Source organism: Protopterus annectens, chromosome 5.part1 (assembly GCF_019279795.1).
Source record: "Protopterus annectens isolate FY-2018-M chromosome 5.part1, PAN1.0, whole genome shotgun sequence".
Taxonomy (NCBI): Eukaryota; Metazoa; Chordata; order Ceratodontiformes; family Protopteridae; genus Protopterus; species Protopterus annectens.
Genome location: NC_056736.1, coordinates 441,692,418 through 441,836,596, shown reverse-complemented (window position 1 = coordinate 441,836,596; position 144,179 = coordinate 441,692,418).

Sequence of the window (144,179 nt, the reverse complement as noted above, 5' to 3'; positions counted from 1 at the left end):
GTTCCTAAAGTCATTCTCCATTGTTCTCATTCTCTTGCACCAGATCATGCTTCCTCCCTAACAAGGAGATGACATTCCAGTTTCTAAAGTCATTGTCCACTGTTCTCATTCTCTTGCACCAGATCATGCTTCCTCCCTAACAAGGAGATGGCATTCCAGTTCCTAAAGTCATTGTCCACTGTTCTCATTCTCTTGCACCAGATCATGCTTCCTTCCTAACAAGGTCCAGTTCCTAAAGTCATTGTCCACTGTTCTCATTCTCTTGCACCAGATCATGCTTCCTCCCTAACAAGGAGATGGCATTCCAGTTCCTAAAGTCATTGTCCGCTGTTCTCATTCTCTTGCACCAGATCATGCTTCCTTCCTAACAAGGTCCAGTTCCTAAAGTCATTGTCCACTGTTCTCATTCTCTTGCACCAGATCATGCTTCCTCCCTAACAAGGAGATGACATTCCAGTTTCTAAAGTCATTGTCCACTGTTCTCATTCTCTTGCACCAGATCATGCTTCCTCCCTAACAACGAGATGGCATTCCAGTTCCTAAAGTCATTGTCCATTGTTCTCATTCTCTTGCACCAGATTATGCTTCCTCCCTAACAACGAGATGGCATTCCAGTTCCTAAAGTCATTGTCCATTGTTCCCATTCTCTTGCACCAGATCATGCTTCCTCCCTAACAAGGAGATGACATTCCAGTTCCTAAAGTCATTGTCCACTGTTCTCATTCTCTTGCACCAGATCATGCTTCCTCCCTAACAAGGAGATGGCATTCCAGTTCCTAAAGTCATTGCCCACTGTTCTCATTCTCTTGCACCAGATCATGCTTCCTTCCTAACAAGGTCCAGTTCCTAAAGTCATTGTCCACTGTTCTCATTCTCTTGCACCAGATCATGCTTCCTCCCTAACAAGGAGATGACATTCCAGTTCCTAAAGTCATTCTCCATTGTTCTCATTCTCTTGCACCAGATCATGCTTCCTCCCTAACAAGGAGATGGCATTCCAGTTCCTAAAGTCATTGTCCACTGTTCTCATTCTCTTGCACCAGATCATACTTCCTTCCTAACAAGGTCCAGTTCCTAAAGTCATTGTCCACTGTTCTCATTCTCTTGCACCAGATCATGCTTCCTCCCTAACAAGGAGATGGCATCACTGTTCCTAAAGCCAGTGTCCATTGTTCTTCTCCCTGACAAAGAGATGGCATCCCGACTTCTAAAGCCAGTGTCCATTGTTAGGGTTTAGGTTGTTTGAAACCAGCCCATTGATGTCACATGATTGGAGCAGTAGCCATTCCACATAATTCACTTTTCAGATGCTGAATCTAACAGTGACTGTAAATAGACATTTTGGCCTGAGCCTATCTGGGTTATATGAATGGGCTGTTTACCAAGTGCTTGTCAGTGAACATCACATCTAGACGTGGTATAGTTTCCATCTGAATACTTCTGCATGAATATTGTTCAAGATGTTTTTTCGACCTTTCTTAAAAAAGTTTTTTTTTGTTTAATTTTGGTCTGCCTTACAGCTAAAGCTCTATGCTCATCCATCATATGACATATATCTAACTGAACATACATTCAAGTCATTTATTTATCTGACAATAATCACAGTATCCAATTTAAGGTCATGGGGAACCAAAACCTATCCTGGCAGGCACTGGTTATAAGGCAAGGAACCAGTTCTTGATGGTAAAGAAGTGCATTGGAGGAAATACACATAGTTATACCCACAAAACAGTCAGAGAAAATTATGACAACATTAGAGAATTTCCAATTCACTTATGGATATTTCTTCTGGATATAAGAGAAAACCGGAGACCATTGCAAGAGTCCTTCTGGAAGCAGTTGGGGGAAGACAGAGTAGTCAGGAATTTAACTGAAGAATTAAAAAAATAAGAGGCAGCAATGCCAACATCTGCAACAATATGCCACCCAGCACTGAACATCATGAGCTGAAATTTATCACCTAAGATAGGAATGTGTAAATCACTTACTAAACCTGTACTGCAGTAAGATGGAGCATTCATTTAAAGAGACAATCATGTATACAGATTTTAAAAAAGCAGATTCATCAGAAAATAGTTTACTGCCATTCCCCCTGACCTTGCCATTTGTTATTTTTTCTTTTCCACACTTTCTTTGAACCTTCTTGAATCTTCTGTGCTAAACAGATTTGGTTTCTTCCACCTCTAATCAAACTAATTTAGGTCCTTCCATCAGATAACCATTCACTATATGACAGTTGAATCCCATACTTTAAAATACTTTCACTCATAAGAGAAAAGGTATGTTTTTCTTGGGCAGCAAACCATCAAGGCCCCTGGTGTTTAATACAGTCAGCTCTGAGATCCCTACATTTGATCTCAGCATTTTGTTCCTTTCTTTTTCATAATTATGACTTGCAGAAATGTTGCTCACTGTGCCAGTTTTGAACAATATAAGAGAATTCCCTCATACAATAGTCCCTGTCCCCCTTTTATTGTACTTCCTCAATTAACAAGACATGTCACAGGATGTGTGGCTTCAAGAACTGGCTACGATTGTTTAGATTGAGTTGGACTTAGGCTGTACATAGATGAACTTTTTGCTAACCAAACTTTAGAGCATGGTTTCCACTTCTCCATTGCTGCATTCTTCTTACCATATAACAAGACTTCACCTCTTTTCAGCAATGATATCCACATGCAGTTTCAGGGATTAGTCTGGTAATACCCCATTCAAGCTATTTTGTAGCCAATTTTTTTTTCATCTCTGTGTATGTGTATCCTTATCTTGGTATCCACAAACAAGCGCACTCTACATTGCAAACCAGGTGCAACGTAAACTACAAAGACACAAAATAACACTGCTCTCAACATAAGATAATTGTTGTGGCTCACTCAGTCCAAGATTTGGCTTTAATGGTAGAAAGGCAATGTGTGAATGATCAAGTGTTATGATTTTTCATGTATGTCAAAAAATACTTTAATTTGTAGTGGTTGTTGAAGAAGTAAATCTTAATTACCTACAGATGCTGTGGTCTTGGAGTTGTATTTAGGTGGTACAGGGAATGCAGCCTCCAGTATTTTTTTTAGAGCGGGTCTTTGCCTCTATATTTTATTTTGTGCAAGTTAGTTTTGATCACTTTGTTATGATTGAAACTGCGCTCAGCTGTTCTACTGCCAAATTTAAGCCCCCTGTGACCTACATGTCCACTCTGCCATCCCTGACCTTGAGTCTTAAAGTCAGTTAATTTTGACCCTTCTAAGCTGAAGATTGTGTTGAAGTCCAGGCACAAAATATCCATGTAGTGCTAATGATGAAGTTATGTTAGAACTAGAGCATGCCTGTTAATGGTTTATGTTGGTAATTTTCACTTGTCTCATGCATTCAGTAGAAACGATGAAGTGGTGTATGGGCTCAAGATATTTACTGTACATAAACACGTCAGGAACTGTAATTGAAACATGCATTTAAGGTGATTCACTCATTGCTTCAAACACACGTGCATGTGCATCTCCATTCATGACTGCATTCACTCTGACTGACTATACAAAATGGCACTGTTATTGCATGTGCTCAGTACTTTTATGCACGTGTTATCTAGCTACGGTGGCTGACTTGGAACAATACACACAATGATCTACATCCTTCCTCTTTGATTTGTTCGACATGCAGTAGAAGAACAAGACCATCTACATGCTAGATATCACTTCAATGTTAACAACAAATCAGAATTCAAGTCCAAGTCACTGTGTATTTTGGATTGGGTCTGGAAATTCTAACCGATCTGGTTATATAAAAACTTTGACTGGGCTTAGCAACAGGGACAGTGTCTGTGGAATTCTTCTCAATAGGAACTTCAGGGACTACATCAGGATTATTTGAAGAAAGCAGGGGTGTAGGTAGGATTTTCAAATTTGTACTCACAGCTCTCAAACTGCTAGCTCCCTCCCCAGCCATGCTACGGCCATTCTCGTACTTCATGGTTCGCTCTTTTAGTGTCGATGAAGAGGCATTGGCTGTAATGCCTCTTCAGTAATATAATATAGATTCACTCAAACTCGGTTCCTTGAATTGAAAATGAACCTGAAAGTCAGTTCTTTGAAAAATGCAGCATGGTAGTTGGGGTAGAGGATTCATGGTTTTGTTTTCTGTAACTAAGGTACAGGTTTTGAGCTTGAGTAAATTATGAACCACCTGCTACCCCTAGCTAGGTTGTTTCATATACACACACACACACACACACACACACACACACACACACACACACACACACACACACACACACACACACACACACACACACACACCTCTACCTACCTCTTAGTGCAAGAAATATGGACAAAGCCTAAAATAAACAGGGACAGATATTAAATAATTCTCTCGTGAACTTAGAAAGTTGCTAGAATAACAGGGTTTGTGCTAGTATGCATTTCTCTAAAGGACATGAAGTCTGAAACTCAAATATCTGTCATTATTTAGCAACTTCAGCCTTCAATGATTTTCTAGAAAAATCACAAAATTTATGAGGAACAGACAAAAAATATGTGGCAATAATCTGGACATTCTGCAAAATTTGGACAGTTGAGAGGTATGTTACCTACCTACCTTTCTCACACACACGCACACACACACACACACACACACACACACACACACACACACACAAATACCTCTCAACTTCTTAGAGCAACAAACCCATAAATAAAACTGAGGCAAAGGTCCAAAAATAAAGACATTTTTTTTTAATATTGCTCTTATAAACTTAGAAAGATAATAGAATAGTAGTAGGTCTTGCATTAGTACGAATTTTCTGAACGGTATGAAATCTGAAACTCAAATGTCTGCCATTATTTTCTAACTTCAGTCTTTAATGATTTCCCACTAATTTGCCAGAAAACTTCAATTTTATGAAAAATGGACCAAAAATGTGATGCAAAAATATAAAATTTTCATACAATACAGCTGGGAACCTGTCAAAGAAGAGACACCATTTTAATATGAGCACTATTAACCTGAGCAGCTGACAAAAGAGAATCTACATGCATTTCTGAAATAAAAGTAATGTATAACTCTGATCATTACAGTTATTTATAATTGTAAACCCTCCATATTTTCTTCCAAAATTGCTATTTTGCAGAGGGATTATTAGGCTTTATAGAATTAGGAATAGCCAAAATTGGGGACAGTTGAGAGGTTTGGATATTCCTAATTCTATAAAGTGATTTATTTGCACTTACCTCTCAACCTCTTAATACAGGAAATCTGGACAAGGCCAAATATAGTGGGGAACATACAAACAGTACTAAAAATTGATCTTGTATAAACTTAAGACAGTTGATAGAATAACAGGTCTTGCTTTAGCATGCATTTTTCTGAAGGTTATGACGTCTGAAACTTAATGTCTGTCATTATTTAGTGACTTCATTCCTAAATGATTTGCCAGAAAAGTTTTATTTTGCATTTTACAGCACAAACACCAATATATGCTAAACAAAGCAATGCAGTCTCACAATGAAACTAGACTTAGCATTAAAACTTCTCTGCCCTTGAAACTCACATTCATTGAAACAGCATTGGAATCCACATTGAAAGAAAATACATTTTGCCAGTGGCAGATAAAGATTAACTTTGGGCTGTTTTCAAATCATAGGCTCCTTGCACATGAAACATACACGTGCTCTTTGATACACCTTCCTGACTGTATTAAATTATATTCCGTGTACAATACAGTTGTTAGAGAGCGTTTTAAATTTGTTTTGAACATTTTTCCAGTAAACAATGAAACAAAATGCATGCACCAATAATGACAAAACAGCCCAATTCAGAACATTTCCATCATAAATGTCTTCTCAAACTTCTACAATCCACCAGTATCAGTAAATATGCACAATCTCTGAACTAGTAAATGCCATCTACACAATTCCACGTTAAAGAAATCTGTAACTAATGAAGAGGTTGCTGCTAGCAAACAACTTTGTATTTCATTGTTTCATCTACAAATAAAGTACATGTTGCCCTTGAGGAATAAATTGCCTATGTTGCATTAAAAAAATGATACGCTAGTAATATTGCAATAGGGAATGGATGGCAAACTGATAACAGGTTCATAGTTACTACTAGATATCTTCGCCAAAAAGGACTACAGCATCCACCCCCCTTTAGAACACAGTTCAGTATCAGCAATGCATCTACCTACTGTGTGGGAGAAGAACCCACAGTCTTCTGCATCAAAAGTAAGTACACTACCTGTTATGCTATTAACAATACAAGCAGACTCAGCATAAGCAGCACTAAACTTCAGTTCCCCTGCAGCTCTCAGCTCCTTGTAAAATGTACTCGACACTCAGCTGTATCTCTGAACTTTGCAGCACAAGATATCTGGAAAAAACCAACATTTATTGAGGGGGACAAAAGCCCAAAAACCAGGGACACATTTTAAACATTGCTTGTATAATTTTGGAAAGTTGCTAGAATAAAATGCTATGTTACCATCATGCATGTCTTGAACCCAGAACCATATGCACTATAATTAGTGCAACATACCACTATGCTAAATCAGCAGTTTGAAAACTAGGAAGACTGAAACTTAATGGCTATCATTTAGATAGCTCTCAACCTCTTAGCACAAAAAACCTGGACAAACAAAGCCAAAAATGAGGGAATACAAATTCAGTTCTCACTTCACACCTTAGCACAAAAAACCTGGACAAACCACAAAAACAATAATGGGGGAATACAACTTCAGTTCTCACTTCTCACCACAGCTGGGGAATACAACTTCAGTTCTCACCATAGCTCACAACTGTTAGAAATAAAAATCTGAACAAAGTTCAGAAATGGTGGTGGTTAGGGACTTTAGGCTGTTCTTACCCTGAAGCAACGGTACTGGGTTTGAGCCTAAATATCTGTTGCCAGAAGGTGTATTACGTGGGGGGCATTCACACACACACACCCTACCCCTCTTTACCTGATAATCCATTTACCCGATTCAAGCTAATTTCCTTACTGATTGCTCCATTCAAGCTAATTTCCCACTCGCAGCCTGCTGTTCACGATTGCGATTGCTCCATTCAAGCTACTTTCCCCGCTCGCAGCCAGCCCGAAATGACGCAATGTGAGCACCCAGCATCCTTAAAGGAGCCAACTCTGTTTTTTTTTTAATTAAAAAAGCTACCCACTCTTCTAAAGAGGTTGTACTGAAATCAGTACAGTGCATATGCCTCCTGACTTCCCTGGAAGAAAGTACACTGTCCTTTGGAGTTCAAACAAGTGTAGAATCACCCTGAGAAATGAGTCTTTGGCACAGGCAATCTGCTGCGTCACTGGTTCAGAGACTGGTAGTATGTGTCTTCAATTCCTTCTGGAATCCATTACTTCCGATTGTACAATATAAGATCTTGGTTATTCACAAATATTTTTGATAATTCCCACTCGGTCATATCCTTTTGATGTTTACAACCTAATGATCTCTCCTTGTCTTATTGGTCTAAGAGGTTCACTAGATTTATCATAGTACAACTTTTGTGACTGATGTTTTTTCAAAAGTTGAGTCTTGACCACTCTGTTGTTCTTTGCATTTGTAATCAATAGTTGTTTACTGATTGGCAAGGTTGTTCTTGTCTGTCTAGACATTAGTCTCTGAGCAAGTGAACCAAGCAAGTTATCTTGGTGAATGTTTCTGAGATTGAGTAGATTAAGAAAATCATTGGTTCCATCTCTCTTGGATTTCTTTAACAAACATATTGCACTTTGAACTGCACGCTCAGCTAGTCCATTGGCCTGTGGATACTCAGGACTACTAGTAACATGGACAAAGTCCCAAGACTCAGCAAATTTCCTGAACTGCTGACTTGTAAACTGTGAACCATTGTCAGATACAACTTTGTGTGGACTACCATGGACAGAAAATGTCGCTTCAATTTTGTAATGACAGTGCTAGACATTAGATTAGGAAGAAGGTCAATTTCAAACCAATATGAATAAGAGGTTATTAGCACTAAGTAATGTTGACCATTCCATTAGAAAATATCAGTAGCAACCATTAACCATGTTAATTAAGGAATGTGGTTTAGCTGAAGTGGTTCCTTTTGTTGGTGAAATTTAGTACTGTTGCAAAGAGAACATGCTGGAGTTTCCTTCTCTATATCTTTTGACATAGAAGGCCAAAATACTATGCCTATTGCCACTCTTTTAGTTGAATCAGTACCCGGGTGACCATGATGCAAAATCTGGGTGTATTCCTGTTGTAATACTGAAGGAATAACCACTTTAGGATCTTTCATAATGATTCCATCTTCCATTATGAGCTCATCTCAGTAAGGAGAATACTTCTGTGTGTCAAGTGGTAAATTGGTTTGTTGCACTGGCCATCTTTGACTGATAAAGTGTTTTAGCTTCTGGAGAACAGGGTATCAAGCTGTGTGATTTCTGAGTTCATCAAGACGTGATGAGGAAAAATTTTTGACTTCTATGACTTCAAGGACTGTTTTCTGATTGTCACGATGTTCTGTTGTTTGTCCGAGTGCTCTTGACAAAGCATCTGCAAGGTAGAGATGTTTGCCTTTTGTATAGACAATATTGAAATTGTACTTTTTCAGTTTTAACATCATATATTGCAGATGTGCTGTGGCTGAATGTATTGGCTTTTTCAGAATTGTCACTAGAGGTTGGTGATCAGTCTCTGTTTGAATAGGTTTGCCATAAATATAACCATGGAACTTTGAACATGCGAACACTACTGCCAAAAGCTCTTTTTCAATTTGCACACACTGCATCTCAGTTTGGGTTAAAGTTCTGGATGCATAGGCTACTGGTATGCCTTCTTGAAGACATGCTGCAAAAGACCATACTTAGAAGCATCATATGAAAGAGTAACTGGTTTGTGAACATCATAATATGTCAATTTGGGTGGACTGGCAATTTTCTGTTTCAGAATGTCAAATGCTCTTTGGTGTTGTTTTAACCAAGACCAGTTTACATTTTTGCATGCCAACTCATTCTACCATATAAACAGTTTCATCAATCACAAAGACACCATCAACACAGAAAGTTTGCTCATGGCTTTCTATCTGATCTACTTGCTTCTTTGGATGCTCTCTTTTAACAAAAGTGTGTACCACTTTAGACATGCAAAGCCTTTTGAAATAATTCCACTTTTTACATTTGTGACATTGCTGACCAAAAGCTAAGCACTTTTCTTGTTTAGGTTCATGGTTGCCACCACAATTACGACAGTTAGCAATAAGGTTGCTTGTTGAGGCCCCATTTGATTTATAGGTAGGGTTAGAAGCTGCCACACCCTTCAGTTTATATCTCCATTAGCACCCAACCTTATGTTGCACACTATCAACACTCTCACTGGTAGTTAGTGTATGCATGCTTTTCTCATTCATAAGCGTATTCGTGTGCTTTTCTGTAAGTTCATATATTTGACAAATCTCTATGGCGTTGCTCAATGTTAAATCACTGTCCCAAAGCAAAATCTTTCTTAATGCATCATTATTAACACCACACACAAGCCTGTCCTTTATCAATTCATCTCGCAAATTACCACATCTGCATGTTTAGCTTTATTTCTCAAGTCAGAAATATATGCTGCTATAGTTTCACCAGGCTTCTTATTCCTTGTATAAAATATGTGCCTTTCCATTGTAATATTCATTTGAGGATTACACATTTCTCTAAATTTCCGTTTTGAGCATTCAGGGTCTTCCTGCATTTCAGCCTGTATCACAATATGGCAATTCTCCCCATCCCCTGCATACATGGCAGGTGCATACACAAATGAGTGTTCCCTCTCAATGGTTTCCCAGCCTGCTAAATTAAGAAGTATGAATGCTTTTGTATGTCAGTCTTTCAGAAAATGCAGCCTGTATGAAAATATTATATTCTTCCTCAAACACTTGCCATTTCTCACCAATATTGTTACAAACACCAGTGGTTCAGGTCTGAGAAATCCCTCTGCCATAATTGGAAGTTAGTCAGTGTTTGCTGAATTTTGTTATTTGCTAGTAATTACAGGTGTGGGGGTAGCCACATTCTTTGATTTCCTGTCCTTGCCTATTTAAGTGGTACAGTGTGAAATATTTTCTTCTTAAAAACCTCAGCTTTGGCCAGCTAAGAACTTGCAGTATTCAACTGGACGTATAAGAGAATTTAAGTACCTTTACCTGCACTTTTTTAAAAAAAAAATGCAGTATTTAAATTGATTTTAACTGTGGCAGGAATATTAACTGAACTGGAAGTTTTGACTCTGCTCTTCAGTTATATTAACTGAACTGGAAGTTAGTCAGTGTTTGCTGTATTTTGTTATTTGCTAGTAATTACAGGTGTGGGGGTAGCCACATTCTTTGATTTCCTGTCCTTGCCTATTTAAGTGGTACAGTGTGAAATATTTTCTGCTTAAAAACCTCAGCTTTGGCCAGCTAAGAACTTGCTGTATTCAACTGGACGTATAAGAGAATTTAAGTACCTTTATCTGCACCTTTTTAAAAAAAAATACAGTATTTAAATTGATTTTAACTGTGGCAGGAATATTAACTGAACTGGAAGTTTTGACTCTGCTCTTTAGTTATATTAACTGAACTGGAAGTTAGTCAGTGTTTGCTGAATTTTGTTATTTGCTAGTAATTACAGGTGTGGGGGTAGCCACATTCTTTGATTTCCTGTCCTTGCCTATTTAAGTGGCACAGTGTGAAATATTTTCTTCTTAAAAACCTCAGCTTTGGCCAGCTAAGAACTTGCAGTATTCAACTGGACGTATAAGAGAATATAAGTACCTTTATCTGCACTTTTTTTTTAAAAAAAATGCAGTATTTAAATTGATTTTAACTGTGGCAGGAATATTAACTGAACTGGAAGTTTTGACTCTGCTCTTCAGTTATATTAACTGAACTGGAAGTTAGTCAGTGTTTGCTGAATTTTGTTATTTGCTAGTAATTACAGGTGTGGGGGTAGCCACATTCTTTGATTTCCTGTCCTTGCCTATTTAAGTGGTACAGTGTGAAATATTTTCTGCTTAAAAACCTCAGCTTTGGCCAGCTAAGAACTTGCTGTATTCAACTGGACGTATAAGAGAATTTAAGTACCTTTATCTGCACTTTTTAAAAAAAAAAAAATACAGTATTTAAATTGATTTTAACTGTTGCAGGAATATTAACTGAACTGGAAGTTTTGACTCTGCTCTTCAGTTATATTAACAGAACTGGAAGTTAGTCAGCGTTTGCTGAATTTTGTTATTTGCTAGTAATTACAGGTGTGGGGGTAGCCACATTCTTTGATTTCCTGTCCTTGCCTATTTAAGTGGTACAGTGTGAAATATTTTCTGCTTAAAAACCTCAGCTTTGGCCAGCTAAGAACTTGCTGTATTCAACTGGACGTATAAGAGAATTTAAGTACCTTTATCTGCACTTTTTTTAAAAAAAAAATACAGTATTTAAATGGATTTAGCTGTGGCAGGAATATTAACTGAACTGGAAGTTTTGAATCTGCTCTTCAGTTATATTAACTGAACTGGAAGTTAGTCAGTGTTTGCTGAATTTTGTTATTTGCTAGTAATTACAGGTGTGGGGGTAACCACATTCTTTGATTTCCTGTCCTTGCCTATTTAAGTGGTACAGTGTGAAATATTTTCTGCTTAAAAACATCAGCTTTGGCCAACTAAGAACTTGCTGTATTCAACTGGAAGTATAAGAGAATTTAAATACCTTTATCTGCACTTTAAAAAAAAAAAAAATACAGTATTTAAATTGATTTTAACTGTGGCAGGAATATTAACTGAACTGGAAGTTTTGACTCTGCTCTTCAGTTATATTAACTGAACTGGACGTTAGTCAGTGTTTGCTGAATTTTGTTATTTGCTAGTAATTACAGGTGTGGGGGTAGCCACATTCTTTGATTTCCTGTCCTTGCCTATTTAAGTGGTACAGTGTGGAATATGTTCTGTTTAAAAACCTCAGTTTTGGCCAGCTAAGAACTTGCTGTATTCAACTGGACGTATAAGAGAATTTAAGTACCTTTATCTACACTTTTTTTAAAAAAAAATACAGTATTCAAATAGATTTTAACTGTGGCAGGAATATTAACTGAACTGGAAGTTTTGACTCTGCTCTTCAGTTATATTAACAGAACTGGAAGTTAGTCAGCGTTTGCTGAATTTTGTTATTTGCTAGTAATTACAGGTGTGGGGGTAGCCACATTCTTTGATTTCCTGTCTTTGCCTATTTAAGTGGTACAGTGTGAAATATTTTCTGCTTAAAAACCTCAGCTTTGGCCAGCTAAGAACTTGCTGTATTCAACTGGACGTATAAGAGAATTTAAGTACCTTTATCTGCACTTTTTAAAAAAAAAATACAGTATTTAAATTGATTTTAACTGTGGCAGGAATATTAACTGAACTGGAAGTTTTGACTCTGCTCTTCAGTTATATTAACTGAACTGGAAGTTAGTCAGTGTTTGCTGAATTTTGTTATTTGCTAGTAATTACAGGTGTGGGGTAGCCATATTCTTTGATTTCCTGTCCTTGCCTATTTAAGTGGTACAGTGTGAAATATTTTCTGCTTAAAAACCTCAGCTTTGGCCAGCTAAGAACTTGCTGTATTCAACTGGACGTATAAGAGAATTTAAGTACCTTTATCTGCACTTTTTCTTAAAAACATACAGTATTTAAATTGATTTTAACTGTGGCAGGAATATTAACTGAACTGGAAGTTTTGACTCTGCTCTTCAGTTATATTAACTGAACTGGAAGTTAGTCAGTGTTTGCTGAATTTTGTTATTTGCTAGTAATTACAGGTGTGGGGGTAGCCACATTCTTTGATTTCCTGTCATTGCCTATTTAAGTGGTACAGTGTGAAATATTTTCTGCTTAAAATCATCAGCTTTGGCCAGCTAAGAACTTGCTGTATTCAACTGGAAGTATAAGAGAATTTAAGTACCTTTATCTGCACTTTTTTAAAAAAAATACAGTATTTAAATAGATTTTAACTGTGGCAGGAATATTAACTGAACTGGAAGTTTTGACTCTGCTCTTCAGTTATATTAACTGAACTGGAAGTTAGTCAGTGTTTGCTGAATGTTGTTATTTGCTAGTAATTACAGGTGTGGGGGTAGCCACATTCTTTGATTTCCTGTCCTTGCCTATTTAAGTGGTACAGTGTGAAATATTTTCTGCTTAAAAACCTCAGCTTTGGCCAGCTAAGAACTTGCTGTATTCAACTGGATGTATAAGAGAATTTAAGTACCTTTATCTGCACTTTTTTAAAAAAAAATACAGTATTTAAATTGATTTTAACTGTGGCAGGAATATTAACTGAACTGGAAGTTTTGACTCTGCTCTTCAGTTATATTAACTGAACTGGAAGTTAGTCAGTGTTTGCTGAATTTTGTTATTTGCTAGTAATTACAGGTGTGGGGGTAGCCACATTCTTTGATTTTCTGTCTTTGCCTATTTAAGTGGTACAGTGTGAAATATTTTCTGCTTAAAAATCTCAGCTTTGGCCAGCTAAGAACTTGCTGTATTCAACTGGAAGTATAAGAGAATTTAAGTACCTTTATCTGCACTTTTTTTAAAAAAAAATACAGTATTTAAATTGATTTTAACTGTGGCAGGAATATTAACTGAACTGGAAGTTTTGACTCTGCTCTTCAGTTAGTCCCACCCACCCTCCCTGTTTTTGTTTTGGTGTTAATCTTAGTGGCCTTGAAACTGCCCGCCCCTCTTGTAAATTTGTGTTTGGATAATCCTTCTGGGCCCATCTCATTTGCTCACTCAACTGAGTGCAGTGAGATCATATTCTGATTTCAGGCACTCCTACTGTGTACAAAGAAAGCATCTGGAAAACAGAAAAAAAATTAAGCTTGTTTCCTACCTTTCCTGTTAAGTGGTATAGACTATTTGTAGGCTTCTGAGCCCCCAAGCCCTTCTGTGTTGGAGGGAAGCCTTCTAACTTAGTTTTTTTTTCTTATAACTAGCCAGTTTTCTAGTTTCAGCACTCAAATCTGTTTCTTTGATGTCAGCACTTGTTCAGAAAAAAAAATTCATCTGCTTTTACTGTGCTTGTGTTTCTACCTACTTTATTTTACTTTTGCATCATCTTAAAAGTACTCAATTGTATTTATTACTGCTTGGTGTAACTCATTCTAAGCCTTTTGGTTTAAACACTTGGGCTTCGGACCAGTTGTTTTGCACTGAGAGGGTTTGTGGTCTGCACTGTAGTGGCAGAACAGGTAGCTTACATCCTTCTAGGTTGGGAACTGCTGGTTGAGGGCTCAGTGTCTGTTATTCTAAAAGTGTATTAATTCTGGTTTAAGCACTTGGGCTTTCAGGCCAGTTATTTTACATTAAGAGGGTTCGTGGTCTGCACTCTTGTGGGAGGAGAGGCTGGACTCTGCCCTTCTGAGCTGGGAATTTCTGGTTAAAGGCTTATAGTGCATGCATATCTGAACTGCTTCTTACTGAAGTTGGTGCGCCTTGTTTGCTGTGGCATAGACTGGATTCGGGCCTGCTGGATCTAGCTTTGTTTGTGTAACTTGAGCACTAATCCAGGCATTCTCTAAAGTATTTAATTGTATTTATTACTGCTTGGTAGTAATTTGATTAAAGTGTAGCTATCATTCTAAGTCTTTTGGATTAAGCACTTGGGCTTCAGACCAGTTGTTTTACATTAGGAAGGTTTGTGGCATGCACTGTGGTGGCAGGACAGGTAGCTTTCATCCTTCTAAGTTGGGAACTGCTGATTGAGAGCCCACTGTCTGTTATTCTTAAAGTGTATTAGTTCTGGTTTAAGCACTTGGGCTTCAGGCCAGTTATTTTACATTAAGAAGGTTCGTGGTCTGCACTCTTGTGGGAGAAGAGGCTGGACTCTGCCCTTTTGAGCTGGGAATTTCTGGTTAAAGGTTTATAGTGCCTGAATATTTGAACTGTATCTTACTGAAATTGGTACACCTTGTTTGCTGTAGCATAGACTAGATCCAGGCCTGCTGAATCTAGCTTTGTTTATATGCTTGTTGTTTGTTTGCTTATTATTTCCCTGGAATGCTAATTCCACCTAATACGTGGCTTCTCAGCACTTCTGTGGATCACTAGTGATATCTACATTGCTTACTGTACTTATTTCCTTGTTTCACTTGAAAGAAAGTTGCTGTTTGTCATTTTTGCATTTAAGTTACCTGAAACACATTGCACTTAAGTTACCTGGCACTTGCTCACTAAAGCAATTATATAAGTCAGCACTAAAAATTAAAAGCACTACACCCTCACTCTCCACTGGCCCTTGTTTTCAATTATTAAGGAATTCCCAATATTATTCTAGCATGTCCAAAGGTCAGTTGTCAATCTCCTCTCCGGTCCAGCTGGTGAATCTGGGAATCTTGAGGCAATGTTACAACTGCCTCATGTACACAGACAGCCCTCTCCTCCTCCCAACAAATTCCAACACATGTGAGAGATGCAACCATATAGCCAAACTGGAGGCTAAGCTCTCTCAACTCAGTACTGGCATAACCAGTCAGGAGGAGAAGGAAACCACACTCACTACAATTCCAGTCTCACATAGACCTACCACGACAGCAAACCAAACACATAATCACACAAAAACATTCTCGGAGGCTCTAAATAAAGGTCTGCCTAAGCAGCAGAGACCTCCAAATCAGACACCCAAGCAACCGCTACCCCAAAACAAAACACGTGCAACACATATCTCACAAAGCCAGTGTGCTGAACAGTCACAGCCCTTAAGACTAAACAACACACCTGATACACTTGTAATAGGTGACTCTATCGTCAGGCACACTGATGTCCCGCTCACCAGGCTGAACAAGGAGAGGGTCACGGTGAGCAGCCTGTCGGGAGCTAGGATCCGCCACATAACACAAGCACTCAGGTCACTCCAAGGCAAGTACAAATATGACTCAGTCATTGTCCATGCTGGTGTGAATGACCTGAGACGTATTTCCCTGGACTATATGAAAAGAGACATAAAGGAGCTCTCTGAGCATGTAGCCCAGGCCGGTATGACCCTGACCTTGAGTAGCGTCTTACCCTCACCAAGAATGATGCCACAATATGAAGACAAGATGATCAATTTCAACAATTGGCTTAAGTACTGGTGTCATTCAAAGGGGATCCAATGCCTGTCAGCTTGGGATGATATGCTCGACAAGCCACGATGCTTCGCTAGGGCCGGCTTGCACCTGTCACCCCTGGGCTTTTGGATATTGGCAAAGGCTCTTGCTACCCCTATAGTGCCTTTTTTAGGCAAGGCTCAAAAGACAAACCCACCTCCATAGGTATCACAAGGGATAAGAAACTAAGAGTAATGCTACTCAACACCAGAAGTCTAAACCTCAAGATGCACTTTTCGAAACTCTCCTTAGCATGGAGAACATCGATATCTGTGCATTAACAGAAACCTGTTTCAGGGCTCCTGAGAGCACCCCAGCACTACCAGGTTATACCTCATACCATGCTTTTTGGCCCCAAAACTTGGACCGAACCACAAAAGGAGGGGGAGTATTGATATTCATCAAAGATACCCACACCTCCAGGTTGGTGGCAAAGCACGAAGCATCAGAGACTATCCATGTGCAACTAACAGTGGGTAAAACTGCCTTCCAGTTTATAGCCTGCTACAGACCACCTTCCCAAACCCAGGAACCCCACTCGGCCTTCCTGAGAACACTGGAAAATATGAAGGTCTCTCCAAACACCATTATATTAGGCGACTTCAACTACCCAAACATAGACTGGGAGCATTACTCTAGCTCAAACACCCTAGCCCAAAGGTTCCTAGAATTTATAAACTCAAATGCTATGGAACAACTTGTTACCACTCCCACAAGAGGGGAAAACATACTGGACCTGATCATCACCAACATGGGGACTCTATGTTCCAGACAAGAAGTGTATCCCTCACTGGTAAGATCAGACCATAAACTAATCTCACTGGATATTCACATCCTGACCCCACCCCCTGCCCAGAAAACAACAGTGAAAAACTTCTCTAAAGCAAGTTTCACACTCCTCAAAACCGAGGTGGAATCCTTCAAAGCCCCCGGGCCTGTGGAAAATATGGCCCAGACCGCAGAATCCTTTATAAACGCATTCTATGAACACCTTCAGGAATGCATGGATCATGCGATCCCAAATAAAACCAAGACCCAATCCTCCAAAGGCAGACGTCCTGTCTGGTGGACCCCAGCCATAAACAAACTATACAATAGAAGGAGGAAGCTACTAAATGATAGAGCCAAATCCCAAAAAGGGAAGGCATCAATGATCAGTATTAGCAAAAAACTACGGGCACTCATAAAATTGTCTAAGGCCAGCTTTGAGAGAAATATTGCACAGGACACTAAGGATAATCACAAGGCTTTCTTTAGTTATGTTAGGAACCTGGTGGTAATTCCCAGATATGCTCAGAATTAGTCCAAAATGACAAAAAATACACTGAACCCACAGACATTGCCAACATCCTAGCTGACAGGTTCAGCGCTAACTTCTCCCCTCCCCACCAAAAGGGCAAATATCTATCCCAGCAGAGTGCTGCCCCCCTGACATCTCATATGCTCAGGTAAGAGCTGCCCTCTCCAAAGCAAAAAACACAGCATCAATGGGACCAGACGGTGTCCCGGGCTGCGTCCTACATGAACTCCAAGAAGAGCTAAACCCAAACATAAAACTACTGTTCAATCTCAGCCTTACTACAGGATATGTGCCCAAAGAGTGGCGTACAGCAACAGTGGTCCCTCTCCATAAAGGTGGTGCCTCAACGGATCCTGGAAACTATCGCCCCATAAGCCTGACTAGCTTTGTCTGCAAAGCTATGGAAAGGATCATCATGGACCTCATAAATAAAGATATTGGGGACCTACAGACACTGGATCCTACCCAGTTCGGCTTTGTTAAGGGCAGATCCTGCCTTTTAAACCTGGTTGATTTCTTTGAAACAGTCACCAAGGCGATTGACGAGGAGAAGGTGGTCCACACAGCCTACCTGGACCTCACTAAAGCCTTCGATACAATACCCCCACTCGGGCATTATAGATACGCTCACCAGCTTAAATATAAACCCCTATGTCACTAGATGGATTGCAAACTGGCTCAAGGACAGAACCTACATGGTTAGAATTGCTGGAGCCATGTCAGACTCCAAACTAGTTACAAGTGGTGTCCCACAAGGCTCAGTCCTGGGACCTCTCTTGTTCGGTATATATTTCTCGGAGGTACAGGCCAACACGGAAGGACTGTGGCTGACCAAGTTCGCAGATGACTGCAAACTTGGCACCATAATCGACTCTCCAGCCGACACAAGCATCCTCCAAAAGGGCCTCATAGAAACAGACAACTGGTGCCAGAGCCATGGCCTCAAGCTAAATGCCAAAAGTGTATAGTCATCCCCTTTGGCAAAAACAAAGTGCCCACAAATTACCACATAGGTGGTAATCCATTAAGTACAGAAGAAGTAATTAGGGACCTGGGGACCCAAGTTGATAGCAATCTCTCATTTGACAACCACATGGCCAAAGTGGTTAGAAAAACATTTTATATAGCCCACCTAATCATGAAGGGATTCACATCTAGATCAGGGGAGGTCATCGTGCCTCTTTACTCATCCCTCATCAGGCCCATAATTGAGTACAATGCCCCTTTTGGGATGTACCTTACCAGACACCTGCAGCAACTGGAAAGACCCCAAAAGTACCTCACCAAGAGGCTCAAAGGGCTCAAACAGATGCCATATGCTGCCCGGTTAAAGAAACTCCAGCTCTACTCAGTGGCATACCGCCTGTTCAGAGGCGATCTGTGCTTGACGTATAAAGCCATGTCCAACCCGGAGGGATAGATTCATCACCCAAAGACTCCCTATGCTGTGGAATAAAATCCCGGTATATGTGAGGCAGAGCACCTCGCTGGCCTTGTTCAAGAGAAATCTTGACCAATGGATGGGAGATCGCAGATATACCCCAGGGATTACCTCAGTGTCACTGCTCGACAGAGGCACAGCAAAATAATGGGTATAGTTCCCCATACTAAAGGGGTGGCATAAGCCACAAAACTATGGGCTAGGCTTGTAAATGCCCTCGGGCAGATAGCCTAGTATGAACCTATGAACCTAATGGACATGCTGCACCTCAGAAAATCCAAATCCCATCAAGCTACGTGCTCGAGAGACTTGAACCTCAGCACTGAAATAAATAGGACATGCTGGAGAGATAGATTCATAACCCAGAGGCTCCCTTCACTCTGGAATAAAATCCCAGTTCAGGTTAGGCAGAGTGCCTCATTGACTCTTTTCAAGAGGAATCTTGATGAGTGGATGGGAGATTGTAGGTTTACCCCGGGTATCACTTCTGTGTCACTGTTAGACAAAGGCACAGTATACTAACCTCGAAAAAGGGCATAGCAAAATAAATTTAAAATGGGTGGCGAAAGCCAAACACATTCTGGCTAGGCTTATAAATGCCCTAGGGCAGATAGCCTAGTATGAACCTATGAACAAAATACGTTTAAATATTAGAACATGTAATTATGTTCAAAAACACAACAATCTCTCTGAAAGGGCTTCTCTTCTACACTGCAAACACTGCAAGCATTCCATAAACTTCAGACAATTTGAATAACTTTAATTAATGCAAAAAAGTAGTACATTGTGAAGAAATGAAGCTGTTTTAGCCTTTTCATACATTTTAAACATTTCAGAAATTGTTTTGACCACTTTTGTATTATTTCAAATACTTTTATCAGTATGTCATAATTTCAGACATCATTTATCTCGGTAATTATTTTGAATGTTTTTTATTTATTTAACATTTGTTTACTGGGAAAGTCCAACTTGGAACGAGCCAATTTTCAGCAGAGGCCTGGGTAGAAATGCTCCAAATGCATGTCTTTGTTTTGTGGGAGGAAACTGGAACACCCAAAGGAAACCCACATGAATGCAGGGTGGACATGCAGATTTTGCACAGAAGGCACCTCAGCTGAGAATTGAACCGGAGAACCTTTTGCTGTGAGGTGACAATGCAAACTGCTGCACCACTGCTTCAACACACATTCAGTGACTGAAAAATCATTTAAATGAGTTTAAGTACCTTTGAATAATCACTGACCCATTTGCGAGTTCACTCTGGTATACTCCTCCACTTTTAAGTATGTGCCTCATGGCTTGTGTGTTGCTTCAACTTTGGATCCCATTCTAGCACCATGTTGCTTGTCTCATGCATTCAAAAGAGACAATGAAGTTGTGTATGGGTTCAAGATATTTACTGTACATAAACACGTCAGGAACTGTAATTGAAACATGCATTTAAGGTGATTCACTCATTGCTTCAAACACACGTGCATGTTCATCTCCATTCATGACTGCATTCACTCTGACTGACTATACAAAATGGCACTGTTATTGCATGTGCTCAGTACTTTTATGCACGTGTTATCTAGCTACGGTGGCTGACTAGGAACAGTACACACAATGATCTACAGTAATGAAACCACAGTCCATTAATCATCCGAAATTATCCTAATACCCTTCTAACCATTTCCTCCATGACTTTGATTGAAAAGCACATTTTAAAATCAAAAATAAGACTTTAATTTTTGCATATCATTAAAGAACATCATAGAAAAATATTATCTAATCACAAGACAGTAAATCAGAACAGCATAAATAAACAACCTGAGTTTGACAATGCAGGACATTCCTTCATAGTACTAGCTCAACAATTACACATCCTGTTAACATATATAGAATGGAATAATGCTTTACCGTCCTATGTGACTTTGTATAATTGTTAATATATAAGCCATAGACTCATGAAGGAACTAGTATAACTTTTATTTAGACATTTTCTCTTAATACTTGCTGGACATTTTCCAAATAGTTTCTAAGCATTTCTACAAAATGTTTTTGATTAGTTTTATATAATTTACATATTAAATATAATCTGAAGTATAACAACAAATGTTACTGTGAGCTGTTCTCTGTCTTAGTTTTTTTGTAGTAAATATATGCCCTTTTCAAAAATAAAATCAATTTGTCTTTATTCAAAACAAGAAAAATTCAGGCATTGTTGGGAGTCATTGTAAATGCTATTGTGTATTTGGTTACATTGACACTGAAATAAGGGAATGATATTCTCTGTGCCTGTCATGTGGGTGAACCATATGACCAGAATACTGATTGCTACTTAGGTTCTCTACCTTACAGTCTTTGTTTCTTACCACCAAGGTTTGTCCATTGATTAAAGCAAACAAGACTAAATATTTATTATAATTTATTATGCTTCTTGGAGATGCTGTATGTAAGAGTTAAAGGAAATCCTTCATGCATGTATATTTTGTGGACATCCCTTGAGGCGTGGTCTTTATGTGTATCAGCTTTCCTAAAAAGCCAAGTTTGCTTTTATTAATGTAAAAAGCACTACAAAAAGAAACTCTGTTATCATTTGAGCATTGCAGTACTGCTATATGTGAAACTCCTTAGGAAATGCTTACAGAGAATGACGCAGCTTTACTCTCACAAACCAGTTTCATTCACTTATTCATATGTATAGCACATAACTATTTATTTGGCTTACTTCTATGATTAAATAAAATATAAGCACAACAGCTTAAAAATTCATCAGAATAAAGGAAAGCAGCTACTGAATCAACATGAAGGTAGAAAGATATGTACTAAAACTCATTAAACTGTCCAATGACAGCAATTACTCTTGGGAATATGTAATGTTTTTATATATTGACAGAGTCACATTTATAAAAACCTTGTTTAGATGCAGGAATATAAATTTTCTGGAGTGATATGTTGAATGATGATGCATTTTTATACAATAATTGATGGTAAGAGTACCTGTAAGTGCAACTGTTAAAAATGCAAAATGAGTACTTTGGCATTGTAAGTACATAATATGCCTAGAAACTTGGAGCCTGATTTCACTTAACTGTGAGGAAAGTGACTTGCTTAATGCAGAATTAATGCACATGGATGAATGATCACCAAAAAGGATATTTATATTCAGAACATAATTTTATTTTTGCAGTTTTTACCTCTGCTGCCTGCCTGTCATCCATCTCTCTGTTGACTAATTAGCCCATTTGTTCTCCATCACCAGTCCAAGAGTCAGCAAAGAGAAAAAGTCATCAGTGATGCTTTGTGATTTTCTTATCTTTATCCCCTATTCCCTTGCACATAAGCAGGTAAGGTACCTGCAGGCGGCCATGCAATGGATTGACTGCAATGGGAAACCCTCATACTTCCATGAAGGGATTCCCAGCAAGTAACCCCCACCTCTTGCCTTAAGACACCACAGACTGCCCTCATTAGTCTCCACCAGGGAGGACCAAGCTTGCACATTTGCCCCCCCTCCCCTACCGTGAGAGAGGTGAATTTGCTTTGTCTCTTCACTCCTGTCTCACCCTATAGGGTTTTCCAATGTCAGGTCTCAGCTGCACAGTCAGTACCACAGCCCAAGCACAAATATATAATCCAATAAAAATGTATTGGGGTTTCACTAAAGTTTGCACTCAAAGTAAACAAAACAAACTAAGTAACAGTTTCCACCAAAATGAGTGAAAGCATTTGAGGGGAAATCTATACTTGACATACAGAGTATTCTCAGACCCCACTCTGATGGACCTCCTGCATATCTGCAAAACAAACAGCACTAGAATTATCCATTCTAAAGACTTAAACGTTGCCTGTCATATAAATAGGATCTGCTGGAGAGAGAGGTATGTATCCCAGAGATTACCCCATCTCTGGAACAGGTTCCCCATCCATGTGAAACTGAGTTCTTCCCAAATTCAGTTCAAGAGCAACCTGGACAATTGGATGGGGAACAGGAAATTCATCCCTGGTTTGGTAGCTATATCAATAATGGACACAGGCAACTTGTAAATTGTTCTTCTCCCAGGCCCTAGCTTGTAAATGTTTCATCTCTCAAGCCCTGGTTACACTTATCAAGGGTATCAAAACTTGTCAGAGATTTGGGATACATAACTAGGCTTAAAAAAAGCCCTTGTGGTTGTTGGCACCTATGAACCTATGAAAATCAGTAAATCACTGTCAAGGCACCTTTAAATTTTTACATCAAACATGACCTCATTGCTGTTTAAATATATTTGCTCAAATTAATGTATTTTTATATTAATAATTATTTAAAAGCATTTAGAAGCTTTTTTATGATTGAACACATATATCAATTATTACTTTAAGTGATATAACCACCCAGTGGTACAATCCATTTTTGTTTACTTAATGATAAATGATTTTGCCAACCTTTCCTATTTATTGAAATTTTCATAATAATATTAATGTTTATAAATAGAAAATATGCTTCTTTGTGACACAAAGTATACTTATATAATACATTTGTCTTCTTTTTGCAACAAATGTTGCTTAGATGGTCAGTTATTCACACTTCAGATATTCTAGAGGTTTTACCTGTATAGAAAGCTGAGTATGAACAGTGTTGCTTATAATTTACTCCTTCAGTTTTGCATGCAATTAAATCATTTATTTGAGAAAAAAGGCTCTTTTGATTTTATTGTATAATTTCATGGTTTGGTTCCATCAAGGCTATAAATCAAAAAAGTAAATGTTCTTAAAATGTGGGTAAAATGACTAAGACATTGTCTTACAGGTAAATCTGCATTTATCCGGCAAAATTATGGAAAAAATATTTTCTGACTTTAACATCTGCCAGCATCTATAAATAATATTCCTAATAGTATGGATATTGCTACCATAGCTAGTAAGCAAAGAACCTATGTAGAAATTTGACCTAGTTTTATTTTCATAACTTAAAATACATACCTGTTTGTTTCTTCTGATATTAATTGTGCATGTTGTTGTTTCTTCTGATATTAATTGTGCATGTTGTCCACCTATAGGATTGTAGCCCTTCTATACAAATTTGTTGTGTGTATCACTAGAACACACTTGAAATTTGCTTTCCTGTGAACAAAGTATTTTAATTCTTATGAATTGTAATTTGGTAATATTACATACTGTATGTTTTAGATGATAGTTGCCTGTAAAATGGACTTTTTGTGAAAGGGTTTGCAAAACAATGTTGTGTTTACAATATCATCCACATTTATGGTTATTAAATGTCCCAAAGATGGCATAGTTAGTAATTGAATCTCAGTTGTAAATTCAGTGACCCATTTGTTTTCATTAAAATGTTGAACACATTTTTTTAATCCAAACATCATCAACCAACAGTTATGTAGAAAGCATTGTCACATGTCCACTGCACACAAAAATAAATGATGTCCTAAATCATAAATCAACATTTTCTCTAAGTAACACAAGAAAAGATTAACATATACTGGGGAAAAATGCCCCCTCCCCCAGCCATACCATATACTTGTAAAAAACATTAGCTCTGTAATAAAACATATTTCTAGTTAGTACATGAGTGTGTGTGTGTGTGTGTGTGTGTGTGTGTGTGTGTGTGTGTGTGTGTGTGTGTGTGTGCCTTCTCTGCAGGTTGGGTGCCTTGGGTAACTTGACACCATAAAAATCCACTGCCAATCATAAGAGGAACAGGGATCCGCTGTGGTGACCCCTAACAGGGAAAAGCCGAAAGACTTTTATACACAGGTGAGCAGAAGACAATTTTGTTTGTCTGCACTGACTCTGGTATTTGCTGATGAGATATAGAACTACTTCATTACTCCAAAATTCAGCAAAGTATAATGTAAGATCAACACTGACTCTAGTAAGTCCAGACATCCAGAAAAGTACCCACAGATGGATAAATGCCTAAAACAACACCCAAAGATAGAGGAATGGCCAGATTAGTATCCATGGGTGGATGAAAGACCAGACCATTAAGCAACAGAAACAGGAGTAATGTGTAGAGATGGACTGGTAACCAGTGTAATGTCTGTAGATGTACAGATAACTAGATAACTAGACATTTACTCAGGGGAGGACAGATTTCTAGAGTCATAAACTGATAAGGATGCATGACTATAGCTGCATCTGGTATGAGAATGTGGAAGATAGTTCAGCAAGTGCCATTTCTGTGCTATATACCTTATGAAATAACCTTTGCACAAAGACTGCCACACCCCTTTGTCATATAATTAACTCTGAAGTTGCTGAATCTTGGGAAAAAGTTTTTGCATTATGCAGAGAAACCTCTGTTTTCCACCACTGTGTTTTTTGCACAATGGCCTGTTGGACAGCAGTCCTTGTACAGCTGTCTGTGAAAAGAGTGCTCAGCTCATACATAGCTGTGAACTAGCTACTGTAGATGATGCACTACATATCTAAAAACAGGTTATTGACTTCATCTTCACATTAACATAGGTGGATGGTCACTTGACTTTATAAAGACAGATGCTTGCAGCAAAGAAAACAAGGAACATTGGCTGTCTGCCATACACATGTGAGGGAATCCCCTCCACAATAAATTTGTAAAGATGGAATGAGGTTCATACAACAGTGAAGATAGTAAGAAGAAAATTCTGTTTTGAATTACTGTTTTGTGAAGGACTGAAATGTTTACTGATCATGGGTTAAAACATCTGCTTCAACACAAACACACACAGACACACACACAGACTCACACACACACACGCATACATGCATGCATGCACGCACACACACACACACACACACACACACACACACACACACACACACACACACACACACACACACACGCATGTACCCCTGCAAAAACTTTGTTATATTTTTGTGCATGAGGTACAGGGGCTGCTTTTAAGTATTTAAATTAGATGTTTGAGTGCACTGAACATAACTATGGGTATATATATATATATATATATATATATATATATATATATATATATGTGTGTGTGTGTGTGTGTGTGTGTGTGTGTATGTGTGTGTGTGTGTGTGTGTGTGTGTGTGTGTGTGTGTGTGTGTGTGCGCGTGTGTGTTTGAGAATGAATGTATGTCTGTACATGCATTTGTGCATATGTTTATATCCATATATTAATGAATGCATACACACACTCACAAACACACACACATGTCCTTATAGTACATACACATATCTCCATTATATAAACCTATATGTCTGCCACATCAGCTAGTACTTCTAGTCAACAGCACTGCAGTATAAATTGCTTTGTACTGATGAGCTGATTTGCATTGCAGTGCTGTGTACTGATCCAAACAATACAAATTCCCTGGATTGCTCCAATCTGTGGTTAGAACAGCTATGCAGAACACTTACCACCTGTGCTGTTGTACTGGTACTAAGAGGAAGACACAGTCATACACACACACACACACACACACACACACACACACACACACACACACACACACACACACACACACTTATTAGCACCCCAAATAATCATTCACACTTAAACACTGATGGACCTACTTGCCCACTGTCCCATTTCTCACATACACAAAGTAACGTACTGACATACACTGTTATTCACAGACAGCATGACTTACTTTCATTGGCTATATGTGAAGGGTGAAGCAACTTCGATTCATGCTGCGCAAATTCCCATAAATGGAAAGCATAGGCTTGGGCCACAAGAATGTGGTGCCCACTTAATATCTTTAGAACTCTGTCCTGTCCAGCACTCCCATAGTTTAGGTGTCTATGAATCTCAAATTATGCAAGTTCTGTTACTGGGATGCATGATATAGACTGACCCCTCATACACATACACACAGCACAGTATTTGCACATTGTGTTCTGGAGCTTACTGCCTAGGGCAAACAGTGGCAATTCTAGGCAATAAGGGGGCTTTGTAAATCAGAACAGTCTAGCATGCTAAGCAGGTAGATGAACTTTGATTTATGAAAACAACTGATCAAAATGTTCTGCCAACAGAAGATTTTTCTAGACATAGCAGCATGTGTAGTCTTCCATTAAATTCTAACATTGCCTATTTTGAAAGGTTATACAAAACTGATTTTAGAACTGTTTATAAAGAATTATCAAAGTTCAAGTATTATAATCTTACAGATGATGAAAAAAGTAAATGAACAGTTTAAGGAAAGATAAGTCTATTAGAATTATAAAATCAGACAAGTGAGTGGGGTAGTAATTTATTATTTTAGGAGATATAGCCATACTAATGGACAGAAGATGCTATGAATCTGTATCTAAAAACAGCATTAATAAGCATCCCCATGACACAGAGGGATAAAGTCCAGACTGCTCCCCAGATTATCCATGTTCACTTAACAACATGGACACTGGGGTGGGAGGCTGCAGGGGAGGATGGAAGTCTGTGGCCATTGTTTGCTGACACATCATGAGTAGAGTTAGGCAGCCTAAAGGTTTGCTGCAATGTACGGCATATGGGCCTGACCATCTCTGTGCTGAATGAGCAGTGACATGCTCATTTGAGAGGTTGTGCAGGTGCGAAAGTGTGCATGTCCTCCCAAGGGCAGAGCTCGAGGAGCCACCGAGGTTGACGTGTGGGAGCAGGAGTTAGGCCACTCTCACAAGCAAGCAGAATGATGATGCATCTGTATTCGTGATCTCATCACTTGCCCTGGACTATGGTCAGGTTGAACCCAGGGTTGGCTAGAGTGGGATTTGTAGATCTGGTGAAGGAGGAAATGAGCTAAGGGCAACTCATTGTCAGCTGTAAGGTTGGAGAAAAAAATAGAAAAAATAAAATAAAAATTGGATTAATACTGCTTATTCATGTATTGATGTGACAGTTATGTATATGTGTCTTCAGAAGGGTTATACTTTGAAATTACAGAATTTTTTACTAACCAATGATTCCATTGTACCTGTCACTTTTAGAATCCAAGAATATATAAAGATGTCTTAGATTGCCCTCTTATGCCTATTGTGATCTCATTAGGTTTGAAGATGGAACCACTGGTGACATTTATAGATTACAAACTAAAGGATATTTTCAGGGAAAACATATACTGAGAGAGTGTCATTTGAGTATTACTGCAAACTTGAATTATGAAGTAGATTTATAATTTGTAACAGCAGATGCTGAGTTTTTCATTTCCATACCACGTGAGGTAGGAGTGGAATGGTTTGCTGATGCCTTAACACCACACAGAACATTAACAAACATGGACACTAGAACCATATGCATGTTTATGGAAACTGTGCTTAAAAAAAAAAAAAATATATATATGTATATATATATATATATATATATATATATATATATATATGCTGACAAAATCCCTGGACGACAAAAAAGTTCCCAAGAAATAAAAGAACACCAATCTGGAAGGCTAAGTGCAAACACTAAACACAAATCACTGTAAATCGTACTAAGCAGTAAACTTGGTAAGCAAACACCAAATCAGGACGTATAAAAACAAACGTATTTATTCCAAGTAGAGTAAGCGCTTTCGCGATGTTACCCACACCGCTTCTTCAGACAAATAAAAAGTCATTGCTCTTGACTTAAATAGCAATGCAGATACAATTAATCAATTAAAAAGTCTCTGCAGCTGATGTTAATTAATACATAGTAACCTATCACTAACAGCAGCTTAAGAACCTTTAAATACCTTTAAAAAGCTGTCTGATGGATGCTGACAGTACTTGTTAACAATTCAATGCATCCATCAAATAGAATACATATATCCTTGTAAAATAGTCTAATAGTCAGCCATCTAGATGTTAAATAAAAACTGCATGACAATGCAACAATGTGCAAATACATGTCTGCCTTATAAGTAGAGTAAAAACAGACAAAATATAACAGAATACTAGACATGGCTATAGCAGACATGACTATCCTATACTGAAGTAAAGTGACCTGTATACAAAACTGATAGCTCATAATAATAAAAAATAAAAAACACAACATACCCTTGATGGCGATAAATGTTGTTGTACTAAAACAGCCAACCTGTAAAGCTGATGGCTTTATGAACAATACCTCAGGGACAACCAAGTAGTATAACTGAAAACGTTACACAAGAAACATCTCACAAAAAATTTTAAGAAATATTATTAAAAATAAACAAAATACAAATACTTGCACGACTAAAATCCATAGCCTTAAGTAAAATGATTATATATAAAATTGTACAATCGGTGTATGGTCAATAACAATATATAAAATATAATATGCGAAAATGTATTATTTGCGTTTCCTAGCTAATATGTGTGGTTTTAATGAAACTTGTTCATTCATGCCCCTGCCTCTGTGAGAGGCTAGCCTGAGGATCCATTTAAGCTCAGCTTCCTCGGTTCTATTAACAATGTTTCCTAGACGTGAATTCTCATATTCTACGTGTAGCACCTGAAATAAAAACATGTGCTGGGGGCCTTCACACAACATGTGTTTGGCCAAGGCACTGCATTCTTGTTTACGTTTATAGCAGTAATAGTGGTCCCTGATTCTCTCACGCAAAGTCCTATTGGTTTTTCCTATGTAAAAGTGAAAACAGATAACACAGTGAGCTACATAAACCAGGTTACTGGTGCTGCAATCACTGTTACATTTAATAGTCCATAGACGTCCCGTATCTGGGTGTCTGAAGTAATGTGATTCGTCAATGTGAGTACACTGAGGGCACTTCTTGCATTTCTTTGTTGCTTCCAAACCACTAAGTGTTAAAGACCTGTTGAATTGTCCTACATTAGCATGACATAACGTTTGTTTTAGATTCCTCATGTTGCTGAATACAAACCTTGGCTCCTCACCTACGATATTTCTAACCCTGTCATCAATAATCAAGATATTCCAATTGTCAGAGACAGCTTTCTGTACTATGCCTCTGTTATCACTAAAAGGTAGAACTACAGGCATCTTATCCTGTCTTTTAACCATGCTGGAAGTGGAACAACTATTCACTTCTTCTTTCTTAGAAAAATAGGGTTTTGCACGTGTAGATCTCAACGCATCAATATTTGTGTAAACCCTCTTAATTTCATCATTGTCATAGCCCCTCTGAATAAAGCCTGTCTGAAGATCGTGCAATTGACGCTGAAAATCAGAGTCAAGTTGACACAATCTTGAAGTCCTCATTGCCTGTCCCCTAATGATGTTGGGGAATAGTTTAGGGTTGTGCATGCTCTTACGATGTAAATATGCAGACCTGTAGCAGGGTTTCCGGTAGATCTGAGTGGAAAAGTCCCTGCCACACCTAGAGATGGTCACATCTAAAAAGTTGATTGAATGTACCGAAAAGTCCATGGTAAATTTGAGAAAAGACCCTGAATTATTGAGAGTGTCAAAAAATCTTTTTAGTGATCTATCACCACCCTTCCAAAGAAAAAAATAACTCATCTACAAATCTCCTATGAAACAGGATATTTTCCTCAATAATAATATGTTCCTTTTCAAATGCAACCATCACTAAGTTAGCATAACTATTAGCACAACTTGTGCCCATAGCTACTCCCTGCCTTTGTCTATAACAAGTATCATTGAATAGAAATATATTGTTTTCTAAAACCACTTCCATTAAAAGACATAGCAAGTCTACCCTTTTAGCATCCAAACTTTCAAAACTCAACATGAGTTCTCTGATGGAACAGATACCCTCATCATTCGGAATACATGTGAATAAGGACACAACGTCCATAGTCACCAGTAACACATCACTAGACCTATCCAAGCTTTCAATGCATAAATAAAGGTCACGCAGGAAGTGCTCAGTGTCCCTAAGTACATATGAAAAAGAGTTTAGAACATTTTTTAGTTCACCATCTAAGAATATAGATATTGGTTCCGTCAACCAACCGGAGCCAGAGACAATGGGTCTCAACTCAGGTTGGAGTAGATTCTTATGTACCTTAGGAAGACCCGTGATGGTAGGTATCAATGGAAACTCTACTGAGAAATATTGGTAGAGCTCATGAGATATCAATCCCATACATTTGCATTCATGATGTGTAGAAAAAATATTCTGTTGTATAATGAATACTTGATCCTTATCTATTACATCATATGAAGCATTGTCTAACATCAGTGTCATTTTATAGACGTAGTATTCTGTGTCTAACACTACAACAGGCCCGCCCTTGTCGGCTGGCCTCACCACTATGTTCACATTGTGGCTTAACTCATATAAAGCTGTTCTCTCAGATTTAGTTAAGTTATTTTGTTTAATGTTATGGACAGAATCAATCTCATTATATATAACTTGTTCTACAGCTTTAACATAGGTATCCATATGTGGTGGTAAATGTGGGACAAAAGTACTTTTGCATCGGAACTTATTACTAGGTTGATTAGACACATCACTAGACTTGAACAATAATCTCAATGCCACATTGCGAATGAACATTCGAATAGAGATAATCGCTTGACTAGCATCAATATTTGAGGTTGGCACAAAAGTCATACCTTTATTCAGTAAATTCATTTGAGCTGCAGTTAATTTGTGCTTCGAAATATTCTGCACTAAAGATCCGGATTCCAAAACTTCTGGAGAGTATGTTGTTGAGGCTGAGGGGGTTTCTCTCTCTTCTTGGCCCCCTTCATGTTGTCCATGTCCAGAGATCTCTTGCGCCCTGTTCGTATGGGAAGTGGAGCTTCTAAAAAAATGGTCGTTTTCTTCTCTGCCCATCTGTATTTTTCGTCGTACTATACTGGATAGAGAATGTGCGTTGTTTCTGGAGCTATCGCTACCCAAGTGGGATGTCAATTCATTAGGTGTAGTGTAAACGGAGTTACCTTGTTCCAGTGAAGAAACTTCTCTCCAGATCGCACTGGAAGCAGTCTCTTCAGACCCGATGGCATCGGAAACCGTCTCTTCAGACCTTAGGACGTCACCACAGATGATGTTTGGTTGAGATTCAAGCGTATTGGACACGACTCCCTCAGCTCTGGGAGCGTCATCACGTACAATGCTCTGTGGAATGTTACTGTGTGGTACATCGTTCCTTAGTACTGCATTGGCTACTGCAGGAACAGTAGTTCCGGCTTGCTGATGAAACGAGAGACTTGTAGCTGAAGGTAATCGACTTGCCTCAAAAGGACGATTATTCCTTCTATTATATGAATGTTGATGAGGGACCTGTCCTAATGATGTAGCATGATTATGATAGACACGTTGTGCATTAGTCGAGTCATGTTCATTATTAAGTCTTGGCCATGCAAATACTTCACGTCTAGAAAAATCACCAATGTCCCTGCAGAGTTTCTTCTTTTTCTGTGCAATGAGATTATGCTCATATCTCATCACCCTATCAATTAGTTCTTGCATGAACAGATCAGTTTCTTCACGGCCATACAAATTGTCAAGCTTTTCTTGAGATGCTAAAATGTCTTTGCATAAATCATGTTCCACAGGTTGAAAAAACTCTATCAACAACTTTATATATGAATAGCTTGCTTCTAAATTAATCTTCTGCCACTTGAGAAGTAAAGTCGGATATAAATTACCGTAGGTGGGCATAGTTGTGCTAATAGTTATGCTAACTTAGAGATGGTTGCATTTGAAAAGGAACATATTATTATTGAGGAAAAATATCCTGTTTTATAGGAGATTTGTGGATGATTCATTTTTTCTTTGGAAGGGTGGTGATAGATCGCTAAAAAGATTTTTGACACTCTCAATAATTCAGGGTCTTTTCTCAAATTTACCATGGACTTTTCGGTACATTCAATCACCTTTTTAAATGTGACCATCTCTAGGTGTGGCAGGGACTTTTCCACTCAGATCTACCGGAAACCCTGCTACAGGCCTACATATTTACATCGTAAAAGCATGCACAACCCTAAACTATTCCCCAACATCATTAGGGGACAGGCAATGAGGACTTCAAGATTGTGTCAACTTGACTCTGATTTTCAGCATCAATTGCACGATCTTCAGACAGGCTTTATTCAGAGGGGCTATGACAATGATGAAATTAAGAGGGTTTACACAAATATTGATGCGTTGAGATCTACACGTGCAAAACCCTATTTTTCAAAGAAAGAAGAAGTGAATAGTTGTTCCACTTCCAGCATGGTTAAAAGACAGGATAAGATGCCTGTAGTTCTACCTTTTAGTGATAACAGAGGCATAGTACAGAAAGCTGTCTCTGACAATTGGAATATCTTGATTATTGATGACAGGGTTAGAAATATCGTAGGTGAGGAGCCAAGGTTTGTATTCAGCAACATGAGGAATCTAAAACAAACGTTATGTCATGCTAATGTAGGACAATTCAACAGGTCTTTAACGCTTAGTGGTTTGGAAGCAACAAAGAAATGCAAGAAGTGCCCTCAGTGTACTCACATTGACGAATCACATTAATTCAGACACCCAGATACGGGACGTCTATGGACTATTAAATGTAACAGTGATTGCAGCACCAGTAACCTGGTTTATGTAGCTCACTGTGTTATCTGTTTTCACTTTTACATAGGAAAAACTAATAGGACTTTGCGTGAGAGAATCAGGGACCACTATTACTGCTATAAACGTAAACAAGAATGCAGTGCCTTGGCCAAACACATGTTGTGTGAAGGCCCCCAGCACATGTTTTTATTTCAGGTGCTACACGTAGAATATGAGAATTCACGTCTAGGAAACATTGTTAATAGAACCAAGGAAGCTGAGCTTAAATGGATCCTCAGGCTAGCCTCTCACAGAGGCAGGGGCATGAATGAACAAGTTTCATTAAAACCACACCTATTAGCTAGGAAACGCAAATAATACATTTTCGCATATTATATTTTATATATTGTTATTGACCATACACCGATTGTACAATTTTATATATAATCATTTTACTTAAGGCTATGGATTTTAGTCGTGCATGTATTTGTATTTTGTTTATTTTTAATAATATTTCTTAAAATATTTTGTGAGATGTTTCTTGTGTAACGTTTTCAGTTATACTACTTGGTTGTCCCTGAGGTATTGTTCATAAAGCCATCAGCTTTACAGGTTGGCTGTTTTAGTACAACAACATTTATCGCCATCAAGGGTATGTTGTGTTTTTTATTATTATGAGCTATCAATTTTGTATACAGGTCACTTTACTTCAGCATAGGATAGTCATGTCCGTTATAGCCATGTCTAGTATTCTGTTATATTTTGTGTGTTTTTACTTATAAGGTAGACATGTATTTGCACATTGTTGCATTGTCATGTAGTTTTTATTTAACATCTAGATGGCTGACTATTAGACTATTTTACAAGGATATATGTATTCTATTTGATGGATGCATTGAATTGTTAACAAGTACTGTCAGCATCCATCAGACAGCTTTTTAAAGGTATTTAAAGGTTCTTAAGCTGCTGTTAGTGATAGGTTACTATGTATTAATTAACATCAGCTGCAGAGACTTTTTAATTGATTAATTGTATCTGCATTGCTATTTAAGTCAAGAGCAATGACTTTTCATTTGTCTGAAGAAGCGGTGTGGGTAACATCGCGAAAGCGCTTACTCTACTTGGAATAAATACGTTTGTTTTTATATGTACTGATTTGGTGTTTGCTTACCAAGTTTACTGCTTAATACAATTTACAGTGATTTGTGTTTAGTGTTTGCACTCAGCCTTCCAGATTGGTGTTCTTCTATATATATATATATATATATATATATATATATATATATATATATATATATATAAGTTAATATATGTATGCTAATGTTTTTGATGATTGTTCAGAGGTGACCTGCGTCTCGCCTATAAGGCATTCTCAGACCCTGCTCTACTAGAGATGCTCAATATCCATAAGTCTAACTCCTTGCATAGTACCCGATAGAAAGGCTTAAAAATAATATGTGACATTAACAAAACCTGCTGGAGAGACAGGTTTGTCTCCCAGGGGCTGCCCCATCTCAGGAAGAGACTTCCCATACACATCAAGCAAAGTACGTCGCTGACCCTCTTCAAGCGCAACCTTGATGAGTGGATGGGCAAGCAGAAATTTGTCCCAAGGGTTCCACCTGTGTCCCTCATTGACAGGGATGACAGGTGCTGATTGTGGTTTCTTTTCTCCGGATAAAGTCTTGGCTAGGCTTGTAAGGACCTCAGAGCCATTAGCCTAGTAATCTCCTATGATCCTATGTGGTGTTTTCTTATAGGGAAACTAATTTGGTGTTTAATTGTAGCTTTTAAGCAACATTAAAATTATACTTCTGGTACCTCAATGATATTTTTATTCTTTGATAGGATAATCACCTATAACTGGATATTTTTTTAAATGCTTAGAAGGATCTACTGAATTTTTAAGGCATACCTATAAGAAAGCAAATGATTCTGTTAGTTATTTGGATGTGAACATTAATAAGGTTTTCATTATCATTAAATACATGCTCATCATGATCCAGCATAACTTCATCCCATTCTTTAAGGTGTATTAGCACATTTGGAAGCATGTTTGTTTTACAATTAATTTAATTTCCCATTATACTCCTCCTGATAAAGTTACAAGTGAGTTTGCAAAACATGAAGATAATGGTGTGCTGTTTGATGCTTTAGTTTCATTGTTTATTCGGTATTTCTCTATAATCACACACACTATGACATCATAGTAGGTACTGACTAATGATTTACATATGACTGCAAAGCATTACAGATAAACAAAAACAACTTACCTCTTTAGAGGAGCAACTTATTTATATTGTGGTGTCACTGCCACATAATCACATATTAATTTCAATGTGAGATGCTCTATGTGCAAGAGCTAGTTGACCCTGTGCGCTTCTAGGACATAATAAACTATTACTGATGCATTTGTCATAGAAATACAGTAATCTGTACATTAATTTAGGTAATGAGACATTGTGGCTTCAGTCTTTCAGGATGTCATTGCCATGATTTTTACCTCTGAGAAAAATATTCATGGTCTGTCCTTTCCAAGAAAACAAAATGCGAAAACAACATGTTTTACTTAAAAAACTGCAGAATTTGGTTTTGTATAGGGTATATCAGACTTCAAAAATGTGTTACTTTACACTTGCTTCAGAACACGATTGATATATTTTAATTTCCCCCTTTCTTACTCTCTGTTCCCAGCAGGTGCACTCTGTTTTTTTTCTCTTCATCCCTTTGTTAATATACTTTTGGGTTTGCTCTTTTTCTTATTTATCTCCATTCCTGTTGGTAATATTTATTTTGTCAGGCCTTACTTGTTTTAGACTTAAAATGTATTTTCGTTCCCTGTATATATGAAATGGCTGCTAACTCTTTTTTTCTTTATTTATCCATTTACAGCCTAAATCCTTGTTTAACATTCTTACGTACTTGACCCCCTTGTGCTAACATTAATTGTTTCCATTTAGGGGAATGATCTACCATCTGTGCTACATACATGGAGTCGTGTGGAGTAGCACAGACTCTAGGTGATGCCAATCAGGGGAAGAGTTGTGTACACAAACAACTTTAGGCATCAGTTGTGATAAGCAGTATCATCTAGACAGAAGAATACAGATCACAGACTGCATGCCGTGTTGGGGCTAGGCAGTCAATTGTGTAAAAACTGGCTGTAAGTGATTTGGTTACACTGACTAATCTTGCCAAACATGGGCATGGCTGTTTTCTGGTGATAAGTGGCTTGAGAACTTGGCCTACTCTAACCTATGCCAGGGATCTATGCTAAATTTGCAAGGGGTCTATGTGTCCCTATTGGCCAATGGGTGTCTGCCATAAAGCCCAGCTGCCCTGAGTCAATCAGCTGCTGGGTAGCTGGTGTCCAGTTGGCCAGGATGGGTTACTTAGGATTGCACTATAGAGCAAAAGCTGGTTATAAAACCAATCAGCCTGCCAAAAATGAAGTAAGGACTGCTATACTGAATATAGGTTTACTGTCTGGACTCAGCTTGGAAGTGGACGAAGTGAGGGTAAGGAGGACACTGGAGAGCCTGTGTATTAAGGAGACAAGGTGGAAGGAAAGTGCAGTACAGCCACTTAGCTTGGGATGCAGAGTCTACTACACAGGGGGAGGACAGGCTAGAAATGGTATCGGAATTGTGGGGATGGAGTGTCCTCTCAAGGCAGTTTGGGGAGTGATCAGAATTACTGATAGATTTACAGCAGACTCCACTCTAAAGATAGAACAGTATTCATAATGTCAGCCTGTGCCCCACAGCAAGGAAGTAATGGCAAGGAAAAGAGTGCATTCAAGCAGTTGCTGCAGGATTTACTGGATAAACCAGGGCAGCATGAGTTGGTGTTGATAAGGGACCCGAATACTCATATCAGAACAAACAGACAGACAGAACAGGATATGAGGACTGCTTGGGTACATATGGGAAGGACAACAGGAATAAAGTAGGAGACCCATAAATCTGTCTGGTAAATTGGCTTGAGGGTGGCCAACACATGGTCTGCCAAGAGAGCCAGTCACAAGATCACATGCAAAAATGGTCAGCATGTTACTCCGATAGACCTCCTTCTCATATGTAAATGGTACTGAGCTAGAATTAGAGATTGGAAAGTCATCCCCAGTTAGATGGTTAGCCCACAGCTTAAACCATTCATGGCCACAATGAGCTGCAAACAGAGGTCAAAAAATGCTCAAGGGTCGACACAAGCTAGGCTTAAGACCTGGAAATTGATTGGAGCAAAAACACAAGAGTTAAAGGAAGTAATCCAGTCTCTAGTACCTCAGGAAGAAGAGGAAATAAGTGGAATTGAAAAAGATTGTCAGTGTCTCAAAATCATGTGTGAGGACTACAGAACAGATATGCTGCTGAGCCAGGTATGGAAATAAGATACATGAGGAAAGCTGGTGGTAGAATGCAGAAGTTCAGGAAGATATCAAAAGAAAGAATGAGTGAAGGAAAAAAGTGTCTGAAAGAAAAGACAGACCAGAATACTGGTTGATCAACAAAAAAGTTAGGACAGTGTTTGCAATAATAAAGAAGAAGGCATTAGAGCTATTCTACCAGCTTCTGAAACGCGACTTAGCAGATGGTGCAATAAACTCTATTAGAATGCAAGGAAAAAAACCAGAAAGATAAAGAAGATAGTCACCAGAATCCCTACGTAAGGGAGGCTCACAATAATCTGCTCACCAGCCCACAGGACATCAAAGGTAGATAGCATCTGAATGCAGTAAACTCTGCAGACAGTATATCGTCCAATACACTTCCTATAATGAAAGAAGAAGAAGAATAACCTACCCTAACAACAGCACTATGAAAAATTAGGTCAGGGAAAGCAGCAGGTTCAGATGAAGTTGTGAAGAAAATGAAAACACTGCCATCTGTGTTAGCATGTCTGGCAGGAGATTTGTGCATATTCTCATATTAACTTGTTTTGCATGCCAGCATGTCTAATTATGAAATGTAAATACATTTTAAAATGTTGAGTATTCCCCTGTTTAGACAGAATGTTTAGAGAATCTGTCAGTGTTTTGATGGATTTCTAATTCCCCATGTTTGAGAGGGACATTCTAAAGTACTGTGAAGAATCAGCTGAACAGTGAGTGATGTCATTAGAATATTCCTGGTTGTTAAGTGATTATTTAAACAACTGATTAACAGAAAAATATTTTTTTCAAACAGCTAACTGTTATTTTTAAAATAAGACAGTTGAGACTGCAGTTTGTCAAGTGCCAAGCAGTTTTATGAAGTACAGTCAGTTACATTGCTGTGCACTTAGTGGACACCCATGAAAGAGAACTGACGAAAAACTGTTAGCCTGCCTTTGGCCTTGCTGTTATGTGTTAGATTAGATCATGGATGGTATTATTTAGTTAGATTAGGAAAGCTTAGTAATAGTGGACTCTATCCTGCAGTTTAATTTTACATTTCAAGTGATTGAGTTCTAGTGTTAATTGTAAGCTACTGATTTACATTCTTGTAATCATTTCACTTATTATTAAATGTTTGTCATTACTTTACATTGAGGCTCTAAATCAGTGTTTTTCTTTAGAGATTAGAGAGTGCTTATACCTGTTTGATACTTGCCAGGTCACCTTGAAGGCCTGGCCATTCTGGTCATAGCTATAAGTTATTTTTGATATTTAATTTTAATCTTAATCTCTCACACAACTCCCTTGCCTGGTTCAGCAGCTACCTCTCTGACCGATCTCAGGCCATAAAATGGAAAACTGGCACCTCAACCTTCCTCCCAACCCCAACTGGTGTCCCCCAAGGATCTATACTCGGCCCAATGCTATTTAATATCTTTATTAATGACTTCCACACAGCTATTCCTAACACCATGATAGTCCAATATGCAGACGACTCAACTCTAACCTGCTCTGCTTCTAACCTCCAAGTACTCCAAACAAAAACCCAAACTGCTTTTTCCATCACTGAAAACTGGATGCTTCAAAATTGCCTCTCTCTAAATGCCAACAAATCTAAAATTCTACTGTTCTCTCCCTCTAAATCTCACCCTCTTGACCAAACCTCCTTCAACATTATCAGCCATGCCAACTCCACTATTGAAGTTTTTCCTTTTGCTAAACTTCTTGGGGTCACTATTGATGAACATCTCAAATTTGACACCCATATTCAGCTAAACATTAAGAAAACACATCAGAAACTTGGCATGCTGTACAGGAACTCCCATTTTCTATCCCCTTCCGCAAGACAGACCCTCGCCACTACCTACTTACTACCATCTCTGATGTATGGTGCCCCTCTATTAATCAACCTATCTTTATCTATCTCCTCTAAACTGGAATCCTGTTACAACAAAATCTCAAAGTTTGCCACAAAGTCCAAGTAAGAGTACCCACCACTGCATACCTCTCCACCTACTGCAATGGCTAGAACTTTCCAACTACCTGGACTACTTACAAATCACTACAGCCCGCAAACTCATTTTTAAACCCACTAAGTGCCCTGCACTAACTAATATCTTACCACTATATACCCCTCACAGAACTCTAAGATCTGCTCACCAAAATCTCATTTCTGTATACAAACCAAACCATCCCTCAGGTCAGCTTCTCCTATCCTTTTCCTTAGCCAGAAAATGAAACTCTCTTCCTCCCTCTCTAAGGATTTCTCAAAACTTTGATCATTTCAAAACCCAGCTCCATTCCTACCTCTCCAATAACACCCTAGGGAAGCCAAGAACAAATGGATGACCAGGTAGGCTGCCTTAATAAAGGTACGGTGGGATGTCGGTGAAGAAGCTGGGCTACCAGTGAAGCCTTGAGAAAGGATGTGCATACCCGAGCGCTTGTGGCTGAAGGCTGAGTAAAGCCTTTAGAAAGGCTTCGTATACAGGTCGTAGTTCCGGCTGGTCAGGTCGCCTGGTGAGAGGAACCGCTAGTGTGGCAGCTAGAAATCAAAGATGAAACACACAGAAAAAACAGGCAAAACAACGTAAATGTGGCTCAGCTAAGGAGCTCTGCTCGCCGTGGTGGCACAAAATCAACGTAGTCGAAGTTTAGATTCTAGAAGGTCGTACTTTATTGAAGTAAAAAGTACTAGAAGTACAATCACCATCGAAGCGTAGTTCCTTAATGGAAAGAGTGATCCAGAGGATTTCCTTTTATAAGAGTACCTGGGGGTGTGTCAGTGGGAGCCAATCAAGTGTGGGTGAAAAACCTTTATTGTGATTGGGCACGACAACTTGACATCACACCTTATAATCTGATAGGTTAGATACCCTGAGCCAGCTCATACGTGGTTAGTATAATCACTCTAAACCTACAATAGTGAAGTTCAGAGATTAGCTCAAATTAGCTAAAAAAATGTATTTAACTAAAAATAGTCTTGTTGGAAAAAAATCAACACTTGCTGGTAAAATACATTGTTAGGCTACACTTTTCGAAATCTTCATCAGGATGGTGGACGACCTAAAAGAGCATAATAAGCAAAGCCGGGCTTACTAGAGAAATAGCAACAACATGTATGTAAAATAACATATATGTAAAATAAGAACCAGGCTAGAAAAACAAAAAAATAAGAACCACGCTAGATATCCAAAAAATAAGATACAGAAACTAAAAAGAGAAACAAAATAGTCACTGATATGTAACCTGAAAAGCTAGAAAGACACGAAAAAAAGTAATACTGAACCATTGTAGAAAACATGAAAGACATGAAAGACAAAAATATATATATAGATGAACCATTGACCAAAAACAAATGAGCCCAAATTTGCCAGGGGAAGTATCAGACCATGGGCTGGAGGTAGACTGGTGAGATCAAAACTGACTGTCACACGAAAGGTAACATTTCATTGGTAAATCTGTTAGAGGTCCAGGCGCAGAGGTTGTGGTATATGGTGTTGTATCTTTCTGAGATACAAGACTGGGTTCAAAGATTCCACATAGTTAAGGCCTGGTCTTTTCCTTGCCTGCAAACATATTTGCCACTCGAGTTTCCTCTTCTCAAGCAGTGAGTTGTGGTCCCCGCCTAGTGGGGATTTAGGGATGTGATCAAGAACATGAAATTTGAACGTATTGTGTCCTAGGTTCCTGAGAGCATGCACTGCCAGCTGGTTTGTCACTTTCAAGTATTTTAAGTCATGCAGATGTTTTGCTATCCTCGTTTTAAGGGAGTTGACAGTCTTGCCCACATAGAAAGTGTTGCATTTGGTGCATGCTGCCATGTAAACCACTCCTGTGATATTGCAGTCGCCTCTGACATTAGGTGTATAGTGTCTCCTGCCATTGTGGCAGTAAAAGCCTGCGGCACCACTCATGTGTCTACAGTAGTGGCAGGGAGGCTCACTGCAGGCAAAGGTACCAGGGTTGTCAAGTTTAACTTGGCAGGGGTGTTTCAGAAAGTCCCTAATGATTCTCCCTTTTCTAGCTGTGAAGGAGGGTTTCTCTGGAAAAATGTGGCCAAAAGACCTGTTATTTGTGATGATGGGCCAATTGTCCATTACGATCTGGGTGATGTCTTTGTAGTCCATAGAGAAGTCCAGGATGCAGTTGAACTGGAATCTAGTTTCTGGGGTGGTCTGGATCCTGGTGTCTGTTAGAGCTCTAGGGGCGCCAAGTTGGCGCTGGCTGATGATGGGGTCGAGGATCCTGCTGATTAGCCCTTCTGAGTAGCCTCGGGCTAAAAAGTCTATTTGTAGCTTTTCAGGTTACATATCAGTGACTTTTTAAGATTGTTTTTTTAATTAACAGCCCTCATTCAGTTCCATATCTTAATACATTAGTCTCTATTGATATCCATTATTTAAGAATTTTTCACTATTTTGTTTCTCTTTTTAGTTTCTGTATCTTATTTTTTGGATATCTAGCCTGGTTCTTATTTTTTTGTTTTTCTAGCCTGTTTCTTATTTTACATACATGTTATTTTGCATACATGTTGTTGCTATTTCTCTAGTAAGCTCGGCTTTGCTTATTATGCTCTTTTAGGTCGTCCACCATCCTGACGAAGGTTTTGAAAAGTGTAGCCTAACAATGTATTTTACCAGCAAGGGTTGATTTTTTTCCAGCAAGACTATTTTTAGTTAACTACATTTTTTTAGCTAATTTGAGCTAATCTCCGAACTTCACTATTGTAGGTTTAGAGTGAGTCTACTAACCACGTATGAGCTGGCTCAGGGTATCTAACCTATCAGATTGTAAGGTGTGATGTCAGTTGTCATGCCCAATCACAATAAAGTTTTTTTTCACCCACACTTGATTGGCTCCCACTGACACACCCCCCAGGCACTCTTATAAAAGGAAATCCTCTAGATCACTCTTTCCATTAAGGATCTATGCTTCAATGGTAATTGTACTTCTGGTACTTTTTACTTCAATAAGGTACGACCTTCTAGAATCTGAACTTCGACTACACTGATTTTTTTGCCACCACGGCGAGCAAAGCTCCTTAGCCGAGCCACATTTACATTGTTTTGCCTGTTTTTTCTGTGTGTTTCATCTTTGATTTCTAGCTGCCACACTAGCGGTTCCTTTCACCAGGCAACCTAACCAGCCAGAACTACGACCTGTATATAAAGCCTTTCTAAAGGCTTTACTCAGCCTTCAACCACAAGTGCTCAGGTACGCACAGCCTTTCTCAAGGCTTCACCGGTAGCCCAGCTTCTTCACTGACATCCCACCGTACCTTTATTAAGGCAGCCTACCTGGTCATCCATTTGTTTATGGCTTTCCTAGGGTATTTTATTCATGGGCATTTTTCCTCCTTTGCATAGGAGCTTAAATACCCAGGTCCCACAGACAATCATTTTCCTGCTGGACATTTTTCACCAAGGGCACCCGTACCTTGGTCTAATTTTTGTCTGAGGACTCACACAGCCATGGACACCAGGTGGTTACAAGACCTATTGGCACCCCCAGCCATCAACATTGAACTAGAACACCCAAAGTAGAACAACCCAGAGACTGACTCTTCATCAGACCACATGTGGCAACTAGAGGACACCCCAAAAAGCCTTATCTGCGTTAAATGGGAACATTTTTATCTCGCATTGTGCATACAGTTTAACCTCACTCCAAAAGGCCTCACCATCTACAAGAAGACTTTTTTCAGAGGTTCTGATGCACAATTGATTCAGGACTGGCACAAAACCCTAGAGGATACTAGCACACTACTGCTCAACCTGCTCCTTGAGCACAACCGGAGGCACAGAGAGAGAGAGAGAGAGAGAGACTTACCTCCACCCTGGAGACCATTGAGGCCACCTGCGAACAGTCCCCATCCTTCGACGAGCACTTTCTTATGATTAAGGACAGGCTCACCAACTTTGAGGGCAAAATCAAGGAAAAGAGGCTCAAAAAACTGAGAAGGGACATGGCCCTCTCCAACAAGGAATGCTCTCTTACATTAGACCGAGTCAGCCATTGGAAAGCCAGAGCTCCATAGGGGTCACGCTAAGTACCCACACCCCACCATTAGGTCCTGGCCCTTCTCAGGGCCTGTCGGCCAACCCAGGTCCTTCTCAGGACCTACACCAATGGGATTTTTGGAGGGCCCTGGACACCCTGGACCCCTACTCCACAAGGACCAGACCACTTCCCCGGGAATGCCGGTGACGCCACAGATACAAGCTTCGGGCCTCACCAAGACAACCAGGCCCTCCCTCAGGATGAGCATCAAGACAACCCACAGGGACTCAGAGACCCCACCTCAAGGTACCCATTCGATAGAGGTCTGCGCCCCACCACCCCTACACTCCCCACAGTATCAACCGGGGAGGAGGACCCACAACTGGCAAGGCAAGAGGGACTTGAAATTTCTTGGGCAACCACCCACCCTGAAAGAAAAGAGAAGACACAGAGGCCAGGTCTCAAAACCTCCACAGTATGGAACATCTCCAGAACACCACTCTCCCAATTAGAGCTACAGGTTCTGCAAAAAGACCTCACTTTCATCCCTCAGGGTCGGTCCAGTCTCCCAAAAACGATAATAGACCTATGACTCTTCATGAGGAAACTTTAGCTAAAGCTATATTTCTACCAACATGGTAAAAAAGACCAGCCTCAGGACCACCAGACTGTTCCGACTATTAAATTAAAAAAAAAACAAGCAATTTCTGCCCCCCTTCCAATCTGGTCATACAAGCTTTTCAGGACAAGTGTGAACGTGAGATCAGGTCTCTCTTATGCAAACGGAGGAAGAAAAGGATTTTTAACACCAACAAGGAAGAATTTGCAGCCCTCAGACAACTCAGCTCAGACCCTTTGAGAAGGGTCATGAAGGCTGACAAGGGTGGGGGGATACTAGTGACAGACACCACCTCCTACAATGACAAGCTCCACAGTATGCTCAATGACCACTGGTATTATGACAGCATAGATCACAACCAAGTGCTGACAGCATACGAGGACATCAGAACAGAAATCTCGAGGCTAGAGGATATGGACCTAATTGACGAAGGGCTCACAGAATTCTTCTCCATCCACCACCTGAGGATTCCCCAGTTCTTTGGGATACCAAAGCCACACAAAAATCTGGCAGACCCTCGATATAGACCTGTAGTAGCCAGCGGAGGTTCCGTCATGGAAACCATAGCTCTCTACCTGGACTTCCACCTAAAACCTCTCACAGAAAACAACAGTTCCTTTATTTTAGACTCTATGGATTTCCTCAACAATATCAAGGACATAGCCATAGACAGAGACTGGATCCTGGTCACCATCGATGTGGAGTCCCCTTACATGGTACTCCCACATGACTTCTGCATTGCATACATGGCTGAAGCCTACATGAAGGACCACACAGCCATACCAGGGGAAGTGGACCACCTGGGTAGGCTCCTCTCCCTAGTCCTCAAGAACAATTGTTTCCACTACAATGGGCACTACTATTGCCAGAGCACTGGGATCACTATGGGAGTGGCTATGACCCCGAGTTTGGCAAACACGGCACTAAGGAAGTGGGAGCAGACCACATATACGGTTCCACCTTTTTTAACATAGCGTGCTACTACAGGTTTATAAACGATATTTTCCTGGTTTGGAAGTGTAACCAGGTTGAACTGGAGGAATTCCTCATTTCTATCAACAACACCACTGCATTCCTACGTTTTACCAGCAAACAAAGTACAGAGGAGATCGAATTTCTGGATCTTTACCTGAGGAAGAAACAAGGCTCCACCACATTGACACACAACCTCTATCAAAAACCCACTAGGGTTAACATTTTCTGCATGCCACCAGTATGCACCCCTTCAAACAGAAGGTGAGTGTGATTAAATCTCAAGGGATCCATATAGCATGAGCCTCCCAAGACCTGACGGATTTCTTGACCAACATTCGAAAGCTACAAATGGACTTTTTAGCCCGAGGCTACTCAGAAGGGATAATCAACAGGATCCTCAACCCCATCATCAGCCAGCGCCAACTTGGCGCCCCTAGGGCTCTAACAGACACCGGGATCCAGACCACCCCAGAAACTAGATTCCAGTTCAACTGCATCCTGGACTTCTCTATGGACTACAAAGACATCATCCAGATCGTAATGGACAATTGGCCCATCATCATAAATAACAGGTCTTTTGGCCACATTTTTCCAGAGAAACCCTCCTTCACAGCTAGAAAAGGGAGAAGCTTTAGGGACTTTCTGGAATACCCTGCCAAGTTAAACTTGACAACCCTGGTACCTTTGCCTGCAGTGAGCCTCCCTGCCACTACTGTAGACACATGAGCGGTGCCGCAGGCTTTTACTGCCCCAATGGCAGGAGACACTACACACCTAATGTCAGAGGCGACTGCAATGTCACAGGAGTGGTTTACAGGGCAGCATGCACCAAATGCAACGCTTTCTATGTGGGCAAGACGGTCAACTCCCTTAAAACAAGGATAGCAAAACACCTGCATAACTTAAAATACTTGAAAGTGACAAACCAGCTGACAGTGCATGCTCTCAGGAACCTAGGACACAATACATTCAAATTTCATGTTCTTGAACACATCCCTAAATCCCCACAAGGCGGGGACCACAACTCGCTGCTTGAGAAGAGGGAACTCGAGTGGCAAATACATTTGCAGGCAAGGAAAAGACAAGGCCTTAACTATGTGGAATCTTTGACCCCAGTCTTGTATCTCAGAAAGATACAACACCATATACCACAACCTCTGCACCTGGACCTCCAACAGATTTACCAACGAAATGTTAGTTTTCGTGTGCCAGACAGTTTTGATCTCACCAGTCTACCTCCAGCCCAGGGTCTGATACTTCCCCTGGCAAATTTGGATTCATTTGTTTTTGGTTAATGGTTCATCTACATATTTTTTTTGTCTTTCATGTCTTTCATGTTTTCCACAATGGTTCAGTATTACTTTTTTTCGTGTCTTTCTAGCTTTTCAGGTTACATATCAGTGACTATTTTATTTCTCATTTTAGTTTCTCTATCTTATTTTTTGGATATCTAGCCTGGTTCTTATTTTTTTTTTGTTTTTCTAGCCTGTTTCTTATTTTACATACATGTTATTTTACATACATGTTGTTGCTATTTCTCTAGTAAGCTCGGCTTTGCTTATTATGCTCTTTTAGGTCATCCACCATCCTGACGAAGATTTTGAAAAGTGTAGCTTAACAATGTATTTTACCAGCAAGGGTTGATTTTTTTCCAGCAAGACTATTTTTAGTTAACTACATTTTTTAGCTAATTTGAGCTAGTCTCCGAACTTCACTATTGTAGGTTTAGAGTGATTCTACTAACCACGTATGAGCTGGCTCAAGGTATCTAACCTATCAGATTGTAAGGTGTGATGTCAAGTTGTCATGCCCAATCACAATAAAGGTTTTTTCACCCACACTTGATTGGCTCCCACTGACACACCCCCAGATACTGTTATAAAAGGAAATCCTCTGGATCACTCTTTCCATTAAGGAACTACGCTTCGATGGTGATTGTACTTCTGGTACTTTTTACTTCAATAAAGTACGACCTTCTAGAATCTGAACTTCGACTACGTTGATTTTTTACCACCACGGAGAGCAGAGCTCCTTAGCCGAGCCACACTTATGTTGTTTTGCCTGTTTTTTCTGTGTGTTTCATCTTTGATTTCTAGCTGCCACACTAGCGGTTCCTCTCACCAGGCGACCTGACCAGCCGGAACTACGACCTGTATACAAAGCCTTTCTAAAGGCTTTACTCAGCCTTCAACCACAAGCGCTCGGGTACGCACAGCCTTTCTCAAGGCTTCACCGGTAGCCCAGCTTCTTCACCGACATCCCACCATATCTTTATTAAGGCAGCCTACCTGGTCATCCATTTGTTCTTGGCTTCCCTAGGGTATTTTATTCGTGGACATTTTTCCTCCTCTGCATAGGAGCTTAAATGCCCATGTCCCACAGACAATCATTTTCCTGCTGTACCTCTCCAATAACAGGAAATGCACTTGCACTCTACTTACCTAATCCTGCCTAATACATGAATACATAGATATACATAAACTACCTTCTACCTTACCCAAAATTAGTCATTCATATTTACTGTTTTCTTACAAATGTTTCTTTCATAGCATTCACAGAAGATTTAAAACCTCAGTATAATGGTGACTCTGTATTATCGACCTCTAATTGTATTTACATGTAAATATGCACTGTATACCATACAATGCTGATATTCTACTGTGCTTATGCTTTACTGCATAATTTTTACTAATTGTTTAATTGTTACTATGTCTGTTATGTTTTGTGGAGCGTTTCTCCCCCAGCCTCCACTGAAAAAGGGCTCCTTGAGCCCAGTGGGCCTCCCCGGTCATCAAACTGAAAATAAATAAATAAATAAATAATAAATACATTTTCATAATTGGACACTCCTTTAGAAGGGCATGAAAACACTCTGATTGGTGGCAGCATTACCGTATTAGTTTGGGGAAGGGACACAGCTGGAAATCTGTGTCCGGCTTTCCCAGAAGTGTTTGGATGTGTTAGATTTAAATTTACTTTGAGTATGAGTGTATCAGAGGTCTTAAACACATTGCTTTTAAGTGTATAATAAGAAACTACATTTGGGTGGACAGAAGTATATAGTCCAGTCCCAGAAAAACAGATCATGCTCCTGTTGTGCTCTTATGGGAAAATTGTGAAATATTACTTCTGTTTAAGTGACAATCTCATATTGGAGTCAGTAGTGATGACTTAAAGCTCCTTAGTTACTGACCCAGGATAGTAAGGAATGTCATTTAATTGTTGGCAGTCTGGTGGGATATTAACTAGACATCACAGAAGTCATGGCAGATATGTCCCTGATGTTGGGTGAGTTATAGATGAAATGGCACTTGGAGGTACCGTATGTATAGAAAGACATATCTCAGATGACTGGAGAATAGGAGTTCTAATGCTAGTATACAAGATCAAGGGGACATTCACAACTGTGGACAGTACAGAAGCATCAAGCTCCTGCCACACTGAATGAAAATGCTTGAGCTTTGATTGATAAACATATGCACAGACTAGTAGGAAGTAAGATGGGAAATAATCAGTTCAGACTTAGATCAGGATGCTGTACAACCAAACTGATGTTTGCAAGGAGACAGAGTGGAGAAAAAGTAGCAGATGAAGAAGGAGTACAACTGGGCATTCCTATACCTGGGAAATTATATGACATGGTCTCAAGAAAGTTGATTTGGCCAGTTCTGTAATGGTTGAAATACAGGAAATATTACATGACACATACATAGAAATATTCAAACACAGTCCATAATGCCCTTTTAGTCTGCCAATATACCACAGTTGTTCCTATAATAACTGCCTAGGCTGTTTATTTCTTTGTTTATTTATTTTACATTTTTTACCTGGTAGTGTCTGACTGGGTCAAGGGCCTGTTTTCAGCAGAGACCCGGGGAGAAAAGCTCGAGTAATACATTATAAATGATTTACAGAGACATGATGAAAAAACAAAGCTAGCAGCAAAGCAGTACATATAGTCAGGGTACATCCTAAGCATTATAGAATACATTACATACAGATTTAAAGAGAAAGAAAAAAAACTAAAACTAAAACATTATTTACATAGTTAAAGATACAACCTAGGTAAATACAAAGAAATAAAATATTCAGGTATAATACTTATTTTTTTAATGGTCTGAGGAGAAAATGGGGACAGAACATTTCATAAGATAGACCTAATGCTCATAATGTAGTGATGCAAGGTAGCCTATTGACAGAGAAAGAGGAGATGAGTCCCAGGGGCCCAGAGAAGTAAATATTGTGGGAAGAAATATCCAGGGAATTGTTATGGCTAGGCTTGCAGAGGCCTTAGAGCCGATAGCCAAGTACCAACCTATGAACCTATGAGTTTAGAGAGAAGTGGGATCATCCTGGAGATGTGCAGGTGCATGGCCATTGTTTAGAGAAATATTATTTTAGTATATGTTTGAACTTGTGGGAGTCAGGAGAAGTTAGAATATGCCATGGAAGAGAATTCCAAATTTTGGCTATTTTGAAGGAATATAAGCAGTCTCCATGAAAGTTGAGAGATTTAGTTGTATTAAGCATTAATTTGTCAGATAATCAAAGGGATATAAGGTTAGTGTGTGATGGACAAGGAGAGAACAGGACAATAGTCAGGTTTGTATATGATACGATGAGTGATTACTAGCTGGTTGAGAGATAGTAAGCTTGGAAGTTCGATCCAGTTAAGATGGTGGAGAGTGATGCAGTGATGTAACTTATGAGTTAAGTTTGCAGTGAATTTGGCTATTTTCTTATAGGAGGCTTCGAGGCTGTGCAAATCTGATTTACATAGTTTTGTAAAGATTTGGGAACAGTATAGTAGGAGGTGGGATCTGGCTGTTGATATTCTAGTGTAGTTAGTTAGGTAGGGTTTTGCCCTATACAGTGCACCAAGTTTTATATGGAGTTTTTGATTGTTACTGCTATGTGTTTGTTGAATTTTAGACCGTTATCTATTGTGACACGTAGAAGTTTGGTTTGCTCGACTGGTTAAATTTTTGTTCCATTGGTGGAATAGATGGCAATAGGGGATGGGGTGTTTTTTGCATTGGTAGAACTGAAGATCATAAGCTTATTTTTATTGGGGTTTAAGATGAGTTGATGGTTGGGTAGGCAGTTTTCTATATCTTGGAGGGCATTTTGTGTTTTCTCCTGTCGTTCCTTAATGGAGAGGGCAAAGCAGATGAGAGAGGCATAATTAGCATATTGAATGATGGAAGCGAGTTTAGTCAAGGAATTGAGGTTATTAGTAAATATGATAAAAAAGAAGAGGGCCAAGGATGGAGCCTTGGGCGACTCCAACAGTGACGGGTAGAAGAGGGGAGAGTTTGTTATTCCATTTGGTGGCTTGTTGATAGTTAGAGAGATAGCTATGAAACCAGGTTAGGGATGTTGTGCTGAGATTATAAGAGGTGAGCTTATTGAGAAGTATTTGATGTGACACAGTGATGAAAGCTTTGAAGATATCAAGGAAGGTTGCAGAGATTAGTTGGCCATTGTTTTAGAGGAGATTAATAGTGTTTGTGAAGCTTATAAGAGCAGTACTAGTCCTATGTCTAGGATGGAAGCCATGTTGGGTATTGGATAAAAGGTTGTTACTAAAAAGGTGATCAAGGATTTGTTGATGGATGCATTTTTCTAAGATTTTGGATAATGTAGAGAGAATGGTGACTGGTCTGTAGTTGGAAAGGTCAGTGGAAGGGCCACCTTTGTGTAGGGGTATGATATGAGAAATTTTCCAGAGGAGAGGAACATACTGTTCAGAGATAGAGCGATTGATTAGAATAGATATGGGTTAGGAGATGGATTCGGCGGCAAGTTTCAGAAACTCACTGGGCAGTTGGTCAGCTGCAAGACAGCAGGGCTTTAATTTACTCAGGAGCTTTCTTGTGTAACTAGTTTGGATTGGTTTAAGAGTGAAAGAGGTAGGGTTGTGTTCAAAAGGGTTGGATATAGATAGAGGGGTGTTTGGGCTATTATTTAGTAAACAGGTAATAGAGCTAATGAAGTGAGTATTGAATTGAGTGGCTATACCCTCAGTGTTGTTGCTGGTTGATGGTGCAGGGGTAGTAGGTTTTCTTGGGTTTAGGAGGTGGTTAATGGCTTGCCAGCGTTTCTGAGAGTTGTTTTGGTGTTTTTGCTGGCATATTTGAAAGTATGATTTCTTGTCTTTTTTAATTTGTTTTTTTTTTTTTGGCTTGATTTCTTAGCTGCTTGTAGGAGATTAGGTTATCATTTCTTCTATTGTTATGGTAGAGAGTCCAGGCCTCATCCCTTTGCTTAAGGATTAGTTTAGTATCTTTAGATAGCCATGGCAGCTGCTTGGGTTTGATACAAAATTTTCTAATGAGAACTAAGTTATTAAGAATGTCAAGGAAAGCTGTATTAAAATATTGTACCGCATGATCCAGTTGCAGGAAGTTTAATGGTGACCAGTCATATTGCCGTAGTAATGTATTGAAAATAGAGGGGGGAGACGTTTTTTTTTGTTGTGTATATGTTTGTATGAGATATTGTTAGTTATATGTATCTTTTTCCTAAGAAGAAAGGTTGGGGAGTGATCGCTAAGGGAATCTGGGAGGCAACCAACTTCATAACCTATGTTGGGAGTTTTGTTAAAATCCAGCCTAGTATAGATTGCTTGTTGGAGTGTTTATCTATACATGTGGGATAGTTAACAGTTTGACAGAAGTTGTATAAGTTTATGAAGTTCGTGGGATTATTGGAGGAACAGGTAAACCAATCCAGGTTGAAATTTCCTAGGATTATTGTTTCTTGAGAGAAGCTGGTAGAAGCCCAGCAGAGGATATTTTCTATGGTAGGCAGGTTGTTAGCAGGAGGAAGGTATAGAGCAATAAAAATTATAGACTTATGGGCGATGACTTCTAGATGTGTAGTTAGTATTTCAGAGTTGGGTAGATCTGGAAAGGCAGAGTTTAGTTGCACTAGTTAGTCTTTAAACATGATGGCAATACCACCACCTTGCTTGGCTAACCTGTCTAACCTGATTATGCTGTAGCCATTGGGAAGTATTTCCTCATTTTTGATGTGGGACTTTAGCCAGGTTTCAGTTATCACTACTATGTCTGGGGAGTATAGTGCTAGGGTCGCATGGAATTCCTGAACTTTGTTTATTATGATTCTAAGGTTGATATTGGTTATGAGCAGATCAGCGTGGCATCTTTTTGGTGGTGGACAGAGGAGTGGGGAATCAGAAGGGGTAAGTTTAGTTGGGACAGGTGTGGATGAGGGGGAGGTTGGAATGGTGGAGGAGTGGAAAGTGAGGGGCATGGGTTAGGGTGAATGTCTGCTTGGAGATTTATCTTGGTGAGGGAGTGGAGGAGAAGGAGCTTTAATTTAGATATTAGCTTATGATATTTAAATAGGCTTCCAGCTGAGGTGTGGGTGTGAATGTACCTAAAATTAAAGAATGGTGTTTTGAAAGAAGTGAAATATTGAGTGGTGATTTGGAAGGTAAAGTTGCACTGATGAAGGTGAGGGTTGTAAGGAAGAGTTGGAGAAGAGTAGCTTGTAACACGGTGGGAATGGTAAGAGGTGGTATGGAAAACAAGAACAAGAAGGCATAGAAGTGGGGTTATTGTTGTGATGGCTTTTACCTGTGACATATTAGGTAGCTATACTTTGTGTTATAGATAGTATGTGAAGGAGAGGGTTGGTAAAGGAAGGGTATGTGTTGAGTGGCAGGAGTTAGGTGAGAGGAAGTGAAAGAGTAAAATAGGGTGGGTAACTTTAATAGGGTGGGGTATGGCATTGGACAAGGGTGACTAATAGATTGTGAGGGTGAGGTAAGCAAAGGGCATGGCCAGGATAGCTATAAATGTAAAGAGGGTGGGGTGGGTTGGATTGGGAGTAGGGTAGGGGAGCAGAGTGAGCCCGGAGAGAAGCGAAGGGCGAACAGAGTGGGTTGTGCCCCCACATGCTATTCTGACTGTGGTCCTTGCCGAGTGATGTTTGCGTGACAAAAGAAAAAAACATCAATGTCACCGAAAATCAAAGGTCAGTATATTCACTGCCTTGAGACAATATCTTAGCAGCGTTTTACCAACTAGAGGGGACTTATTACATATGTCTTTATTTGCTTAGCTTGTGGTTTGACCAGAGCAATCCAGAAACAGTGTGCGCGAGAGGGGAGCAGATAGAAGAGGAAGGAGAAAAGGCCGGGACTAGTATTTGCGGTATGGGATAGCATCAGGAACTTAAGGGGGTTAAGTCACAAAATGAAGAGGAGGATAGGATAGAAAGAGGCAGCAAAAAGACCTCAGTAGTATGCAGGCCTTACGGTATATTATTTGCTAGCCATTAAAATAGGTTTGAAGTAAAACTATACAAGTTTGTCTCAACTGAAGTATTCACAGTGAAATTGCAGTGAGAAATGTACTGTTCTTAAAAAGTATCTAAACTAATGCTTGTTTTAATGTAATTTGGTAGTCTCTTCTATGCATTGGCTACTATCTCAGAGAACCAATTAGTACATTTCTCATTCCTATAGAATATTCTACATAGGTTTTCTGATAATTTTCTACTACATTTTGATAACTCCAAACATTGCTAGTGGTAGTAGTTGTCTCTAAAAGCCCTATATATGTGAATAAAGTCTCCTCTTAAATATATATATATGTATATATATATATATATATATATATATATATATATATATATATATATATATTTATATGAAACACTGTATAACTTCAGTTATTTAGTCATTTTCACATCCATGGGTGCCCTTGGTATGTTTCCTCTGTATTCTTTCCAATTTGCTCATGCATGTTTTCTTATAAGGTTTCCATATTGTTATTCCATACTCAACTTTGGGTTTAATATAACTAACAAACAATAACTTCATAATTTCTGATTTCCTAGATTTTACAAATCTTTTTATACAACCAACAGTTCTATAGCTAACATTAACCAATTGGTTTATATGATTAATAAAACTCTAAGCTGGATCTACCCATATATCCAGGTCCCTAAATGAATCTACAGTTTCAATCACTGTGTGCTTTATTAAATATTCACCTTTCAGTTTATGTCTCCCCAATCTTATATGTTTAGTTTTTGATGTATGTAACAGCATATTATTCTCCTGTGCCCAAATGGTCAATTTAGTCAAGTTCTTTTGTAGACATATGTAATCAGTTTACCTGTTTTCAAGACATCTGCATACAGAATGTAGAACACCTCAGATGAAAAAGAGATCTGAAAGATACAGTCTCAACAAGTATGGGGCTATGATACTTGCCACGTCCTTTTTGAAAGTCATGCAGCTATTCATCTTATCAAGAGTACAGCAATACCTAGTTGTTCAAATTTATTGATCAGTGTTTTGTGTATGACCCTATCGAATGCTGAAACTAAATCTATATAAATTATATCACAGTACAATTTTTCATTCATAGCTGCTATTCTGATGCTATAGAACATCATTTTACAGGTGGTAATAAATCTATTTTCAACATATGCATGCTGATATATGGTTTTAAATCCTGACCTTTCTAATTCTGACAATAATTTAGTCAATATAACCTTCTCCATTATTTTTCCACAACATGAAAGTAAACTTACAGGTCTGTATGACTCTGAGTTTGTACTACCTCTCTTTCCCTTAAAGACAGATTTAACAAGCGCATCTCTCCAGTCATGAGGAGTTTCCCATATTTATGCACCCTAGTAAATAGCAGATATAATGGTACTGTAAGTTCATGCCGAAGTGTTTTCATGTCTTTATTACTAATTCCATCTCCTCCCTAAACTTTGTTTGGATCCAGTTTGTATAGTCCTTTTCCAGTGTAATCTAATTTGATTTCAGTATCTGAGGTTATGTGGATATTACCAGGACAATTTATCATCCTCTTTGCAGAGCCAAACTGCTTTGCATACGATTTTGTAAATGTATTTATAATCGGTTGTGTCTGAAAATAAATTTTATAATCTACACACACTTTATCAGTTTTCATGCCTTTCCTCCAACCACATCTTATGCATTTTTCATAGTCATAGTTTGACCTCTTTTCCAGTTCTTATATTTTTTGTCTTTCACCTTAATCAAGTATCTTGTTCTTACAGTAATATATCCTCTGGACATTGTGTGCTTAGATCCTGATATTAAACATTTTTTTTGATTTTTTTTTTACATTGGGACAATTTCTCTTTTAAAACTTTCCACATTCCTTCTGCAGTTTTTCCATTGAAAGCATCACTCCAATTAATATTCTGTAGTGATTGTTTTGCTTCCATATAATCTGTTATTAACCTTCTGTGTACTGGTTTAGATTTCAGTTTAGCAGAATAATCTAGTAACAGATTAAACTTTATAATCCCATGATCACTGCACACCAATGGTGGTAAAACTCGACGTGAAGTGACAGTAATTTCTTTAGGATCACAAACAATGTCTAGTATGTTCTGTTCCTTCGTAGGCTTTTTTACAATCTGAAGAAATTGTTCCTGTGCATAAGTTGTAAATAATTTCCTTACTAATGTTGTTGAATTAATATTATTCCAGTCGGTTTCTGGTAAATTTAAGTCTCCAGCCACTATTATTCTTCCTTCCTATGTTTCATGCAAGAAATGTATGAATTCCTCTAGGTCATCAGCACTTGACTTTGGTGGTCTATGCACCCCATCACTTGTTATATGTTCCAAGGTTGTCTTTGTTGTTACATTTACACAATCTGCAGTACTAGTGTTATCACTGAACATGAAATAATCACAGGTTTCATAACATAACACCTCCACCTGATTTTTTTGCTAAAATGTCTGTTATAGCAATAACATTTATAGTCTGACAGAAATGGTTTCTTTTCATTGTTCTTTAACCATGTTTCACAAACAATAACATCATCAGTGTTATGGGAACATAACACATTTTCCAATAAAATATCATCAATGCTGCTAGCATTAACAGCCGTCAGTCATCAGAGAAGCATTAAATGTTGCCATCAATGAAGAGTTAAATTTTCAACTGGAGAAAACCCTGCCTTGTGTTTGTGAAATATATTGCAGAATATCTACTGCAAAATTACCTTCTCTGATCTTGGCAAGTTTGCGCCATCCTGTGTAAACACATGTGTGCCCAAAATTAGCCTGGGATGCTCTGCATATTTCCATTTTTCAAAATGGAATTTTTTTTATGTAGGTGTTTACCCCCAAAATATTTTCGTTCATGGTGACCTAGCTGTCCTTTCTATTTGTGATTTGTGAAAAAATATGTTGTGACACCTGTCCAAGCTATGCCATCTAAGAGAGCTGTAAGTTATCTACTAACAGTCAGAGAGTCCTTGCAAATGAGATCATTTGTATCAACATTTTGCTAAACAGATCCATACTTCCTTACATTAAGACATTCCAAGGCTTTTCTAACATCCTGTATTTTGCTCCTGGCGAACATAACACTATTTGATGTTCATTATATTATTTGCAAATGTACTCTTCAGTTTCTCTAAAAAACTGACTCTCCAGTTATAAGAATGTCTTTTCTGACCAGATCTCAAGAATCTTCAACTTCTAATTCAGTAATATCTGCTCCATCAGTTGTTAGAAAGGAATGATCTTCATCACCATTAGTCTTATTAATCTCACTGTTTCCATTGCTTATTACATTTGCAAGCATACAATTCTTATCTGTCTGGCTTTGCATCTCCACAGCTTGAGCCACCACATTATCAGCTTCTGTCTTTTTTGTCTTTTTTTCTTACAGTAATGTTCAATTTTGATTTCTTCTTTTTCACCTGCCCTTTGCCTCTTTTCTCTACCTTTTTTGGAAGAATGATGCCTTTTTTCTTTAGACTGAAGGTTTTCTGGTAGAGAAAATGTTATCATTCCTTGTAATCTCTGTATTACATAACAAAGCACTATCCTTTTTAGTAGATATTCTCTTTGCTTTATGGAGATTGATCAATTTCTTTTTCTTCCTTGTTATTTGTTGTGAATTTCTTCCTTTCTTTTTTTATTTTCTTCTCTATGCTCTGAATCCTCAGATTGCTGAATACTTGTATCCAGAATTCCAAAGTTGTCAATGGTATTAGCTTTTTCAAAAGGGGTTGAGTGATCTTTACAGACATTAGACACATCCTTTTCTAAGTGTGTTCTATTTACCATTTGCCTAACATTATTTACGTAATCAATTCAGCCATTAATATATATATAGGGTCATACTAGGCTATCTGCCCTAGGGCATTTATAAGCCTAGCCAGCGTGTGTTTGGCTTTCACCACCCATTTTAAATTAATTTTGCTATGCCCTTTTTTGAGGTTAGTATACTGTGCCTCTGTCTAACAGTGACACAGAAGTGATACCTGGGGTAAACCTACGATCTCCCATCTACTCATCAAGATTCCTCTTGAAGAGAGTCAATGAGGGACTCTGCCTAACCTGGACTGGGATTTTATCCAGAGTGAAGGGAGCCTCTGGGTTATGAATCTGTCCCTCCAGCATGTCCTATTTATTTCAGCGCTGAGGTTCAAGTCTCTCGAGCGCGTAGCTCGATGGGATTTGGATTTTCTGAGGTGCAGCATGTCCATTAATTTCGGGTTGGACATGGCTTTATACGTCAGGCACAGATCACCTCTGATCAGGTGGTATGCCACTGAGTAGAGCTGGAGTTTCTTTAACCAGGCAGCATATGGCATCTGTTTGAGCCCTTTGATCCTCTTGGTGAGGTACTTTTGGGGTCTTTCCAGTTGCTGCAGGTGTCTGGTAAGGTACATCCCAAAAGGGGCATTGTACTCAATAATGGGCCTGATGAGGGATGAGTAAAGAGGCATGATGACCTCCCCTGATCTAGATATGAATCCCTTCATGATTAGGTGGGCTATATAAAATGTTTTTCTAACCACTTTGGCCACGTGGTTGTCAAATGAGAGATTGCTATCAACTTGGGTCCCCAGGTCCCTAATTACTTCTTCTGTACTTAATGGATTACCACCTATGTGGTAATTTGTGGACACTTTGTTTTTGCCAAAGGGGATGACTAAACACTTTTTGGTGTTTAGCTTGAGTCCATGGCTCTGGCACCAGTTGTCTGTTTCTATGAGGCCCTTTTGGAAGATGCTTGTGTCGGCTGGAGAGTCAATTATGGCGCCCAGTTTGCAGTCATCTGCAAACTTGGTCAGCCACAGTCCTTCTGTGTTGGCCTGTACCTCCAAGAAATATATACCGAACAAGAGAGGTCCCAGGACTGAGCCTTGTGGGATGCCACTTGTAACTGGTTTGGAGTCTGACATGGCTCCAGCAATTCTAACCATGTGGGTTCTGTCCTTGAGCCAGTTTGCAACCCATCTAGTGACATAGGGGTTTATATTTAAGCTGGTGAGTTTATCTATAATGCCCGAGTGGGGTATTGTATCGAAGGCTTTTGCGATGTCCAGGTAGGCTGTGTGGACCACCTTCCCCTCGTCAATGGCCTTGGTGACTGTTTCAAAGAAATCGACCAGGTTTAAGAGGCAGGATCTGCCCTTAACAAAGCCAAACTGGGTAGGATCCAGTGTCTGTAGGTCCCCAATATCTTTATTTATGAGGTCCATGATGATCCTTTCCATAGCTTTGCAGACCAAGCTAGTCAGGCTTATGGGGGCGATAGTTTCCAGGATCCGTTGAGGCACCACATTTGTGGAGAGGGACCACTGTTGCTGTACACCACTCTTTGGGTACATATCCTGTTGTAAGGCTGAGATTGAACAGTAGTTTTATGTTTGGGTTTAGCTCTTCTTGGAGTCCATGTAGGATGCAGCCCGGGACACCGTCTGGTCCCATTGATGCTGTGTTTTTTGCTTTGGAGAGGGCAGCTCTTACCTGAGCATCTGAGATGTCAGGAGGGCAGCACTCTGCTGGGATAGATATTTGCCCTTTTGGTGGGGGGGGGGGGTTTGCTGAACCTGTCAGCTAGGATTTTGGCAATGTCTGTGGGCTAGGTGTATTTTTTGTCATTTTGGACTAATTCTGAGCATATCTGGGAATTCCCACCCAGGTTCCTAACATAACTAAAAAAAGCCTTGTGATTATCCTTAGTGTCCTGTGCAATGTTTCACTCGAAGCTGGCTTTAGATGATTTTATGAGTGCCCGTAGTTTTTTGCTAATACTGATCAGAGATGCCTTCCCTTTTTGGGATGTTGCTCTATCATGTAGTAGCTTCCTCCTTCTATTGTATAGTTTGTTTATGGCTGGGGTCCACCAGACAGGACGTCTGCCTTTGGAGGATTGGGTCTTGGTTTTATTTGGGATTGCATGATCCATGCATTCCTGAAGGTGTTCATAGAATGCATTTATAAAGGATTCTGCAGTCTGGGGCGTATTTTCCACAGGCCCGGGGGCTTTGAAGGATTCCACCTTGGTTTTGAGGAGTGTGAAATTTGCTTTAGAGAAGTTTTTCACTGTGGTTTTCTGGGCAGGGGGTGGGGTCGGGATGTGAATATCCAGGGAGATTAGTTTATGGTCTGATCTTACCAGTGAGGGATACACTTCTGGTCTGGAGCATAGAGTCCCCATGTTGGTGATGATCAGGTCCAGTATGTTTTCCCCTCTTGTGGGAGTGGTAACAAGTTGTTCCGTCGCATTTGAGTTTATAAATTCTAGGAACCTTTGGGCTAGGGTGTTGGAGCTAGAGTAATGCTCCCAGTCTATGTTTGGGTAGTTGAAGTCACCCAATATAATGGTGATTGGAGAGACTTTCATATTTTCCAGTGCTCTCAGGAAGGCTGAGTGGGGTTCCTGGGTTTGGGAGGGTGGTCTGTAGCAGGCTATGAACTGGAAAGCAGTTTTACCCACTGTTAGTTGCACATGGATAGTCTCTGATGCTTCGTGCTGTGCCACCCACTTGAAGGTGTGGGTATCTTTGATGAATATTGATACTTCGCCTCCTTTTGTGGTTCGGTCCAAGTTTTGGGGCCAAAAAGCATGGTATGAGGTATAACCTGGTAGTGCTGGGGTGCTCTCGGGAGCCTTGAATGAGGTTTCTGTTACTGCACAGATATCGATGTTCTCCATGCTAAGGAGAGTTTGAGTGCATGCATCTTGAGGTTTCGACTTCTGGCACTGAGTAGCATTACTCTTAGTTTCTTACCCCTTGTGATACCTATGGAAGTGGGTTTGTCTTTTGAGCCTTGCCTAAAAAAGGCACTATGAGGGTAGCAAGAGCCTTTTCCAATATCCGAAAGCCCAGGGGTGACAGGTGCAAGCCGTCCCTAGCGGATCATCGTGGCTTGTCGAGCATGTCATCCCAGGCTGACAGGCATTGGATCCCCTTTGGATGACACCAATACTTAAGCCAATTGTTGAAATTGATCATCTTGTCTTCATATTGTGGCATCATTCTTGGTGAGGGTAAGATGCTACTCAAGGTCAGGGTCATACTGGCCTGGGCTACATGCTCAGAGAGCTCCTCTATGTCTCTTTTCATGTAGTCTAGGGAGGTACGTCTCAGGTCATTCACACCAGCATGGACAATGACTGAGTCATATTTGTACTTGCCTTGGAATGACCTGAGTGCTTGTGTTATGTGGCGGATCCTAGCGCCCGACAGGAAGCTCACCATGACCTTCTCCTTGTTCAGCCTGGTGAGTGGGATGTCAGTGTGCCTGACGATAGTCACCTATTACAAGTGTATCAGGTGTGTTGTTCAGCCTTAAGGGTTGTGACTGTTCGGCGCACTGGCTTTGTGAGCTATGTGTTGCATGTGTTTTGTTTTGGGGTAGCGGTTGCTTGGGTGTCTGCTTTGGAGGTCTCTACTGCTTAGGGTGATTTTTATTTAGAGCCTCTGAGTATGTTTTTGTGTGTTTATGTGTTTGGTTTGCTGTCGTGGTAGGTCTATGTGAGACTGGAATTGTAGTAAGTGTGGTTTCCTTCTCCTCCTGACTGGTTACGCCAGTACTGAGTTGAGAGAGCTTAGCCTCCAGTTTGGCTATATGGTTGCATCTCTCACATGTGTTGGAATTTGTTGGGAGGGGGAGAGGGTTGTCTGTGTACATGAGGCAGTTGTAACATTGCCTCAAAATTCCCAGATTCACCAGCTGGACCGGAGAGGAGATTGACAACTGACTTTTGGACATGCTAGAATAGTACTGGGAATTCCTTTATAATTGAAAAAAAGGGCCAATGGGGAACAAGGTACTCAAAGGGAGTTTGTGAGAGTGTAGTGCTTTTAATTTTTTAGTGCTGACTTATATAATTGCTTTAGTGAGCAAGTGCCAGATAACTTAAATGCAATGTGTTACAGGTAACTTAAATGCAAAAACGACAAACAGTAACTTTCTTTCAAGTGAAACAAGGAAATAAGTACAGGAAGCAATGTAGATATCACTAGGGATCCACAGAAGCGCTGAAAAGCCGCGTTTTAGGTGGAATTAGCGTTTCAGGGAAATAACAAACAAACAAACAACAACAAGCATACAAACAAAGCTAGATTCAGCAGGCCTGGATCTAGTCTATGCTACAGCAAACAAGGTGTACCAATTTCAGTAAGAAACAGTTCAAATATGCAGGCACTATAAGCCTTTAACCAGAAATTCCCAGTTCAGAAGGGCAAATATAAATATATGTATATATTTATAACAACAGTTCTCCAAGCTGTGCCAATTGCACAAGTGCAATCATCATTAGTAAGTCCAGATTTACTACTAATAATGCTAAGCAAATCATCCAACTTGTGACATGAGGAACACAGATCACCAGAGTTATCAAGTGTTACCTTTAAATATATATAGCATATACATTGTACAAGATAATTATCCTTTTGTAAATAATTAATGGCATACTCATTTGAGGAATCCATTTCAACTGCAAATGAATAAAGAATTCTAAAAGAAAAGGATAATCAAAATCAGTCACCACCAAATTTACAGAGATTTTAAATCAACTTCTTTGAGGAAAATCACACAGACAATATATAACTAAATATTAAGTAGAATAAAGTTATTGATCTGACTGTACCAGTTGTGAAAGTCACACTATATCATGCATGAATGTGTACAGTAGCTTCTGTTCACTATCACTTACAGTCAAACCTGTTTTTAACAGTAAGGATCAATAAATTACAAGTCTACATAGGATTGTTTCATATAAGGTCTGGATTATCCTCTCTGCAGTTTCCATGAATTTATAGGTGACTATGACCCTTAGGGTGGCTACATTTTTCCTGTCTAAAATCTATCCCTTTCTAACAACAAACAGCAAAAATTAGAGGTAAAACAACAAATATAAATCAAAGTAAATATTCTTGTCTACAAGGCATCCTTTTCTTCCTACAAACAGTGAAAACAGTGGTAAAAATGAAATATAAATCAAAGTAAATCTTCTCTTACCAGGTAACTGCACAGTCAATTACAAACCAACACAGGATTGTTTAGATAAGTTCTGGCTTACTGGGAGAATTAGTGCACAATATGTAGAAGGATCCAATGACACAAGTATGATCAGTGCTTATACTGATAGAAGGTTTCCAATGGGAGTGGGTGTGCATCAGGATTCAATTCCAAGTCCACTGCTGTTCATACTAGTGTTGGATTATATTAGCATACATTTTTAGAGGGGACAAACCAAACAATATGACATTACAAGTATACTGTGAAAAAGAACATCAGCAAATTATAGGGGAATGGAATGGAAAACTTAAGGAACATTAGATGTAACTGAATAGATACAAGACAGATGTCAAGGCAGCAAATGGAGGACATTACAAAAAGCTGAAACTTGAGATAGAAAGAAAATAGTGAAGCAGATTGACAGATTCAAGTATCTGTGAGGGATGGTTGAAGAGAAGAGAAATCTGAATGAGCAGGTCAAAGGTAGAATCAGAGGTAGTATGTGACAGAAGAATGCCAAAGAAGCTGAAAGGTAGTGTATAAAACAGTGATGTGACATGTACTTCAGTAGGATACAGAAACCTGGGGAGTGAAGGCAGAGCAGTTGAGGAAGCTAGAAATTATGACACACCTGAAATAAGGGGTAAGATGCACCCTGGGACAGATGAAGAAATTATGACATACAGAAAAGCCAAAGTAATACCAATTGCAGAGATGGTCAAAGAAAACAGATTTCTGTCATTCAGGCATGTGCAGCAAAACAGAAGATCATTTGGTGAAGAAGATTTAGGTGATGCAGGAAGAAGGGAAGAGGAAACAAGGATGTCCAGTCAAAAGATATGGATTGTGTGACAATTGGAGAGAGATGGGCAAAGGTTGCAGCCTAGTCAAATAGAATTTGATACATAATTCCATCAACTGTATAAATAAATGTAAAATGCAGGCTTGTGTTTTTAAATGTAAGAAAACACTGTAAAATGTGAACTTCAAGATTGTTGCAACATTGCCATCTGCTGTAAGGAAAACCAAGCCAAGCATTTCAAATGTGTCTTTTGAAATTGAAAAGATCTTATGAATCTCTTTAATGTTTTACAAGTTGGTTCCAGTGCAGCTGGATGAAGGTTTCATGTTTTAAGGCTAAAGTTTATGACCAGAATTTAGATGTGGAATGTGTTTTAATGCTCTGGTTTCTGCTAGAATGTATATGTGAAATGCCTTGCATTGTTGTAAGTTTCCGAGGAGGTGTTAGATTGCTAAACAATGCAGTTTGTGGCCTGAGAACTCAGACCAGGTGTTAAGATGATGCAATATAAATACTGGGAAAATCTAAGTGTCAAAAATGATGTAATTTTGGGAGGGCCTTAGAGACATGTTTGTTAGTAATGTTTAAATACTATGTCTGACAAGAGGCTGAAAGCATTTTGACTTTGGACATCTAACTTATCAGCACTCTGCCTTGTGCTCACATGTAAGTTTTAGCATTGTGATTTCTTGTAGGAATAGTTAAAGCTAGTAAAGATTAATTAGGTATTTTTCTTTGAAATAAGACCTGTCCTACTGTATTATTTTAAGTTTCTGTGTGATCTCTGAACTCTTAGATATCTCTGTGGTGTAGTAGGTTTGTCTTGTGTTTTAATTATTTATTATTAAATATTTTTAAAACCATCTACCTGTGGCTGATTTGTGTAGAGATAAGCTCTAGAGTACATTGCATATTTACAGAGGTTATTGTAATAGGCCACTCTAAAGTAAGCCTTGACTGTTAGTCATACTGCTATTGGATATTAATATTGCACAGTAATAATTGGACACAATTTTAAGGGCCTTTTAGTAGCTGATATTATTAACTGGGTGGTGGCAGTAATTACTACCATATAGTCGGGGTAAAGGGGCACAGTTGGAGAAACTGTGCCAGCCTTTTCCAGGAGTGTCAGTGAAGTTGTATAAATACTTATCTCAAAGTGTGTGTGTGTTGTGTCAGCTACTTGGCAGGGGCACAAAGCACTGGTTGGACAGAGAGGTTGCTGGAGGTTTTAGCTTGCCCATTTAGGCTGAGACCTGGACCCTATAGCTGTGCCAGTGGGAAGTCTTATTGGGGACCTCGTGAGCAAGGGAGCGACCAGCCCCAGACTGACTGTGATCTCTGTGTGCACTTAAGGGAAATTGTACTTTACTGTGTGTATTAGTTATCCTTTCCTCTTCTAGGAGACGACCTCCCGAGTGTTAGTGGTGAGGATTGAGGCTCCTTGATTGCTGGGCCAGGGCACAGTCATCACAAGTGTTTGGCAGTGGTGAGATCTACTTCACATACTAATTGCCTTGTGGTTGTGTGGGGTAGAGCGAATTCCTGTAGCTTAGGTACAGTGATCTCTAAAAGTGTTTTGTACTCTAAAACAGCCACGTAGTGTATACACAGAGTTCAGATTACAATTATTTTATTTCTTTTGTTAGCTTAGTGTTAGTCAGGGTGAGCAGGCAGCATGTCAGCAGAAGAGTATGGCAAGCTGACAAGGAGCCAGCTGGTGGAGATGTGCCAGGCTAGGGGCCTGGTGCATGGAAACCTGACTAAAGCAGACCTGATTGCAGCCTTGGTTACAGCTGCATCAGAAAACAGCAGCCTGGAGGACAATCAGACTGATAGTGGAGATACAATATTCTCGGAGAATGGACAGCTCAACCTTTCTGCAGTGGACTTAAAAATCCAGTTGGAGCTAAAGAGACTTGAGTTGGAGGCCAGGAGTATGGAACTAGAAGCAGCTGAGAAAATGAGGAGTCTACAAGCTGAAGAAAATTAACGGCAGAGGAGGCATGAGAGGGATATGCTGACTCTTTGCCAGGGTCATGGAGGTAATGGGGAAGGGAGTAACCAGACCGCAGAAGCACAAAAGGTCAGTAAATTTCTTCCACAGTTTAAAAAGGGGGATAATTTTGATAGCTTCATTCATATGTTTGAGCGAGTATGTAAACAGTATGAAGTTGACCTAGGGCTCTGGGTATTGTTCCTGACCCCCTTACTCCATGGTAAAGCTGTATCTTCTTTAGCAAAAATGCATGACACTGACTGTTTTGATTATACTGCTGTAAAAAGACATTTATTAGAATGTTTTAAGCTAACACCTGAAATGTATAGGAAAACGTTTCTTGAGCATAGATGCAAGGCAGATGAAAATGTATGTGAATATGTTGCTGAATTGAGCACTTATTTTCATAGCTGGGTGAGTGGATGTCAGGTCACCACTTTTGAAGGGCTGGCAGACCTTTTGATAAGGGAACAAGCCCTTAGCACTATGCCTGAGGACATGAGTATCTGGTTATTTAATAGACAACGTGCTACTTCAGATGAGTTGGGGAAGAAGGGAGACCTATACCTGGCCAGCAGGGCAGCCCTGCACAGAAAAGGGACCCCAGTACTGCTTATGGGACTAAAGGAACCCATGGTGGGTGGTACAGACTACCCCAACAGAATCCACCAGTAGCAGGGCAAGCCACTAGTCCAGGTACACGTCCAGGAGCTAGGGTTAAATGTTTTGAATGCAACCAGTGGGGCCATGTGGCATACGGGTGTCCACGGAGGCAAAGCTGGGAACCAAAAGTGAGGGAGCCAGTAAGTGGTAAAGACAAAATGCCAATAGTAGATTGTCTTGAGGCAACAGGGGTATGGAACTACCATCCTGCAGATGTCCTGAGAGGAAAGGATTTGGATGAGACAGTACTATGTACTAATGCAGTTACATCCAGTGAGGCTAGGAGACAAGCATGTGGGTCTGGTAGCCTGGGTGAGACCCAGACAGATTGCATACCTGCAGTCAGGACTGCTGAGGTGATTACTTCAGGGAGGGAGCTACACTGTAGCAGTGAGACTGAATGTGAGCCACAGCTGCTTGTGGGTACTGATGTTCCCTTGGACAGGGTAACTGCAAAGGTAGAGGTGAGTAGTAGTACCCAGGCTGACAGTGAGGCACTGCTGTCAGAGGATGCCAGACTTCCTGTGAAAGGGGAGCTGGGAAAGGTTACAAGGAGAGACTTGAGACAGGCTCAGCTCTCAGACCCTACATTGCAAGGCCTGAGGCAGGTAGCTAGGGAGGCACCTGATTCTCAAGGGAAGGGGGAATCTATATACTGGAACAATGGGTGACTGTACAGAGAGTGGACCCCTGAGGGAGGGCTAGAAGGTGAGAGAGTACAGAAGTTTGTAGTGCCTAGAGCTTACCATCTGGCACTTCTAGCCATAGCCCATGATATTCCCCTGGCAGGTCATGTGGGCATAAAATGTACAAAGAGGTGCATTATGCAAAACTTCTATTGGCCTGGAATTTCCAGAGATGTAACAGGGTACTGCAGGACCTGTCAGCAGTGTCAAAAGGTAGGCAAGGCAGGAGACAAGGTGAGAGCTCCTTTGATGCCTTTGCCTGTGATTGAGGAGCCATTTCAGAGGGTAGCTATAGATATTGTGGGTCCTCTGAGTACCTCAAGTTCCACATGGAAAAAGGATATCCTAGTGATTGTAGATTATGCTACACGATACCCTGAGGCAGTGGCTTTGTCCTCCATTGAGGCCGAGAAGATGGCAAATGCTTTGCTAGAGATTTTCAGCAGGGTAGGTTTCCCAAAGGAAATACTGTCTGACAGAGGTGCCAATTTTATGTCAGACCTGCTGGCTTGTCTGTGGAAGTCCTGTGGGGTGAAGGACATGAAGACCACCCCCTACCATCCCCAGACTAATTGTCTTATTGAGAGGTTAAACTCAACAATCAAGTCCATGCTAGGGGCATTTACAGATCAGTTTAAGAGGGAGTGGGACAAATATTTGCCCCATCTGTTGTTTGCTTACAGAGAGGTTCCCATGAATCCACAGGTTTTTCACCCTTTAAGTTGCTGTATGGGCATAGGGTGAGGGGACCTCTAGATTTAATTTGAGATGAGTGGGAAAGTGAGTGTGAGTCTCACAAGGAGTCTGTTTTGGCATATGCCCTGAACCTCAGGGCAAGGCTCAGAGAACTCATGGGCCTTGCCCTCTAGAACCTGGCAGAAGCCCAGCAACAGAAAAAGGTGTGGTATGACAGGAATGCACTAGCTAGAGAGTAGGCAGCAGGTGATGGTTCTCATTCCTGTCAGACACAACAAGTTACGGACAGCTTGGGAGGGACCCTACAAGGTGGTAAGAAAGGTAAGTGATGTTAACTACATGGTGGAAGTGGCAGGCAGATGGTAGGGGCACAAATTGTACCATGTTAACATAATGAAACCTTACCATGATAGGGAGGCCCTTGTGCTGAGCATTTGCAGTGGATTGCAGGAGGTGTCTGAGGGAGATCTGGGGACTGATCTCCTCAGTGAGGCTCGGGCTGACACCTCGGTGGAAGGGGTAGCAATGTCTCAGCAGCTATCTCCTACCCAGGTTTGAGAAATCCGAGCAGTATTGCAGGAGTTTGGGGGCATGTTCACTGGGAAACCAGGGAGCACCCACCTGGTGCAGCCCCAGGTGGATACAGAACCCCAAAGGCCTATCAGGCAGGCTCCTTATAGGGTGGCTGAGAGAATCAAACAGACTCTGAGGGAGGAGGTACAGGAGATGTTGGAACTAGGGGTGATTCAAGAGTCTAACAGTCCCTGGGCATCACCAGTGGTGTTGGTGGCAAAGAAGAATGGCAGCAACAGGTTCTGTGTGGACTACAGGAAATTAAATAGTCACACAGAGTCAGATGCTTACCCCATGCCTAGGACAGATGAGGCCCTAGAGCAGCTGGGTGGGGCTAAGTATCTTACAACCATTGATCTTACCAAGGGTTACTGGCAGGTGCCCTTGACTCCCAGTGCTAGAGAGAAGTCAGCCTTTGTGACTCCTTTTGGCTTGTATGAGTTCACAAAGATGCCCTTTGGGATGAAGAATGCTCCAGCAACTTTCCAGAGGCTGGTAGATCATATCTTAGCAGGAGCAGGAGGGTTTGCCCTTGCTTACATGGATGATATTGCTATCTACAGCCATTCCTGGCAAGAGCACCTTCAGCATGTCAGGGAAGTGCTGGGCAGACTACAGAGGGCAGGCTTGACCATTAAGCTGAGCAAATGTCAGGTGGGTATGGCAGAGGTCTCCTACATAGGACATAGAATGGGGAGTGGTAAGATAAGGCCAGAACTTGCCAAAGTGGAAGCTATTCAGGCATGGCTTGCACCTGTTACCAAAAAGCAGGTAAGGTCACTCTTAGGCACAGCAGGGTACTACAGAGAGTTCATTCCCAATTATAATACCATAGCTGCTCCACTCACAGATCTAACAAGGAGGAGCAGGCCAGATAAGGTAGTGTGGACCCCAGCATATAAGCAGGCATTTCAGAAGCTTAAGGAAGCTTTGGGAGGACCCCCTGTGTTAGCCAGTCCAGACTACAGCAAATAATTTGTTGTGCAGGTGGATGCTTCAAACTATGGGGTGGGGGCTGTACTTAGACAGATTTCTTCAGAGGGAGAAGAGTACCCAGTGGTTTCTCTCAGTCATAGGCTCCAACCCAGGGAAAAATGCTATGCAGCGGTGGAAAAGGAATGTTTAGCCATAGTGTGGGCACTACAAAAATTCAGCCTTATCTGTATGGAAGAAAATTCATTGCGATGACAGATCACAACCCTCTAACATGGTTAAACAGAGCCAGTCAGCAAAATGCCAAGTTACTAAGATGGAGTCTGGGGTTGCAAGCGTATGATATGTCAGTGCAGCACCACAGTGGGAGTAGCAATGCCAATGCAGATGGGCTCTCAAGACAGGGAATGGGGTGAGGTGCACCCAGATAGGCCTGACACTCTCAAGCGATGTTTCTCAAGGGGCACTTGAAAAACTTGCTTGAGCTCCCCAGTGGGGGGTGGGGGGGTGGGGTGAGATGTGATGATTGGGGAGAGATAGGCGAAGGGTGCAGCCTGGTCAAATAAAATTTGATACATAATTCTATCAACTGTATAAATAAATGTAAAATACAGACTTGTGTTTTTAAATGTAAGAAAACACTGTAAAATGTGAACTTCAAGATTGTTGCAACACTGCCATCTGCTGTAAGCGAAACCAAGCCAAGCATTTCAAATGTATCTTTTGAAATTGAAAAGATCTTATGAATCTCTTTAATGTTTTACATGTCTGTTCCAGTGCAGCTGGATGAAGGTTTCATGCCATTGTTTTAAGGCTAAAGTTTATGACCAGAATTTAGAAGTGGAATGCATTTTATTACTCTGGTTTCTGCTAGAATATATATGCGAAATGCCTTGTATTGTTGTAAGTTTCTGAGGAGGTGTTAGATTGCTAAATAATGCAGTTTGTGGCCTGTGAACTCAGACCAGGTGTTAAGATGATGCAATATGAATACTGGGAAAACCTAAGTGTCAAAAATGATGTAATTTTGGGAGGGCTTAAGAGACATGTTTGTTAGTAATGTTTAAATACTATTTCTGACAAGAGACTGAAAGCATTTTGACTTTGGACATCCAACTTATCAGCAATCTGCCTTGTGCTCACATGTAAGTTTTAGCACTGTGATTTCTTGTAGGAATAGTTAAAGCTAGTAAAGATTAATTAGGTATTTTTCTTTGAAATCAGACTTGTCCTACTGTATTATTTTAAGTTTCTGTGTGATCTCTGAACTCTTATATATCTTTGTGGTGTAGTAGTTTTGTTTTTGTTTTAATTATTTATTATTAAATATTTTTAAAACCTTCTACCTGTGGCTGATTTGTGTAGAGATAAGCTCTAGAGTACATTGCATATTTATAGAGGTTATTGTAATAGACCACTCTAAAGTAAACCTTGACTGTTAGTCATGCTACCATTGGATATTAATATTGCACAGTAATAACTGGACACCCTATTAAGGGCCTTTTAGTAGCTGATATTAGTAACTGGGTGGTGGCAGTAATTACTACCGTTTAATCTGGGTAAAGGGGCACAGTTGGAGAATCTGCGTCAGCCTTTCCCAGGAGTGTCTGTGAAGTTGTATAAATACTTATCTCAAAGTGTGTGTGCGTGTGTGTGTTGTGTCAGCTAGTTGGCAGGGGCATGAAGCACTGGTTGGACAGAGAAGGTATTGGAGGTTTTAGCTTGCCCAGTTAGGCTGAGACCAGGACCCTATAGCTGTGCCATTGGGGAGTCTTATTGGGGACCTGGTGAAAAAGGGAGCAACCAGCCCCAGACTGACTGTGATCTCTGTGTGCACTTAAGGGAAATTGTACTTTACTGTGTGCATTAGTTATCCTTTCCTCTTCTAGGAGACAACCTCCCTGGTGTTAGTGGTGAGGATTGAGGCTCCTTGATTGCTGGGCCAGGGCACGGTCAGCACAGATTGCATGACAGAAAACCTGCTAAAGTCATGCATGATTGTTGAAGAAGGCAGCTGCATGGCACAACATTGAGCAAGGTGGCAGCAACTGACACTACACTCTTACACCATGTAGAAAAAAAATGACAGAAAGGGGTTGATGATGATGACATTTCCAATGGGTATTTGCATTTTATATTAAGTATCAGTTTTGTCACACAAAGAATTTAGTTAAAAGGGATATGGTAAGAGTATTATGGATAGTTTGTGATAATGTAGTATTTGACTTAGAGTTTTTGCTTCATGAAAAGGGCTATCTGAAATCTTTAGTTGAAGGACTAATGAATGAGGCATTGAAAAAAAAGATCTATAAGATTTAATCTGATTTTGTGTCAAACCTAAATTTATGTATACAATGTTAGCACAAAGAAGAGCAACCTTGACAGCACTGGTAAAGAAATTGATTACATCAAGATTATGATAGATTTTTGCAATAAAGCTATAATTAAGAACTAGAGAGGCATTCTGAGTTCTACAGCCATTACTGACAGAACAGGGTTGGCCACAAATTTTGTTTAAAAGAAAGAAAGAAAACCAGGGATAGTAAAATATATTGCATAATAGTTACACTGGAATAGGAGATTCCACGAGCAAGTCAAAAGGTCTGACCAAAGATAAAAAAAGAGGATTAATGGATAGTACTTATTAAAAGGAGGGTTACCACATATGAAGTAATGGTGGGATATATTACATCCCATCAGAAAAATGAGAGAAAATGGTTCAAAACTAAGACCTTTAGGCAATGATTGCAAAGAAAATATTCAGAAAGGAATACAGAAATGGTCAGGATGTTATTGCCTTTCAAATCATATGCATTCTGATATTTTTATAGTGCAGGGAGCACTGTTAAAATTGTGCATGGTACATGGTATAGCATTAGACATGCTGTAAGGTATTAATGACCAGCTTGCTAATGTATTGTTAGAGTTACATGAGATATTACTGTTGAAAGAGTTACATTCAGTGGTGGGATTTCTGTTAAAAGTTTGGTGCATACACATGCAAAAAATATGTTGGTATAACATTTACATTTCCTGCCCGTTTATTATTTTTTTTACATGACAGAAAACACTAGCTTAGATTAAAACTTCAGTGTTCTAGGTATGCACTGATGGGAGAGATGTGACATTCTACAGTAATATGGTATAAAGATATAGGTAGAAGAAAATGGACTTAGGACAGAGAAGTGGAAAAAGGAAGTCAGCAAGGGCCAGCCACAGACTGCTACACATAAAGAGGTAATATACTAAAAGCAGTCAATACCACATTGTTGCAGTATGCAGCGCCAACATTGTGGAAGTGAGAGAGGGCAGTGATAAAATAAGTTGGGTGACAGCCAGTCACCAGGAGGCTCTCATCCTGTTCTGAAGAAGGAACTTATTGCATACTCTAGTCATAGGTTCGTATTAGGCTTATGGCCAAAGGCCCACCAAGAAGTTCAGTCATGATACCCATAGTACATAGAGTATATTAACTACCCCTGATAACAAATATCCAGGCATGTAGGCATGAATTTGTGGTCTTCCCATGAAATCATCAAATGTTGTCACTGTGTTCCTCCCTCAGAGTTTTGCCCGATGGCTTCTCTACTTTCAGTGAAGTAGCTCTTTTGTTCTGTTGGAGTGGCAGCAGAGAATTCCCAGACTAAGAGAGAGACCTAGACTTATTCATTCCTGCCTAGAAATCCCCATAAGCCCTCCATTCCTGGTGACAGGCAGTAGGAAGCATGGTGCCTTGCTGGTCCTGGTGGGGTGGTCTATCCTCTCTTGCTGGGACAACCCCTCCCCTCAGTAGCTCCTCTGAGTGCATGATCAATATCTTTTGAGGAAATGTGTGCTTCCATATGGTTGTTTCCCTTTCTCTATGTAGTGCATTTAGTGCTCCTTTTAGGTATCACATATACCAATCCAGAGCTGCCTTCCTCCCCCAGCATGAATGAGCTGTCAGCAGCTGCTCACTCCCATCCTTCCCAACCATCTCCTACAGACACTCAAGTTGCTAGTTGTACTTGGGTTACCTGTGCCATAGTCAAAGCTTTATGCCTCTATGTCACACAGCTGGCAGAATGTAATTATATTTGATGTGCAGAGGTAGTTTATTGCAAAGGCAGCATAAGATGGGTTTTGAAACTGTTATACCAGAAGATGTTATTAATCTTGAAGTGTAGGTTGAGGTCTTTAGTATGGAAGTTTGTTAGACCACAGGTTCTGTGATGGTGGAGGCGGTCAAAAAAACAGGAGCTTTCAATGTTCAAAAGACTAAACAGAGATCACTCCTCAGAAATCTAAATGAGGCAATGCAGAAGTGCAGGGCTTTAGTTTTTCTATACAGCTTAGGTTGTGTAAACCATAAATCTTCTTACACATCCTAGATTATTCTGAGGGAATTATGGCCTTATCCCTCTACTCTGTCTCATACAGAATTCCAATGGGTGATTTCTGGAATTCATTTACTTTTTACTGTCATTGAAAACTGAGATATTATCTAAAGAATATATATGCCCCTTTGTCTTGCAATTCTTCATGCTTTTCTGGTAAATATGTATGTTTGACATATTTATTTTACAAACTGTGCACTTTACTAACTTGGTAAAAAACAACAAAAAGGCAAGTTAGCTGCTTTAAACGTCACAAAGACCAATTTATTGTAAGCGCTTTCATTGAGGTAAATGCCCCATGGGTCTGATGAAGTTGGGGCATTTGCCTCGATGAAAGCGCTTACATATTTATTTAATTTATTTGTTAACAAGGAAAGTCAACTATACAGAAGTATCTTTTTTCTTACGTGACCTGGGGTCACTGTTGGGTTAAGTGACTTGCTCAGTGTCACACAATTTGAAAGTGGATATTGAGGGAAACGAACCTAGGACTACAGGATGAAGTTTGTTAATAGCTCATAGCTAGAGCTATAACCCTCTGACTTAAACTACTTGACTATCTGCTATGTGTACTTCCTTGCCTGGTCTCCACCTCACTTTCAGTTCAAACTTCTTTAGATTAAGTAACATCTTCTTCAGTGTTGACAATGTCTAGTACAAAGACTTCTGAATTTACTTTGTAAGGGTTTGTGGTTTGTCTCCTTCTGAAAATTTTTACTATACATATTCATGTAGCTGTTTACATATATGTCTGTTTCTTTTCTATCTGAAGATATCGCTTCTCTGCATCTGTAAATGCTATTGATCTGAAGGTAGCGGCTGTATTCTCTTGTAAGATCATGGCATCTACTAGCCACACAATTGGCTTACTCACATCAATACATTTTAATCTTTGAATTCTTGTAACCAATAATTTCAAAACTATTTTCTTGTTCATAGCTCCATTTCATGGCTACATCTTGCTATAAGAACTTTCTTAGATGCCTGGATTTCTCAGACATATTAGGTGCAGACTTTGCAAGATAGCGCATTGATCCTAGAAATCTCTGTAATGCTTGCTTGACTGAGGGCTTTGGCATTTTCACTTTTTGTTTGACTTCTTCTACATCAGGCTTCATTTTGTCTAATGTGAGACTATGACCCATGTGTTTCAGACTTTTTCACATTTATTTTACATTTCTTCTTATTAACTTGAAATTATGTTGTCTTAATCTACTGAGCAGTTGTATCAGTCTGTTGTCATGCTATTTCTGTGTCTGATCGTACATTCATTAATTATAGTATATTAACAGTACTTTACAAGCCTTCAATTACCCACAGAACAACTTATTGGAATACATTTGGTGCTGACTAACATCAAAAGGAAGCCTAAGAAATGTGTGCCTTCTTAATGTCACATTAAATGAGTCCAGTTTGGAGCTTTTGTCATCTGAGTTATCTTTTAGAATTCATGGCCTCCATCTATTTCAAAAATGAGCTTAATGTTTCAGAATGTTGATACTACCTCTTTAACAGGTAGAATGGCATCTTTTAATCATTTAATCATTTCATTCAGAGCTTACAGATCTACACAGATGTGAACTGTGTCTTCCATTACAACAATGATCATACTATTCATCCCTTCTGCTGGCTGTAATTGCTGTGCTTTCATTTACTTCATATCTTGCTTGTTTCCTCTTCTGAGAACTACTGGTACTTCATTTGCAGAATGTATATTTTGTATAACAGTCCTGACATATCAAAAGTCATGGGTACATGTACAACAAGCAAACTTAGAAGTGGAGAATAGATGTATGTAAGATAAAATGTAATTCAAATGAAAAGGTAAAGATGAAAAATAAAGTGAAATGTGTTGCAAGGGTAAAAGGACTATGGAAATAGAGTCACAGTGTTCACAGTAAGTATAGTTTCTTGTGGTGTGGTCAAAATTCAAGCTTTGTGACAGTAACCATTCTTCTGTTTTTAATCAGTTTTGTAGAACCTGTACTAGAATTAACCAGTTTGCAAAGAAGTATAAAATAAAGAAATGTGTGTTGAAATGAATGTATTAAGGGTAGTTCCATCATCTTCTTTCGGCTATTCCCATTAGGGGTCGCCACAGCGGATCATCTGTTTCCATTTCATCCTGTCCTCTGTGTCATGCTCTTTCACACCAACCGCCTGCATGTCTTCTCTCACCACATCCATAAACCTTATCTTAGGCCTTCCTCCTCTTCCCTGGCAGCTCCATCCTTAGCATCCTTTTCTCAAATATACCCAGAATCCCTCCTCAGCACATGGCCAAACCAATGCAATCTCACCTCTCTTGCTTTGTCTCCAAACTGTCCAACCTGAGCTGACCCTCTAATACACTTATTCTTAATCCTGTCCATCCTAGTCACACCCAGTGCAAATCTTAACATCTTTAACTCTGCCACATCCAGCTCTGACTCCTGCCTTTTCGTCAATGCCACCGTCTCCAACCCATATAACATAGCTGGTCTCGCTACCCTCTTGTAGACCTTCCCTTTCACTCTTACTGGTACCCATCTGTCACAAATCACTCCTGACACTCTTCTCCACCCATTCCACCCTGCCTATACGCTCTTCTTCACCTCTCTTCCACACTCACCATTACTCTGTACTGTTGATCCCAAGTACTTAAACTCATCCACCTTTACCAACTCTACTCCCTGCATCCTCTAAAGTATTCAATGGTATTTATTACTGCTTGGTTGTAACTTGATTAAAGTGTAGCTATCATTCAAGTCTTTTGGATTAAGCACTTGGGCTTCAGACCAGTTGTTTTACATTAGGAAGGTTTGTGGCAAGCACTGTGGTGGCAGGACAGGTAGCTTTCATCCTTCTAAGTTGGGAACTGCTGATTGAGAGCCCAGTGTCCAAGTGTATTAGTTCTGGTTTAGGCACTTGGGCTTCAGGCCAGTTATTTTACATTAAGAAGGTTCGTGGACTGCACTCTTGTGGGAGAAGAGGCTGGACTCTGCCCTTCTGAGCTGGGAATTTTCTGGTTAAAGGTTTATAGTGCCTGAATATTTGAACTGTATCTTACTGAAATTGGTTCACCTTGTTTGCTCTAGCATAGACTAGATCCAGGCCTACTGAATCTAGCTTTGTTTATATACTTGTTGTTTGTTTGCTTGTTATTTCCCTGGAAGCTAATTCACCTAATACGCAACTTCTCAGCTTCTGTGGATCACTAGTGATATCTGCATTGCTTACTGTACTTATTTCCTTGTTTCACTTGAAAGAAAGTTACTGTTTGTCGTTTTGCATTTAGTTACTTGTATCACATTGCACTCAAGTTACCTGGCACTTGCTCACTAAAGCAATTATATAAGTCAGCACTAAAAATTAAAAGCACTACACCCTCACTCCCCACTGGCCCTTGTTTTCAATTAAGGATTTCCCAATATTATTCTAGCATGTCCAAAGGTCAGTTGTCAATCTCCTCTCCGGTCCAGCTGGTGAATCTGGGAATCTTGAGGCAATGTTATAACTGCCTCATGTACACAGACAACCCTCTCCTCCTCCCACATAACACAAATACTTGCGAGAGATGCAGCTATTTAGCCAAACTGGAGGCTGAGCTCTCTCAACTCAGGACTGGCAAGACCAGACAGGAGGAGAAGGCAACTACACACACCACAAAACCAGCCTCACATAATGCTACCACTCCACTGAATCAAACACATAAACACACAAAGACATACTCGGAGGCTCTGAGTAAAATTTACCTAAACAGCAGAGGCCTCCAAAGCAGACACCCAAACAACTGCTACCTCAAGACACCCCACAAGCAACACATAAACCACAAAAGCAGTGTGCAAAGCAGTCACAGCCCTTAAGGCCAAATACAACACCAAACATACTTGTCATAGGTGACTCCATAGTCAGACACACTGACGTCCCACTCACCAGGCTGAACAAGGAGAGGGTCACAGTAAGCTGCCTATCGGGCGCTAGAATCCGCCACATAACACAAGCACGTGGGTCACTCCACAGCAAGTACAAATATGACACAGTCATTGTCCATGCTGGTGTGAGCGACCTGAGACGCACCTCCCTGGACTGCATGAAAAGAGACATAGAGGAGCTCTCTGATTATGTAGCCCAGGCAGGTATGACCCTAACCCTGAGCAGTATCCTTCCTTCACCAAGAATGATGCCACAATATAGAGACAAGATGATCAGCTTTAACAATTGGCTTAATGTCTGGTGTCATTCAAAGGGGATCCAGTGTCTGTCTGCCTGGGATGACATGCTTGACAAGCCACGCTGCTTCAATGGATGGCTTGCACCTGTCACCCTGGGATTCGGATATTGGCTAAGGCTCTTGCCACCCCATAGTGCCTTTTTAGGCAAGGCTCAAATTCTAAACCTACCACCCTAGAAAACAAAATGGGAAGAAATTGAGGGTAATGCTGCTCAATGCCAGAAGTCTAAATCTCAAAATGCACGCACTCGAGGCCCTTCTCAGTATGGAGAACATCGATGTCTGTGCTGTAACTGGAACCTGGTTCAAGGCTCCTGAGAGCACCCGGCACTATTAGGTTTTACCTCATATCATGCGTTCTGGCCCCAAAACCCGGACCACTCCACAAAAGGAGGGTGTATCCATATTCATAAAGGATACTCACACCTCCAGGTTGGTGGCAACGCATGAAGCTTGGAAACCAGCCAGGTGCAACTAACAATAGGCAAAACTGCTCTACAAATTGTAGCATGCTACAGGCCACCCTCTCAAACTCAGGAACCCCACACAGCCTTCCTGAAGACACTGGAGGGTATAAATGTATCTCCAAACACCATCATATTGGGTGACTTCAACTACCCGAATATAGACTGGGAACATTACTCAAGCCCTAACTTTCTAGCCCAACGGTTCCTGGAGTTCATAAATTCAAATGCCATGGAACAGCTAGTCACTGTTCCCATGAGAGGAGAAAATATACTAGATCTCATTGTCACAAACATGGGGACAAAATGCTCCACACCGGAAGTATATCCCTCATTGGTGAGATCTGATCATAAACTAATCTCACTGGAAATCCACATCCCCCACCCCAAACAAAAAGACCATAGTGAAGAACTTCTCTAAAGCAAACTTCACACTACTCAAGACTGGTGTGGTATCCTTCAAGGCCCCTGAGTCAGAGGAAACCACAACCCAAGCTATGGAAGCCCTTACAAATGCCTTCTATGAACACCTCCAGGACTGCATGGATCAGGCAATCCCAAATAAAACCAAGACTCTTTCCACAAAGGGCAAACGTCCAGTCTGGTGGACCCCAGCCATTAACAAACTTTACAATAAGAGGAGAAAGCTATTACATGATAGAACAAAATCCATAAAAGGGAAGTCACCCTGATCATTATTAGTAAAAAATACGAGCACTCATAAAATCAACTAAGGCCAATTTTGAGAGAAAAATTGCCATGGATTCAAAGGACAATCATAAGGCCTTTTTCAGCTATGTTAGGAACCTGGGTGGAAACTCACAGATATGCTCAGAATTAGTCCAAAATGATACAAAAATCACTGAACCCACAGACATTGCCAACATACTGGCAGACAGGTTCAGTGCAAACTTCACCCTCTCCCCTAAAGGAGAGATAACTATCCCAGCCGAGTGTAGCCTCCCGGACATCTCAAATGCGCAGGTGAAAGCTGCTCTCTCTAAAGCTAAAAACACAGCATCAATGGGACGGATGGTGTCCCCGGCTGTGTGCTACACGAGCTAAATGAGGAATTAAACCCGCACATAAGGCAGCTGTTTAATCTCAGCCTTACCACAGGATACGTGCCCAAGGAGTGGCGACGGCAACTGTGGTCCCACTCCACAAAGGTGGCCTCACGGACCCTGGTAATTACGCCCCATAAGCTTAACAAGTCTAGTCTGCAAAGCTATGGAGAGGATCATAATGGAGCTCATAAACAAAGATATAGGGGACTTGCAGACATTGGACCCGACCCAGTTTGGCTTTGTCAAGGGAAGATCATGCCTTTTGAACTTGGTCGACTTCTTGAAATAGTCACCAAGGCCATTGATGAGGGAAAGGCAGTCCATACAGCCTACCTTGACCTTGCAAAGGCTTCGACACAATACCCCACTCGGGTATTGTAGAAAAACTTACCAGCTTAAATGTAAACCCATATGTCACAAGATGGGTTGCAAACTGGCTTAAGGACAGAACCCACAGGGTTAGAGTTGCTGGCGCTGTGTCAGACTCCAAGCCGGTCACAAGTGGTGTCCCACAGGGCTCGGTCCTTGGCCCCTATTGTTTGGCATCTACTTCTCAGAAGTACAGGCCAACATGGGAGGACTTTGGCTGACAAAGTTTGCAGATGACTGCAAACTGGGCCATAGTGGAAAGTGCATCGGACACTGATATCCTTCAGAAGGGACTCACGGAAACAGATAGCTGGTGCCAGAGCCATGGCCTGAAGTTAAACGCCAAAAATGTATAGTCATACCCTTCGGGAAAAACAAGGTAACCCCAAGCTACCATATAGGTGGCAATCCACTAAGCACAGAAGAGGTTATCAGGGACCTGGGGACCCAGGTTGACAGTGGCCTTTCTTTGACACTCACATTGCTAAAGTGGTTAGAAAGACCTTCTACATTGCCCACCTGATCATGAAGGGATTCACATCCAGATCTAGTGAGGTCATTGTTCCCCTGTACTCTTCACTTATCAGACCAATGATCGAGTACAATGCCCCATTCGGGATGTATCTCACCCGACATCTGCAGCAATTGGAGAGACCCCAAAAGTTCCTCACCAAAAGGAAAAGGGACTCCAAAATCTGTCATATGCTGCCAGATTGAAGAAACTCCAGCTCTATTCAGTCGCATGCCGTCTGCTCAGAGGTGACATGTGCCTGACATACAAGGCCATGTCCAACCCGGAATTAATGGACATGCTCCACCTCAAATAATCCAAATCCACCAAAACCACTAGAGCAAGCGACTTAAACCTTAGCACGGATATAAATAGGACGTGCTGGAGGGATAGATTTATCACTCAGAGACTCCCTATGCTGTGGAATAAAATCCCGGTCCATGTGAGGCAGAGCACCTCGCTGACTCTGTTCAAGAGAAATCTAGACCTGTGGATGGGAGATCGTAGGTTTACCCCGGGAATCATCTCTGGGTCACTGCTGGACAGAGGCACAACAAACTAATGGGCACAGTATTTTTTCATATAAGGGGTGGCGTAAGCCACAATAATTTGGGCTAGGCTTATAAATGCCTTAGGGCAGATAGCCTAGTATAAACCTATGAACCTATGAACCTATAATCCTCACCATTCCTCTACCCTCCCTCACATTTACACACATATATTCTGTTTTAGCCCTGCTGACCTTCATTCCTCTCCTCTCTAAAGCATATCTCCACCTCTCCAGGTTCTCCTCAACCTGGTCCCTACTCTCACTACATATCACAATGTCATCTGCAAACATCATAGTCCATGGGGCCTCCTGTCTGATCTCATCTGTCAACCTGCCCATGACCACTGCAAATAAGAAAGGGCTCAGAGCTGATCCTTGATGTAATCCCACCTCCACCTTAAACGTATCTGTCACTCCCACCGCAGTCTTCACAATGTCACACTACCCTCGTACATATCCTGTACTACTCTTACATACTTCTTTTACATACTTCTCTGCCACTCCCGACTTCCTCATACAATACCACAACTCCTCTCTAGGCACCCTGTTATATGCTTTCTCTAAGTCCACAAAGACACAATGCAACTTCTTCTGACCTTCTCTGTATTTCTCCAACAACACTCTCAGAGCAAATATTGCATCTGTAGTGCTCTTTCCTGGCATGAAACCATACTGCTGATCACTAATCATCATCTCCCATCTTAACCTAGCTTCTACTACTCTTTCCCATAACTTCAAGCTGTGACTGATCATGTTTATCCCTCTGTAGTTACTGCAGCTCTGCACATCACCCTTATTCTTAAAGATAGGTACCAAAACACTTTTTCTCCACTCCTCAGGCATCCTCTGACTTTCCAAAATTTCATTAAACAATCTGGTTAAAAATTCCACTGTCATTTCACCTAAGCACCTCCAGGCTTCCACTGGTATGTCATCTGGGCCAACAGCCTTTCCATTCTTCATTCTCTTCATAGCTGTCCTTACTTCCCCCTTGCTAATCTGTTTCACTTCCTGATTCACTATCCCCACATCATCCAACCTTCTTTCTCTCTCATTCTCCTCATTCATCAGCCCTTCAAAGTACTCTTTCCATCTACTCAACACACTCTCCTCACTTGTGAGTATGTTTCCCTCACTATCCTTTATCACCCTTACCTGCTGCACATCTTTCCCAGCTCTGTCCCTCTGTCTAGCCAATCGGTACAGGTCCTTTTCTCCCTCTTTAGTGTCCAATCTCTCATACAACTCTCCATATGCCTTATCTTTAGCCTTCGCCACCTCTCTCTTTGCCATGCGTCTCGTCTCGTATGTGGTAGTTCATGCCTGTTAAATCTTTTGTGCTTCTTTAAAAATGCCACCCAGGTAGTTTACAGTGCTCACACTATTCATGCTGCCTACCTGGATATAGGAAAGGTGTTTGACTCCAGGTCACATGATGGGATTGTTAATATGTTAATGGCCTTAAGCACTGATCCCTATGTGATATGATGGATTGTAAACTGTCTCAATGACAGAATGCATGTTGTCAGGGTCAGGTGATGGCCTCCTCAGTTAGTGAAAGGGTTAACAGTGGTATTCCTCCATGTTGCATACTACCCCCCCCCCCCCTTGGCATTTATTTCTCTGACCAAAACACTGATAACAAGGATCTCTGACTGACTAGGTTTGTTGATGATTGTAAGCTAGATGTAGTAATTAAATCAACCCATGATGATAATACCCTTCAAATGGAACTAACACTCGTTATCTTCTAGTGCACCGAAAAAGGGTTCAAACTAATTGCTAAAAAAATGTAGCATCATTTCCTTCAGAAAACAACAAATTATTACCATCTCATGTACCATTGACATCTTACACTGCAGTTAGGCACCTGGGTCAATTGCTCCCACTCCTTTGATCACTAAGAAGCCACTGTAGTTAGAAAATTCCTCTGTGCCCCACAATTAATCACAAAGGGCATCTTATCTAAAGCCAAGGAAGTTATTGTTTCCCCTGTACTCTGCCCTGGTTAGACCTTTGGCATGTACTACAGCAGACACATCAAAACTCAATAGACTGCAAAGGCTCTTAACAGAAAGGATCTTAGGCCTCAGAAATCTTAGCTATCAGGATAGGCTTTATTCACTATCCCTGTACTCTGAGTCTTATAAGCTTTTGAGTGGAGACCTGTGCCTTGCCTCAGGAACTCTGTGTATTCCGTGATATCCTCTTTTTTGATATATCAAATAATATAGCCAACACTAGAATAACAGATCTCAGTTTGTATCAGATAATAAACAAAAAAAAATGTAGAGATAGGTTAATTACCCAGTGCCTCACTCTTGCTCTGGTATAGACTTACCTTGCATGTCAAGTAGTGAAACTTCATGTTGACTTTTAACCATTGCCTACACCAATGGATGGGTATCGTAAAATACACTCTACAACTTACAGGCCTTTCCTTCCTTGAAAAGGTTGGTAGAGCCTAAAGGTGGTTATTGGAAAGACACACGTGGCCACTGGTTGAATAGCCTTGTATTTCCTATTATTCCTATGGTTGTCATAATGCTGCTTTTAGCATAGCACTAGAATACTTAAAAGCTATTTTTCCCAATTATTATATTCAACTTTTTAATCCCTGAATGATACTACTGGTATTCTCTTAACTGAATTAATATTCTGCAACTATTGCATTTACTGTGGAATGTGTATACAGTAAAGTATCTCTTTTATGTCACACTGACCACTGAAAGATGTGCTTTCTTCCTTTCATTCTTGGCCAGCAGAGTTCTAGATCAAAATGTTATGTACATTGCCTACGCAGTCAACAGAAGAACAAATGGACAAACAAAATGGTGAAGGTGATAGGAAACTATGTGACTTCAAGATAGTACCAATTAGGGAGAAATTAGCTAAGAAAACTGAAAAAAGCCACTATTTAATGGGATGGTTTTTAATGCCAGGACCAGTTCTTTATTTAATTTATTTGTTTTATTTTAGTTTGTTAACCATGGTTGTAGACTGATCAGAACAGACCATTTGCAGGCACAGCCTGAGTGAAAAAATTCACAAAAATAAAATTGAACTAATTTACAAGCATGAAGTAATCACAAAAGGTAGAAAGTCCCCAATCAGAACAATGATCAAATATTACTAACAGAGTAGAAACACTGTAAATAATAAGCAAGTAAATATAGGGAGTAAGCAGCAGAGGAAAACAGAAGGTTGAAGCAGAAGTGACATAGGGGTGGGGGGCATGATGTGTCCAGTGGAAAGAACTTACAGTCAGAGTTTTGATGGAGATGTCTTTTGAGTTGTGCTCTGAAAGTGGGGAAAGCTGATATTTTGTTTAGATGAGAAGAGAGGGATTGCTAAAGTTTGGGTGCAAAAATGGAGTAGAAGTGGTCAGTACAGTAGAATTTGGCTTGTGGGGGGTCTGGAGTGAGGGAGTTAATTGGGAGAGGTTGCAGAGATTGTAGGGGGTGGTTTTATTATGGTGCTTGGAACAAGAGGTGGCAAGGTACCCAGCTGAAGTAGTTTGAAAAGAAGAGACCCTACATGCAACTCAACTCTGTAGGAGACTAGTAGTCATCTGCCTTTGAAATGGGAGATGGAGTTGTGTTCCCGGTAGAGGGGAGTGGGAAATGAATCAGCTGATTTTGTTTACAGTGAACAGCAGGGTGGATGAGTTTTACTAGAGGCAATGGCTATGATGAGTAGTCCACATTCAAGGTGAGCAAAGAAGGGGAGTCCTTTGCCTATTGTAGCTCTAGTAGACCTGGAGAAAAAGGGAAATATTTTCTAGACCAGAATTAAAAAAAAAAAAAAAAAAAGAACTCATATTTTCCCTGGTGTTTTCAATGTGGTTATCGAAATTAATTGACTGGTCCATCCATAAACCCAAGTATTTAAAGGACAAGGTTCCCTTTGACATATTAATGCTAAATATTACACTGAGTTTGGAGTGCAAGAACAGGCTCTTCACTGCTACTTACCAAAGAGGGGAAAAAGGCTTGCTTTAGCTTCAGGTGTGGTATTCACAGAAGACAAATAGATCACAGTTGAGTTTTCTTCAAAAAGAAAAGCGAAAGACTATGTATGTAGAGGGAGACTGGACAATCTGAGGAAACACTCATGCTCAGAAAGGTGACCCTAAGGAGGGCAGTGGAGAAAAAAATATCTGGGTGTTATTATCAATCCATTATTAACTCATATCATTCACTGTATAAAGGTAGCAGTGAAGTGTAGCAGGAATGTATAGCTAGGAGGAGTTGGCTCAACATATGCTGAAGTCAAACTTTCATTGCAGGGTCACTTATGGGGCTGCTTCTTGAATAAGATGTTTAGTTCTGATTTTCACATATAGAAGGTGAAACTGTAATGCCAGTCTATGACAAAGAGTTACTAAAATCATTGACAAAAATGGGGGGATTTATGGTATGAGGAAAGACTTAGGAGCTATTGGTCTGTACACAGTGGAAGAAATAAAATAAATAGGGGATATGATGTGCGGTATACCGCCTGGAGTTGTGGACATGATGAGAATGCAGGAAATGGGAAGAAAAATGCTAAGGCTGTGAGAGAAGTGACTCAGGAGTGGCATAAGGAAATATTATTTTATAGAGAAATTGGTGGCATTCTACGGTAGATTACCAGAGGCATGATGGAGGGGCATTTAGTGGAGGAACGTAGGGTTATCTGGGACACATGGCTGAAGCGATTGAGGAGGGTAGAAGAGCAAATGTGCAGGAGTAGTAGGGACAGTACTTGACATTCTGCTCAGCCTACATATTTTCTTAATTCAACATGTTTGCACACTCTTGTGTGCAAGAGTTTCTGCAAGTGGATGCTTGTGAATAACAGTGATGTTTCAGTACTGTTAGTTGTTACAGGTGATCTGAAATGCCTCAGTAGTAAGTAAGCAAGCTTTTACTGTCACCTTGGCCTCAGACCTGAATGCATATATTTTTTTCAATGGATGACAGCATACTTATTTGTTTAGGTTAAATAACCACATCAGCATTACAGTGTTCAGGCAGTATCAAGCAATGTCTGTGCCAGTGTGATGGGGAAATATTAGTTTACAGCAAACCTGCCTTTTGTTCTCTGCTTTCTAAATTTTAGTAAGTGGACTCTAATGAAATATGATTCCTGTGCTTTATTTCTATAGAGTCACAGATGTGTAATTTAACAGATAGGTCAAAAGGCACCCTGTAAGGAATTATTATTTTTACTTTAGTATGATTAATTAATTGTGTTCTTTTAGGATAGGTGTGGTGAACCAGTAATAATTAAGCAGTGCAGCTAACCATGCAAACTGCAAATTGAGCTACATTTATCCCGTACTGGATATCATCAAAGTGAAATTCTAGACTTCTCTTTAAATTTTGTGTAAACCATGATCCCAGGTGCCTTCCATAATCCCATGAAACTATAGCATGTTTTGAAGAGTGTTGTTTTCATCTCTCCTAATTGAGCTGTGTTTATTTTCCTTCTTTTAGTATAAAAGGGCATTTAGTAAGCTGTGGTTATATGCACTTATATACAGTGATTCCTTGTCCTTAGTAAAGAGAAATACATGTTTTCTTATTCAGCTAACAAAGTAACCTGGGATTATATCCCAATCCTTAACAAACAGCTTTTGGATCTTTATATGGGTTAGTGGGAATTTAATAGCGTTGAAGTTAGAAGTCAATTCCTTTCTTCAGTTTTCAGTGATGGACCATAATCACCTAAGCAATGCTTAAGAACAATATCAGAAACTATTGGCTACACTATCATGGCTACATTGTTTCTTCTTTTGATGAATGATATTTTAGGATTTGTGTCATAGTACAGTGCTTAGTTCTCAAGTGAGGGTAAAATTTCCATCAGTTCCTTGGCAGCAGTTACAGGCTGGGATGTATTACATCCTATCCTATACAGTTTGAATGGAGTGTAATATATGTTATGCAGACAAAGCAGTGCAGGACTCCTAGATAACTATCACAATGAACTAGAAAAGAAAATCTGTGCATACCTCTCAAATGTCCAGATTTTTGCCTCATATTTTTGGTCTGTTTCTCATAAAATCTGTGTATTTCTGGCAAATTACTGGGATGATCTGAGGACTGAACTCACTAAATAATGACATAGTTTGAGTTTCAGACTTCATATTCTTCAGGAAAATGCATGCTAAGACAAATAATGTTATTTTATCAATTTCCTAAATTTATAAGTGCAATATTTAAAAGTTGCCCCTATTTTTGGGCCTTTGTACCCTCATTGTGTAAGGCTTTGTCCAGATTTCTTGTGCTAAGAGGTTGAGAGGCATGATGCCTAACCATAAAATGTATTAGAAATCTGATATCTAATGTAGTTGAGTGGATTTTATTTTATTTTTACATACATTCTGTTAAATAGGTTAGCCTCACTAGACATAGCTTGTTTTCAGGGAGGACTTTGGGAATAGTTCTTAGTAATAATTTATCCAAGTTATAATGTTTCCAATCAGCAGTCAAAGCAGTAATAATTTATGTAGGTTTACACTGGTCAAAATCAGCAGTCAGGAGCAAAATGTATATTGGCTGAGTGACATAACACTTGGTACATAAAAGACTTTAGCATCCTGGTGCGTAATGGAATATTGTTACACATATTAGGGAAAAAATGTTGTACTGTGCTTTATCTCTAATTTTCAAGGAATAATTTTTATTGTTACAGAGGATTTTGTTTGTTGATCTTAGAATTTATTTTGTTATTTTGAAGTCATTGTATTCTCCCTTGTGCAACAGTTTATGCAAAATTAAGCCGTGTGTGTATATGATTTTGGACTGTAGAGCTGGACAGGGGCATGTTTAAGTAATGTGCAGTGGTAAATAACAGTGGTTAGGCCAGGTGCAAATTTAGTTAACAGTACCATCGTATAATATGCAGTCAAGTCAACACTCATATATGCAGTACCCTCACTAGATGAACTCCTAGCAGCAATACAGCAGTCCTTTTAAACAGCTGAAACACGACAATCACAACTACTTTTAAACCCCCAGAAAACAAATCTAATACTGCCTCCAGTCATTTTAAACACCTGAAACATGACAATCACAATGACTGTTAAACCTCCCAAGAAAACAAATCTAATACTGTCTGCTCCTGAAACAATCAAAACAAAGCACTCATCAATGCAGCCTTAAATAAGGCTGAGATAGAAAAGTTTTCCCAAAACAAACTTATTGAGTGTCATCAATAACTGTAACAATAAAACTCAATTTATACATAGATTATATCATAACCAAAACAAAACAAGAAACTTGGCATGTTACATAATGTAAAGCTGCACCACATAGAATCCTTGTTGTCAAGTATAGCTCATACTTTTATACTACAAATCCTCCTATATGCATCCCTAAAATATACTAGCATTCAGAAATAAACTCTACACAGACTGGAGAAATGTTATAATAAAGTAATGACATTTGTAACAGATGTACATAAAAAGACCCACCACTATGCAATCTTAAAGATCAAAATCTCTCACAAGCATTATGGAGACAGTCTACATTGTATATATAGCAAAAATATGGAACACAATCCTGTTTGAAATATGCATAGAAAGTAACAATGGAACTTTCTTACAGAATCTAAAACAATACCTTACAGTTAAATGGAAAAGTCCATGTACAAGTACTACATAACTTCTGAATACACCCCATTCTCTAGGATTGTGTTAATATCAAACATACTGTAGGCTCTCCAGACAAACGTCCTTATGAAATCTGTCCTGCTGTTATTCCATCTTTTTCTTCTCATCTCATGTTAATACTAGCATCTACATTTAGCTCTTCTTCTCGTATTACCACAACTGACAATCCCATGATCCTCTTCCTTTCTCATGCAAACACTAATGCCTTCGTCTATGTCTCATCTCCTGTTATCACCACTACTTATAATCTGAGTGAGATCGTTGTCAGGTGGTACCCTAGGCAGGGTAATGGATTAAACCCCCTCCCCTGCAGCAATTTCAGTGTCTCATTACTTGTCTGTCAATTCCCGTTACTTTAAACACTTTTCAAATCTTTGAGCATGCATAACATTTCTTCTTTACTTTTACAATGATTATAGACAAACTTTTATTTGAAATTTTATAGCACAAACCCTGATGGCCAGTTTCTAAACAAAACAAAACAGTTTCACATGGAAAACTGATGCATGAGCAACAGTAAACTTCTTTCCCCTTGAAGCTCACATTCATTGGAAATGCATCTGACCAGTGGCAGATTAAGTATACCTTGGGCCCTGGACTGTTTCCAAACCATGGGACCCCTACACATTTTTAGGACCTTGCATACATTCATGTGTTATTTGATCCACCTTTCTGATTGTTTTAAATTATATTTCTTGTTTAATACAGCAACACTTGTTAAGGGAGAGTTTTACATTTGTAGTTTTGAACATTTTTTTTCCAGAAACCAGATAATGCAAATGTATAAACCAATAATGACAAAAGTACCTATTTCATAATATAATATAATATAATATAATATAATAATATGATATATATATATATATATATATATATATATATATATATATATATATATAAAAAACTAATCTTAAAAGGGTACCTTCTGTGACCTACTTTACAGAGGCACAGTAGGTTAATCTAATAGGGAGGCGGAAGCCAAATACACTCTGGCTAGGCTTATAAATGCCCTAGGGCAGATAGCCTAGTATCTACCTATGAACCTATGAACCTATATATATATAATATGCAAGTTGTAGGTGAGGACGTTAGTAAGGCAGATCTGAAAGAAGTACTCCCATACTATCATCAGTATGTGGAGATTCCAACTAATGGAGATAATATCCTGGGCAAGGTATATACAAACTGAAACAAAGCCTACAAGGCAGTGCAGCTGGGAACCTGTGACAATTACACCATCTTGCTACCACCAGCCTATAGACTGGCACTGTTTAGCGAGAAACCCATGATGAAACAAATCAGCGTCTGGCTAACGGGAATCATGGAGGCCCTCCAAGACTGCTTTGAAAGAACAAACTGGGATCTGTTCAAGGAGGCAGCCACAGTTAATCAGCATATGAACATAGATGAATACATAGAGGTTGCGACGTCATACATTTTAAACTGTGTTGATGAAGTAACAAGCACCAAGAGAATCACTATCAGAGCTGACCAGAAGCCACGGCACACCCCCAAATTATATGAGCTTCTGAAGGTGAGAAATGCAGCTTGCAAGGCTAAGGACAAAGCAGCCCTAAGGGAAGCAAGAGGAAGTCTGAAGAGAGGTGTAAAGGAGGCAAAGGAAGAGTATGGCAGAAGGGTGCAGAGCCATTTTGATGACATGAGGGATGCAAAGAGATTATGGTAAAGCATACAGGAGATCACTGACTACAAAATCAGGTCAACACAGTGTGAGGATAACATCGAATTCCTGGACAGTTTAAATACCTTCTTTGGAAGAATTGAAGAGAGAAACAACAGGTTGGTACTAAAGCTACCCACTGATGAGGAGGATGTTGTGCTCAAACTCAGTACAGAGGAGGTGAGAAGACAGCTTTGGAAGGTGAACCTCAGGAAGGCTGCTGGCCCAGACAACATACTGGGCACAGCGTTAAAAGGATGTGCTGATCAACTGTGCACAGTATTCACAGAGATATTTAACACCTCTCTTGCCAAGGCGAAAATGCCCTCATTCTACAAAGAAACAAACATCAATCCATTGCCTAAGAAAAACTCCTCTTCCAGCCTTAACGACTACAGACCAGTTGCTCCGACATCCATTGTCATGAATTGTTTCAAGCAGCTAATCAAAAGGGATTTGTCATCGAGCCTACCTCCCAATTTTGACCCTCTGCATTTTGCTTACAGAGCCAACAGATCCATGTCTGATGCAATTTCATTACACAGCTTCTTGAACATCTTGAGGGCAATGATAACTATGTGATGAAGCTGTTCATAGATTTCAGTTCAGCATTTAATATGGTGGTACCAATGCTGCTGATAGAAAACCTGGCATATATAGTAGTCAGTAAATGTCTCTGTAATTGGATCATGGGCTTCCAGATTAAGAGGCCACAGAGAGTGAGTTCAGGTAAGAACACATCAAAGCGTATCAAGATTAACACCTGAGTTTCACAGGGATGTGTTCTTAGTCCACTATTATTTACCATCCTGACCCACAACTGCTATGCAAAGCACATGTTCAAACATATCATCAAGTTTGCTGATGATACCACAGTTGTAGTGTTCATCATAAAGGAGGATGAAAGAGCATACAGAGAGGAGGTGGCATCTCTGATCAGCTGGTGTGAGGAGAACAACATTGACCTGAATGTAAGCAAGACGAAAGAGATTATCATCAACTGCGGGAAAAAGAAAACAAACCACCCAGTTCTCATGATCAATGCTGAGAGTGTAGAGAAGGTTAAGTGTATGAAATTCCTTGGTGTACACTTATCAGAGGATCTCTCATAGTCGAGTAACACCAGCCAGTTGGTTAAGAAAATGCACCAATGCCTTCACTTTTTGAGAAGGCTGAAGAAAGCTAAGTTCCCACCTCATATCCTCTCCACCTTCTACGGAGGTATCCTCACCAGCAACTTCACAGTGTGGTTTGGTAGTTGTACAGCTAAAAAAAAAAAGGTGTAGAATATGTATGTGCCACTGACATATCTGAGTGGAACAATCAGCATTACTTAGTGTTGGTTGAGTCTTATTCAAACTGGTTTGAGATTGATTTATTGCTTAACCTAACATCTACTATTGTTATTACCAAGTTGAAACGTCATTTCTCAGTCCATGGTAGTCCACATAAGCTTATATCTGACAATGGTATGCAATTTACCAGTCAATTGTTTCAGAAATTTGCAAGAGAATGGGACTTTGTACATGTTATTAATAGCCCTGAATACCCACAGTCAAATGGTCTAGCTGAACGTACAGTACAGAGTGCAGAGCAATTACTAGAGAAGTCAAAGTGTGACAATACAGACATCTTTTTGAATTTACTTAATCTCAGAAACATACCCTGTGATGATATACTTGGCTCACTTACTCAAAGACTTTTATCTAGGCAAACCAGAACAACCTTGCCTATCAGTTCCAGTTTGTTGAGGCCTAAAGCTAAAAATAACAGCAATCAAAGCCCATCTACTCTTTTCAGAAGTCCAGTTATGATAAAATGAGCAGATCTATTCGTCCATTGAAAAAAGGAGACACAGTGAGGATACAAACGGCGAAAGGTTTCGATCAGATCAGTCAAGTAACAGGTTTATGTAGTGAACCGCAATCTTATTTTGTAGACTCTGAGGGTGTGGAGTACAGGAGAAATCACAGACGTCTTCTTCCTGTATCAGAACCAATATCGCAGCATTGTTCCTGTGATACAGACTCTAGATCTCAGAGCAATCCAGACAATGTTCCTGTTCCAGAACATATCTCAACTTCCATTACTACTTCTGATGATGTTCCTGATGTCCCCAAGGCTGAACATTCAGCGAAGTCAGTCCACTTTCTAAACCTAACTCTAAATTCTATGTCACATGATTTGGTGACATCTCCAGACCTAGTGTGAAATGCGTAGCAACCTGGACATGGTTGTATATATGTATCTAGTTCTGTATAATTGCATGTCTAAGAACTATCTTGTATTTATTGCATGTCAGCTAATGTTGCTAATGAAGTACGATTCATTTCTCAAAGAGGGAGGATGTCGAATATGTATGTGTGTTGTATCTTTAAGAAGCATTTCCAAGGCTGGCACGTGCATATAAATAACAAGCACATGCTGGCATCAATGCCATTTTGAGAATGCAGCCAGATAGTGAGCATGTATGAAAGAGAGAGTCAGTTTGTTTATAAATTTATCTAGGTTAAAGTTATTGCCTCATTCCTGATGTGTTTGTACATAATAAAGCTGCTGGAACAGAACCCATGAATGTTCATTTGTTACATCCTGACAGAGCAAATAACAGAAGGCACTACGAGAGTGGTGAGGATTGCAGAGAAAGTAATGGGTACCAGTCTTCCTTTGTTACAACAACTTTACTCTGCAAAAAGCATCCGAAGGGCCACCAAAATAATACAAGAGACCATGCATCCAGCACATGGACTGTTTAAGCATCTGGCATTGGGAAGAAGATATTCAACAACAGTTTCTACCCGACAGTGATCAGACTTCTGAACTTGGGCATAAGTCCCAGAGAACTGGACATTAACTAAGTCAGTTCATTCTTTTTTTCACAAACATCTATAGTCTGTTGTATAACTTATATCTCACAAATTCCAAGTAAATGCAATATTTATTTATATTATCCCTATCAAGTGCAATATTAGATAGATAGCTTAGGCAAGGTGCAATATATAATGTGTCTTTTATTTAAATGGGGCAGTTATTATAACTTAGGGGAGTGTATACTTATTCTGTATTTAAGTATTGAAATTATTTTTTTCTGCTGTTTTGTATGGGTACTGTGAGAAGGATTGTATATGTTAGTTATGTCATTCTTTTACCTGTATGTGTTGTTTTGCTTTCTATATATAATCTCAAGAAGGAGCTGATGCATGGAATTCCATTTAGGCTACACTTGTGTGGTCCTAAATGACAATAAAGTTTACTTTGAATCTTGAATCTTTGAATCTTGAATTTCAGCCATAAAAGGCCCCTCAAATGGTTGTCATTATAATCCATCAATATCCATACTCAGCAATTACGACCACTTTATTAACTGTGTACATACTACAAGTCTGATTGTGATACAAATGATATCAGTAAAGTATTTCAATTTACTTTACACCAATGCACTCTAGTCTTATAAAGTCAGACCAATGATCTTTTAACTTTATCAGTTCAGCAGGGTCCAAAGACATTCCCATATCCAGCAATTATGGCTACATTTTTGACTTTATCCTTCTCAGATGTATGCATAAAAAATAACAATTATGATGACAAAAGTCACATATTTCAAATTTGTTTCACACAAATACACAGTAGCTAAAATATTCCAGCTTAATTCATGCCCATGCACACTAGTCCTGTAAAACCATACTAAAGGCTGTTTAAAAAAAGACCAGATGATAAGACCATTGGGTACTTTCATCCATAGAGATCTCCCCACCCCCACTAGCAGTTATAGCCACTTTGTTAGCTGTGTACCCCCCTTATTGTTATGAAGAAACAAATAACATGTACTGTATTGGTAGTTTTTGGAGAACTACATAAAACTGTATAATGATCACTAGCATCATATTATAAGATCCAGCCGGGTGTAGCACAGTTTAAATAGAAGAGTAATTTTGAGAGCATAAGAAATATTAACCACTATATAAAATATGCTAAGCCTGTATGGTTGATAAGCTATGAGCATCTATTAGAGAAATTGAGAATAAACTGTATAAGTTAAAATGCCTACAGTGGCAGAGACTGTATTTTGAGGCTGCAGTGCACTTCAAAATTGTACCCAGAGGGTTGGGCATTTAAAAAATGCCAACCTATGGTGGTCTATATCAAGAATTGTTGAAAGGATGGCAGAGCCTTAATTTAAAACTTGGACTTGACTACATGCGTCTTCTAAATGAATTTTTCTCCCCTGTGGAAGAAATGGTCTTCAAAGATATTAAAAGGGTGCAGACGTTAGTCTGCAGGGACTTTCCACCTGAGGTCATTGGTGATAAGCTTGATGTAACATTTGATAAGGTTGCAGCATATGACAAGAGACAACAGGGTATTAAGGCACATGAGCTACAGAGGGATTTGAATTATTTTAATGCAGGAGCAGTGTTTTCATGGCCAAAGAGAGATATGAGAGAGAGAATTGACACTGATAATACTGCAGATAATGCACTAGAACAGAATCATGCTGAGAGTGTGCTGTCTCCTTTAAGGGAGAACGAAGTTCATCCCTGTAGACAGAGTGAGGTTCCTGTGAATGATTTTGAGGAAGTGATGTCACAGGATAGAGCAAGCACCTCCACCATGGTGGAATCCTCCATTGCAGTAGCAAGCACAGTAAACACTAAGTTAGGTACAAGGAATAAAGCATTTAATTGGCAGATAAGTTCATCACCTGCATGCCCCTCAGTTTTTTTATTGAAGGAGCCCCTACCAATACAACAAGAATGCAGGAAATTCATAAGGAGCTGCTCAAGGAAGGGAATACTCCAACAGAAGTTTTTAACATCAGACAAGGTAATGGCATGAATCAGATCTCAGATGAACTAGTTTTAATCTGTCTTATTTTACACTGACGCTTGAACCATTGAGATTTTTAGGGAAAGGACTCTAATTTGTACCAGCACAGAAAACAAGTATAGAGGATGTTTATATGGACTTAAAGATTTTCATAAGGAATGTTACTTTACATTTACAGTTTACCTCTGATACTGAATACACTGAGACTTTTAGCAAACCAAGCATTTATATACCTGATATTACTGCAGCTCTAGAAGTATTTTTAATGTCTGTGAAAATGAAATACATTCAGTTTTGTCTAGCAAAGATAATTGTACGTTTTTTTAACTTGGAACCCTCTGAATGTGAGGCATTGAGAGAACTGAAAGGACAGTCTTCGATAGAAATTCAACCAGCTGATAAGGGAGGGGTATGGTGCTATTAGACAAAACTGTTTATATTGAAAAATGCTTGAGATGTTGAGTGACAATGCAGTGTATGTTTTGATTTCTAAAAGTCAGTTGTCTGGCATTATGGAATGAATGGAGTTCTACCTATATGACTTATGCATGACAAAACTTATTACTGAAGACTTGTATAATTATTTTGTAGTTAAGTACCCAGTGGTACCAGTCTTGTATGGACTCCCTAAAGTACACAAGAATTTGGTGTACCCCCCCATGCATCCAATAGTTTTTAGTAGAGGCTGGGCTACTGAGCCCCTTTTGATTTATATTGAGAACAATTTAAGACCAGTTTTGAATACTGTGACTACAGTCTTAAAGGACACATGTAGTTTCTTACATGATTTGTTTCAGGTGACCTGCAATGTGAATCTGAATGATGATTTTATTTTTATCACACTATATATATAGCCTCTCATTTTACTGTGATACCCAGTGAATGGGGTATTGAGAATATTAAGTATTTTTTAACGGTTGGTAATCATATGACATCAGGTAAGACTAATTTAATTTGTATGCTTTTGGATTTAGTCTTGAGTAACAATGTATTTATTTTTAATGGTAACCACTATTTACAGACGGTTGGCATGGCAATGGGCACAGCTATTGCCAACAGCTACTCCAGCCTTGCTTTGGCCAGTTGGGAGCATGACTTTGTACTTAAAAACAATGTTTTTATGGACCATATTTTCTATTATAGGAGATTTGTGGATGATGTGTTTATTTTATGGAAAGGACTTTTAAGCCTGGTAAAAGGTTTTATAGACTCTTTACACTTCACAAGACCTTTTTTAAAGTTTACAGACACTTGTTCACAGCAGTCCGTTAATTTTCTGGATATAGCCATCAGTAAGACAGTAGGTGGCGGACTTAAAACACAATTTTTTAAGAAAGAATGCAAAAAGAATAATTTATTACACTATAGTAGCATGCATTCTCGGCATGTACCATGTAATGTAGTAAAGGGACCGTTAATAAGAACTATGAGGCTACATACTGATGAAGGTGATTTAGATGAAGCACTAAGTGATTTAAAACAAAGTTTTGTAAAGAGAGGATACAACAGTAATGAGGATGATAAATGCATTGAAGGACTGCAGTCAGAGAGACAAGGCTTGGGGAGACCATATTTCTTCGAGTCCATGTAGACATAGACACACTAAAAAACAAAGATCTAGGAAAGGAACAAGACTAACTCTAACATACTCTAGTAAAATTAACATGGTCTGTGATGTTATTAAGAAAAACTGGCCTATTCTGAAGTCAGATGAGCAACTAGGAAATGTATTGAGTGAGAAACCCAGTTTTATGTTCAGGAATAGACTGTCCTTGAAGAGACAGTTATGCTATAAGAACATGAGGGATGTATATATCCCCCTATGAGATCGTAAAGGGACATTTACCTGTAGTAAATGTAAGACCTGCAAGTTTATACATATAGGTAACACGTTTGTACACCCTATGCTGAATTTTGTTATTGAGACTTCCCTTTATGCAGACTGTCTAACTAAGGACTTGATCTGCTTTGCATACTGTGTGGTATGCCATGCCTATTACATAGGGAAAACTAACAGACGCTTGAAAGATAGAGTGCTAAAGCATGTTAATGACATAAAAAATATAAAAACTATGAATGCCCTAGCCCAACATGTACTGGACAAGGGACAGAATCACAGTTTTAAATTTTTAGTATTAGAAGTCTTAGTCACAAATTCAAGAGGGGGAGTCTTTAAGAACTTAACTGAGGTGAAAGAACAAGAGTGGATTATATGTCTGAATAGTGATAAGTCCCCCGGGCTTAATGACAGGTTCTTTTTGAAACCAGTTTTGAAAGCACAACACCTTACACATTAAAGGTTTCTCTGTTTGTTGCAACTTGTCTGAGTGAATGAGATGTCTTAATTAATGCTGCTTGCTGACTGGGCTTTTATTAGTATAAAAGAGGTTAGGCTGTGTGTGGTTTTAGGTCTGAAGAAGCAATTGTATAATAGACTGTGAAAGCGCTTACTGCAATTTATTGCTTTTATTGTTTTATGGTGAATTAAAGTTTTTTACAACACTCCAGCAGTGGGATACTCTCTTTCTTTTTAGAAGAAGCCTGGGGAGAAAAGCTCCACATTACATATTTCTTGACATGCAATTAGCATGAGTTAACAATAAAATATGCTGCATAAATTTGAGCTATATACAGTTTAGCAGCTAATCACCATGTTAACTGTAGTGCACTATACATTATTTACACCATGCTAAAGTCACACACATGTATAAAGAACATTCAGTATTACTTTACTATTTATGTATGAAGTCACATACATTTTTAGTACACAGACACCAGATGAGGCACATGCAAGTTATGTACAAGATATTCATGTGAGGCATGTAAACAGGTGAGAAAACAAGAAGATTTTATAATATTTACTTGATTTGGCTCCATAAGGAGTGGACTTATTACTGGTTATCATACATAAGCAGGATTGTTTTGTTGATGGGTATGATTTCATTGGGATTTTAAATTTAGATGTGAAATTATTAGAATAAGAAGGGGGCTTTGTAATGTGGGTATAAAAAGTACAGGACCTTTTTATTGATAGGTATGTTTTCAAGGTGGTTTTAAATAGTGGATGAGATGAAATGATGTTTCTGATGTTTGCTGGGAGAGAGTTTCATAATTTAGCTATGTATACAGAGTACAGGCACTCACCACTATGATTTTAGATTTTTGAAAAAGCATTAAATGTTGGTTCAATGACTGCAATTCTCTGTGAGACAGGTACCAGTTTAATAACTGCATGGAAGCAGAGCATCTGTCTGGGTTGTGGAGGATGCGGTGGACAGTCTTAAAGTGAGTGTAGGCTCATAGATTAGGTAGCGCCAGCCAGTTAAGGGACTTGAAGTACAAGACATTGATATGTTCAATTAATGTGGTTACTTGCAAACTTTGCAATCTTATTATATGATTCCTGCAGTTTGGTTTGCTGAGAGGCCTGCAGGTTAATCAAAATTGATGAGGCATAAAGGAGATTAGGGAGTAGATAGGTTTGAGTTATGGTCTTACATGGTCTGACAGAAAATGTTTAAATTTATAAAAACATTCTAGTTTATGTTTTTTTTCCTGAATAGCATATTAGATATGCTGATCAATTCTTAATCTGTAATCAGTTATTATACCCAATAGTTTTATGTGTTGTACTATGTCAATTCTAGTATCATCGATTGATAATATTTTTAAGTTGCAGTAGTTTGATTGCTGGGTTTGAGGTGAAAATACCATTAACTTAGTTTTCTTTGAATTTAGGAGAAGTTTAATTGCTGGAAGCCCTTCTTCAGTTTTTGTAAAGGAATGCTGCAGGTCATCTTGGAGTTGTTTGACAGAAGAGGCAGCACATATTAGTATTGAATTGTTTGCATATTAGACTATGTTTGCTAGGAGAGTGTGGCTGGATGCATTTTATTTACAAATATATTAATAAGTAATGATCCTAATATTGAACCTTGTAGTATATCTTAGGTTGTTTCTTGAGGAATTGACAGCTCATCTACATAGCGTACACACTGTTTTAGATGGACACAGTACCTTTTAAATCAGTTGGGGTGTATGTCAGAAGACTGAGTTTTCAAAAGCTCGAAATTCATATGGTCGAGACCATATGATCGAGTTTCTGAAAACTCGAACAGCAAAAAAAAAAAAAAAAAACCCACAAAACCTACCCACAAAAAATCTTCCTTTTTTCCATGTTTGCAAGGGGGCAAGTCCCCCTGCATCCTCACACCCTTTGCAAATTATATATACCATCTCCGAGATCGCACTACAGTGAGGAAAAGGGTAAATTTCCCGAGCCACACTGTACTGTGATCTCAATTCAAAAACTTTGAGTTTTCAAAAACTCGATCATATGGTCTCGACCATATGAATTTTAAGTTTTTGAAAACTCCATCAACTGATAGGAACCCATCAATTAACCATACTGTTTGTAAGGCCTAGTCCTTTGAACCTAGATATGGAACATGAAACTGTATCAAATGCTTTTGATAGATTTAGAAATAGGAATCCAACCATTTCACCTTGAGTTAACAATTTATGACAATTAGTAATGCTGTTTCTATGTTGTGGACTGATCTAAATCTATGCTGTGTTGTGCAAAGTAAATTGTTCTCTGTTAACTAGCTGATTAACTGTATGCAAACATATATTTCAAGTATTTTAAATACATGGTTCAAAACAGCTGTAGACTGTTTCCATGTATCTGGAACTTGGTCTTCTATCTATTGATGACTTTATTAAGTAGCTTAGTAATGTATTTTATAGATAATAGATAATGTGATGAATTCTGTTGGCAGATTGCTAATTGAAGCTGATTCGTGATCCTTTACATTTTATAGGATTTTTTGAGTGACCTGTCAGCACTTCAGTAGGTAGTTTTGCAATGACTTATGGGTTTGAAAGATTTGTTTGCTAGGTTATTGCACAGAAGTAGTCTTTGATGCTTGCAGTGGATTGCTTTGTTAAAGTGGCAGTGCAGACCAAGAAGACTGTTAGATAATGTGTTGTTTTAAACCAAGAAATTGCTTAATCCATCAGGTCTGTAACTGATATTTGTTATGCAGTTGTCAGTAAACAAACTTTTGTTTTCCTCTGCAGTGTTCCTCTATGCTTCCATGATGCTTAGCTGATGTCACACAGTCCTATAATGCTGTATTTATACAGAATTGATGGTTCTTTTTGATTTTAATGAGGTAGGCTTGTGGTGGTTCATCAAATATGCAGGTTACACTTTTATTTTTGTTGTCCAGTACTGCATTCACTTCAGGTACGCTGTAGAGATGTACCCAGTTCAACTGGTTAATTTATGATTGAAGTTAATCTTTTTTGTGGTTCCCAGACTGAATATCCCTATGTTTTCTAATGTATTTGGTGGTGATAAGTTATTTCGGATGACTCAGACTGAATGAAGATCACTTAGATGGTTAAGAAGGGTGCCCTGTTCCCTGTAGTTATTGTGATTCTTTGTCAAAATCCAGTTTTATGTTCATTTTATTCCTGGTTTACTATCTGCTCTTGTTGGGTCTTTGATAAGGTATGAAAATCTCAGGGCCAAGCATTTGTTAATGACCTCATTTGTAAGTATGCTCTTGTTGAACAATGTGAAACTTATCTAGGTGTAAAAGCTCATCTGGACCATGTCCTGGATATTAAGCTTTTTTCTTTAATTATCTGTACTGATATGAGTAGAGCTTTTACTGTCTGAACAATGGAATGGCTAATACTGGTGCAGTTTTGAGAAAATAGTATCTATGACTAGTTTTGCTATTCCTCCATCTCATTTAAGTTTCCTATCTGTCCTGAAAACATTTCACCCTTCAAATGGAAACTCACAGTTTTTAATGTTGGTTTTTATCCAGGATTTGGATAGAGCTAGTATGACAGACTTTTCTTTAAGGGCTTAAGTCTGTAATTCTGGTATCATATTACATAACCTTGTGACATTCATGTGAATCATTTTCAGTGTAGTTGATTATTTGTGAGGTTTAGGCCTAACTAAGGTATATCATACCTTGCTTGTAATAAGGTGACTGTTAATTTCTATGTTGCCCACCATTGGTAATGCTAATGAGATTACTTTGTATAGATGCTTTAGGAATAGTAGAAGGTATGGTACATTTCATAATTGCTGTCCTTATAGCCATTTGTCTTATGATAATAATACAGGTCTGAAGAGTGATGATTGCTTGTAAAATTCAGATACAGTGCATGAGATGGCAGGTAATCAGGTAATCTGAGACCACTGGAATTAATCTAACAATTAATGCAACATATTCATGTATTTCCTGGGATTCAGAAAAGGCTATCACCAGCAATAAGCCAAAACTCTGACATTTTACCAATGACAGTAGCCCTTTCAGAGTCAAAGACAGATGTATTGGAGTGATTATGTGCTGTCCATAGAGTTACCATTGTCAACTGTTCCTCCCAGCTTACTTCAAATGTTAAATAGGTATTCCAGGGGTATGGCGTATGATCATGAGTCATGTGGTCTCCCCAGAAATACCTGCAGTAAGTGATTTGCACAATCAAGAGAGTCATAAAAACATTTGGCTGCATAAATCATCCCTGCCAGCAGTGGTAATTAACGCTGTCAAAACTTCATGCTCATCCTTTACTTTCAATAGGAATGATCCCATTAGAGGTACGTGTAAGGGAGTTTAGTATAAAGGTAGTAGTTGTGTATATGTGTGTGGCAGTGTGTGTGCATGTATGCAGAGGTTTGAAGGGTCTCAGGTGAGTACTACAGTGTTTGTGTGAATGTGTGAATGTGTGTGGGAGTGGAGTAAATGAGTGAGCGTGTCCATAAGTGTGATTAGGTGGGAGAATGTCTAGTCTATAGCGAATGCATGTGTGTGAAGGGGTCTATCTGTAAGAGAGAGCACGTGTGTGTGTGTGTGTGTGTGTGTGTGTGTGTGTGTGTGTGTGTGTGTGTGTGTGTTTGGGGGTTACCATTTCTTTAAACTCCCCTAGATTAATGAACAAAGCCTGTTATAGTCAGGCATGACAGTGGGCACCAGAGACTGTTAATTATTACTCTAAGGCACATTAAAAGTTAATAGAAAAACACTTTACTTTGGCACAAAGGACAGTATGAAAATAGGATGTATATAATGCATTCTGCATTACTGGCTGACTGTAATGACAGAGAGGAGGGATAGGACAGTTAGAATTGGCAAAGTCATGGATGTTCTGTAATATCAGGGACAGCTGCAAGGTATAGGATATGTTCTTTGTGTGCACTAAGGGAGTGGATGAGGAGATGCTTGTGCCAGTCTGATGCAGGGACTGTCTGTGGTGATTATAGCAGCAAGGACCTCTTAGCATTTCTAACAATCACAGCATGATTCAGAGACATGCAAATTAGCAAAGGGCAGCAGTGGTGGTGCAGTGGTTAGCATTGTTACCTCCCAGCAAGAGGTTCTCCGGTTCGATTCTCGGTTAGGGGACCTTCTGTGTGGAGTTTGCATCTCATCCCTGCAGTCGCATAGGTTTTCTCCAGGTGCTCCGACTTCCTCCCACATTCCAAAGACATGCATTAGGTGAATTGGATGCTCTAAATTGGATGTAGATAAGAGTATGTGTGCGAGTGAGTGGTATGGATGAACTGCCATAGCAGGGTTAGCCACCCAGTGGTGTTAACCTTGGCTTGAGATGATTGTCACTGTTGAAGTGATACCCTGGCCCCATGTGCAAAATGGGAAAAGGGGTTGAAGAAGGATGGATGGATAGAGGTCTTTTCTCACTGTGGCTAATGTGTCGCTGAATAGCTGTTTCTCGAGTCTGAGTTAAAGAACCCTTTTTGCCACAGCACTTGCTGCTCACAGCTAAGTTTGTTTTCAATCCTGGCCATTGTTTTAGTTGAACTATCAGTGAGGATTGCTATTTCTTTTTTATATGTTGTTGAACTATCAGTGTGGATTGCTACTTTTCTAGTATGAGTTTGTGTGGAGTGGAGTTAATTTGCTATTATGAGTTGGTGTGGAGTGGAGTTAAACTGATACTCTGAAGTCAAGTTATTTGTTAAAAAGGTAGTGATAAAATTGTCCACAAAGACAGAAGATCTTCTTTATGATTCTATCATGTGCTGTGATAGTGTTTAAACTATTTTACTGGGAAATCTTAGCTAATGAAATCCAGTGTGAGTTCAAGTAGCTGTCCATCTGCAAAATAAAGGATGTATTTTAATAATTTCTTGCACATTAAAGACTTATTTACCAGTAGACAGTTTATATTAATACTGGAGTTACTGCTAACCATCTGCATACCTTCCATATAATTAGACAATGGGTAGTACTCCTCAGTCTGAAGTCTAATTTCAAGTGAAGCTCTAGTAACATGATCAGAACAAAGTCCAAATTACTGGCAGCATCAGCAAAACATGAAAACTGATGTCTGGTGTCAGGCCCACTCAGTCTTTGCTATTTCCTTTTCTTACTGCCAAGCAGGATATTGCTTAGATGCATTTTCCATCCTATCTTGGCAATGTATAAAACAGAATGCAGATACTTTAAAGATGTTTCTCTGCAGCTGTGCATACATTTTTTTCTCCCATCAGGCTTATCATTTTGCCTTTTTGGCCTTTACCAACTCATTTATTTATGCATCCTATTTCTGCTAGCACCCTTTTGGGGGATACTTTATCAGTAACCCCATTCTTTCTCAAGTATTGGAAAGTGAGAATCAGCTGCTGCTTGGATACCACACATGGCTAGTAAGGATATTTTCTTTCTAGACCTAGCTGTTCTTTCTATCCTGCATGATTGGGATCCTTGATGTGTAGTGCTTGTAATGCTGGCCTTTTTTGCCACATTATGCAACTGCTTCCAAGCATGTATGTGATGCTTATGGCGTGTTGTGCATGCTTTGCACATTCTGAATCTGCCATATCTTTTGGAACTTGCACTCTGACCTCTATCCAGAGGCATTACCCTTGCAGAGTCCTCAGACTCTCTGTCTGATGATGTTTGAGTTAGCAATGATATGTCACTCACATTCCTGTCCCTACAACTCTACAAATTCCTCAGTCTATCTTGAACCCAAATCTTTGGTGCACTGGCCAGGGCTTTATTCCTCTCTGTGCAGTGGAACCATGGGAAAGAGGCTTATATTTCTGTAGAGCATAACTTCATGATTTGTCAGGCTTAATAAACCTAGATACATCTCTTTTCGCTGCCTTAACCAATGTCCTAGAGATTTTGATTTGAAGTGTCTGCAATTTTCACAGCAGGAAAGCTATCACGTTTATTTTGCATACATACATACCTACACATGTATGTATGTATGTATGTATGTATGTATGTATGTAGTATTTATTTAATTGTATTTGTTAACCAGGCTGAAGCACTGATCTACATAGACCTTTTTCAGACTCAGCCTGGGATCATTGTCTGGTCATGTGATGTGACCTGTCACACAGTGGGTAAATGGAGAACGGGGGACTCAGACCTGGGACTACAGGAACCAGCTGGTTAACAACTCCTATCCCTAAGCCTATGATATGATGTATGCTAAAATTATGCCAATCTTGTTAATTACAGTAAGCAATACTTTCTTTAAACTTGCTGTCCGATGTATCCACTATGACTGTACCCATATACTTGATTTTTTTGACTGGCCTCACTTCTTTTAATTGGGTATCTTTGTAACTTAATGGATTTCACCTAATATATCTTATCTTAAAAGTTTGAAGTTTACCTGATGAATACAACTCTCCATTTTCTGCAGATCTTACTTAACACAGCATCTGCAGAAGATGGCATTTCATAAAGTACCTCTCACTTATCTGCGTACTTGCTAAAATGAGACCACCACAACTGTGTGGAAGTTGCATTACCTATAATATATGACAGTATGCTTCTGCAATGGTAAAGCTATCTACATAGTGTTAAACCCAACTGCTCTCTCTTCATAAGAGGGGTCATTAGCAGAAGAAAACAAAAAAAAAATGTTTCCCTCTTTATAGATAGTTGATAAGACCTCATCTAAATAACTGTGTGTCGATCTCTTTAGCTAGAACACATGATAGAAATGGATGGCAGAACTGGTGCATAATCTGTACCAGAAGACATCTAAGGACAGATTAAAACAGGTAAGCATGTCCAGTTTTCAGAGACTGTCTTGAAACAAACAAATGAGCAAAAAACAAGAGGATGTAATCGGTAGTATAAGGTGGATGGCTCTTTGGAAATTAAAGTAAACCTTTTTTTTAACATAAACTGATGTAAACTACTGGAATAACATTCCTAAAATATAATACCAGAATCTGAGAATGTGTCAGTTAAATATAAAGGAGATCTTAATTGCAGTGGGAAAATAAGTTGCAGGTTAAACATGATCTGTTGTTTAGCAAACATATATAGAAATGAGCAGAGTCTGCAACTAGTCCGCCGTTTTCTGTTATCAGTATCTATGTTTATATGAGTTACTCTATAAGAATCTATGTTTATTTGTCAGAACCATCCAGTAGATTCTACTCAGTAGGGAGGAATGGCATGCAAAGAATCTTTTAAGCAATAAACCTTGTCTGCCAATGCTATAGTCTAGTAATATAACTGTAAATATGAATTCTGTTGTGCTGAATTGGAGGTGTATATGTGTGTGGGGGCAGGGTGTTAAATATACCCACATACTATTTATCAACAATTTGGTTAGGCTGCTCACATTCCCCAGTAAACAGATAAGTTCCATCAGGGTAGGTACATATCACATAGCAAAAAGAATGACAACTAATATTTAAACAACTATTGAAGATAAAACATAAACTGTCACATTTATTTTGGATGAATGGTTGGCATTCAGCAGCGTGTAGAGCTGGAACTCTGCAAATGGCAAGCCTTAACAGAGTGGTTTGTATGATGCATAGATTGGAGGTGCATTACATATACTCACACTACTGGAAAGGCAAGATGAATGTATGCAGAACTCCATCTCCAAAAGGTTCTTGTCCAGGCCCCACTGAGGAGTCTGCCAAAGTAACCAGACAGCCATTGGCTGTTTATACTCCCTGCAGCAAGTAGAAGAAACAGTGGACCTGCTAGACTGTCAGAAGTCACAGGAGATACCAGTGGTCCAGAAGCTTCAACAGAGGGTATGTAAAAGGATTCAGAGTTCAAGGATTTATTTTTATAATATTTGTTTTGATATTTCCTTTGTTCTTCTATTAAGACCGTGTTGACATGTAGTTTAAGGGAACAGTAAATAGATTACCGTTATCTAAGTTTGCAGCTTTTCCATTTTAAACTCCATTGACTATGGATGAGATTGGGCAGGATTAAAAGGAGGCTGCAGTTGTGAAACTGTTGTTGTTGTGTCTTTCGGCTTTTCCTGGTTAGGGGTCACCACAGCGGAACTCCGGTCCGCTAATGATTGGTAGTTGATTTTTACGTGCCGAGTTAACCAGCCCTGATGCACAACCTTCAATGAAGGTATGCCCATTTGCGCATGTCTTCACGCAGAAGACGCTCTAGCTGAGAATCGAACCGGACAGCATCTTACTGTGAGGCGACAACGCTACCGCAGCACCACCACCGCCAGGTGGGAGGCAATGTGGGAGCAATGTTTGGTTAAGTTACTTGGTGAAAGTCCCACAGTAGTAAATGAGAGCATTGGGAATCAAACCGGTACTACAGAAACTATAGCTCACAGCCTTAACACTTTGTTCCACCTGCTAGATTCTTAACAACTTCTTTAACAATAAATATTTGTTAAGTTACTGATCAAAACAGTTCCTATTTTGTATCTGTTGATTCACTGCCTACTGCAATTTCTGTACATATCTTTTTTCACTTGACTGATTTGTGTCAGTGCACTAATAGAGCCAGATGTTATTAAAGTCTTGATTTATTAATACTGAAACATAAGACTAGAAATCACAAGTCAGTTTAAGTAAATAAATTAGACATTTAATTTAAAAGTACTGATGAATTAGCTTAACTGTGCAAGTCATAAGAACAGATTTTTAGTTAAATAGACATATTAAGTTTAAGTATATAAAGCAATTAAAATAAGTGAGGCATGAAAGATGCAGTGAAAAAAATGTTACGAGTTTGCACGGCTTATGTCTTGTCAAATTAATTAAAACAAGTAAGGCGTATAAAATGCACTGATAAAACAGTTATGATATAATACAGCTCAAACCTTAGATGTAGGCAAGCACCTGTTAAAGTTAGTTTTCAGATGTTTTACCTTCAGAATAACATTACTTTGTGAAGCATTTAACTTTGGCACATATTTAGAACAGCTAAGGCAGAGCATATGGTAATGTTAGAACTGCAGAGGAGATGCACAGAGTAAATGGAGGCTAAGATTTATAGCAGAGAAAAATATGGAAAATGTAAGGGAACACCACAGCAGCAGTTTGAGAGAAGATTTGGGAAGGTGTAATTTGGAGTTAGAGAATCCTATTTAAGAAGGTAGTAATATACCTATTTCCTCTCAAGAATCAGAGAAAAAGTCAATGTTAATGGGAGACAAAGGCCTAAAATCAGGGACATATTTTTAAATATTGCTCTTTCATATTTATCAAGTTGATAGAATAACAGATGTTGTATTAGCATGAATTTTCTCAGGGATTATGAAGCCTGAAATTCAAATGTCTGTCATTATTTAGGGACTAAAGCCTTCGACAATTTGCCATAAAACTACAAGTTTTATGAAGAACAGACCAAACTTACAAGGCAAAATCAAGGATATTCTATAGAATTAGGAAACGTTATAAGTTGTGTGTATTAAGCATGTCCAGTAAGCATGTATGAGAAGGGCCTCTAACATTGTGCGAATTAGCCAATCAATATTAAAGCAAGCAGATTTATTGATTAGTAAAGTATGTTTAATGGAGCTATCTCTTTCAATTGGTCAGATTTTTGGTTCCCACTTTTGGTCTTTTCATCGTAACATTTGTAGCTTTCTAGCAAATAATTGAGTACTGAAGTCACTAAATTATGACAGATATCTGAGAATCAGACTTCATATCCTTTAGCGAATGCACAATGAAGCAAAACCTGCTTTCTAGCCACTTTCTAAGTTTAAAAGAGCAATGTTTCAAAGCTGTCCCTCATTTTTGGCCTTTTTCCCACCATTCTTTTCCTTTTTCTGTTTCTCTAGATTTCTCACACTTAGAGGTTGAGAAGTATGAATGGAGCTGATGTTCCACCTAAGTTAATGCAGGATAGGGAAAACTGCCACCCAGGCTAATTACTCTATTGATAAAACGTGTCTATATTACATAATCAAACTTTTAAAAGTTCAAACGTGATATGGTCGACACCATATCATCAAACTTTTAAAAGTTCAAAAATGTAATAATAAAAAAAAAAAAAAAAACCAGAAAAAACCTACCTGAACGGTTTACGCAGGGGGTCAAGCCTCCTGCTCCCCCATCCCACCCCCTGCTCTTTAAATATACCAACTCTGAGATCATACTACAGTGCAGAAAAGGGAAATATTCCCATTCCGAACTGTACGGAGATCTCCGTTGAAACGTTCAAACTTTTAAAAGTTCGATTAATGTGTTGTCGACCATATGACGGTTGAACATTTAAGAGTTCGACAACGTGATATAGACACAATAAAACACCCCTAAGAGTTGACCCAGTAGTCAGGGATCTAGGAACATATATACACAGTAATCTGGCCTTTGATCAACATATGGCCAAGGTAGTAAGAAAATCATTCTATGTCACCGAAGTGATAAGTAAGGGCATAGTATCCATGTCCAAGGAAGTCATAGTGCCACTTTATTCAGCCCTTATCAGACCCATCATTGAGTATAATGACCCTTTCGGCATGTACCTGACCAAACATACGCAACAACTGAAATGCCCACAGAGGTTTCTTACAAGGAGAATCCAAGGTATAAACACACTGTCCTATACAGATTGTCTTAAAGCCCTGTCTCTATACTCTGTTGACTTCAAATTACTGAAAGGAAATCTATGCTTGGCATACAAGGTATCTTTGGATCCATCTCTGATGGACCTTTTGCAGCTTCACAAAATGGGCAGCATCGGAACCACTAGATCCAATTATTTAAATTTTATTGTGACATAAATAAAACATGTTGGTGATATAAATAGATATCTCAGAGGATCCCCATGCTCTGGAACAGGCTCCCTTTCCATGTGAAATAGAGTTCATCCCTAATCCTATTTAAGTGTAGCTTTGACCAATGGATGGGAAATTAGAAATTCACTCTGGCTGTGATAGACAGAGGCAGACAGCAATGCCCAAACTAATACCTCACCACCACATAACCTCTAGAAATTTCCCAACATCCCCTTCTAATAAATGCCCATGATACATAGGGACATAATTGGAGAAGATTGCACAGCTAGGCTTTTAAAGGCCCTGGTGCTTGTTAGCCTAGTATATACCTTTGAGCTTATGAACTATGAATCTAACAGAAAATAATTTGAAGTACTGGCTTCTCCAATGTAAGAAATTCAGCGATAGAGGTAGAACAAAGGTGTAAACAGGAAAGGTTCATAAAAGGTGGCAGAAAAATTCATGGTAGCAGGAACTTTCACCCATGCAGGATAGAGAAGGACAAAAAAGTAGAAGAGACGTCTGTTAATAAGTATTTGTGACATTCGCTCTCTGGACCAGCAATCAAGGAGCCTGAATCCTCACCACTGACACTGGAGAGGGACATTCACTTTGAACAAAAATGGATACACTCAGTATTTCCAGATACAGTTCTTTGCATGAAGCACAATTTCCCTTAAGAACACACAGGGAACATACGCAGTCCAAGGTCTGGATTTCTCTCTCTCTCTCTCTCACTCCAGGGACCCAAAGAGACTCTCCACTGGCACAGTTATAGAGTTGAGTCCTCAGCCGACTGTTCAAGCCAAGTCCTTCATCACTCTCTCTCTGTGAAACCAGTGATTTGTGTCCCTACTCCAAGCAGATGACACACACATTACTTAAGATTTGATTTTCACACACACACACACACACACACACACACACACACACACACACACACACACACACACACACACACACACACACACACACACCTGGGAAAGCTGGCACAGATGTACCAGCTATGCCCACTTCTGCCCAAACTATAAGGTAGTTACTGCCACCAGACACTCCATAGCCAGCTACTCTAAGGCTCTTACAAGAGTACACAATTATACTGAGTGAAATTAATATTAATACAAATGATAGTGTTTGACCAATGCAGTAAGGCTTTCAGGAGTAGCCACAGAATCATCAAATAGATATAAGTACTATCAAAGGTTAAAATATTTTCTAAAGGACGAGTCACAATGAAAAGTTTAAATATATTTAATAATAAATAATAAAAGAACATAAAAATATGAATATCTACTTACAAAAACACCAGAGTTTTAATCACAGTAAATAGTAAAATAACACAGATGAATAGATTCATAGAGACACAGAAAAGTAGTACTTAACTAATCTCACCTTATTTTCCTGATTGAGCTAAAGAATTATTATTCCCTGGTTCACTTACTAGAGCAAGGCAAGATAAAATGGGTGAGAGATAAGTTACAAAAACAAAGTGCAATGAGACTTCAGTCTCATCTAGTATTAAAATATCATTTTTGTCCTAGATTACAGAATGACATCACATACATTTGGTCATATGACTTCTGGTTCCCATAGTACCCTTTAGCTAGAAGCTGCCAGGATTTAGCACATATGTGTCAATAATACACATACATAGAGCTTGCTATGATCTGTAGCATCTTCTAGAAGTCATAAAACAATTTTCAACCTCCACCCTTTCAGTAGCAATTAATTCACCCCAAATACATTACAGAAAGCTTCCTAGTACAGACTTTTTGTCTCTGGCTGCATTGAGAACTGTAAGATACAATCTTTATGGCCTAAGCTAGGTAATTTAATTTCAAACTATTTTCAAAGTTAGCCAGACTGAGATTAACCCCTTCTCTTCCTGTATCCTTTGTTAAATATATACATTTCAACAGTTACAATAATTTCTTCCTCTGTCCAACATTACATACTGTTGGTACATTTTTAACGCAACAGCTTTACAAATACATTTTCAACACAAGCATCTGTACAAATCAGTTTGATATACAAATGACATATACTTCTTTACAAAATTCCAGCTAGCTGTGCTGGCATATGTCACACATCCACTTCCCTACCTCTCACAGCATAGCTGGCAATATCTCACATCGTCACATCTCTCCCACGTTGAAGACTCAAGCTAGTTTGTCAAGTGATCCCTGGTGAAACCTTGCTTAAGAGGAATGTGCCTGTTTGAGAATGCATTAATCCATACACTGTCTTGAGTTCCCATCTGCCTTGGCATTACTGACCCCACTACAGTGCTGTACAGGCATGTCATATATCTGCAACTCAGCACTCCACCTTAATAACTTGGCATACTCTCGGGCTCAAGCATTCCTGTCATACCAGACCCTATTCTGTTGTTGGGCTCCTGCCAGGTTTTCCTGGGCCAAGCCCATGAGGTCTCTAAACCTTGTCCTGAGGTTTAGGATACCCTATGCCCATACAGCAACTCAAAAGTTGAAAAAACTGTGGATTCATGGGGTACCTCTCTGTATGCAAACAGCAGATGGGGAAATATTTGTCTGACTGTCTCTTAAACTGGTCTGCAAATGCTTGTAGAATGGTCTTTAGTGTAGAGTTTAACCTCTCCACAAGACCATTAGTCTGGAGATGGTGGGGGTGTTTTTTAGGTGCTTCATCCCACAGCACTTTCACAGACAAGCCAGCAGGTCTAACATGAAATTGGCACCTCTGTCAGTAAGTATTTTTGTTGGGAAACCTACCCTGCTGATAATCTCTAACAAAGCATTTGCCACCTTCTATGCCTTGATGGAGGATAGAGCCACTGCCACATGGTACCTAGTATCATAATCAACTACCACCAGAATATACTTCTTCCCTGTGGAACTTGGGGTACTCAGAGGCCCCACAATATCCGTAGCTACCCTCTGAAATGGCTCCTCAATCACAGGCAAAGGCTTCAAAGGAACTTTGACCTTGTTTCCTGCCTTGCCTACTTTTTAGCACTGCTCACAGGTCCTGCAATACCCTGTTACATCCATTGCAATCCCAAACCAATAAAGTTCTGCATAATACATCTCTTGGTATGCTTTATGGCCATATGACCTGCAAAAGAAATGTCATGGGCTATGGCTGGAAGTGCCAGATGGAAAGCTCTAGGCAGTACCAACTGCTGTATTACCTCACCCTCTATCCCCGCCTTAGGGGTCCACCCTCTATGCATTAACCCTTTGTTACAGTATACAGACTCCCCTTTTCCTTGAGGATCAGGTATCTCCCTAGCTACCTCCCTCTAGCCTTGTAGTGTAGGGTCCAAGAACTGAGCCTGTCTCAACTCTACCTTTGTAACTCTTCCCAGCTCCTCATCCACAGGAAGTCTGGTATCCTCTGACAGTGGTACCTCACTGTCAGCCTGGGTACTACCACTCACCACTGCCCTTGCAGCCACTTTGTCCAAGGAAACATCAGCACCTACCAGCAGCTGTGGCTTACCTTCAGGCTCACTGCTACAGGGTAGCTCCCTCCCTGAAATAGTCACCTCACCAGCCCAGACTTCAGGTGTAGGGTCTGTCTGGGTCTCCCCCAGGTTACTGGAACCACATGCCTGTCTCTAAGCCTGACTGCATGTAACTGCATGCACTCAAGGTACTGCATTATCAAAATTATTCCTTATCAAGACACCTACAGGGATATCCTCAAACACACCTATTTGCTTGCTTCTTTTTCCACTCTCCCAGTCAAGGTGAACCCTTTGCAAAGGCATTTGGAATAGGGTCCCTCCTAAAGCTCTGACTGGAGTGGACTGCCCAAGTAAGTACTGCTACTCTTTAAACATGGCAGGCTTCACAATGGTAATGCCAGAGGCTGTGTCTTTCTCTTAGCAGTGGCCTGTTTTCCATCCACTAAGACTGGATATAAACTCTGGTGATAGTCTGGTACCCCATTGTCTCCAGAAAACTAACCACTGGCATAATGTTATTCCCACTTTCTGGCTCCCCCAGCTGTTGTTCCCCACCTTGCTTGTGTGGACATCTATATGATACATGGCCCCATTGGTTATATTTAAAACATTTTACCCTTGATCCTGGCCATGTACCTGAACTAGTGGCTTACTCTGTTATTGGTGGACTCTGTTGGGATAGTTTAGGCTGCCCACATGGGTTCCCTTATATCCATGTGTAACATTGGGTAGGGTATCCCCTTCCTGTGCAGTGATGCACTGCTTGCTAAGTAGAGATTACCCTTTTCCCCCAGCTCATCTGTAGTGTTGCACTCTTGATCTGCCAACCAGATTCTCATGTCCTCAGGCTTGTTCCCTCACCAAAAAGTCTGCAAGCCCTTCATAAGTGGTGACCTGACACTCACTCACCCACCCATGAAAATAAGTGCTTAACGCAGCAATATAATTGCAGACGTTTTCAGCTGTCTTGCATCTATGTTCACAAAACTTTTTTTCTGTAAGCTTCAGGTGTTAACTTAAAGCATTCTAGTAAACACTGCTTTACTTTGTCATAGTTTAAACAAGCAATATCAGACAATTTAGAAACAGCAGTTACAGTTTTACCATGGAGTAAGGGGGTCAGAAACCATACCCAGAGCCCTTGGTCAACATTATAATGTTTGTATACTCTTTCAAACATATGAATAAAATTATCAAAATTATCACCCTCTGTAAATTGTGGAAGAAACTTACTGAACTTTATTGCTTCTGGAGTTCAGTTATTCCCTTCCCCATTCCCCCCATGACCCTGCCACAGAGTCAGCATCTCCCTGTCATGTTGATGCTGCTTCTCGCTTCTCATTTTCTTCAGCCTCCAAATGCTGCAAATCTTTCAGCCTCCAAACGCTGCAATCTTTCTGCTGACTCTAATTCCATCTGTTTGCTTGCCACAGTCTCTCTACTGATTCTAATTCCAAATGATTGGCCTCTAGTTCAAGTCCCTTTAACTCCAGACAGATTTTTAAGTCCTCTGAGGGAAAGATGAACTGTCCTGTTTCTGAGAGCTGCAAATTCCCATCACCAGTCTGGTTATCCTCCTGGTTACTGGCCTAAGCTGCGAGTAAGGCTGAAATAATTTCCTCTTTAGTCAGGTTAGCATGCACCAGTCCAACTGGTTCTTTGTCAGCTTGCCGTAATCCTCTGTTGATGTCTTTGCCTGCTTTTCCTAACTAAACTAAACCAACAAAAAATAAATAAAAACTGTTGTGAAAAATGAAACTCTGTATGTTTACCTTGTAGCTGCTTGAGAGTACACCCACCTTCAGTGACAACTGCATACATACTACAGAAGTTCAATTAATATCCCTCCACTGCCACCAATATGTGATGTCCCCTCTCTGGGCCAGTAATCAAGGAGCCTGAATCCTCACCACTGACACTGAAGAGGGATGTTCACTTAGAACAAAAATGGATACACCCAGTATTTCCTGATGCAGCTCTCTGCATCAAGCATAATTTCCCTTAAAAGCACACAGGAAACACACTCAGTCCAAAGTCTGGATTTCTCTCTCTCTCGCTCCAAGACTGCAATGTGATTCTCCACTGGCACAGCTATAGAGTTGAGTCCTCAACCCAGTGTCCAAGCCAAGTCCTCCCCCACTCTGTCTGTGAAACTAGTGCTTTGTGTCCCTGCTCCAAGCAGCTCACACACACACACACACACACACACACACACACACACACACACACACACACACACACACACACACACACACACACACACACACACACACACACACACACACACGCACACACACGCACACACACTCCTTGAGATTTGATTTTCATACACACACACACACACACACACACACACACGCACGCACGCACACACACACACACACACACACACACACACACACACACACACACACACACACACACACACACACACACACCTTTGGAAAAGGCTGGCACAGATTTACTAGCTATGCCCTCTTCTGCCCAGACTGTAAGGTAGTTACTGTCACCAGACACTCCAAAGCCAGCTACTCTAAGGCTCTTACAAGGGTGCACAATTATACTGAGTGAAATTAATATTAATACAAATGATAGTGCTTGACCAATGCAGTAAGGTGTTCAGAAGTGGCTACAGAGTCCACAAATAGATATAAGTACTCTCAGAGTTTAAAATATTCTCTAAAGGACCAGGCACAATGAAAAGTTTAAATATATTTAATAATAAATAATAGAAGAACATGAAAATATGGAATATCTATTTACAATAAACAAACGTTTCAATCACAAGAAATATTAAAATAAAACAGATAAATAGATTCACACAGATGCAGAAAAACAGTACTTAACTAATCTTACTATATTTTCCTGACTGATCTAAAGAATAACTATTCCCTGGTTCACTTACAAGAGCAAGACAAAATGAAGTGGGTGAGAGATCCTTCTTTGTCAGGTTACAAAAACAGAATTCAATGATACTTCAGTCTCATCTAGTATTAAAACATCATGTTTGTCCTAAATTACAGAATGACATAACATACATCTGGTCATATGACTTCTGGTTCCCATACTACCCCCTAAGCTAGAAGCTGCCAGGATTTAACACGTGTCAATAATAAACACACTTAGAACTTGCTAAGATCAGTTGCAGCTTCTGGAAGTCATAAAACAATTTCAAACCCAAAGTTAGATTGACTGAGATTAACACCTTCTCTTCCACTATCCATTGTTACAATATATACATTTCAACATTTACAATAATATATGGATATTTCGTCCTCTGTCCAGCAGGACATACTGTTGGTACATTTTTAACACAAGCATCTTTACAAATACATTTTGAATACAAGCATCTGTACAAATCAGTTTGATATACAAATGACATATAATGCTTTACAAAATTCCAGCTAGCTGTGCTGGCATATGTCACACATCCACTGCCCTGCTTTTCCTGGCATAGGTGACAATACCTCACATTGTTACAGTATTATTTATTATTCATTGTTTATTTGCATGTGATTGTATGGAATACCCAACTGGATAATATCCATTTTTAAAGGAATCCCCAAGGAAAAAAGTTTCAAGAACAGTTATTAAACAAACTCAGATATAATATACATTGAGTACAGTTATTAAACATTTAAAAATATGACTTAGTTACAATGGAAAAAAAGAATAATCAGAAATAGAAGGGCGAGAGGTTAGATACAGACAGCATGAGTCAGTTAGTAATTTATTTGTATAAGGTACAACTAAAGATGAGACAACTACAGAAAAACAAAAGAAAGAGGTAATGTGCACAAAGAATAACACAAGGATGATAATGTAACAAAATCTGTAGCTTCTGTACTAGTATCTGATAACGTGCATTACATTTGTGTGAATTCACATTTCAGTGACTGGTCTGCCATGCTGTGAAATTCAGTGATTGCAAAGATGGATGAATGAATATTTGTGTGAGTGCCAGAAGGCTGAGTGGATGTCAGGTTTTGTTAGAGCAGGATTGTATGGTTTGTACCACATGGCAAGATTTTTCTGAGGTGAATAATGGTAATGGAATAGGTGAGGGAACTAGGAAGATATAAAACATGCATGAATTCTGTCACATAACACAGTAGCAGGGAATGAGAATACACCATCTCTCCAATATTGTGTAATCTCTAAGGTAGTGCAGATGTGGGGCACAGCCTCCAAAATGGGATATAGACTTGGGCTTACCCCACCCCCTGCAAAAGCATTCAGTGCATGTTTTTCTTGTATGCATATATCATTTAATAGGTAGTGTTTTGATATGTGGTCTCTTATTTGCTGGTTGGCCATTTTTTAGTCAGTGAAATTTGAAGTTGCTGTTTTTATCCACTCTTTTTGTGGTCACTATAGTTTTCAGTCAACCGTTGATGATAGAATCCATACAAGAAGTATTAATGTCATGAATGGAATAAGTTTAACAGTTTTAATTAGAATATGAAACTACAAGTAAATAATTTAATGTAACATCAGAATGTGTTGGCCATTTAATATGCAGAGGTTTTAAATGTGTACATGCTAGAAATTTACTGTAGCACAAGTTTAAGTCATTTCAAGAACTTGCCAATGTAGATAGAGCTGCAGAAATCACAAAATATATTCCTATATTTGGGTGTGGATATGGGAAACTTATCATGAGATAGCTTAAGGTCATTATAGGGTTTCTTTTTGTGTTATTCCAGAATGCGTGCAAGTGATGGGCATTTGAAGGTAATGTAATAATTTATTACCAAATTTTAGATGAATTAGGTTCAGGTGTTGGTTGCATTCAATCAGTTGTTACTTGAAAAGCAAGGAATGATGGTGCATTATTGCATGATGACCTGCTGCAAGTCTGTCAGTCTTGTTATATCCTTCTCTAGTTTGTGGAGAAGGGAAGCTTTAAGTTAAAGTTATGGACAGAATAGAGAAGGGACAGAAGAGAGTTCAGTGAGGTAGCAGAGTCAAGAAAGAATGGTAAGAAAGGCCCTATTCCTATAAAGGCATCCATGTTTATGATTGTTCCAAGTCATTACACTACTTATATGCTTATTAAACTGGACCTGATTACCAGTGCTCAGTCAGGTGGACTGATGGAAATAACTACTTCAGTCATGGAAAGATCAAAGGAACGTAAGGATACATTTTGTGCTTTGGGGAGAGTAGGATTCTCCATTTTACTTCTTTGGTTCTTAGTTTTTTTTTTTTTTTTTTTTTTTTAGTATTAGGATATAGTCCAGAAGAGCTTAACCAGGACTGTATGGAGATGACCATGTTCTATAGAATTTTTTTTTTGCATCTTTTTGCCTCCTCACAGTTGAGCATCAGCTGCCACCTAGACCTGTTCTCTTTATCCACTGTGTCTTCCTGGCAGTACTATTCTTCCCCTGGACTTACTTCAACCCATGCTCAGGGCTGGTGAGGAAGTTGACAGTCCTGGTACAGTGTAATATTTCTGCCAAGGAGGGTTTTACTCTAGCCAGTTTTTTCCCTTGCACATGCCAGTTATGTGAGGATTGGGGTGGAGTGGGGTGGGGGCAGATGTTCAGTGGGGACAAGCTGGCATATCATTTACCCTTTGCAGTGACTCAGCCAATTTCCCTTACTAATCCCTCTCAGGACAAAGACTTCCCTGAATGCTGCAAGTCTCTGCTAGGGATCAAACGCAAGGAGTGTCCAGATGTATTCCACCCAGGCTAAGCCAACATCAACCCACCCTTCCCTTGCCAGCTCTTCAGATGTTCAAGCTGCTAATCAAACCCCTGTTGCCTTGGCCATAGTTTGGGCTTCATCCCTCTATGCCATGGATTTAGCTATCCATTCTTTATAGAGTAACAGCAGTCAATATCATCTCCTAGGAAATTATTAACATACTGAACTAGTCTGACATTACTATATTGCTCCACATTTCATTAATGAGTACAGTAAAGAGTAAAAGATCAGAGTTCTGTGGAACACCTAGGCTCACTAGGGGTTGGGGAGTGAGTGCTACTGAGCCACTTCAGGACACTGATAGTGAGTACATATAAAGCCAGACATTCCAGAAGGAAATGATGGCTGACCATATCAGAGAAATCTAATAACAATGACCTGATAACTGTGCTACAGTTCAAATGCATACAAGGCACTTGGTGGTGTTAAGCAGCATTCTCTTTGTGTTATGACCAATAAAGCCATGTTGTGTGGGGTAAATATTTGAAATGAGGCAGCAGAACACTGCTGCTGAGATGGTGAAATAGATGTTTGTTGCTGCTCATTAAAGGCAGTTCAATGAACTGACTCTCTAAAGTGGAATCCAAAGTAGACAGCAGTATCGGCATAGTCAAGTTAACGAACTAGAGAAGAAGTGGTGTGTGGACATGATTCAGGAGCTGGCTATGGCATTCCAAAACCCTTTTAAAGATTTTGGAGAATTGTTTCTTTTGATCTAGAACATAAAGAGGACTTTCTTTCTTTAGTTAGTTTGTTAACAGTATAAGTGGGCTGGTCTAAGGACCATTTTGAGTCATAAATCTGATCCAGATACAAGGCATGAACAGTATAGACATTCAGGGGGATGTAGAAAAAAATAAGGTTGATAAATTGCCATTCATGATAAAGTGCAAGTAATGAAATAATTGTGTGCATTTCTTAGAATAAAGCAAAGAATTACAAGTTAGTAATCATCAGATGAGCATGCATCTAATATATATTAATATAGGAAGAGGACAGTTGATTTAGGTTAATCCATTAACCATGGGAGATTTTCTCTCCCTTGTCCTGCTAACAGGTATATTCTTATATATTATTAGTTATATTTTAGTCTTCTCAAAGATGCTCAACCAGTTTAGTTTAAAAATATGCAATTTATCTAACTTTTGATATGGCTAAGTAGGCGATTCTAAGCAACTGCAGTAATTTTCTGAAAGAATGCCTCAGCTGCTATCAACTTGAATGCTGGTCTAAATAATGTTTGTGCACCATGACTGTGCAGCCTATGGCGGTTTTTAGTGGAAGGGAGAAGAAGTTTGTTGGCAAGCATAGCTTGTAGGTAAAGTGTGTTTGTATAATGGTTAAGGTCTTTCCCTCACAGATGCAGAATTTTATTCTGACCTCTGGTTACATAGCTTGTAGGTAAAGTATGTTTGTATAATGGTTAAGGTCTTTCCCTCACAGATACAGGGTTTTATTCTGACCTCTGGTTACATAGCTTGTAGGTAAAGTGTGTTTGTATAATGGTTAAGGTCTTTTCCTCAGAGATACAGGGTTTTATTCTGACCTCTGGTTACATAGCTTGTAGGTAAAGTGTGTTTGTATAATGGTTAAGGTCTTGCCCTCACAGATACAGGGTTTTATTCTGACCTCTGGTTACATAGCTTGTAGGGAAAGTGAGTTTGTATAATGTTTAAGCTCTTGCCCTCACAGATACAGGGTTTTATTCTGACCTCTGGTTACATAGCTTGTAGGGAAAGTGTGTTTGTATAATGGTTAACGTCTTGCCCTCACAGATACAGGGTTTTATTCTGACCTCTGGTTATTGACTGGGTTTGTAATAATCTCTAGACTGATACCCTAGTATTTACCTGTGAACCTTTAAGATGAATAACATAACCTTGTCCTTTCATGTGACTGGTACTCAGCCAACCTTTTGTAATAAGTGTCAGCGACATTCTGTGAGTTACAATAATAAATCATGTATTTTTTTTTCAAAATAATTTCAAACGGATTTATGTTTTGAGGAGAATTCAATGCAATAAAGCCTGCTTTAGTACTAAAACACCTCCTCAAATTTCTTTTAATACCTTTTCCTAATATTCCTCAAATCAAGTGTAAGATAACTGGCAAACATATATTAACCATAGATGTTTATGTACTATAGCCACAATATTTTATGTGTGGAACACACACACACACACGTACACACACACACACACACACACACACACACACACACACACACACACACACACACACACACATGCATGCACACACACACACACACACACACACACACACACACACACACACACACACACACACACACACACACACACACACAATGGAGAATTTTTTGAAAGGGTCATCGAAGCTATGGTTGAAGGCAAAATGGTACACACCACATAGGTTCATAGGTTCATACTAGGCTATCTGCCCTGGGGCATTTATAAGCCTAGCCCGATTGTGTTTGGCTTACGCCACCCCTTGATTTGAGTATATTGTGCCCTTTTTAAAGTTTAGTTTACTGTGCCTCTGTCTAATAGTGACACGGAAGTAATCCCTGGGACAAACCTACAATCCCCCATCCACTCATCAAGATTCTTCTTGAAGAGAGTCAGTGAGGTGCTCTGCCTAACATGAATTGGAATTCTATTCCAGAGCGAAGGGAGCCTCTGGGTTATGAATCTGTCCCTCCAGCATGTTCTATTTATTTCTGTGCTGAGGTTCAAGTCCCTCAAGCAAGTGGCTCTAAGGGATTTAGTTTTACTGAGGTGGAGCATGTCCAATTAATTCTGGGTTGGGCATAGCTTTATATGTCAGGCATAGATCACCTCGAAGTAGGCTGTATGCAACTGAGTAGAGCTGGAGTTTTTTTAACTGAGCAGCATATGGCATCTGTTTGAGTCACTTGATCCTCCTGGTGAGGTACTTTTGGGGTCTTTCTAATTGCTGCAGGTGTCAGGTAAGGTATATCCCAAAGGGGGCATTGTATTCTATGATGGGTCTGATGAGGGATGAATAAAGGGGCACGATTACCTCTCTTGATCTAGATGTGAATCCTTTCATGATGAGGTGGGCTATGTAGAAGGTCTTTCTAACCACTTTGGCAATGTGGTTGTCAAAGGAGAGATTGCTATCAACTTGGGTCCCCAGATCCCAAATTACTTTCTCTGTACTTAATGGGTTACCACCTATGTGGTAATTTGTGGGCACATTGTTTTTGCCAAAGGGTATGACTATACACTTTTTGGCATTTAGCTTTAGACCATGGCTCTGGCACCAGTTATCTGTCTCTGCGAGACCTTTTTGAAGGATGTTTGTGTCAGCTGGAGAGTTGATTATGGCACCCAGTTTGCAGTCATCTGCGAACTTGGTGAGCCATAGTCCTCCCACATTGGCCTGTACCTCAGAAAAGTAAATACCGAACAAGAGAGGTCCCAGGACAGAACCTTGTGGGATGCCACTTGTGACAGGTTTCGAGTCTGACATGGCTCCAACAACTCTGACTCTGTGGGTTCTGTCTTTGAGCCAGTTTGCAACCCATCTTGTGACATAGGGGTTTATATTTAGGCTGGATAGCTTATCTATGATGCCTGAGTGGGGTATTGTGTCAAATGCCTTTGCGAGGTCCAGATAGGCTGTGTGGACTTCCTTTCTTTCATCTATGGCCTTGGTGACTGTTTTAAAGAAGTCGACCAGGTTCAAAAGGCAGGATCTGCCCTTGACTAAGCCAAATTGGGTAGGATCTAGTGTCTGTAGGTCCCCAATGTCTTTGTTTATGAGTTCCATGATGATCCTCTCCATAGCCTTGCAGACTAGGCTAGTCAGGCTTATGGGGCGATAGTTTCCAGGGTCCGCAGAAGCGCCACCTTTGTGGAGTGGGACCACTGTTGCTGTACGCCATTCTTTGGGCACATATCCTGTAGTGAGGCTGAGATTGTACAGCAGTTTTACTTGAGGGATTAGTTCTTCTTGGAGTTCATGTAGGATGCAACCCGGGATGCCATCTCGTCCCATGGAAGCAGTGTTTTTTGCTTTGGAGAGGGCGGCCTTCACCTGAGCATCAGAGATGTTTGGGAGGCTGCACTCTGCCGGGATAGATACTTGCTCTTTTGGGGGGGGGGGGGTGGAGAAGTTTGCACTGAATCTGTCTGCCAGGATATTGGCGATATCTGTGGGTTCAGTGTATTTTTTGTCACTTAGAATCAACTCAGAACAAGTCTGGGAGTTGCATCCCAGGTTCCTAACATAACTGAAAAAAGCCTCAACCTGGTCAAAGCTTTTGACACAAATCCTCACTCAGGCATGGTAGAAAAGCTAATTAAACTGTGAATAATCCCCTATGTCACCTGCTGGATTGCCAACTAGCTCAAAGATAGGATGCAGATAAAACAGGGGATGTTACCTCCACAAAGAGACCAATCAACAGTGGAGCCCCCAGGGTTCTGTGCTGGGACCTCTGCTGTTTGGAATTTATTTTTCTGAAGTAAACGTCAATAACAAAGAACTCTTGCTGACTAAATTTGCAGATGATTGCAAGCTAGGAGCAGTCTTTGAATCCATAAATGACTTAGCCATCCTACAGGAAGGTTTGTCTCAAATAAATAACGGGTACTAAAATTATGGACTGAAACTCAATGCCAAAAAATTGCATTATTGTGTCATTTGGGAAGTCATCTACCCCAGGGAACTACCACATTGACAATATGCCCGTAAGAAATTACCAAATTCACGGGATCATAGGTAGCTACTAGAGTATTGGCCCTGAGGCCCTTACAGGCCTAGCCAAGAACTTAGCCCATGTTCCGATAAGTCAGCACCCAATGCCCCTGTATAGCAGGGACACAGATGGAATCCCAGGGGTGTATTTTCTGTTCCCCATCCAGTTATTCAGGTTGCGCTTAAAAAGAGTTAATGAGGTACTCTGCTTGATGTGACGAGGGAGTCTATTCCACAGAAGGGGGAGTCTCTGGGACACAAATCTGTCCCAACAACAAGTCCTATTGATGTCACAGACCAGGTTGAGGTTGTGCATGTGGGTTACTTGAGTGGAGCTTGACTTGCAGATATGCAGAAGTCCCATCAAGGCAGGGTCTGAGATTGCTTTGTATGTCAGACAGAGATCACCTCTGAGGAGTCTGTATGAGACTAAGTACAGGAACAGGGCTTTTAGCCTATCTGTGTAGGGTAGATGTTTGAGGCCCTGCATTACTCCTCGTGAGGAACCTCTGTTGTCTCTCCAGCTGCTGCATGTGCTTTGCAAGGTACATGCTGAAAGGGGTGTTGTACTCAATGCGTCTATATTAGAAAGTCAATAGCTTAGGTTGTCGAATCCCTAAAGATCGACACCTAAGCGTCGAAATCTAAAAATCACAAATGGCCATTCTTTCCTCAGGAAAGAATTCGCTAGGGCGTCGAGAAACAAAACAAACTACTAAACCCAATCATAGTGGGGGGGGGCTTTGCCCCCCACATCCACCCCAATGTGGGGGACTGTGCCCCCCACACCCCCAAACTAAATATACCAACTCCGAGATAGCTCTACATTGGGGAAAAGGCAAATCCCTGATAACGGCCAAGCGAATTCTTTCCTGAGGAAAGAATTTGCATATGTGGCCATTCGTGATTTTTAGATTTCGACGCTTAGGTGTCGATCTTTAGGGATTCGACAACCTAAGCTATCGACTTTCTAATAGGAACCCGTACTCAATAATGGGTCTTATAAGGAAAGAATAAGAGATGTTATGACCTTCTAGTCCCTGGATAAGATACCCTTCCTAATAAGGTGGGCCATGTAGAAAGCTTTCTGTACATCAGAGGCAATATAGTGGTCAAAAGTCAGCTTGCTATTAACCTGGGTGCCCAAGTCCCTCATAACTGGTTGCATTCTTAGGACCTTGTTATTAATGTGATAATTTGTGGGGATGCCACTCTCCCCAAAGGGGATGATGATGTATTTTTTCACATTTAGTTTGAGGCCATATTTCTGGTACCAGTCATTTGTTTGGGTGAGGTCCTCTAGAAAGATGTCCACATCACTAGGAGAATTGATGACAGCACCCAGCTTGCAGTCATCTGCAGACTTGGTCAGCCATAGCCCACTGGTTTTGGCTTGCAACTCAGAAAAGTATATCTCAAACAACAGAAGCCCCAAGACCGATCCCTGGAGTACACCACTCATTACAGGTCTGCTGCTTGAGGGGCTTCTCCTATTTTGACTAGGTGGGTTCTATCAGTGAGCCAGTTTGCTAGCCATTTGGTAGCATACAGATTGATGCCTAGTTGAGAGAGTTTATCTATTATACCTGAGTGGGAATAGTATCGAAGGCTTTGGCCAGGTCAAGGTAGGTGATGTGCACCATCTTCCCCTCATCCATGGCTTTAGTGACTGTCTCAAAGAAGTCGACCAAATTTAACAGCCATGACCTCCTCTTGATGAAAACAAACTGTGTGTGATCGAGTGTTTGGAGGTTGCCAATGTCCTTGTTAATGAGGTCCGTGATAATCCATTCCATGGCCTTGCAGAACAGGCTAGTTAGGCTGATGGGTCTATAATTTCCTGGATTGGTGGATGCTCCACCTTTGTACAAAGGGATGACAGTGGCTGTCCTCCACTCGGCTGGGACAAAGCCGGTACTCAGGCTTTGGTTGAATAGGGTGCCTAATGGTGGTGCAAGTTCCTGCCTGAGTTCATGTAGGATGCAGACTGGGATGCTATCGGGTTCCAGAGAGGCTGTATTTTTTGCCTTTGAGAAGACAGCAATGACTTGCTCCCTAGAGATAAGGGGAGGGGGGCAGGTGCTGGAGATATCCTGATTTACTGATGGGGGACAGAGGGGTGAAGTTTTCACTGAACCTGTCTGCCAGCAAGTTGGCTATATCTACAGAGTTTGTGTATGCGGTGTCTTGACCACCAGTTCTGAGCAGATCTGAGTGCTTCCTTTGAGATTGTAAACATATGTGAAGAAGGCCTTATGACTGTCTTTAATAGATGTGGCCAGTTTGGACTTGAAGTTTGCTTTGGCGGATTTCACTAGTGCCCTTATTTGCTTGTTCAGGTTAAGGAGAGATTGCTTCCAATTAGGCACCTGCTCCTTCTTGGTCCTGGACAGCAATTTTTTTTCTTTTATTATAGAGTTTATTTATTGCAGATGTCCACCAGACAGGTTTACTCTTCCTTGAGGAGGAGGATTTTGTCCTGTCAGGTGCTCCTGATTCCATGCAGCTATATAAATGCTCATATAGTACTTTGGTATTGATTTGGAGAATTGTGCCAGTTCCTGCAGAGGGGAAGGGGGCTGTGAAGCTGTTTATACCTTCCCCTCAGGAGGTTGTAATCAGCTTTTGAGAAGTTTTTATGTTCGACCCTAGAAAGGGGGGGGGGGGTTGGGGGAAATGGTGACTTCAAAAGTGACTACCTTTTGGTCGGATCTTACCAGGGAGGATGACACTGTAGGGATGCTGCAGTGGTTACTCATATTGATTAATACCAAGTCCAAGATATTATCACCTCTGTGGGGGTGTCAACCAGCTGGTCCAAGGCATTTGCATTGATGAAATCAAGGAATCTCTGGGTATTTGTGTTTTGGCATGAATAGGTCTTCCACTCTGTGGTTGGATAGTTAAAGTTTCCCAAGATCAGGGTAAAGGGTTGAATCTTGATAGATTCAAAGAGGTCCAGATGGAGTGGGTATCTTGAGTCAAAGCTGGGGGCCTCTAGCTGTGATTTGAATAGAGGTCTTATCAATGGTTAACTGCACCTGGAGTGTCTCCTGTGCGTCATACTGTTTGACCAGCCTGGAGGTGTGTATGTCTTTAATATATATTGAAACACCACCTCCTTTTGCTTTGCTGCCCACATTTTGGGGGTCTGAATGTATGATAGGATGAGTAACCTGGTATGGCTGGGGTGCTCTCTGCAGCTTTAAACCAGGTTTCTTTGACTGCACAAATGTCAGGATATTCCAGGGTTAAGAATGCTTGCAATGAGTGCAGTTTCATGTTTAGACTCCCAGCGTTTAGCAGCAAGACCTTTAATTTGCTTTTTGATGAAAGTTTCATGTTGGTAGTTTTGACCTTTTCCGGAAGCCTGAAGCCCAAGGGAGACAGATGCAGGCCATCTCTGGCAAAGCATCATGGTCTGTAGGTGGGAGGTTGGCATAATGGTTAAGGTGTTTACCTTACAAACACAAGGTTCAGGGTTGGATTCTCATATAGGGGTAATTGGCAAGGCTTAAAATGGCCCATAAAGGCACTTAGCCTAGTACTAATCTATGAACCTATGTCTTCCCAGGCTGTCAGGTACTGGATCCCTCTAGAATGATACCAGAAACTAAGTCAATTGTTAAAGTCAATCATTTTCTGTTTGTATTGAGGCATCATTCTGGGTGACAGTAAAATGATGCTTAAGGCTAGGGACATACCTGCCTGGGACACATACTCAGTGAACTCGATCATGTCTCTCTTCATATAGTCCAGGGAGGTACATCTCAAGTCATTCATGCCAATATGGACTATGACAGAGTCATAACAGTATCTGTTGTTGAGACACTTGAGTGCATGTGTGAGATGGCGTATTCTGGCACCAGACAAACAACTAGCTGTGACTTTCTTCTTATCCAGCCTGGTGAGGGGCACATCTGTATGTCTCACAATGGAGTCTCCTATGACTAATATGTTGGGTTTATTGTTAGGCCTTAGTGGCTGTGAAACACAGGTATGTGGACTGTGTGTGATGTGTGGTGTGGTGGGCTGTGGAGTTCGCTTGTGTTTTTGCCTCAGAGGTCTCTTTTGTTTGAGTATGTTTTTGTTAAGGACCTCTGCATATGTGAGTGTGTGTTTGGGAACTTTTGTGGACAGTAAACTCTGAACCTAGAAAGAGAGTGTAGGATTCAACCATATACCAAGGTCACTGTAAGTATTCATTCATGTAATGAGATTATTATATGGATCCAGGAACTATAACTGATATCTTCTAGACCATTTAAAATACTGAATAGCATTGAGGATATTTTACTCATATTAGTGATCAGATTGTCCCTTATAAACTAATGCTAAATAATGAGGAGTCAAGTTGCATTTTTCTGTAAACTAATTCATAATTTTAAGCAGCTGTGAGTGGAATGAGATGGTTAGAAAACTGTGTTAAATGTAGAATGATCAGTTCAGTTCAAAAACAAAATTGTTGATGAAAAGTAAAAATACCAGAACCCATCACAGATCCTTGGACAACACCTGTAGAGAAAATATTAATGTCAGATGAATAACAATTCCTCAGAAAGGTAGCTTGAAACCAGCTCATGGGAATGTTAGTTTAGCTGTGAAACCAGTTCATAGGATGTTCAGCAAAACCATGGGCATAACATTTGAGTCCAGTTGGGGATGTTATTGATAAAGGCTAAACTGCGGTACCATATCACAGTTTTTCCTGCTCCGGACTAGCTAACTGAATGCTGCCACACCTTTAGAATACGTTCAACAAAATCTTCATTATTTCTGTTATGCTTACAGAGAATCAGCCTGAACATGGTAATACATCTTTGTCATTGCAAGGTGATATGTGTATTATAGGCACACATTCAAATGCAGCTACTGTTTACAAATTGAAATGGTTCCTCTGGGTACATGCTACATAGGGAAATACATTTATTACAACTTCACTCATGCAATAACATTCAGTTGTTTAATTTGTATTTTGAAAACCTTTGTTCTTGTATATAAAAAGTATGTAAATCTTGTATATAATCTGACACATTATGTAACATTCCTCCAGCTGTTACTGTAGTGTTTCTTCTTACTAAGTCAAGCTGTAAACTCTTGAACAATTTTGTTTAATTTTATAATTTGTTTATTTCTTTATTTTAATCTCACTAATATATTATTTTCTCAAAATGCCATTGTACCTGGGGCTTCCAAGATGTCTGCACACTGATCAACAGCTTAACTTCAGCTCTCCCAGTGTGAAAACAGTGTGAAAACAGAAGCTGTGAAACAACACCCAGTGATATTGTCAGTTTGAGTAAAATTCAGTTACTGGCAAGTAAGTACACTACCTGGGTGCCAGCAAAAAATAAACTAAGAGAGGCTGAAGGAAAATCATCTTGAAAAGGTAAATAGAAAACATTGACTAGGAAGAATCATGTTCAGTAAAAAGCAGTTTAAACTCCAGATTTGGTTCAAGGCATGGCTTTCGGTAATCTATGAGAAAAAAATAAATCAACTGTTCTGATTAAAATAAATGAAACATTGAAGGATTATAGCAACTTAAATAACAAAAGGCTGGCAAATGGAAGAAGGTTTAAGGAGATATTCAGATGGACTGATAAAACTGCAAAAATCAGAGGTTGAAATTAGGAGAATGCTGGATGAGTATGAGACTGCTCAAGAAAATATATTGAAAAATTGGAGAATTAGAGGGCAGAGTACATAGGGAAGATGTGAGATTTTCTGCTGTACCAGTGAATCTAGGAGGAACAGACTGTAGTAATTTTATGAAGACACAAATAAGCAACTGGAGTGGTATTCCACAGCAGGAACTATTGATTGAAAGGGCACATTGGGTCTATGTTCACACATCAAAGAAAAACTTAATTGAATGGCTGTTTCATCAACAGTAATCAACAAATGTTGCTTTCATCGAAGAGTGAAATCATTATAAACAAAATCATTGAAAGGTAATAGTTGGTCAACAACAAGGAAGTACCACACTCTATAAGGTAAACTAAACAAAAGCTTTTAAAATTTGCTCTTTTCCCCACTATAGTGCAATCTCAGAGTTGGAATATATAGTTATGGGGGTTTGGGGCCACCTTCATTGGTTACTCCTTGTTGTTGGCCAACTATTACCTTTTGAGGATTTTTTTTATGATTATTTGACTCTTTGATGAAAGTGACATTCTGGGATTACTGTTCAAAGACTAGCCATTCAATGAAGTTTTTCTTTGATGTATGAACACAGACCCGGGTAAACCATGTGTATGATTCAAATCTGACCATGAAAAAGGACCAAGATCTTTATTAGTAAAGATGCAAACCTACCAGTAGAAAGAGTTGATCCTGAAAAAACTATGATAAAAGGGCAAAGTATTAAAAGTTGCTGACAGTAGAGTGTTTGTGGAAATTAATTATTCACTGTACACCAGGCAGAAGAGGGATACATTTAGTCTAGTAATCAGGGAATGTCAGGGACAAGGTGTGTGATTCAAGCTGCTGTATCTAGCTGCTTTCAGAATGTATTTCCTGGAAGACAAAAGTAATTTGTTAATGCAGAATAGGCTAAGGAGGAAACGCAAAAGTTTGCGTAACAAAACGTGAGCCATCAAGCAGAAGGGGACTCTGCTTCTTATTCATCTGACAATAAACCACACTGAGAGACTTTGCCAGTGAAAGCTTTTACACTGTTCCAAAGGAGAATGCTTGAGTAACAGTAAAAATCACCGGAGTTGACTTCAAGAATCAGGAATATGTTGGAATTGAACCAGAATCTGGAGTTGGGAGATGGAAACGAACAGGAAGAAGACAAGCACATGGGAATTAGCAAATAAGTGTGAGACTGCAAAGCATCAATCACATTTGTGAAATATGGATATATAAGAATAAGTGGAAAGACTGGACTTTTTTAACTATGTTAAACTTGTGAGGAACTGAAAAGCATTTGCCTCACTTCCTGTTGTTAATGTTTGGAAGGAGTTTGAGGGGAGGTGAAGAAGAAGGAAGAGTAACTGTAAGTAAAACAATTTCTGTTCTTAACAGTATTTCTATGAAACTTTTCACAATATAAATTGCATATTTTAAAGGGACACAATACCACTTCTAAAATCAGTTTCATGCTAGAGGGCTTTGTTTACATTTTAGTTCTGTGTATGTCACATGTTCACACAGAGGAAAGGTTTTTAGAGAAGCTTACTGCAGGTCAAATTTTACCAACTTCAATGGAGAGGGTTATTATAGGAAGTCTAAGAGTCTACAGTTTGTCCTTTCGCATTTTCCTTCCCTCACCTATAGGTTATTAGAATTTTTGACTGACTGGTTTAGCCTCAGACAGAGATGCATCTACTCACACTCAGATCTGCGGCCTTTGCAGCAGTGAAATTACATCTTCTTTAGTATGTGCTTGGTTTTTGCAAAACATTGTGGAATGATTATCCCAGCCTAGACAATTGTATTACTTTTATTTTTGTTTCATGCTTGTTGCTTCATTCTTTTTTCCCTTCACTGGTAATTATTTTTCATATGGTCTGCAATAATATTGCTTATTAGTGCATGTACTCATGCAGACATACCTTTATAATCAGACAGTTTCCCTCATTTCACAAGAAAATTGTAAACAGTTGTGTCTTGCAAACAAACCCACTGAGTTGCAACTGTCCTAATATTCTAGAAGAATACAATCTTATTACTTTTCAATAAAAATGTCAGACAACTTTGAAACTGAATCTTGTATTTTCCCTTTGGCCCACTCCCTTTAGGAATCAGGCAGTAACTTTGTACAATACTGATTCCATCCAACTGAATTTATTTTATTTTTTCTTTCCTACATTGTGGTAAAATGTTTGGAGCTTTCATTCCTTTCCTGAATATTTGACTGCAGTAGAGTTACACTGATTACCATTTGAAAGTTGAAGTAAATGTCTGTATAATTCCCCATATTTTCCTATATATGTGCATAAATAGGCATGCAATATATAATCTAAGTTTATATTCATGTGGTTGTAAAACCACAGCCTTCCTATGTCTTACTGACAGGCTTGCAGTTCAAGGCATTTCTGAGTGTCTGTCAAATATGTATATGCTAGATATGTGATAATGCATATATTTTATTTAAACTATGCATGCTGTACATATAATTGTTTTAGTGGTATACTTCACTGTTAGTATTGGAATTCTTATAATTTTTCTCTAAGGGGCCTCTGCTGTGACTGAGATGGCTGTGTTGACTAGACCACTTACCCCTTAACAAAGTGGAAATACATAATTTAAATAAATAATTGCGTGTGTTATTATGTGTTTATCATATATATTGCTTTGGTTTTTTAAAATGTATTTGCTGTAAATCTTTATGTTTTACAGATCCACATATATTTGTATGTCTACATACACACACACACACACACACACACACACACACACACACACACACACACACACACACACACACACACACATATATATATTTATAATATATGAAATCAGTCTACATCTAAATTTCAAAGTTTCAAAACTTCTTATGATTGAGACCATAAGATTGAAGTTTTTAAACTTAAGTTTGAATGGAGTTTGCTATACAGCACAGAACTGTATATTTACCATTTTCCTCACTGTAATGCAATCTCGGAGTTGGTATATTTAATTAGCAGGGGGTGTGGGTCTAGATTATAAGATCGACATCCAGAAATGTTGACTCACCTTTCGTCGACAAGGAAATGTTGAAATCCAAGTTTCTCAAATGGCCAAATCATCGATTTCTTTCCAAGAGAAAGAAATCAGAAGGCCAACAAACAACACCACATAAAAACAAACATATTTAAGTGGGGGGCTTTGCCTCCCACACCCTCCCTAACTAAATATTCTAACGCCGAGACCGCACTACAGTCAGGGAAAGAGCAGGTGTAACAGAATGGCCAACCGGTTTCTTTCTCTTGGAAAGAAATTGGTGATTTGGCCTTTTGACAAACTGGGAGTTCGACATTTCCATGTCGACAAAAGGTGAGTCGACATTTTCGGTTGTAAATCTTATAATATAGACCAGGGGGGTATGGTAGGTGCAGGGGGGCTTCCCCCTGAAAAAAAATGTAAAAAAATAATTTTTGTGTTTTTATTTTTTTTTTATTTAGATTTTGAAGTTTCAAAACTTCGATCTCCCGAACATAAGAAATTCAAAGTTTTGAAACTTTGAAATTTAGAAGTAGACCCATATAAAACATATATGTGTAAGTCTATATAAATCTGTCTCTGTATTTTTGTGTGTCTGTGTTTATGTATACAGATGTGCACACACCTATATGTGTGTTGTTGAATGTATACATACATACATGCACATACTCATACAATGAGATGCAGGAGGTATTTTGATTAAGGTGACAATATAGCTGCTCCTAACAGCATCCATGTCACTGACCCTTTATTGAAAGTTTTACAAGTAACAATCCTTTGCATTTGTTATATGCCATTTGACAAGACTACTAAAAGTGTGACTCAAGTAACACAGTGTTCTTGCCTTTAGTCATCTAAATTTTTAAAGATGATAATCTTACTTGTGTGTTGGCACACTCACAGACTGCACTAGATTTTTTTTCAAGATAACTGTTGTCATATCCCTAAGAATTTGGTGGGATAAGGTACTTTGGAGGAACCAAGCTCATCAGCAGTTGACCAAAAGTAATTGCATGTAGACATCAATGTGCCATTACAGAGGTGGAGTTCTTGCTGGATATACAAACAGAAGGCATACAAGATACTCTCATCTCAGATTGTACAACACATGTATAGCTCAGGCAGGAAGCAATCAGCAAAAAGGGTGAGGTGAAGAATACTGGACATTTTACACTATGTTGCTTTCACAGTTGGCTCATTTCAAGAGAGTGGCACTGGAAACAGCACCAGTACCAGTGTGGTTACAAATTCATTCACAGTATCTGTGGACATATGAGAATAACAGCTAATAAACACCCTTAGTACAGGTAGTTACCTGGCTTACAAAAGGGTACTACAGCAGTTTAGAGACAGTTGGAAGGTGCACATATGTCTAGTTGTATGGGTCATAGCATTAAAACAATGGAGGACACACACGCTGCTACTGTTAGAGGCTGATTAAAACAAGTTGAAGGCAGCATTATACTTGGCAAGCTATCAGCTGGCTGCACAAAGCCATGGGGTGGCAGTGCAAGTCTTATGGTACAAACTGCAAATGATATGCCATCAGTAATACAAGAAATAGTTTTTCATAGCCTGATGTTTATCAGCCCTATGAGGAGCATTTAGTTGGTCAGAATAAGAATATTCTAATGATAAATAGGAGCAACCTATGACTGATCAAGAAGTGAAGAACCAGTGGGTGGCTCCAGCCTTAGGGTCCACAGAATGGAATATAGTACAATGTCTACAATATTACCAAACACTGTGCTTCCAATACAGAAGTCCACTCACATAATTTCATCATAGGCTGGTACTTAAGAAGGAGCAGTTTAAAGACATGAAAAGGTTACCCTGCTTCCCCAGCTTTAGGTGAGGGTTCAACTGAAGAAAACAGTGGAGTGATGAAGCCTGGACCCCAAATATATACCCCATGCTCAGTTAGGTTCCACACTCATTTAGCATAACAGCAACTTCTCATGTACAATAGCCAAGAGCATTATAGGAGAACATAAAGAAATTAGGAAGATGGAAGTCCAACACTTATGAAAAATAGCTGAAAAATTACCTCTTCTAACATGCCTAACATTATCATCTTTTATTTGCAGAACCTGGGTGTTACCTGCAAGGCACACATTGCACCTTCCAACAATACCTTTTGTTGACTGGAGCTTCCAGCATGTTTGAATCCCTCATACTTTGCTGATGCTTTCCCATGTGAATGGAAGTACCTGTCTTATATATTACCTTCTGGTACTTGCTGAGATTACCAGAGATGTACTGTGGTACCAAAGGTATAACATGTAAAATTTCTGTTAAAGCCCACATTATGACATTTACACTGAGGCCAGAAAGTTTGCTGAGCTGTACACCCTTCCATAATCATTGCTGTTGCCTACTATTTATGGTGATTCTTATAGCAAGGGTTCAAATGGTATTTTTGAAATGTGCAGTTCTTGTTCTGTATGTCATTCTTTATCAGGCAGAATGCTGTCCATCAGTAAGTTACATGGCCCATTCTTCCCTACTTGACCTCATACAGCTATGCAAAACACACACCACCATGACCACCCACACAAAAGACTGCAATCTTCTACAGACACAGAAATAGAGCATGCTGGATCAATAGATTTCTATCCCAAGGAATCCTATACTTATTGAATAAACTTCCTGTACATGTCAAGCAATGCTGCACATGATCTGTATTCAAAAATATTCTGGATGAATGGGTGGGAAATCATAAATCCTCCATGGTGTATATGGCATGGTCTTCCTTGATCATGGAGCTTAACTCAGTCAACAGTGCTAGGGCTTAGATGGCTTTACTTCTCAATGGTCTTTTGAACTGCATGCCTAGTATATACCTATGAATGTATCAACCTAATATATAATTACAAATGGCCATGCTGCATATAGAATATATATGCAGATAAAAACATCAGTTTATTGATTAATGTATTTCCATAATCCATCTCATTTATAGGTTCATGGGTTCATAGGAGGTTACTAGGCTAATGGCCTTAGGACCTTTACAAGCCTAGCCATGTTATACCCATATTCCCTAATTGACCATGGTTAGATGGTTGTTATTCACACAGTGAGTCTATGATCAGCATCGGTTACCCTGTCCAATGTCCATGAGGGACATAGGTGTCACCCCAGGAGTGAGTTTGCAGTCTCCCATCCAATTGTCTTGGTTGCCCTTGAATAGGGCCACTGAGGAGCTCTGCCTCACGTGAAATGGGAGTTTATTCCAGAGGAGCGGCAATTTCTGGAAGATATAGCTATCTCTCCAGCATGTTCTGTTAATGTCACAGGCTAGGTAGAGATCCCTGGAGTGAGTGATTGTTGTCCCATTTGATTAGCGGATGTGCAGGATTTTCATTAGGACAGGGTCAAAGACTGCACTGTAGGCCACTCACAAGTTGCCTCTCAGCAGCCTATAAGATACAGAATACAGTGACAGGGCTTTCAGTCTTTACAGGTAAGCCATGTTTTGGAAGCTCTGAATTTTCTTGATAAGAAACCTCAGTGGTCTCTCCAGCTGCAGCAAGTGTCTGGTGAGATACATGTAAAAGAGAGCAATGTACTCTATTAGTGGTCTGATGAGTGTCGAGTACAGAGGAGTCATAACATCCTTAGTTGTGGATGCGATGTCCTTACTTATGAGGTGTGTGAAGACTGGCAGAGAAGGGTGAAGGCTGCCAGCCTAGCCAGATAGAATTATATACAGAATTCCATAATTTGTAAATATGAATGTGAATCACAGGCTTGTTGAACTTAAAAACAATGTGGCAACATTTACCTCTGCTGTAAAGAAAGCTAAGTCAAGCATTTCTTGTTGGTCCTTTGAAATTAAAATTACTTTATGTCTGTTCCTTTGAAGTTAGAATTTGGAGTCGATGAGTCTGGAGTAAGCAAACCGCCTATTGTTTTAAGGCTAAAGTTAATGACCAGAATTTACATGTGGAATGTCCTTTATTGCTCTAAGTGTAAAAGAATGTAAATGCAGTTTCTGTCAGCCTGGGAACACCAGGAAAGTGTAAAAGATGATGTAATGTTTAGCAGGACTGCAGTTTCAATTTAAACAGTGAGAACCAGAGATTATTAAGCATTTTTGTCTGACTATCCAACTCACAACACTGCCTGTTGCTCTATGTAAGTAAGTTATTTTAGAAGTGTGTTGTCTTGTAGCAATAGCTAGGAATTAGAAAGTTTAGACTATGTGTTTTTTGTGATGTCAGAACTGTACTGATTTATTTTAAGTATTTCTGTGTGACCTCTGAACTCTTTTGACTAGCACTGTGTAGTAGAAAGTATTGTCTTGTGGTTTTAATTATTTATTATTAAATATTTTAAAACCTTTTAACTGTGGCTGGTTTGTGTGGAGATACGCTAAGCTCTAGAGTACATTGCATATTTATAGAGTTTATTGTACAAAGCCACTCTAATAAGCCATGACTGATTAGTCACACTTACCAATTGGATAATAATATTGCACAGTAGTAATTGGACACCCTTTTAAGGGCCTTTGAATAGCTGATAATTATTAGTGGGTGGTGGCAGCTGGTACTACAGTGTAGACTGGGTAAAAAGGGGCACAGCTGCAGAACCTGTGCCAGCCTTCCCCAGAAGTGTCTGTGTGGTTGTGTAAACTCTTATCTCAAAATGTGTGTGTGTCAGCTACTTGGGCAGGGACACGAAGCACTGGTTGGACAAAGAGGGTGCTAGAGATTTCAGCTTGCCCACTAGGCTGAGATCTGGACTGTATAGCTGTGCCAGTGAGGAGTCTTATTGAGGACCTGGGGAGCAAGGGAGCGACCAGCCCCAGACTGACTGTGATCTCTGTGTGCTGTTAAGGGAAATTGCACTTAACTGTGTGTATTTGTTATTCTTTCCCTCTCATATATGAGATGCTTTCTCAGGTGTTAGTGGTGAGGATTGAGGCTCCTTGATTGCTGGACCAGGGCACGGGCATCACATATTAATTGGTGGCAATGGTTGGGATATCCACCTCACATATTAATTGGTGGTAGTGGTTGGGATATTCTCACATTTTTGTTTGGCAGTGGTGGGATTTCCATATCACATATTAATTAGTTGGCAAATACTAATTGGCTTGTAGTGGTGTGGGTAGAGTGAATCCTGTAGCTTGTGCAGTGATCTTTGAAGGTGTTTTGTACTCTAAAACAGCCATGCAGTGAATACTCAGAGTTCAGATCACAATTGTTTTATTTAGTTTGTTAGCTTAGTTAATCAGGGTGAGCAGGCAGCATGTCAGTAGAGGAGTATGGAAAGCTGACAAGGAGCCAGCTGGTGATGTGCCAGGCTAGGGGACTGGTGCATGGAAACCTGACCAAGGCAGACCTGATTGCAGCCTTGGTTACAGCTGCATCAGAAAACAGCAACCAGGAGGACAATCAGACTGGCAGTGGAGATATAATTTCCTCGGAGAATGGGCAGCTCAATCTTTCTGCAGTGGACTTAAAAATCCAGCTGGAGCTAAAGAAACTTAAGTTGGAGGCCAGGCATGTGGAATTAGAAGCAAATGAGAGACTGTGACATTTGCAGGCTGAGGAGAATGAGAAACTGTTACGTCTGCAAACTGAGGAACAAGAGAAGCAGAAGCAACATGAGATGGAGATGCTGACTCTTCAACAGAGTCATGGAGGTAATGGGGAAGGGAGTAACTGGACCCCAAAACCACAAAAGTTCAGTAAATTTCTTCCGCAGTTTAAAGAAGGGGATAATTTTGATAGTTTCATTCATATGTTTGAGAGGGTATGTAAATAGTATGAAGTTGACCAAGTGCACTGGGTACAGTTCCTGACCCCCTTACTCCATGGTAAAGCTGTAACTGCATTAGCTAAAATGTCTGACGTTGCATGTTTTGATTATACTGCTGTAAAAGATTGCCTTTTAGAACTGTTTATGCTAACATCTGAAATGTATAGGAAAAGTTTTGTGAGCATAGACGCAAGGCAAATGAAAGAGTGTGTGAATATGTTGCTGAATTGAGTACTTATTTCCATAGGTGGGTGAGTGGATGTCAGGTCACCACTTTTGAAGGCTGGCAGACCTTTTGGTGAGGGAACAAGCCCTTAGCACTTTGCCTGGGAACATAAGGATCTGGTTAGCTGATAGACAATGTGCTACTTCAGATGAGTTGGGGAAGAAGGGAGACCTATACCTGGCAGGCAGGGCAGCCCTGCACAGGAAGGGGACCCCTAGTACTGCTCATGGGTCTAAAGGAACTCATGGTGGGCAGCACAGACTGCCATAACAGAATCTGCCTGTAGCAGGGGAAGCCACTAGTCCAGGTACATGTCCAGGAGCTAGGGTTAAATGTTTTGAATGCAACCAGTGGGGCCATGTGGCATACAGACATCCACAGAGGCAAGGTGGGGAACCAAAGGTGAGGGAGCCAGTAAGTGGTAAAGACAAAATGCCAATAATAAGTTGTCTTGAGACAACAGGGGTACCAACCTACCATCCTGCAGATATCCTGATAGGGAAGGATTTGGATGAGGCAATACCATGTGCTTATACAGTTACACACAGTGAGGCTAGGAGACAAGCATGTGGGTCTGGTAGCCTGGGGGAGGCCCAGACAGACTGCATACTTGCAGCCAGGACTGCTGAGGTGGTTACATCAGGGAGGGAGCTACTCTGTAGCCATGAGACTAAATGTGAGCCACAGCTGCTTGTGGATACTGATGTTCCCTTGGACAGAGTGACTGCAAAAGTAGAGGTGAGTAGTAGTACCCCGGCTGACAGCGAGGCACCACTGTCAGAGGATGCCAGACTTCCTTTGAAAGGGGAGCTGGGAAGGGTTACAAGGAGAGAGTTGAGACAGGCTCAGCTCTCAGACCCTACATTGCAAGGCCTGAGGCAAGTAGCTAGGGAGGCACCTGATTCTAAAGGAAAGGGGGAATCTGTATCCTGGGACAAAGGGTTACTATACATAGATTGGACCCCTGAGGGAGGGCTAGATGGTAAGAGAGTACAGCAGTTGGTAGTGCCTAGAGCCTACCATCTGGTGCTTCTAGCCATAGCCCATGATATTCCCTTTGCAGATCATATGGGCATAAAACATACAAAGAGGCATATTATACAGAACTTCTATTGGCCTGGAATTTCCAGAGATGTAACAGGATACTGCAGGACCTGTGAGGAGTGCCAAAAGGTAGGCAAGGTAGGAGACAAGGTGAGAGCTCCTTTGATGCCTTTGCCTGTGATTGAGGAGCCATTTCAGAGGGTAGCTGTGGATATTGTGGGTCCTCTGAGTACCCCAAGTTCCACAGGGAAAACGTATATCCTAGTGGTAGTGGATTATGCTACACAATACTCTGAGGCAGTGGCTTTGTCTTCCAACGAGGCAGAGAAGGTGGCAAATGCTCTGTTAGAGATTTTCAGCAAGGTAGGTTTTCCTTAAGAAATACTGACTGACAGAGGTGCCGATTTCATGTCAGACCTGCTGGCTTGTCTGTGGAAGTCTTGTGGGGTGAAGCAAATGAAGACCACCCCCTACTATCTCCAGACTAATGGTCTTGTTGAGAGGTTAAACTCTACAATTAAGTCCATGCTACAGGTATTTGCAGATCAGCTTAAGAGGGAGTGGGACAAATATTTGCCCCATCTGTTGTTTGCTTACAGAGAAATTCCCCAGAAATCCACAGGTTTTTCTCCCTTTGAGTTGCTGTATGGGCATAGGGTGAGGGGACCTCTAGATTTAATTCGTGATGAGTGGGAAGGTGAGTGCAAGTCTCACAAGCAGTCTGGTGTGGCATATGTTCTAAACCTCAGGACAAGGCTCAGGGAACTCATGGGCTTGGCCCAGGAGAACCTGGCAGTAGCCCAAAAACAGAAAAATGTGTGGTATGACAGGAATGCACGAGCTAGAGAGTATGCTGTGGGGCAGCAGGTAATGGTTCTCATTCCTGTCAGACACAACAAGCTGCAAGTAGCTTGGGAGGGACCCTACAAGGTGGTAAGAAAGGTAAGTGATTTTAACTACATGGTGAAAATGCAAGGCAGACAGAAGGGGCACAAATTGTACCATATTAACATGATGAATCCTTGCCATGATAGGGAGTCCCTTGTGCTGAGCATTTGCAGTGGATTGCAAGATGAGTCTGAGGGAGAGCTGGGGACTGATCTCCTCAGTGAGGCTCGGGCTGACACCTCAGTGGAAGGGGTAGCAATGTCCCAGCAGCTATCTTCTACCCAGGTTCGAGAAATCCACGCAGTGTTGCAAGAATTTGGGGACATGTTCACTGGGAAACCAGGGTGCACCCACCTAGTGCAGCACCAGGTGGATACAGGGCTCCAAAGGCCTATTAGACAGGCCCCTTATAGGGTGCCTGAGAGAGTCAGACAGACCCTTGAGGGAGGAGGTACAGGAGATGTTGGAACTAGGGGTGATTCAAGAGTCCAACAGTCCCTGGGCCTCCCCAGTAGTGCTGGTGCCAAAGAAGGATGGCAGCACCAGTTTCTGTGTGGACTACAGGAAATTAAATAGTCACACAGAGTCCAATGCTTACCCCATGTCTAGGACAAATGAGGCCCTAGAGCAGCTGTGTGGGGCTAAGTATCTTACAACCATTGATCTTACCAAGGGTTACTGACAGGTGCCCTTGACTTCCAGTGCTAGAGAGAAGTCAGCCTTTGTGACTCCTTTTGACTTGTATGAGTTCACAAAGATGCCCTTTGGGATGAAGAATTCCCCAGCAACTTTCCAGAGGCTGGTAGATAATATCCTAGCAGGAGCAGGAGGGGTTTCCCTTGTTTACTTAGATGATATTGCCATCTACAGCCTTTTCTGGCCAGAGCACCTTCAGCATGTCAGGGGTGTGCTGGGCAGACTACAGAGGGCAGGGCTGACCATTAAGCTGAGCAAATGTCAGGTGGGTATGGCGGAGGTCTCCTACCTAGGACATAGATTGGGGAGTGGTAAGATAAGCCCAGAACCTGCCAAAGTGGAAGCTATTCAGGCATGGCCTGCACCTGTTACTAAAAAGCAGGTGAGGGCATTTTTAGGAACAGCAGGGTACTACAGAAAGTTAATCCCCAGTTATAGTACCATAGCTACTCCCCTCACAGACCTGACAAGGAAGAACAGGCCAGATAAGGTAGTGTGGACCCCAGCATGTGAGCAGGCATTACAGAAGCTTAAAGAAGCTTTGGGAGGACTCCCTGTGTTAGCCAGTCCAGATTACAGCAAAGAATTTTGTTGTGCAGGTGGATGCTTCAAACCATGGGGTGGGAGCTTTACTTAGCCAGATTTCTTCAGAGGGGGAAGAGCACCCAGTGGTTTATCTCACTTGTAGGCTTCAACCCAGGGAGGAATGCTATGCAGCTGTAGAGAAGGAATGTCTAGCCATAATATGGGTACTGCAGAATCCTCAGTCTTATCTGTATGGAAGGAAATTCACTGTTATGACATATCACACCCCCCTAACATGGTTAAATAGAGCCAGCCAGCAAAATTCCAAGTTGCTAAGATGGAGCCTGGGGTTGCAAGCATATGATATGTCAGTGCAGCACTGCAGTGGGAGTAGCAATGCCAATGCAGATGGGCTCTCAAGACAGGGAATCGGGTGAGGTACACTAAGATAGACCTAACCCTCTCAAGCGGCATTTCTCAAGGGTCTTTTGAAAAACTAGCTTGAGTTTTCCGGGGGTGGGGAGAAATGTGAAGACTGGTAGAGAAGGGTGAAGGCTGCCAGCCTAGCCAGATAGAATTTTATACAGAATTCCATAATTTGTAAATATGAATGTGAATCACAGGCTTGTTGAACTTAAAACAATGTGGCAACATTGCCCTCTGCTGTAAAGAAAGCTAAGTCAAGCATTTCTTGTTGGTCCTTTGAAATTAAAATTACTTTATGTCTGTTCCTTTGAAGTTAGAATTTGGAGTTGATGAGTCTAGAGTAAGCATCCTGCTTATTGTTTTAAGGCTAAAGTTAATGACCAGAATTTACATGTGGAATGTCCTTTATTGCTCTAAGTGTAAAATAATGTAAATGCAGTTTCTATCAGCCTAGGAACACCAGGAAAGTGTAAAAGATGATGTAATGTTTAGCAGGACTGCAGTTTCAATTTAAACAGTGAGACCCAGAGATTATTAAGGAATTTTGTCTGACTATCTAACTCACAGCACTGCCTGTTGCTCTATGTAAGTAAGTTATTTTAGAAGTGTGTTTTCTTGCAGCAATAGCTAGGAATTCGAAAGTTTAGACTATGTGTTTTTCTGTGATGTCAGAACTGTACTACTGATTTATTTTAAGTATTTCTGTGTGATCTCTGAACTATTTTGACTAGCACTGTGTAGTAGAATGTATTGTCTTGTGGTTTTAATTATTTATTATTAAATAATTTAAAACCTTTTAACTGTGTCTGGTTTGTGTAGAGATAAGTTAAGCTCTAGAGTACATTGCATATATATAAAGTTTATTGTACAAAGCCACTCTAATAAGCTTTGACTGATTAGTCACACTTACCAATTGGATAATAATATTGTACAGTAATAACTGGACACCCTTTTAAGGGCCTTTGAGTAGCTGATAATTATTAGTGGGTGGTGGTAGCTGGTACTACAGTGTAGCCTGGGTAAAAAGGGGCACAGCTGCAGAACCTGTGCCAGCCTTCCCCAGAAGTGTATGTGTGGATGTGTAAACTCTTATCTCAAAGTGTGTGTGTGTCAGCTACTTGGGCAAGGACACAAAGCACTGGTTGGACAGAGAGGGTGCTGGAGATTTTAGCTTGCCCACTAGGCAAAGATCTGGACCCTATAGCTGTGCCAGTGGGGAGTCTTATTGGGGACCTGGGGTGCAAGGGAGCGACCAGCCCCAGACTGACTGTGATCTATGTGTGCTCTTAAGGGAAATTGCACTTTACTGTGTGTATGTGTTATCCTTTCCCTCTTATATATGAGACACCCTCTCTGGTATTAGTGGTGAGGATTGAGGCTCCTTGATTGCTAGCCAGGGCACAGGCATCACAAGGTACACAATGTGCAAGGCTTTAATTGCCACTGTGGACAAATGGTGATCAAAATTTATATTGCTGTCAACCTGTGTTCCCGAATCTCATACCTCTGGGTTTGAGCTTAAGGGGGCACTGCCAGTATTGTAATTTGCAGGGAATTCCTCTTTGCCAAAGTGGATAATAATGCACTTTTTTGCATTTAGTTTTAGTCTGTGGCTTTGGCACTAATCATTTGTCTGTGTTAGCTACTTTTGTAATATGTTAACATCACTGGGGGACTCAATGATTGCAGCCAGTCTGTAATCATCGGTAGACTTGGTAAGCCACGGGCCATCTACTTTCACCTGGACTTCAGAGAAATAGATTCCAAACAGAAGAGGGCCCAGCACAAATCCTTGTGGTATGTCACTGATAATTGGTCTAGTGTAGAGGTGGAATCCCCAACTTTGAGAGTATGCATTCAGTCATTATATGGTCATTAGTATATACTACTGACCACACCAATTTTCATACTACCATGATTGTGCTACAGATATCTCTGAATTGCACATACCCTGCTTGACAACAATTACTGCACAGTTTAGCTTTACACTGTGTGATATTTTTCCTTTCTGGGCACCCTGCTGGGTTTTATGTCCTGTAACAGTACCAACAATGTACACAGATAACATGGTACCTGTAAACAAACATTTAATTATATATTTTAATAAATAATGAAAACAACAAATAAATGTGTACTTTATTCTCCAAGGTACCATGAATTAAACTTAACCTCTGTATGAAATAATTTAATTGATTATTTCTGTATACAGGTGTTTATTTGTTTGTTTACTTATTAATTTCAGTTTGATAACCATGTAAGTGGGTGGCTGACAGACCCTTTTGAGTCACATCCTGTGCTCCATGGTACAAGACAGAAGCCGACAATTGTAAATAGAATAAAGAATTATACCACTTTCTAAAAGAATGTCAAACAGTTTGGCAAAATGCAGAAGTGAAAATCAAGCAAGATAATAGCTAAAAAATATATCATTAGTTATGAAGCAGTCAAATAAATAGAACTATGACTTCACATAGAACCTGTGTGTCTGCTTGCTTGTTTACTTATTTTGTAAAATAAATGAAACTACAATTTGAAATGGAATATGTGTGTCTGTTTACTTATTTATGTATGTATGTGTGATGCCCCTTCTCTGGTCCATTGATCAAGGAGTGTCAGTCCTCACCACAGACACCAGTGAGGGACATTCACATGGACGAAAATGGATACATGCAATGTTTTCAGATGCAGCTGTCTGCAGCAAGCACAATTTTCCCTTGAGAGCACACAGGGAACACCCTCAGTCCAGGGGCTGGGTTTCTCTCTCTCTCTCTCTCCAGGCCCCCAGTTAGACTTTCCACTGGCACAGCTGTAGAGTTAAGTCCTCAGCCGAGTGTTCCAAGTCAAGTCCTCCACTACCCTCTCTATGGAACCAGTGCTGTGTCTCCCTCCTCCAAGTAGCTGATGCATGCATACTCTTTGAGATTTGATTTACACACACACACACACACACACACACACACACGCACACACACACACACACACACACACACAAATACACACACATATTCATACAAACACACACACACACACATATTCATACACACACACACACACACACACACACACACACACACACACACACACACACACACACACACACACACACACACACACACACACACACACACACACAAACATATTCATACAAACACACACACACACACACACACACACACACACACACAAACATATTCATACAAACACACACACACACACACACACACACACACACACACACACACACACACACACACTCACACACAAAGACACACCTGGGAAAGGCTGGCACAGTGTTACTAGCTCTTACTGCTACCAGCCAATTAGTTTAAGGCTCTGGCAAGTGTTCCCAATTATACTGAGTAAAAGTAATGCTAATACAAATGGTAGTGTTTGATGAATGCAGCAAGGCTTTCAGGAGCAGCCAAAGTGTCACCAAATAAATATAAGGACTCTCAAAGGTTAAAATATTTTCTAAAACAGCAGCCACATTGAAAAGTTTAAATATATTTAATAATAAA